Source organism: Esox lucius, chromosome 11 (genome assembly GCF_011004845.1).
Source record: "Esox lucius isolate fEsoLuc1 chromosome 11, fEsoLuc1.pri, whole genome shotgun sequence".
In the NCBI taxonomy this organism is placed as follows: Eukaryota; Metazoa; Chordata; class Actinopteri; order Esociformes; family Esocidae; genus Esox; species Esox lucius.
Window position 1 is genome coordinate 26,854,085 of NC_047579.1, and position 115,512 is coordinate 26,969,596.

Below are 115,512 nucleotides of genomic sequence, written 5' to 3' on the forward strand. Positions count from 1 at the left end.
AATTCTCGGTATCAATAAAGAAATAAAAAAATCACCTTCACAGCTGAGGCTGAAGATTGAGAACAGTCTTCCTTTGAGGAAACAAAAAGATGAACTGTATTTTTGCAAATAATCTTTACCACGGCCCAGTGCAGTGAACAGATTTTAAATTGCAAATTTGATGATTTCGATATGCAAATTGACGGTAATGACAGTGGCATGTATCAACGTGTGTTTGGCTCTTAGAGGTGACAAATCAGTTGGGATTACTTTGTAGACTAGTTGCACTTCAGCCTACATGCTCAGCAGGAAATGCGGTAAGACTTCAAAGGATGAGAGCAAGTATATCGTTTGGTTTTAATATACATGTGGGGCCTATTGCAGAAACATCTGCTCCTACTGACTCAGTGAAATGTCTCAGTAAATGCGCTAACCCACTTGACCAGCTAACACTACTGTAACTGTCACTGACCACCCCATAACCACACAATAACTCAGATGTCATCGTAATGCTTTAGACCTTGTTGAATCCGACATCTTTCAAAGGCACACCACCCAGAGTGTGAAATTATAATACGAACATTTTAGTATGATAAATAAAGCATTTCATTACTATCTTGGCTGTGGCATACTGCAGATGCACGCCGGTCCAGTATATTGCAGCGTAAATTGGCACAGACGAACCAGACTTCCCTGTAAAGTCGTGATCTAGCCACTCCTTGTTTTAGTTGGGCACCGGTAAACTTAAGTGTGGGTCTACACACACACACACACACAATAAGAAACAACTGTTTCTTATTAGGCAGTTTTATATGTTTTCATCGTTAGTGCATGCTGAAGATTACTGCAATGTGGGATCTAGTCTTTATTTGCAGGTTTTACATTTGCATGCTAATTGGAGACCGCTATGACAAGAGACCCAGGTTGCAAGTCAGAATAAGATACCATTCTCTGAAGAGAAAATCTTTTAGTATCTTAAGATCAACTGTGTGAATTATTGTCATTACGGTAGATAGCTTGGTTTAAAATAAGGCATTACAGGCCAGTTTTTCATCTCACTGTCATCCAGTAATAGTTATGAAGATATTCATGTAGCAGTACAGAACAAATGGAAGTGTTTTCCTTTAGAGTAAACATTTCCGTACCACATGCAATGTAAAGGTAACATTTTAATATAAAAAACTGTTAATCTTTTAGTCTTGTACCATCTGTATTGTTTCTAGAGTACCCTGGTCCTTAAATACTTCTAAACAGTATCTGCTTAGGCTTTGCTGAAGGTCTGTTTCCTGATTGGACACACTGCATTACAGGCCTGACTATAGTTCAGAGATATAAACAGTTATAAACACCTGTTGTTGGTCCCATTCCCCTTACCCCACACACCTGTTATACCCCACATAGAATTGCTTTCTGTGGGACACTCATAGGTGCCTTCTGCCCCAGGCCTGGTCTGGATGTCTACTGGGAAGTCTAGGTCCTCAGTGAGCTGCACCCCAGAGATGATGTGTCCCCCGTGTCGCCCCCCCCCCCCCCCCCCAAGGAGCTCCACACCGGGCACCCAAGTCTCCAGACAGGATTTCCTGTGTCTGAGGGAGGGGCCCTGTCTTCTCCAACTCCACCCCAGCAGAGCTTACTCTCTTAGGGCGAGGTCTGAAAGAAAACCTGGGATAGCGGCAGCTAACATTCAGACCCCTTGCTGCTTAACCAGTCACCACTATGTTGTTTCCTGCCCTCATTGTTTTACACAGGGAGCAGGGATGAGACATCTCAAACCCTGATTGCTATTCTGCCCTGTAACCGTCTTCATTTCCCATTATGTCTATTTCTGTCTGTCTGCTGTTTGGTAATGAAGAGGTCTGGTGAGTCCCTGCTGTCACTGCACTGTAAAAGGAAATAGAATAGAAACGTCTTCTGGAACCACTAGTACTCAGTCATTTCTGTCTGTCTGCAGAGCCCAGAGCTGAGACTGCCAAGACCTCCAGTACTGCCTCATGCCCTGAACAAAATATCTACCAAGGCACAGCGAAGAAGAAAATGAAGAGGACTGTTAAACTAACCGAAGATGAAAGTAGTCTGAGTCAAAACTTACTCAGTTATAGCTAACATCATGTGCCTTACACTGAACTTTCTACTTGTTTTACCTCAAACAATATATTTTGAACAGATTTTTCTATGCACTTGTACCTTAATGTGGATGCCACCAGGGTTATAGGTTATAGTCCTGAATGAATCATGAATGACAAAGAGTAAGAAGGTATATGTGAATAAAAAAAAACAAGGCTAAAGACTCACCATCAGCAATAAAAAGGGGATGTTTTGTTTCAAAAAGAAACTTAGTCACTGTTAATCATTATTCAGTTCCATTTTGGCTAAACATAACCCAAAATGACCAACCAAAAAAAACTAATAATGCATCCGAGTTTGTAGTCACAAGCTTCTTGCAGACCTTTTTTCCTTGGAATATAAAACCATACTAAAATCTTGACTACGTTAATACAACAAAAGTGATTTTTTTACAGTTCCAGATCGTGATGTAGAAATAAGAGCGTTCATTTCTAAACAGTAAAACATTAAAATACAGAAACAAATGATGACATCCTGTACTGTTGCTTCATAGTAAACACAGGATTTTAAATCCCAAACACTAAAGTATGGAGCGAAATGTAAAACGTTAGCTTCACTGTCCAAACACAGATGGCAGTGTGGTGCATACTTGCAATGTAAGGGCACAAATGCACTTTGTCAAAACCTTGCCTGAAAGTGTTATGTAACATGACACGTGACGATGGTGTGGTGCTATATCCCCCGAGGCAGCCTTAGTGAAAGCCTGCCTGGCCTTCAGGTTCAACCAGAGTATGAGCGGTTCCTGGAACGTCCCCCTCTGGCTCCAAGACCAAGGGGAACAGGCAGAGGAGCTGTTCTGCTCCTGGGACACAGGTGGCATTGGTACCATCGGCCCCAAGGAGCTGGGTAATCAATCCCTCTATTACACCCTTAAACCCCTCCAAATGAGCCAATATCTGCTGGGAAATCTGTCTCAAAACTTTCATCTGGGGCTCAGGGCTGCAATTAAGGTATTTCAAAGGATTAACTCGTAATGAGTCCAAATACTCTGTTCAAAGCTAGTAGTTTCTTTGTGCCTGTTTTCATTCAGTTCAATGATGAACCTTTCAGATGTTTCAAACCACTTTGGACTCACTGAAAAGTGAGGTAAAATGTAAAGTTGTTCTCAGCTACTTAAAATAAATGTTAACAAAAAAAAAACACTAGAGCAAAAGATTAGAAAGGATTTTATGATACTCCTACATTTTATGACTCATTACTATCTGAATGCCTCTAACTGTAAGAGGTTTTATTGAAGATATTTAAGTGCTTATGGTCAGTGGTCTGATTCAGAGCACTTCATTTCCTGAAGAGCTTATAAGAGGTACTCTCACCCCCCACAGATAACAGCTCATCCAGGGAAACAAAAACAGAACAATGTTCCTTTAGTCCTTCAGGCCCTGGATACCAAGTAAACTGTCCACAGGCAAACATGAATCCTTTAGAAAGTGGGTATGAGTGGCCCTTGCCCCTGGGTCCCCTCATGTACACGTCATCTCAAAGGAATCCAGTGACCAACAACATTATTTTTGTTGGGCTCAGCCAGTTTGTCTACAATGGCTTTGTTGGAAAACAATAAAGTTAACCTGAATTTCTAACACCCTTAGGTATGACACATTTGGGGATTCCATGTCAGCAATTTCAGCTTTATCTTCTAACCCAGCTACTGATGAGAGGCAATGGTAGGGTTGATTACAGGCACATGAGCAAACAACGACGAAAAATAAGGTAAAGCCAAACTAGGATTCGAGGGTGGGTGTCTGAGGAGGTTTCCATTGGTTAATATACATTCTTCATCACTGTCTTCGAAAGGGTGGAAGGTCAGAAGCACCACATTCACACCACGCCTCGACCAGGACAGAGCAGAGAAGGGTTCCAGAGAGGATGCTGTTTGGGGACAACAATAGAGAAATTACATCCCTGTCCTAAAACATGCATTGAGACCGAGAGTCTTAACACATAATCCAGACATGCTTCAGAAATACACACGCAGACGTAGAGTATGAAGTCATACTCATGGTGTACAGTAGAACATCACCAAGACAGGTCCACGTAAACAAAGTCACAGACTCAAAGTCACTGTACATGCGTGTCGGCCGTTTCTATTTACGCTGACGTTTGAAGGTTTGAGTTTCGAAGTGGCCTGTGTGAAATGTGGCATGACGCGCAGCTGAAAGTCAGCCTGCCACACATTTCTACTCCAGAGGGGTATAATCCTCTGGAGGATCTCAAATCCTTTGGGTTGAATTGGAACCAACAAGTAGCACTTGACATTTGTCTAAATATGTATGATCTGCCCACTAATGGCTGCACAGAAACAGGTTCACCATAACAACCAGCCCTCTTAGAAAAAAGCTCATTCTGACCATGGAACTCTGTGGTCAGCAGAACATCCTCCTGGTACATAACATCTCATAACCTTGTACTGCGCAGCATGAAGACTACGGGATGTCTGATGGTAAGAGACACGCAAGTTTACTTATCCACTTCTCCTATTGCCAAACGTTCCAGGTTCATTCGCCTGAGTATCAGGACTGATACCATTTGACTGTAGCAGAGCCCATCCAGGCAAGTGGTTCTCCCGAGCAGCACCAGGGTGTCCTGCCTGATCAGGATGGTCCTTCCTACCCCTGGACAGGTCCCTGAAGCAGTGTGGATTCTCTGGAGGACCAAAGGACTCACCCTGACAGACCATGTTGTTTAATGACTACAGACCGGAGCAAAGTGACTGCCCCATACTAAACTGTGACCACTACTTTTGTTCTAAGCGACTGCAGATCGGGTAAGACTGCGTTTCAAGGCCTCTCTAGTTGCCCCATCTGCTGTATTCATCAGTGTAGGACTAGCGCCAAGAGGCAAGTTCAGAATTGTCTGTATTTAGCTTGTAATGTCTGACATAAAAAATACACTGTCCATGTCAGCATTATGATGTACCAGGGGAGAAAAGGGCTGAATTCACAATCAGCAGCTTCTAACACATTTTTGTGTTTACCTACGAGGATAAAGCATGCAACGTGAATGCTGCCTTATCGTTATGCCACATAACTCTTTTACAGTAGGCCTCAGGGCACAGAGGAGAACCTCTGGGGTGTGTAAAATGGAGTGGTGCAGTGGAAAGTGCTGCTCTAGTGGAAACCCCAGGACACTATAAATGGCGGCTCTTGTGGTGGCCCACTAAAGCATTCCCTCACATAGGGAGCCACACCCGTTGTTCCCCGCTGCCTCCACTGTTTAAAAGAACTTGGTCAACAGCAGGATTGCCAATTTACCCCAAAGTGTGCCAAGGCTTTATTTGGCTTCGTTACGCCCCACAACCATCTGGGGACCCAGACTGTGCAGTCAGTGAAGAACCAGCCTCTAGGGAAATGTAGGGACTGTTAAAATAACGAGGTATTTTGAAGCTGACATTTTTTTTTTATCGAAAATGATACACATTTAATGTTAAAAAATACTGGACAATATAAATATTATAACATGATATACTCCTTGTCATCAATAAAATGTAAGACTTTAAAGAGATCCTGACAGATTTCAAGATTTAGATCGTTTTGCTACTTTATGAGATTAAGTCATGGATAACATTTTCGGCTCTGCATGCAGTTTAAAGTTAATTTAAGATAGCATATTGTTAGCGTAACGCAAATGCGAAAAGTCTCCAGGCACAGTAGGGATTTCCTCTAAAATGCGAATGTCTACAACAGAGCTTGCAGGTTTCCTTACCCACACAAGGAATCAGTAGAGCCAATTGGCACCACCTTCTATGCGAGTCCCAGGCACTATCAGAAGCCCACTATCAAGATCCCTCCTGATCGCATTCCCTGACACTTACCACCTCTGCCTCACCTACTGTTACAAACGTTTCCAAGCGGACCACCCTCATCTAAGATGTGACATGGGATTCGACTCATACCACACCTTCCATGATGAAACGCTTTGATAGGCCTGTCATGGCTTCCTTTGTGTCGTAATCCCAGACAAGCTAGCCCAACTCCAAGCTAGCCCCCCACTCCAAGCTAGCCCCCACTCCAAGCTAGCCCAACTCCAAGCTAGCCCCCCACTCCAAGCTAGCCCCAACTCCAAGCTAGCCCCCACTCCAAGCTAGCCCCCACTCCAAGCCAGCCCCCACTCCAAGCTAGCCCCCACTCCAAGCTAGCCCCCACTCCAAAGAGGACCCTATCGTCATTGCCCTGTGCATTCTCTTACCTGGACAACAGGAGTGCCTTTGTGAGAATGCTGTTAGTTGACTATTACAATGTACAGGTTTGTAAAACTGTCAATTAACAAATGAGCATTTGGAAAGTTGCGTTTCCCTGCTTTTGAGAGGAGCTGGCTACTATGCCTGGAGATTTTAAGGAATTGCGCTGAACTAACAATAGAACATTAAGCCCCAAACTGCAAGCTAAGATATAAAATGATATTCCTTTAACGGCAATATTGAGGTCAATTCCATTTAAACTATATTTAATTCAGGAAGAAGTGCACTAACATTAAACATCTGTTTAACATGGAAAAAGTTACATTTGGAGTCTGGTTCACTTTGTGAACTGACTGGAATCTAAATGGAATTGACCGCAACTATTTAACACTGATATGCTGGCAACAAATGCAAGAAAGAACAATTGTAATTTAACCAAAGTTGACTTAAAACGGTCATATAGTGTAATTTATCTTCATAAACCATTGTTTGTTATACTGTCATTGCCACCACATGGAAAAGGTCAAATGAGTGTTTAGAAATAAGGCTTTGATACCCATGCATTTACACTAGACAGTCATTGAGCTCCACTGAAATGCCTCATAGATAAACATAGAATCCATGGCAACCTCTTACTGTATTGTCATGCTTTAAAATATTATTCAGTAAACAATTTCTTTTTTACTGCTGCTATGGCATAAGAATTGTTCATAGTTTTTACAAATTGTTTACCAAATATATGCATATTCAATGTTCCTTTGGATTTTAGTGTTTGATTTCCTCTTGTAGAGCTGTGCAAGAGTTTGCAGCCAAAACCTTGTGGCCTTGAAGACGCAGATGTATAGCAGCGCAATTGCGCTACAACAGCTGGCTTACCAAAGTTATTTTCAACTCTCACAAAACCACAGTGTGTTTTCAAGGTACAAAGGCCAGCTCATCATAAAGAATTATTCAAATGCGAACAAGAAAGGCAAGAAACAGAAACTGTTTCCAAAGCTGTCAGGACCATTATGTTGATACACAGGGGTAGATAGGTAGTGTTTGGTTTTGAATTTGCTTTCATTCAAAATGGTGTTTCAGAGAGGACTTGAACATCAGCGGATTCAGTCTAGCAGTTTCAACCTGCTTTAAGTGTTCACCTCATATAATCTACGTACAGTAAAGATTTATTTAAAATAACACAGGGGAGATGTTTTTAAATAAACGGTCAAATGTCGTCTTTTCCTTTGGTTGAGGAACTCCTTGTTTGAAGTGCTGACAGATGATGCAAGTCCTTGTTGGGATATATAGAGGAGGTGGCGCCCTCTCTTACGGGTCAAAGGTCACTTTGGGAAGCCTTCGGGAAAACTTTTCTTCCACTCAGCACTTGGTCACTGAGCTCCTGCCTGTTGGTTTGTCATCGATTTTAGCCACCAGAAATCTGAGTGCATTTCCAGATGAACGGATGAGCTCTCTGCCACTGTGAAGGAGAAAATCAGAGCCTGTTTTAAACCGATGGATGAAACAACTGTATTTAATGCTTACTTTAAAGTGAGCTAACATTTGTATGATTTATAAAAAGGTAAAAATGACCCTCTTCTGGATTTATTTATCATTTGTTAATACATGAATAAGCAGTTAAATCACAAAAAAACATCAACATTTTGCAAAACTTGACAAATGCACATACATATGTTTATAATATCAATCATATGTATCATCAATTTAACTTTAATTTTTATAGTTGCACAGTTGAACTTATTTTCAGTTCTGGGTGTTGCATGCCAGCATTGGTTTTCAAGCAGTCCTTTGACCTACTTTCAATGTCCTGGCCAAATTTAAATACCACATAAAGTATTGCCAGCAGCCACCTGGGTGACATACGGCAACCGATTTGTGCCTGAAACACTCACCGCATGTCAGATTACATCAACCCAATTACCACTTCTCGGCCATTGCTCTATTTGGTGAACACTCTTGTGTGAAATGATAAGAACACTTTGGGTTGAGGAACTAGCAGAGATTGGTAGAACTCTGAACAACGTTAAACGTTCTGGTCTTCATACCAACCATACATTTGTCTCAAGTGTTGATATCTTCTCAGCATCAGAAGTTCAGTAAAAGAATGGCTGGCCCAAACATTGTTCAAAGAAACACCGTCATTCGCTACATTTTAAAAATGCACATAATTATGGTCCCCATTTCAAACTGATCACCATAGATGGACAGTGAGAAGGGGTGTGGACACAATCTGGTAAGGGATTCTGATGATACGAATTACACCGCTGAATAGGTTCCACCGCGCAACAATTGAACATAAAGTTTGCGTGAGGATTCATAAGGTAATTATAAGCACATTATAACCCCTTTACACGTGTCACCCTGTCATAAGGTGCCACCGATAACACAAAAACGCTCCCATCCTATAAACCGCTCACTGTACCACTTACATGTGGTATTCCATGCCCACCACGCTGACGCCATTCACAGCCAGGATACGGTCTCCCGGTCTCAGCTTCAGACACTGGGCGGCGGGGGAGTCCGGCACCACGGATTTGATGTAGATGCCGGTCATCTTCAGAGGGGTTTTCTAAACAGGGCCCAGAAGAAGTGTTGAGGTCAATGGCATCGTTACAACAAGACTGTTTCATCTCTATAGGTGAGCGCAACATGTACACTCCTCACAGCAGAACACCAGTACGCATGGTGAGGGGATTTCACAGACCAAACAAACTTTATTAGGACTACAAACGCGATAGAATACGGTCCATAACACCCACTGACAGACTGCTTCGGAAGGTGTCTCCCTGTTCAGTCCTCGGCTGACTTCAAAAGAAGGTAAACGCGGGTTATACATGCGGCACACTTTCGCGCAGCTTTTTTTGTGTACTGTGGTAAAGACCTAAGACAAACTAGCCATTCACTTAAAGGGTGATCTCCATTACTTTGATGCAGGATGACTATGGGAAATGTGCAGCCTTAATCTAAGAAGGTTGACATCTTACCACAGGTTTAAGAAAGGAGTTGATCACCAAACGGTTGTCACACCTGATCCTGTCACTAGAAAATAACTATCCTTACAGTAAGCACATTTCATTTGATCAGAGAGCTATGTGTATTTGCCTCTCTGTTTAAAGGCTTCTATAATTAGCCTTCAATTATAGCCTTTTTTATGCTAGCCCTGGTTGAAACATGCTGCCCTCATCTTGCCCACATGTAGTCAATAAAAGACACATTGTGATCAGATCTTGTGAGTGGAAACAGACAACATCAGGACAAAATCAGGATGAAGGTTGCATGTAGAAGGCAGGTCTAAATGGGGCCCATAAGGTTTGAACACCCACGCAAGGCTTACAAGGTGTCCCAAGAAGACAAAATTAGAGCCACACGCCTCTCCACTGACATGGCTATCACTTAGTACAAACCAAATGTATGCACAGCGTTATAGCTTCCTGGCATTGCATTGATTTGCTTGTGCAAAGAGAAGAACATGAAAAAAGGACGGAAAGAGAAATTAATATTAGAATCGGTGAACGAGAGGAATGAGGAAGTTGACAAAAGCAGGAGGTAAAGAACGGGGGAGCCAGAGGAATAAAAACAACACTCCCTCTCACCATTCCATCCACCAGTGCCAGGCCTAGGCCGTGAGGTCCTCTGTGCAGCTCCACAGTAAACACTTCCTCCCTCTCTTCCTCTTCCTCCAGGTTCTCGGTCCCCTCAGAACATCCTGCTGGGCAGCGGCCTGGTGAGAAGAAACCCAGGACCTCTTTAAACACAGTGCCCAGTCAGACCCCCATAGATTCCCAGATCTTCCTGCAATCGTGGTCAACCCAGTGGAATTATAATAACATCATAGCACAGTTGCAACAGGAGGATGTTCCTTTCGAAGGTACATGTCTGGTTCCTTTCTACAGAACCATCAAGAGGTAACGGTACTCTCCCAGGCCTGCCTAGTCACGGGATAAAGCCGGTCATGGCACAGGGGTTGTGTGGAAGTCCAGCGACATTGTCGCTTTAAAGATGAGCATTTCAACCTAACACAAGGAATACCAGGAATCTATATGAACGAAGAGCTTCCACAAGCTGCTCCGTAATTCGACCTCAACACACAACTGACATTCAAAGACAGATGTTGTATTTGAACCCCATATAAATACCAGGTCTGGTCTGAGCGCTATAAAACCGTAGGAGTCTACTTAACGCCAAGGCTTTTTAATGAGGCGCACGCCGAGCATATGGGCCAATCCCGTACGCCTAAGCGTGTATAGCCTTGGGATCGCTCTTCCTCATGGCGTGCCCATGCTCTCTGTTCCCGGTGAACGCAGCCTGTCACAATAGCCTAGCCAACCGCAACAGTAGCAACAGCATTCCTTGCGCCCCCCCCCCAACCCCCCCCCCAACCCCCACCTGCTCTCCACTGGTCTACCCCGCTCACACCCCGGGCCGAGCCCACCACGCAGGACCCGCCCCGGAACAATGCCTGTCCCGATTAAGATTCCGCGCACCAACCCAACTGTAAATTCCCATGACGGGTCAGCCGCTGCTCTTTTCTCTCCTGACATCACCACCTCCCTGTAATTCTCCGTCCAGATTAAAGGATTAGCAGCGCTACCAAAATAGCGGCGCCGTTAGCGGCCCAAATGGAAGAGGCTGACCCGTGGACTAGGACTGCTTGGACTGGCCCCGGAGGCCGTGATACTCGTACAGGAGGAGGGAGGGAGGCTTTTGTCGGAGTCCTAACCAGGGAAATAAAGTGCTAACCCACATTTTCTTCCTGATAACTCACTAAAACAGTGTTTCCCAATCCCGGTCCTAGGGCAGGTTTTTGTTTTTGCCCCAGCACTCACACACGCCCGATCCAAACGTTGCCCTTTCACTTACACATTAGACTGACGTAATCAGTCTGTCATCAAGTCTTTCATTTCAATCAGGTGTGTGAGTGCTGGGGAAAAAAACGAAAACATGCACCCCTTTGGGTCCCCCGGACCAGGATGGGGCAACACTGCACTAAAACAGAGACCCAGTATAAAAACAGGAGCCACATCAATGGTAAAGGGTTCTGATCATGAGCGACACAATGGGACATTAAGCTGTAGTTCTATAAGCCCAGACAAACACACAGGGGGGCTCTGGCAGTTAACAGCACACGGTAAGCGCTTTACACAGTCACATGTAACAAGGAGCGTTAGTCTCAGATTAAGAGATTGGGGAGCTGCTGTTTATCAACAGGAAGGCCGAATGCTATGGACTCCAGCGGGTGGAAGGGCTTGTGTTATTTAATCCAGTGGTTTTCAAGCCCGCTCCCGCGCACCTACCGTCCTGCGTGTTTTTGCACCCAATCCTAATTCAACCCAGGTGTTTCGATAAACTGAATCAGGTCAGTTATAACCGGAGCTTAAGCAAATAACTACATAAGGATTGATCTCCAGGCACATGCTGAGATAACACTGATCAAGCCTGTTGTTTGCCTGAATGAAATCTCTAGGGGAGAGTTGCAGACATTCCTCTTCATGTAAATTGGGACAAATAGGGCTTACCCTGACTAAAGAAATAGTATACTCCTAACAGTTGTTATAAGTATATACAGCTCTGAAAATAATTAAGAGACCACGGAACCTTTTCCTTTCATTTCCAAAAAATCTTGGAAAGGAAGGTTTCGAGTGAGGAACAGAAGGGTTAAAATTAAGAGACCACTGCAATTTGAACCCTTCTTTTCCTCACTCAAAACCTTCCTTTTCAACTTTTTTGGAAAGGAAAGAAAAGGGTGCAGTGGTCCCTTAATTTTATTTCCACAGCTGTATTATAAACGTAGGTTTATTTCGATTTTGTCATGGCATACCGAGAGAAATTAGATAAGTGGTCCGGTAACAAATCTGAGTTTGACAGTGCAGACGACTCCGCCCAACGTCTTGGTTTCGAACGAGGACATGGAAAATATATTTTGATAGGTACTGTAGCCTATTAAATGATGCATTACATTACTTCATTATTTTAGTTCAGTATCACGCTCTTGAATGACCACCCAAGTTATCTTGCGAGTGACAGACTGCGACGCACCTGCAGATTCCACCCTTCATTAGTTCCCTGATACAGCCGTCGATCAGACGGTCTCCAGGTGTCGTGTAGACGGCTCGACCAAGAGCCAAACGACCAAACTAAACTGATCCACTAAACGCACTTTCCAGTGCTTTAGTGTTAAAGTCAAATACAAGGTTTGAGACATTTCAGGCCAGGGGCTGACTTTTATCTCTGGAAGTTGCCCACCCAGTTATGTGACAAGATGCTAAGTCTGCCCCCCACCTTTCTCACCATCACTCCACCACAACAGAAAACATCCTAACCAGACCACCAGTCAGTTCGCCATCCCCTCCCACCGCTGTTGATGACCTCATGAGCAGACCCTCCAACAACAATAGGCCTGAGGAGGAAACAACCTTTCCTCTACACGAGGGGCCCGCCCTACAAGGAGAACATGACCAAAACCCAAACGCCACCCAAACGCCATTCTTCCGTTGACCTGTAAGTCTTAATCAGGCAAGCCACAGGGATGACTATGCACCAAGCTATCCCTCCCTTAACGAAGCTCCTCAGTCATGGGTGAGTTTATATTGGGATGGAGGCACAGGGAGGTGACCGGGGTGTGACATCACTTTAATCACAGCCATGAAGGGATCCTCGGTCATTCCTCAGCCTTCGTAACTCATTCTAGAAGATCAGTTTCATTCGGGAGACCATGTCCGTTCCAGTATCATAAACTGTCAGTTCTCCCCAGCCAATAACATCCGCCATGCGGCTTTTCATGCTACTTTTATTTGAAAAATAAATAGGCGGGTCAGTACCTTTCCCGTGCTGACCCACTTCTCCCTTCTGCAGGTCAGCCTCCAGCTCGGACTGGGACAGCTCCGTGCCCTGCGGGGTGTTGGGCGGCGTCAGCAGGCAGGAGGGGTCCAGGGCCAGGCTCTTGTGGCACCCCAGGTCAGCCTGGCCACTCCCTGGTAGGGCGTTCTGCAGCTCCAGGCTCTTCAGCTTGTGGTTCAGCTGTGCCTCCGCCCGAAAGCAGCTCAGGTCTCCGTGAGAACCCCGGCCATGAGGGGACGCCGCCGTGCCCCCGGAGTCCTCGTCTCCCCCGAGCCAGGGTCGGGGGCCTGGGCGAGGGACCACCTCCGCGGCAGAGGGCGGGGTCGCAGGCTGGACGTCCGCAGGGGTCCCGTCGAGCACCTGAAGGGGGGGGGGTGTGAAGTCAGTGAAACGGACAGGGATGGAAGGTCGACAAGCACAATGTGCAGTTTACCAAAAATCACCCCCCTGGTCCAGACTGCCCCCTGGCGTCTCGTTAGACTGTACACTGGGAAGGTCTGGGTAATATGCCATTACCTGCTCGGCCGTTTGACTGTCGGGGAGACCGCGAACAAACTCCTGCAGGCGGGCGAGCTGCTCAAACAGAACAGGCTCCGTGATTGGTTTACCCAACTCCAGGTGGAAGTTGTTGCTAGGTAGGATAAGGGGTGGGTGGTTGTCGAAGCTCTCCAGGATGTCAGCTAGGGGAAAAGGGAAACCCAAGTTTAGACAGAAGACGTGACTCGATAAGATTACAACGGAAGCCTTCAGAGAGCTTTCTTACCACGTACCTTTTCACTTTATTTACCTACTTAAACCTCATTAGCTGGTTTTATACTCAAGATTAGCATCTCTGGTTAAAGAAAGACAATCCTGGCCTTTCAAACAAGATGAAGAGCGCCCTGAGAGCACCCTGGAGGTGGGGGTGGGGGGGGGTTTGAATACTGACAGAGGAGGATTTGACCATTAACTCTGCGGTGACGCTCATTGGACTGGACAGAGCTGTCCTCTCTAACCCCTACTTCTGTACTCACTCTGCCAGGTGGATGGAGTTCTACTGGGCGAGTTCAGACAGGATTACTCAGGCGAACGCACACGGCCGCTCTCAAACACGACAGGGAACAGACCTCTAGTTACTAACACTGGTCACGGGAGACAGCCTCATCAGATCAGGCCTTGGCAGAGCGGTTGTGTTTGTGTGTAAACAAGCGTACGCACTTCATAGGCTTTGTGGGTTTCTGTGCAAGTAGCATGTGTGTGCGTGTTTGTTTTGGCATATGGCGTGTACACGTGTGTGTTTGGCCTGGGCGGCGGTAGTCGGCCGTGTCCATGTGTCACTCACTGGTCCTCAGCGCGGCGTCTGCCTCGTCGGGGGAGGGCTTCCAGGCTGCGGGACAGGCCCGGCCAGCGTTGTACTCCCGCAGCATGTGGTGCAGCTGGGCTGGGTTAAGAGACATGAACTCACTCCTCAGAGAGCTCCAAGACGCCTATAACAGACACACACATTTACTATTAATGTTAGCGCTGGGTAACAGGCATGAAGACCGGGCTAGGAACAGTGTGATTCAGAATGAAGGTTAAAAGCTGAAGTAAGCCTTTAAACAGAGGACAATGTCGTCAGTTTAATCAGAGACAGATGTCTGACAGGCAGCAGAGCTCTTCGCTGTCGTAGCTGTCGTGAAAATGAAAATGACAGGGGAACGTTTTCCGAGTGTTTATTTCCACACCGAGCTATTTAAGTATAAAATATTTCAAACCACAAAGTGCTAATTTGTGTCGTATCAATGAGAGATGATGTGGTGTTGAACGGCTGGGAAAATATCTCTAGGACTCCAAATGAAACTTGTCATGACAATCTGCCCCCAACCTCAACCTGCAACTGACTGGAAATATTAATAATTATTCATCCTAATAGTAATGTTTATGCTGAGAAATGGAAGACCAACGCCAAAGAGCGCACACACACACACTAACACACCTGTTCCTAAAACAAACGCCGTTCGAACAAATGTCACCAAAACAAATGTCAATTACAGCATCTAGATGATCAGATGTTTTTTGTGCTCACAATTGAGCCCTCTCTAGTTAGAAGCACACAAGAGACTACTTGACCTTCAGTCCCTTAGAAACACAGTGGAAAGCTGAGGGGTTTTAACCACCTTCTAAATGAGCACTGAATAATGAGGAGTCATTTGAAGGTGACATCATTGGTTTGGAGGTGTTATTGGTATCCTAAAAGGCAATTCTTTTTTGAAATATATCAGACCATAACTATATTTCCTTGTATGCAGTCATTTTAAAATTCTGGGAGGCGACAGAAGTAATATGTTGCCAGGACATGGCCGTGCCAACAATAAACGGTAGTCAGGCGAAAGCATTCCAATGAACACGCCCCTCTTTGGTGCACAACGCCGTCCAAACACGGAGCCAGGGGGAGGAGTTGTCAGAAACATTCTTCTGATCCGACCTGATCTATCCTTTGATCAGGTGTCCCTCAGTCAGAAGTAGTAGGATGACACCGTTCTATAATCAGAACTTTGTATCATTCGTGACTAATTACTGGAGAGTGACGATAGCAGCAGCCATCATAATAAAGCCTCACCACTGGTAATTTACTACACGGCCACGCCTTCCCTCACACAGTCCAGCCCTGAACTCCAAATGGAAAACAATATGACATGGGTGTGTGCTTCATCTCCATAACCACTACATCTGAACTCGCGCCATGGGAGAGACTGACCCGAAACCATCAGGATCCTAGCAACAGTCCCTGAAAATATAGAAGAGGCAGCTGTAGAATAAGGAAACGCTGCCTGAGGGACAGATTGAGGAGATGTTTTTGGACTGCTAGAGTACTATGGCTGTCTGCTGTTTAGATAAGGATAACAGGGATGGTTTCATACTGTCTGTTATGGCTCACTGTCAGTTCCATAACATAAGGTCAGAAATCAGGACCATGAAGAACATGACCACACCCTTCCTGCTTGACCTGTATGTTCATTGGATGAGACAGCGTGGACATGCCATGGCAGAGGTCCCTCAATCTCTTAGGGATTGTGTTTGAAGGCGAAAGGATAACAAAGACAGGGTCGGTCATAAAGATGGCCTTGTGTGGTAGAATTCTCACAGCTTTAGCGTGTTAGGGCCTTCTTTACTACGGGTTCACACATTGGTGTTGAACCGCCCTCAATGCGATCAGGCCGGCACCATGTTTCTCCCTATTATGTTCTCAGGTACCATAAAAATGACGAGGAAAAGAATGTAAATGTGTGTTTGTGCCTGTGTTTAATGTGTGTTCGTCCTCTGGGTTGATCTATACGGTGGTCTGTCAGTCTGGGTTAACAGCAGTGTTAACTAACTGAACCCCCACCACATAAGCTAAGTTTCCATTTCTACCCGGCACCAACAGGAAAAGGGTACCCTTTCAGCTTGTTCCACAGAGAAGGACTCCGTAAACCATATGTACTGAAGAAATCACAAACATCATGTGTTTAGGGTACATATGCATATTAGTTCTAGTAAGTTCTAAGTTCTAAAGTAATTTGTGCCGTGATTGAATTTCTTGATGAAATGTGTCCTTTTTCAATAAAGGAGAACTCATTGCATTTTACAATAAGGTTTCTCAGAATTCTGTTCCCTTTCCCAGCATTCTATTCATTTCCCCAATGCTCTGTCAGACATTATCAAGATGTTACTGGTGGCAGTCAATTTCACTCAGCTGTCTGTCAGCTGTCTGTCATGTGCTCTATATGCCGCAAGAACCTTTGGTCTAAAATGTATTTATTTAGAATGACTACAGGAAATGTTGTCATTTAAATACCTCATTGCCTAATCAACATATATATTGTGAGTAAGTGTACAGCTTGTATAACAGTGTAAATTTGCTGTCCCCTCAAAATAACACAACATATAGCCATTAATGTCTAAACCGCTGGCAACAAAAGTGAATACACCCCTAAGTGAAATTCTTTCACCCAATGCAGTGGGGACTTCTTTAAGACTGCAAGGCTTCCCCTATAACGTCAAAAAAAATAATGGTCAAATATGTACTATTGTGTAAAATTTTTATTGACTACAAATGCGTTAAAACACGTTCATCTCTAAAACTAGTTAGTTATCTGCTACAGGTTGGCTGACTCGATTTTGTTCCCATATAAATCCCGCAGCATCACAGTGCATTTCCCTGTTGAAGCTTAGAACAGTTTTTTTCAGTGCTCCGAAAGTAGACGGTGATTGGATAAATGCTGCGATTATGTCCCGCCCACCGACGCTCAGCGTCTCTGGGGGTGAATGAGGAGTGGGCTGGGCCGGACTCTGAGCTTCCGCGTGATGATTGGAGGATCTGACGATCTGTCAAACTGCATCTCCTTTTCACTGACAGTGGTCTGTACTATAAAAAGTCACTGAAGCTATTTCGCGCTCAGTCCCATCGCAGATTCCTCAAGTGTATCCGAAAGACAAACTGCTGCAATATTTCTTGATATTTGTTTGGCGAAATTGCTAGCCGATTTGCATCATACATTTCACACAATTATAGGCTACACCACAATCCTTGTTTCAGTTTTACAAAGTTTAATATATTCTTTTTAGATAGTTCTTTCATTCATATACAGTAGTAGGCTAGGCTAGCGTCGTATGCGGGTGAAGCTGCGCACGATGGCAGACAGTGCTAATATTGTCGACCTGATTTTAGCGAAGCCATTAATAAACAGAGAAAATAATATTTGTACAATTTTTCTTTTTTTAAATATATATATTGTTCGGTTACAAAATTAAATGTTATTGTCTGGGGTCCAAAAGACCCCAAAGATCCCGAGTGTCACTACAAATGAAGACCATCAGAGTGTTATAATGTAGGCCGAAAATGAGCTTCCCCTCTTTGAAAGACAAGCAGCCGCCACTGACCCAATGAATACCCACAGTGAAGCATGGTGTTGGCAGCATCATGCTTTGGGGCTGTTTTTCTTCAGCTGGGACCAGGGCCTTAGTCAGGGTGGAGGGAATTATGAACAGTTCCAAATACCAGACAGTGTTGGCACAAAACCTTCAGGCGTCCGTTAGGCAGCTGAAGATGAAGTTCACCTTTCAGCACGACAACGACCCAAAGCACACATACATCTACAAAAGTATGGCTTCACCAGAAGTTTTGGAATGGCCCAGCAAGAGGCCATTCCTGAATCCAATTGAACATATGTGGGGTGATGTGAAGAGGGCTGTGCACAGGAGATGTCCTTGCAATCTGACAAATTTGGAGGGGTTTTGCAAAGAAGAGTGGGCAAATATTGCCATGTCAAGATGTGCCATGCTAATAGACACCTACCCTACCCATTACAGAGTGCTGTCATATACAGAGTGCTGTAATAAAATCAAAAGGTGCTTCAACAAAGTATTAGTTTAAGGGTGTGCACACTTATGCAACCAGGTTATTGTGAGTGTCAATATTTTTTTTCCCCCTCAAAGATTTTTTAATTGAATTGTTCACGTTATAGGTCACATTAAAGGTGGAAAAAGTTCTGACATGATTTCTTTGTCTCATTCTTTTACATCACAAGAACCTGGGATTTAAACAGAGGAGTGTAGACTTTTTCTATTCACAGTATATATAAATTGCAGTGCTTTGCTAACAAATGGATGGTGTTATGTGATGGAAATTAAGATAGAAATACTGACGGTTCTCCCTTAGAAGTGTGTACCTGGAGATGTCTGAATGTTTCCAGATCTGATAGAAGCGTTTGGGAATGTTCTAGTATGGCGTAAAACAAACAGTCTGTGTACACATACATTTTCCCACAGCCGGTGAACAAACAATAACCCGTTCAAACTATGAATGCAACGTGAGATCTCCTTTAACAGAATCACTTCCACCAAAATCATTTCAGTAGACTAAAATTAAAACCTATAGCTAGCAAGGAAACGCAGAAAAACAGAAGTGCAATAATGACTAATTGTTTTCAGTTCCCCAAAGTTGCCTAGCCTAGCCATGATCTCTAAATTAATAATAACCCAGGACATTTAGAATGATGTCAAATAAAATTCTGATAGACCACATTCACACTGAAGTGGACATCCTGGCTACAGTACTATGGGATGCTCTAACCTAGCAGAAGAACAAACCAAGCTCAACAGGAAGTGCCACCTGACCTGTAGGAGGTTTTCCTTGGGCGTGGCCAGCAGATTGACAGCAGCAGACAGCTTCTGGAAGAATTCCATAGCCAGGTCCCCCATGCCCATCCCTTGTATCCAATCCAACAGAAGGTCCAGGTTGGCGCGGATCTGCACCCCTTTAGACCACTGGTAGAACCCGCCTCCTGAGCCTACAGAACAGAACACCAGTCAGACTATAGCATGCTTGTGTCATTTATATCACAGCTATTGTGTAATTAGACGCAACTATCCATTTATATTCTTAACATGTCCTCCAAACTGATATTTCAGGACACAATACATGGGAGATTTCTGTTGGGTTTCACATGCGGTCCTGTGAAACCCTGTGGACGAGAAACAGTATGTGTAGATGCCTCACCTTTCTCCATGAGTGCATTGAAGAGGGACGCGTTGGTGAAGAAGAACAGGTAGGCACAGAGCTGCGAGCTGATCTCGGCATGCACCTGGAAGGTGTTGAGCAGAGACAGCGCCTCCTTCAGGACCTCCAGGATACCGCATACGCCCTCTGGCACACGAAGCTGCCCGCTCTCGCAGAATGGATTCCCATCCATCAGGCCGGGCAGCGCCGTGTACATACTCTACGGAGAGACGGGAGGGACATAGTCACAAAAGCAGTACCGTTTCTCAATGAACGATAACATTCCAAGAGAGAGATTCGTTACTGTAGCCACTAATGGAGGAAGGACACAACAGACCAAAAAGGGATGTTATGTAACTATGAATAATAAATATGACATGCTTACTTTAATCAGTCATACCCTTTATGAAAAAAACATCCTCAACACTAGTATTTTTTATATCAGTTGACTCATTTAGGAAAACCACAGTGGAATGAATGACTAGTCCACAGGACCACATCCATTGAGTCAGAGCTCCATGACCCAGTCAAAATCCAGGTGGGGAGGGTTCAAGGAAGCCTGACAGGGAATGACACACGTCGCCTCCACGGGGAGACTTTCAGGGACCAGGAGAAGGTGACACACACTATTGTTAACTCAACGTAACTATCTACAATCGCGGGAATCACAGTGATAATACTGACGCCACAGGCAACTGCTAACAGAACATGTCTTCCGTTGGCCCATCCTGAGGATTCCTATAATGCATCATCATGGAATGTTAATGTCAGGTTTACGTATGTCATCATTGTTCTCCTACAACTTGCGAGTATGTGTGTCTTGTGTCACGTCTAATTGTAAAGTACATGCTGGCATTGGGAGAGAAAAGCTTTTACAGAGCAGAACAGGCAGGAAACCGAGCCGGAAAGCCTGTTTCCCAGCAAACACACAGACATCTATTGCCTGGGGGGACAGAAGGGAAATGAACGGGGACTAAAATCTACAGACACACTACTTGCTGTGCTATAAGACTCATTTACGAAGTGGCTGCGAATTACGACTTTTTAAATAATTTATCTGTTGGACAAAGGGATGTGGAGATTTATTCTCTACTCAGGCCACTCTGGTAAATCACTGTTGGCCAAATCACATTTAGATCACAGTATTCTTTGTTAAATACTAAGACTAAAAACAATAACATGGTATAACATTACATTCTTGCCTCAAAGCAGAGACAAACCCAACGTCCGACCAGTAAGTATTCAAAAGCGCCGGTGACCATGTGAATGACAGAGCCTTTCTCATGGTTCATGACATCATCCCTCAGCAGCCAGTTAAGTGATCACACATGATGACTCACACACTTCAGAGGCTCCGAGACATTAGAAAGAACAACCTGTTAAATCCCAATCACCATGCACACATTCTTTCTACCACAGGTCACTAAAGAGATTAGAGGCAAGCTCTGCAGAGCAACATATGCTGGTTAGTTAATAGTTAGCCTGGTTCGTTGAAAGAAGCTGGTCCTTCAAATAATGTGGATACGTGCCAATGTTCCTTATTGAAGTAAGAGTTACAGCCTAACCGTATCACATGAGGAAATCAACAAGTACACCTTGGCATTGGGTGTGAAGTTTGAGAGAATGAGCTCAACAGGTGTCACAATTATTCTGAGGTATTTACTCCGCCCGTGTCTTTCACCTGAGTGCAGAAGGTGTAGTTAGTCTTCCTGAGCTGTCTATGTTAAGACAGACTCTCTCTTTCTGAGGAGGAAACAGTTTCCTCTGACAAGGCCAATACTCTGCCCTGTTTCTCCACTGGCCTACAGCTGCTTCCCTGACCACTGCAAACAACCACCACCAGAACAGAGCTTGATTACAATGAGCTCCAGTGGTGAATGTCAAATAATAAAAGCTTGTAACTATTGTAAATCTTCCAGTGTAATTACAGATTTCGCTAAACAATATATATATACACACACACATATATATATACACACACACACACACACAGTTCAAAAAATAGGGGAACACAATCATCACAGTATAAAACCAAGTCAATAAAACTTCAGGGATATCAATCTGTCCAGTTAGGAAGCATAAGCAATGATCATCCGTTTTGATGCAAATGAAAGTGACAACAGGGGCACTGGAGAGGCAACAACAAGACAACCCCCAAAAAGGGAATGGTTTTTCAGGTGGTGGCCACAGACAATTCCTCTCTCCTTATCCTTCCTGACTGATGCTTCTCTAGTCTTGCATTTGCTTGTGTCCTTGTCACTCCTGGTAACATGAGGCGGTACCTACACCCCAGTCAGGTTGCACAGGTAGTCCAGCTCCTCCAGGATGTCACATCCATACATGCCATCGCAAGAAGGTTTGCTGTGTCTCCCAGTACAGTCTAAAGAGCATGGAGGAGACGTGTCGTTTCACACAAGAGCTGGACAGGGCTGTAGAAGGGCATCAACCCAGCAGCAGGACTGGTATCTGCTCCTTTGTGCGAGGAGGAACAGGAGGAGCATCGGCAGAGCCCTACAAAATGACCTACAGCAGGCCACTGCTGTGCATGTTTCTGACCAAACTGTCGACGTCGACTGGCATTCGTCAGAGAACACCAGAGTTGTCCGGTCCACCATTGGTGCCCCGTTCTCTTCACAAATGAGAGCAGGTTCACACTGAGCATGTGACAGACGTGAAAGAGTCTGGAGACGCCGTGGTGAACGTTATGCTGCCTGCAAAATCATCCAGCATGACTGGTTTGGCAGTGGGTCATTGATGCCATTGATTGGCCCTCACGTTCCCTAGATCTGAATCCAACTAAGAACCTCTGAGACATTGTATTGGTGCATCAGACGCAGCCAAGTAGCACACTGAGGCCCTGATCCAGGTTTGGGAGGAGATCCTCCAGGACACCATTCGCCGTCTCATCAGGAGCATGCCCAGATGTTGTCAGAAGGGCATACAAGCACGTGGGGGCATACACACTACGGAGTCACATTATGAGTTGCCATGATGAAATTCATGCAAGTTGGAACCGCCTGTGATTTCAATTTGTTACCTAGATTTTTGAATCCAGCCTTCAAACGGTTGGTGATTTTGGTTTCCACTGACCGCTGTTATGTAATTTTATTACACAATGTACAGTAAAGATTATGATCTTTAAAATATTTTTTTCATTTAGACCCGATGTGTGATTTAAATATTCCCTTAATATTTTTGAGCAGTGTATATACAGCTCCGGAAAAAAATAAGAGACCACTACACCTAAAAATGTGAAAAGGGAAGATTTGAGTGAGGAACTCTAAGTTTTATATATACACACACACACACACACATACTGTAGACAAATGCAGTAGGTTGTGAGAAATCAGCTATTACAACACACAGGAAACCCCAGACATTAGGGGTACATTTGAGGCACAAGCTTTCCTTTCTCAGTGGTGTCTGTCCTGAAAGAGGAAGAGGTGCTCTCAAAGAATCCAAAACAATAGCATCACATCCATTCCTGTTCCCTCCCAGGCCATAGCTCCCTCCCATCCTGGAACAGTCATCGCCCGGAACCATTGCCATGGTTACGAGCTTTTCCATTCGACTGTGTTATTGGACGTCCATTGCTGGTCTCTGGGTTACTGTAGGTGTGGCACTAGCGGTGGAGCTCTGTCAATGCAATACAGTTCTAGGGCCCAAACAAGGGAAACTCCTATAAACCATGTCTGGGAGTGTCTTCCTGGGGCTTATTGTTCAACAGGACACAATAAGCATCTCATCTAAACAGAGTGGCTTTGTTGGCAGGGTCACATTAATTTGGAAAAAGCCTTGGAGTGAATTTACAGAACATTGCCAATAAGATTTATTCCGCACTATCTACATGTATACATTGATATTTGAATCCTTTAGCAGACACTCTCATCCAGAGCAAGTTACAGGAGCAATTAAGGTCAACTGTCTTACTCGAGGACACAAGATCAGATTTATTCACCTTGCCGTCTGGGGATTCTTGCAACCCTTCAGTTACTGGTCAGATGCCAAGCCAACCCCTATCTAACAGGCTAACTCTTACCGAGTGCCAGAGAAAATGTGTGTTTTTACTGGCTTATTATGGCTCAGCCCTGGCATGGTACCTGCGAACGGGGAAAGCGGTTTAGGAAGTCTCACATCCTGCTTCACATAGTACACAAAGGATGCCTTATTTTTGGGAGTGAAAGCTGTGCTGGGACCAATGATGAAGGATACTGTGAGTGCACACATGAGATGTGTGTAAGTGCCAAGTGTCTCTAGATGTGTGTGCATAAGTATGTGTGTGTTGCATCTTCAAGAGAGACAGGATAAAGATAATGCAACATTGCTCCCTATCCTGCGGATGTGTACAAGACTCTCTGAAAATTGGCAGTAAAAACTCTTAAAAAAGCCAAAATACTGATTCGAAATACTTCTAAACTTTCAGCCAGCTTTAAATCTCCTATTCCTCTCAAATACAGTTAGGTACAGAAATATTTGGACACTGACATGATTTTCATAATTTGGCTTCTGTACGTCACCGCAATGGATTTGAAATGAAACAGATTTTGTGTTTCACTTTAAAATTTCCTTGTTTACCATGAAAACATACATGAAATAAGTTTAAATATGAATTATCACAAACCGAATAGGAATAATAATTGTTAACTGAAATAGTGTCCTTCAAAATTTGCTTTTGGCAAATAATCCTTCCTTTGCAGCAATTACATCCTTGCAGACCTTTGGCATTCTAGCTGTCAATTTGATGAGGTAATCTGAAGAGATTTCACCCCATGTTTCCTGAAGCACCTCCCACAAGTTGGATTGGCTGAATGGCCACTTCTTATGTACTATATTGTCAAGCTGCTCCCACAAAAATGGTTGCGCTCCGGTGACTGTGCTGGCCACTCCATTACAGACAGAATACCAGCTGACAGCTTCTTCCCTAAATAGTTCTTGCATGGAGCTGTGCTTTGGGTCATTGTCCTGTTGTAGGAGGAAATTGGCTCCAATCAAATGCCGTCCACAGGGTATGGCACGGTGTTGCAAAATAAAATGATAGCCTTCTTTCTTCAAGATCCTTTTTACCATGAACAAATCTCCCACTTAACCACCACCAAAAACCATCACATTGTTTCCACCATGCTTGACAGATGGCATCAAGCATTCCTCATCTCTTCATTTGGACAGCATCTCACGGATGTTCTTCTTTGTGATCCAATCACCTCAAATTTAGATTTGTCTGTCCATAACACTTCTTTCCATCTTCCTCTGTCCAATGTCTGTGTTCCTCCGCCCATCTTAATCCTTTCTTTTTATAGGCCAGTCTGAGATATGTCTTTTTCTTTGCAACTCAGCTTGGAAGGCCAGCATCCCGGAGTCACCTCTTCACAGTTGACATTGAGACTGGTGTTTTGTGGGTACGATTTAAAGAAGCTGCCTGTTAAAGAGCTGTTCTGGTGTCTGTTTCTCAAACTAGATACTAATGCATTTTTCCTTTTGCTCAGTTGTGCATCTGGGCCTCCCACTCATCATTCTGTTCTGGTTAGAGTCCGTTTGCGCTGTTCTGTGTAGGGAGTACTACACAGCATTGTACAAGAGATTCAGTTTCTTCACAATTTCAAGAATAGACTGATGAATTTCCGAAGAAAGTTCTTTGTTCATTGCTGATGCTGCTTTTTCTAAAAAATACTTTCAAAATATTGAAACTTACGGCCCAAAAATACACATTTCAATACATATTACTTCAAGATTAGACAACTGCAATTCTCTTCTCTGTGGCTAAACCTCAATAAATGCTAACTACTGTTGATGGAAACTTGACTGGAACCCCAAAAATTTATCACACTAATCCAGTAGTAGCCTCTATACACTGGCTCCCTGTTAAGCCTATTGCTGGTTTAGGTTTTACTGCTAACCTAAAAAGCTTTAGGTGGACTTGCTAGTCATGTTTCTGAATTGGTCCATCCATCCATAACTAGCCGGACGCTATGGTCACAACATGCAGGCCTCCCTAATGTTCCCAGGCAGACTGATGAGTGTCTTACTGCGTGAATATGCACTGACCTTGGTGAGGTAATAGACAGACTGCTGGAAGGTGAACATGATGACCTCCTCCAGTACTGTCATGGCCTCCTCACAGGCAGCCCTGGTGGATGATAGCTCCTCCTTCTCCTCCTCCCCCTGCCTCCACGCCAGAAGCAAGGGGACGTCGTGCTGAATGAAGTGCAGCAGCTCAATGGAGTTGGCCATCCACATCACCAGGGGTCGCAGGCCTGGGATCAGCTCCTCCATGATTCGCTGCTGCACCTCCTTTGGCTCCTGCTGAACGTCACTGGGGCTCCTTCAAGGAAAGAAAGGATGGAGATCAACCCAAAAGCCTGAACAATACCCTGTACTGGTTAAACAACACTATAAACAGTTCGCAAATATGACACAAATTCATCAGAATATTGAATGAAAGCTAATCCTTCACATTTCATTTCAATAGGAAGATGCAGTATGCAATAGTCAAATATATATATACATACATACATACATACACAGTGGGGAGAACAAGTATTTGATATACTGCCCATTTTGCAGGTTTATCCACCTACAAAGCATGTAGAAGTCTGTAATTTTTATCATAGACACTCTTCAACTTTGAGTGACGGAATCTAAAACAAAAATCCAGAAAATCATTTTGTACATCAGAAAAGCAGAACTTAATATTTGGTACAGAAACCTTTGTTTGCAATTACAGAGTTCATGTTTCCTGTAGTTCTTGACCAGGTTTGCACACACTGCAGCAGGGATTTTGGCCCACTCCTCCATACAGACCTTCTCCAGATCCTTCAGGTTTCGGGGCTGTCGCTGGGCATTACAGACTTTCAGCTCCCTCCAAAGATTTTCTATTGAGTTCAGGTCTGGAGACTGGCTAGGCCACTCCAGGACCTTGAGATGCTTCTAATGGAGCCACTCCTTAGCTGCCCTGGGTGTGCGTTTCAGGTCGCTGTCATGCTGGAAAACCCAGCCACGACCCATCTTCAATGCTCTTACTGAGGGAAGGAGGTTGTTGGCCAAGATCTCGCGATATGGCCCCATCCATCCTCCCCTCAATACGGTGCAGTCATCCTGTCCCCTTTGCAGAAAAGCAAGGCGAGATCTTGCATGGAGCCCCAGACCAAGGGAGATTGACCGTCATCTTGAACTTCTTCCATTTTCTAATAATTGCGCCAACAGTTGTTGCCTTCTCACCAAGTTGCTTGCCTATTGTCCTGTAGCCCATCCCAGCCTTGTGCAGGTCTACAATTTTATCCCTGATGTCCTTACACATCTCTTTGGTCTTGGCCATTGTGGAGAGGTTGGAGTCTGTTTGATTGAGGGTGTGGACAGGTGTCTTTTATATAGGTAACGAGTTCAAAAAGGTGCAGTTAATACAGGAAATGAGTAGAGAACAGGAGGGCTTCGTAAAGAAAAACTAACAGGTCTGTGAGAGCCGGAATTCACTGGTTGGTAGGTGATCAAATACTTGTGTCATGCAATAAAATGCAAATTAATTATTTAAAAAATCATACACTGAGATTTTCTGGATTTTTGTTTTTGATTCCGTCTCTCACATTTGAAGTGTACCTATGATAAAAATTACAGACCTCTACATGCTTTGTAAGTAGAAAAACCTGCAAAATATATAAACACACACACTATTTTTAATTATTATTCATTATCTGTAATTAAACTATTCTCCTTTCCCACCAGAAAATTGCTCTCGTACTAGGGTGGACGACCAAACTATTACCCTGGACATAAATGTGCTGTTCTGTCTGATCTTTTACACTTCAATGGTTGGCACAAAGAACAAACAAACTGCCACAATTGGACATGGCTCATTCTCACCAGTCCCTGTCTTCTCCGTGCCTACAGTACACGACGGGTGAGACGAGACTAAAAACGAGTGCGCCCAGAAAGTCAGGTGGCATTGTTCCCTTAACCGGTTGGATGGTGAATGGCAGGCTGTATTATATTCTAAGACTACTGTTTCAACATTTGCGTAATGACATAACAAAAACAAAAGCTAAAAAGGATTGTTACAGTCGGAAAATACTATTTTCTACTCTTTGTGGCCATCTATGCTGTTTACTGTTTATTGTTTGTGGTTTCAGGCTGAGCAGTTGCTGTTAAACAAGCTTCTCACATTTCTGTCTGGATTGCAGCAAGCTCCTTTGTCTTCTCCTGCATGAGGACAGAAAGAACATTCAGTTCAGATCAGTGGCAGGCATACCGAAATTACGCTAAATTTTACCCTAGATGAGAGCTTCGATACCTTGGCTTTTATAGTACCATGGTGACAAAGTATGTTGAATACATGGTCGCTCTGGGGTTTTTTGTGGCATGATGCCATAGAAAGTACACAGTTTGACTGGAGTGATTTGCATTGTTTTTAGTTGTACCCACCCACATGGTAAGCTGGATCTGACTCGCTATATGGAGCAGCAACTTCCGGAAGTTCGGCAGTTCAAAGCTGTCGGCCGAGTGTTGGACGCACAGGCTCAGCAGGAATGCAGGGGTCAGTTTAGCCTCTTCCCCATTGGGATCCACCATGACCAGAACCTCCTCCAGGATCCTGTCCTCATGCTCAAGCTCATAGCTCACAGACACCTCCCCACCCTCTGGGTCCTTCCACCGGGCAGGAATGTGCTTCCTATTGTGCCGAGGCCATTTCTTTCTTAGGGAGGAGCCACATGATTGACAAGAGGAAGACACTCCCACTACTCCGGAACAGAGTTGTTTGATCCAGGTAGGAGTCTGTTGGGCCCCTGGGACGGCGGTGGGGTCCTTAAACATGAACAGGTAGTGTTGGCCCAGACCCACCAGGTCCCCGGGGCTCAGCTCCACCTCCTCGTTCAGGGGGGAACCATTCCTGGTGACAGGAGCGCCGTGGAGGGGCTTCAGCAGGGTGAGCGTCCGCTTAGCCTCCCCCAGGGGGGAGCTGCTAGAGTCCAGGCGCCGGACACAGCAGTGCCGGGGAAGGACGTCCGGGGCGAAGAGGAGGATGTCCACCTTGAGCCTCTCCTCGTCCTCTCCAGTGCAGTGCTCCCGGCAGCAGCCGAAGACGGTGCTGGTACCGCTCATCAAGTAGATCACAAAGTCCTGAACGGGAGATGGAAGGTCAATCAGCAGAATCCATAAGAATGACATTCATCAATGCACTGGTTACGTCATCCTGAAAACGTACTACACGAATATTACACTTTCATTTTGAAGCTGTGTAATAATTTAGCTATTGGGTTCTAGGGGTGTTACGGTACACGTATCCTTACCGTACCGTTCGGTTGGTGCGCGTTGTTATGCAAAGGATTATAGCCTAGTTTTAACCACACATACATTACTTTTTTGTGCGCAAAACTAAGGACTTCCCCCCGGAAACGGATCTTGGAGCAGTAACTTAGCAACTGAAGTAGCCTAGAACACATGACGCAGACTTGTGGCAAACACAAACACAAGCCAGAGCTTGAAGACCCTCCCGTAACGTTCAGGTCACCCGTTTGGGAAAATAATGGCTTTCCAGTTATTCATGTAGGATTTGTTCAACAAACATTTTGTCCCCTATAAACATGTTGTGTAAGCTGACCTCTAAGAGTTGTTTAGTCACACAGACAGTTCAGCGCCAGTGAAATGTCAATTTACAATTTTTGGAGGATGCGCTACTCTCCAGACAATTCTGTTCCGGCATTCACGTTCCTGCCAATCGCCTTCTGCAAGGCAGGCTTTCCTCCTTGGTTTATTTTGTTAACACGCATTTTACCTGGATGATATATGTATACACACATTACAGCATACACTACGAAAAGTGCAAAGAAGCGAAAGAAGACTTAGACTATGTATGGATGTAAAAAAGGCTTTATAAACACATTTGATTGATTGACTGGTTCTCTATACTGTAGCTAGCAAACAGGAACGTTAAGCTAACGTTATCAAGAATAACAATAACACTGAACTCTGACTTGGTGCTTTATTTGAAACAGGTCGTTCTATTTTTCGTATTATTATTCGGAACTTCATTCTGTATCGGGCGTTGGTGTGGAACCGATTTCAGACCGGTGAATAATGGCAAAATGCTGTAAATCTTTTTTTACTGAAAAAATAATATACTAGTGCAGCTTTAACTACAGTGGCAATGGGCAAAGTTTATAACTTCATAATAAATTACAATTTTATTTTTGGCATGTCTTTTTCCACTGTAGTGAAACCGTACCGAACCACGACGTAAAATATTTGCTACGTACCGAATCGTGACTTTTGCGTACCATTACACCCCTATTGAGTTGTAATGTGGGGACATCGGAGCTAAAATGACAGTATAGAGTGCAGGGACAGGAAGGGATGGTCGTAGGAGTTAAACCATGAGTGCTGGCATAGCTTCCTGACACCACCCGTCGCTCAGTCATCCCTCATCCGGATACTATATCATCCCAGCCAAGACGGAAACTAATCAGCCAAAAAACCCAGCGAGCAAGAATTTGCACTCAACTAACTACAGTAAATGGGTTGTCACTGGATCCAAATGATAGCCTGCACCCAAATGAACTATTCAAAGCAATCTAGAGACAACATTTAATCCTCTATTTTCGTAACGTTAGCCTTAATAAATGGAGCTGTCTACGAAAGGATGTAATTACACTTGAACGTGAACAACATTCATAAGGAAATTTAAACCAGTACAGCTCTCATTGTTCACAGGACACTAAGTTCAAGAAAGGCTGGTACAGAAACACAAAGACACTTTCGAAAACAAGTTAAGCCTGAATTGAAAAAGAAAGTGTCCTATCAAAAATGTATCAATTCATGGAGCTGGAGCATGTTATTATGTAATTTCTGGTCCTTTGCCCTGTGGCGATTCTGTATGTGTGAGTTACTTATTTTGGTCAAGTGGTGCCTTGCCTGCTCCCGTATCTGACCTGCAGAGACACTCCCCAACCAGTGTCCTGCACACTCAGCAGTCTTCACAATAAGGAACAGAAAACAGAGAGCAGCAGTGTTTCCTGTCATTAGGACTGGACCGAACAGGCAATCTGCTCAGGCCACAGTTTGTCAGTCTCAATCTCTCCCTCAAAGTGTTATTTTCCCCCTGCTGCTTACAGTTCCCATATTTTGAATATGCACCATTTGTCTCCAAGCGAGTGTGTGTGGTAATGCGTAGGTTAGTAATGTATAATGACAGTTCACTGAGTTGGTTTATACATTTTGTCAGCATTCCTACGTATCCTCACGTAATGTCTTTAGTCATGCGTATCTCTACCTATAGAGTAGAGCCGACGAAGCGATGTGCCAAACTGTGAATGTGGCGTTCCTTATCTATTCAACCAACCTTGCTGACAGACAACACAACCCTGTGTGGGACCTCTAACGCTGGGAAAAGCCCAGCTCCGTTCTCCCGCCTCTGAAGAACATGACCCAGGCTGGCCTCCTCAGTGAGTGGACACGAGGATCGCCGGTCCACAACACACCTGCTGGTCTACGGAGAGTCTACTGCACCTCACCCAGTCGTGGCTCTGAGCCCAATCCTCCCATCAGCAATCCCCAGTCGCTCCCTGTTATAACATTCTCAGTGCAGCTAAAGCCCTCTGCCCTCCCTCTCTCCCTCTGGATTTTGACCCCTGATCTTAAGATGTTCAGTGAGAGCCTCACCGGTGTGGTGGATAAGCCACACCGCCAAGAGACACTCGAGAACCTTGAGAGGCCTTTAATGGAGCTCAACAGATTACAGCGGCTGCTCTCTAGCTGCCCGGGCTACTCCTTGCGCGACACACTTTCCAACCACACAAACACTTAGTAAACCTCACCATTAAAGAACGGACAGACTCCTACGGAGCCAGTTGACTACAGGTGTGTCTTTTCAGTTCCTCGTCATTAATGTGTTAATCAATAATCCCACCCTGCATATTGGCCATTGTTACTTGGTGTTGATTTTTCTGTGTAACATTTACAGGGTTGATGATGGTGTTAACTTTGTGAGTGTTAAATCAAACAGTCCGATCCTGGTGTCCGCACTCTTGCCAAGAGCCAGCATATACAGCATGTTTATGCTACTCTAGGCTACATGATGAGATTAGCGCAGTAGCGAGATTACTAAAACCATTAATGATGATTGATGAGGAGCATCAAGATCATCCCTAAGCTTTTACCACCCTGTAAGTTCATCACAACATCCGTAAGTAAATAAATTGCATCCCGTTCCAAGACGTGGTGGGACAACCACTGAACATGGAACCACTGAGCGGACGCCCACCCTGCTGAACACTGGAAAACACAACTTTACGTTCATAAAAACAGTAAATCAGGCCTCCTGAATAACTCCGCACTAAAGCCCCAGCCTCGCAGTATAGCTGCATCGCTGCAGCCAGCAGTTCAATCGCACCGGGGGGCCTGGCATGAGGAGTTGCAAATGGGTTCAGCACCACTTGGGGTTGGTGGGGTTGATGTCGCACAAGGATTGCCCTGTCCCGTGTCCTGTCTTGCTTCAGCAAGCTCAACTGTGGTGGGTAAAGGGTAAATCCATTCTTCTTCAAGTGTACAGATGCTGGCGAGAAATTCCTGGTAGAGCAAGAAATTTGGCAAAAAGCAAAACCAACTTGGTGAGATGTTCTTTGGAGGACAAGTCTTGATTTCCCAAGCCTGGACATATGTCGATTAGGAAAGGCCACAAGGGCAAACTGGGTTTCACAAAATTGGTAGGAGTGAGAAAATGGGGGGAAACATTGCACACCCAAAAACACTGCGATGTTAATGACCAGTGTAGTGTGACCTGTGGAAAGTGAAACCTTTCTCCTCGTCACCAAAACCATCAGTATCCTGTTCATCATATAGCCTCGTCATCGTATTCCGAGCAGGCTCTACCGCAGGTTGACTTTTCGGGGAGTGTTTTGAATGTGTTTTTGCACAGCCCAGTGACAAATGTATTCCAATTAAATGGCAACAAACACAACAAAAGTGAAACATAATGAATCTTCAAGGCTTCTGTTTAAGGTTCAATCGAATGCCAGACTTGAACCACAGGTTCATTTGGGCTGTCTGTATTCTTTATGTAAGGCACTCACTTTAAATGTAGATTGGTGTGTCTTTGTACCGTGCCTAATCTAATTAACAGCCTATTTTCTGTGTGGACCACAGGAAGAGTAGCTGTCTGTTTTGGGTACTAGCCAATGGCGATCCTAATGAAACCCCATTACCTGGGTTAAACCCATGTCATACCTGTCTGTAACTGTAGCCCTGTAATAACAGGAAGTAGGGGAAGTCAAAGGGCGGGTGGATGGAGTACTGGGTGGTGTTGTCGTCGCTGCTCTCCGTCTCTTCCTTCTCCATGCCCAGACGCAAGGCCTCCTTGTCAGCTTCAGCCTCCGGGTCCTCCCTGATGAGCTTGGCCTGCTGCTGGGCTCGCAGGGCGTCCTTCTCCATGGCGGACAGGTCCATCTCACTGAGGCTCCTCCACACGGCCACGGGATCTGCGTCCTCGCCACTGCCGTCCACAAACAGAGAGGTGACCCGCAAACGGCCCGTCTGGAGCTTACGAGCCTGAGCGTTGATACCTGGGCCAGAGAACGACACGGGAGAGCTGAAGAACGACATTAGGCTGCTGAGAAGTGATAATCAATAATGTGGTTTTGGTTTTCCTGATATAGCCTATGTGTATATGTCAACTGAAACTTCACTGGGTGCTAAACACAATATCAACTTTCGGTCATTTGTCTTGCTTTCAGGTCCGTCACATGCCATTGGGAGGTTTTAGTTGGCCCTCGGTCAAATCAAACACAACACGGGAAGGAGAGAGGAAATCTGCAGGGGTGGTGAGATAGAGCGAGGAGAGAGGTGTTGTCCAGCTTGTCCTCTATCTGATATAAACAGGCCCTCCTGACCGCTAGAGTGACGTAACGCAACGTAAACACTATTCAGCTCATTTGGAGCCATTAAACCCTGTGGAATGTCCACAGCGCTCGGCTTCACACCCAGCTAGCAGCTCCCAGGCCCTTATCAGCTGTGGATGTAGGCGTTGTTCCACATTGTTCTGACACGGTGTGAGGGAGGCGGGGGCTGGTCAGGTCTGCCAAAGGGAGCTGGGGCAACTTCCCCCATTTTCTCCCAGTCAAGAGTGTTGGGAAGAGAGGGCAAGGTGATGTCGTAACACGGAGAGTCACAAAAGACCCACGCCAAAGTCAACAGGACCACACAGTCTCCAGTGCACAGGAAGCAAGCTCTGATGGAAAGAACAACAAACAGTGCGCTGGACACATTCAGGTGCCAGTTGGCCTAGGAGGCTACGGGGTGGAGGGCTTCAGGAGGCCCCCGCCGGGAAAGGACCCTGTCATAAATCTCAGATAAGAGGGAGAGACCACTCTATCTCTGACTGCCGCCTCTGTTCTCCTGACCTCTCACACGCTCTGTCGCGAGCTGGACGATGGATTGTATTAACCCAGCGTAAGAGACATGCCGCTCACAGCGCCGCCTGAACACGGGGGGACATGTACCTGCCGTGATGTTGTCGGTATCCTTCGCGCTCCGCTCCTCCACGGTCGCTCGCTTCTGGATCTCAAAGCGTCTGGAGAAGCCTTCTTTGGGTTTCCATAGCGACTGCAACATGAGGGGTTTCTCGTGTTCGCTCACGACCCGGAAGCACTCCGTCTTCCATTGGTGGTCTGCTCCCGTCTGGCCAATCACGTCGCACAGCACGTATTGATTGGGATCCTCTTTCTCCAGACAGTATCTGGACAATGATAACAGGGATTCAGTCAGAAAGCCACTATCAGATCTAACTCCTCCTCACATAAAGTGGCACCAAGACCATTTAGGTAGAATAAACACATCACCAGTGCAGCAACCAACGTCATTCGGGGGGGGTGTTCTCCGTCTGCTTGTCTGTTTGCCTTGAGGCAATGCTAACCGATACCGACACACCATCAGAACCCTCACCTCTCCAGGGCCTCTTTGACGAGTTCCTTGGCGCTGGAGCGAGTCGTGGCCAGCACGCTCTTGTAGTTGGTCCCCTGGCAGATGTCACTGCCAAATATCTTCAGGATGCCCGGGGCAGACATCTGACTGGACAGCTCGGCGGGATCGTCTGTGGCCTGCGCGTCTCCCGCTACGCCCCTCCCACCCGAGGCATGACCCGGCCCACTGTTCCCCTGCAGGAGGGGGCTTCGGTTAAACACCGTCGACAGTCTGTTGTTGTGCCGGCGGATTTTGTTCTTGGCCGGCTGCCTCACGCCTGTACTCTCGGCTGAATGGGTGGTGCCTTCCGAGGTGTTGGACCTGGGGAATGGAGATGGAGGGAGATATTCACAATGGGATCAATGGAGCAGCAATTCCTGTTGTCGCTTGCTTTTTTGGGTTTCAGCCTGGGTATCTGTAAAAAGCACTTTGTCAGCTGTGGATGTAAAAAAGGAATATATAAAATAGATTTGAGTGATTGATTGGGAGAGCGAAAATAAAAGAGAGCAAGGCAAAGATGTAGAAAATCCGAGAGTTTAATGGGGACGGTAAGAGGCCAGACAGTACTCGTTTTGGATGGCTTCTATTCAAATAAGGTATATTTCTCCTAAAAATTTACTTGAAAACGTGTAACACAATCGCAGGCAGCGTGTTACTGCATATAATAAATAATAACACTGAAATGCAATAATTAAAAAAGTGATGAACTGTATATAGACAAAATGACTCACTGCAGGGATCCATTGCTTGGCTTCCTCCCCAGCTTTGCTAGACCTTTTTTCGGCGAGCGGATCAATAAGCCCACGGGAAAGTGGAGGGCTTGCTTAGATGCATGACTACTTCGTTCCTCCGAAATCATCATGACTTTGTTCACATGCAGTCCAGGTCTATATTATAATGTCAAAGTGCCTCTTGAAAGAACAGAAATGCACTATTCTCAATAAAAACAATTAGGAAACAATATAATCAGTCCATTGCGGTAGTTCATGCTGGAATCCACACTTTGTCATGGTGATGATACAGGCATTTGTCATTAGACAGTTTTCGAACTAACTTGACAGACTATCCCAATGAAACACGACGTATAAACGTTATTTTCTTCCAGTGGCATTAAAATCAGGAAACGTCCAAAATAACCTAGTTCCCAATTTCCAGTTGCCGAATTGAGTCCATGTAGATGGTCAGTTGGAGAATCACCGTTCTGGACATCGAGTGCCAGCTTTAGGAAACAATTCTTCTTGTAAAAATAAAAGGTAATTAATAATCAGTGATCCATTTCAGATATTGAACTTATTCTATAAGCTTGATAATTATCTTAAGCGGTCAGCTCCATGTCATCTCGCCTCCGCGGTTTGCTAGCTGTTGTCAAGTTGAATGCAAATACAACCTGTTTGAAAAGTTGTGCTGGAGTTACACCCGCTACGTTGACGTCATTGTTCATCTCGCGCATGGGATCGTGGAAGAACAGGGAAGGGAATAGAAAATCCAGAATATTGTGCATGGAAAATCTCTTCAAAATAAAACACCTATAGACTTGAGTAGCTTATCGCCCTATTCCCTATAAGCACGGAAAGACTGACCGACAAGTAAAATTAAAGTGAAATGTGGAGGTTGTCACACAAACAGAAATATCCCTGCTCATTATCCCCTAACCTTTATGCTAACCCCAACCTTAACCTAAACCTAAACTAAATTTGACCTCAATAATCAAACCTGGTGCCAGGTTGTAGGTACTGTTAGAACCCTACTATAATTCAAAACCTACCCTAACATCAATAATCTAACCATTTCCTCTAAACGTACCTCTAATGCCTAAACCTCACCAGTAATGCCTAAACCCAAAAGTAACCCCAATTCTAACACTATGGCATTTTTGCTCTGTGCAAAGCGCCCCATCTAGTGGCAAAATGTATTCCTAGCTGGGTGTCTGATTGCCATAAGAGGGAGTCAGAGCAACGGTATCTGTCGGCCTTTAAACTTCTACATCCAACATTAACACCAGGACAGTTCACATACAGCACTCCCACACCCACAAACACCTTTCACTCTCACTTTCAAACATGATGTAATGTGGACACACAAATACACCCAAATGCACACTGTCAGACAGACAGTTGAAATGAAAGTGAGATACTGAGTATTTGTCTGGTATTATAGTGTATGCCAAAATTCATAATTTTCATGATAAACATTTATAGCATCTGTATTAAGTAATACTGAGCAAGACTTCTTTTTAAATGAACCACCTCGTAATCGCTATGGTTTTGACTTCCTGTCACATACTCTGCTGCTTTGGATAACAACTTGTTCAGAGTTCTAGTTCTTTCCCACATCCATGGAGTCTCTCTACACCAGTCAATTGACGGTTGTTTAGACCAGAAAAAAAAACACAACATCTATGGCTACAGATAATATATGAAACTTAACCAAATCCAACAACTACTCCTTGGCCTCGGGTCTCCATTTACTGGATAACATACATTATATTGGTTTGAAAGACTATGTTAGGAACGTCACGTTGATTTTTCCTACACTTTTCGACCGCTCCACACTGGCTTTAAACTAGCCCTCTGTGTCAAATTTAGCCTCTCTTTGATGACATTCCAGTTGGTTCAAACACACCAAAGATACTTCTTAGAAGGGTCCTGTCTTCAACATTACAAGCTAACTGTGGAGTGAGTTCACTGTATGTTCTTTACTCTATTAAATATTTTATTATGTTTTATATGTTTCGACCTAGACAATAGTTTGCCAATATGATTTGTATTTTAAAATTATTCTGAAATGGAGCTTGATGAATGGATGAAAACTATTTTGTTTGTCTGTGGAGTGTCTCAGTTTGGTGTTTAAACATGAACCCTCCCTCCTCAGTAAAACTCTGATACTTGAATATTTAGTAAGCAACATACACAAACTCTATGTTTTTAATTGTTTTTTAAATGTTCCTTGTGAAATGGGTCAGTGTGTTTATATGAAGTTCAGATAATGTTAAAAACAAGAAAAAATTCAAACAAGTTACCATAGCACCACATTGGTGTAATGACCCATACATTCTAACATGTTATAGTAGGTGCAGGGAAATTAATAATGTTGCAGTCTTCAAACAACAGACAGTCAAAAATACAACAATAAAAATACACAAATTATCAAGTAAAAATAACAGAGATTGAGAGTAGTCTGAATGAATCCAGGCACAGTATATAGCCAGTGGGTGTGTGTGTGTGTGTGTGTGTATGTTTCATCTCATACAATTGGCCATACAAAGCCTTTATTTACTGTCATAATATAAAACGGGGCAACTGTAAGAATGGTGTGTCTTCCTCAAATAATGCTGCACTACCATTTTTCTAACCTATTTAGGTTGACCCTGGGTCCTTGGTTGTCCACATGTAGTAAAAATCAGGTCAAGGTGTCAGAGATATTGTGTGAGTTAGTTTCACATCCCATTTTATGAACCTGAGTAAAACAAATTGACAAATATAAATTTCCCTGCATTAATTGGAGTCTTAAGTGTTTGCAATGTTTTACAAATGTAATAAAATGAATGTAATTGACTGAGTTAATGTTTATTGGTAGATAAAGGATACTGTGTTAAGTGAAGTAATACTTTTTTATATTGCGGTCCATTTGTTCAGATAGATGCTGTGTTAGGTTCCGTGCAGAATAATATTTGGTTCCAGAAGATAATTATTTTAATGATTTTTAAAGCGTTAACCCCTAACCCTTCCAAATCTTTGTTGGAGGATTCTGTTCTATGTCCCTGAAGAAAATGTTTTCCACTTGAGGAGTTGCGCATATTTTACGAATTGCCTTACTTTTGGTAAAACGGTGAGGCGTGACTGTAAAGTTCGAATTTTCAATCAACTGTTATAGCGCCACCATTTGTTCAACCAGAGTCATTTAGTAAATACCGGAATTATTGTGGGGTCTGATCGAGTGTGACGCAGGAGCGCAACAGACCCACAGTCCCCTCCTCGATTTCATATTCTCGTATATGACATAAAGGGATACAGATAAGAATCGGTTACAGTCTTCAGACTATATATTCCGACATTCCGTTTGAAAAGAGGCGGTCTCGCGTGTAGCCAACTAGCCGAAACTGTGGTTCCCCTCCGATTAATTTATTGCGCGTATTGGGAAGTCCACTGGAAAGTCTCTCTCAAACTTAAATAAAAGTACGCGGAAGTTAACCATATTTTACGGAATTATTTATTTTACTTTATTTTATTTAAATTACATTTTCCTTTTGCCGCAAAGGCTTGATAGACTGGGATCAACCTGACAAAGCCCCGGCTGCCTAAAATTTCCCCCACCTCTTGTGACTGCCAACGCGTGCACTTTTCACATGAGATAAAGGTAAACATGATTATCTAAATGCTTGATTCATCTTTGAAAATGTAGGCTACGTGACGCAACCATCCTCAATACAATGTGTGAGCATGACTTTTATGTTTGGGTAGCCTAATAATGACAACAAGACCAGCGTATGGTAGGGTCATCGGGGCTTAAAGACACGCTTTGCAGGGCAATTCACTAAACTTCACAGGGAACGGGTCCCTTAATCTTAGGAGCAGCAATTACGGTGATGTTAATGTTGCTGAGTATGATCACTTTTTATTTACCTTTTCTTTGTTTGTTTGATACTTATTGGTTTGTGTCCCTTATAGGCTCAAACAGAGCTATGACTTGTAGGAACGCTCAACATTAGTTTGGATGGGGAAAAAGTATATTTCAAAGTCAATCGAACTAAACAGTAGATAGGTCTACATTATCCGCGGTCTACTGCTGGAATGTAAATGATTGAAAACTTACTGTAGAAGGCAGGTGTAGGAGGCTGTTAAGCGGTCTTTATTAGTTAAACATTTGTGACTCGCTGTACCATGTCGATATGCCGGTTAACTGTAGGAGGTGACGTAATGTGCAGGGGTTAAAAACTAAGTAGAACTGTCAAGGTATAAATGATAATTAATGGGCCCACTTGCAGCATTTTATATGATTGAAATGTGTGTACATGTGCAATTGTGTTTGTTTTTGTGTGTGTATATATTTGTGTAGAGGCCTGAGAGTGAATGCAGCATGTGGGTAGTCCACTGAGATTGGGTTTACAGTCAGTGCCGTTATAATCAGTGGAGGCAGCCAATTCTGTGGATGGATACACTTTCAATTAAATCATGTTAGGGTTGTCATGGAACGTACTAGTATGGCAGGTGTTGAGGGTCCGGTCCAGTCTTTGGGTTCTGAGAGAAACTAAAGATCTATTGGGCCACGTGTTGCTGAGAGTCTTACTTTTTAGGTATGGCCTCCTAATATCTCATAATTTAAACTGTTCATTAGCTAGAGTCACTTTTCTAGTAACAAAACCACACTGTGTATTGCAATAAGCTGCTAACACAAATCTGAAACTCAAAACAAATTAGGGTAATGTGACATGACATTGATATTATGTTCAGAGTTGTTATAAGAAGAACCAGAAATGCTGTGTTTTGCTTCAGTGGCGTGACTATCGGAAGTGCAGGAGGTGCAGTTGCACCTGGACCAGCGGCCCCATGCTCGGCTGATTTGCTCCAAGTTGTTCAGTTTGGTTAGTTGATTGACGCTTGTGGACCGCAATTCTCAAATAATGACTTTGGCTGGGCCACTGTTGGTCAACGTTTTGTACCTGAGCCACTCCGATGTTGATTTGGCCTTGTTCTTTGGATCAGATGGTACTTTTTCATCAACAGCTACCTTCCAATACAGGCCAGTGTTACGTAGAACTCTTGAGATGGTTACCCAGACACTGAACTTAGACACTGAACTCTGTAGCTCATTCAAAGTTGTTGGCCTATATGTGGCTTATCTCAAATGTCCTTTTTTTGAGTGCTGGGTTTGAGGGAGAACCTTTTTGGCAATGCCAGTGTGGTGTGATGCAGCTTCGACTTCCAACTTCATCCACTGAGATATCCAAACACTGATATTATTGTGTACCGTTTTCCTAATCTATGTACAGCTCTGGAAGAAATTAATAGACCACTTCTCCTTTTTCTTTCCTTTCCAAAAAAGTAGAAAAGGAAGGTTTTGAGTGAGGAACAGAAGGGTTAAAATTAAGAGACCACTGCAAATTGAACGCTTCTGTTCCTCACTCAAAACGTTCCTTTTCAACATTTTTGGAATGAAATAAAAAGGTGCAGTGGTCTCTTATTTTTTCCCGGAGGTGTATTTGTGTTACTTCATCTCAAATTTCGGAAGAATGCTCTTTGGAGCTTTTTCCTTCAGATTCACAGCTTGACCAATCCTCCCCAATGATAAGGAAATAGTCTCCTTGTTAGGGTCATGTTTGTCATTTGTAAACTGGGAGATTTTTAAAGACGGGATTAAAAATACACGCATTTTCTTTTTTTTTTTTACATACATTTTTCAAAATACAAAAAGTGTCACCTTAAAATAAATGGTTTTACGTTTCAGTGATTTGAAATCAAATAACAAACAGAATGAAATTTCGATGCACCATCTGGAATTCTTTAATATGAGATAAATGCTCAGTGGTCTAAATTCCCTCAGTGTTCTTGTCGGTGTAAGTGAGCGCTCCCTCTGTCATGAGCATGCTTTCCTGCATGTGCTGATTGACCGGTTCCCTCACTTTCTGTTTAGTAGGCAGGGTCATGGATGTAGCACAAAATTCTGGGCCCTGTACATAGGCGGTCTCTGAGGGCCCCTCCCCACTTTATTCAAGATTCAAACATTTTTGATGGCCCCTCTACACATTAGGGCCCTATATACTTAGTACCCCTTTTCCCCCCAGTCCAACGCCCCTGGGCAGGGTTGTGGTGGTGCCATACACCTCCATAATTAACGTGTCAGTGCTCCAAAGGACATTGAAACCGTATGAAATATCTCATATACCCGTGAACTCTGTCAAAATTTAAATACATGAAATGATGATGCACTCACGCAAAATGACGATGAAAAATTTAATAGGGCTGTTTATTTTTTAAGTGTTTGGTGTGGCCTCTTTTAGAATGCAGTAATCCAACAGATGGCTTAAGTCGTGTCTTTCAAGTGGTCCTGTGGTAAATTATATGCCCCGAATGTACTGTGATCTTAGGAACGCCTCTGCTGATGACTTTGCTAGATGCTGAGCAAGCACTTCACTGGATTTCATTCTGTCCCTCAAGGAAGTACTGTAAATAATTAAAGACATATTTTTAGGCTTGCCAATATGTTTTATGTCTTCAACATCCCCAGTTTAAACCTCACAACATATCAATTAGCTTTTGGACAAAGAAATTCGTATTCGTTTTTTTTGTATTCTGGTTCATTTGCATGTATTCTGTTATATATAACACTAACTGCCCAGTAAAATATATTTAAAACATTTCTCAGGTGGCCTAATACTAATTGCAGTTCTATATTATTTTATCAATAATTTTCCCCAATCGCTAATACATTTTTTTAATCTTTTAATTATATAGTAATAATACTGTAGCTTACATTTAGTATAAATCTGGAAACATTGGGCAGTTAAATGAAAACTAGGTAGAGAAACTTGCACACTGAATATTAAAGCCAGATATTAGCTTGTGTTACCAAGTCTTAATAAAGTGATACTGCGATCCAGTAAATAATGCAAGTTAAAGTAAAAAAAGATTACTATTGAAAACTCACCCACTATCAGCAATGCATTTGATTTTTGTTATTAGTAGGGACTGTCAATAATATTTTTACTAGGTATATTTATTTTTACATTAAGGGTCTGTGAAAGTTGCAGGGCAGAGGAGAAGTCTTTGCTCTCTTGCTAGAAAAGAGCTTTTGAGCAACAACAACAAGGTTATGTCTGGCTGTTGGTCTGTCTGTCTGTGTCTTTCTAACAACAGATTTGTTCCAGGTATTGAATGACTATGTATTGTACTCTGTGGGAAGTATTTGACCTGGAAACAAGATTAACAGTAGGTTTTTGTTGGGTTTGAGCAGGGGGTTGAGGGAGGTACAGTGTGAAGTCTTATCAGTCTTGTCAGCACGAAGTTGTTACAGTAGGTATATACTGTAGTGTTAATTATTACCAAAAAAAGACCACTGCACCTTTTTCTTTCCTTTCTAAAAAAGTCGAAAAGGAAGGTTTTGAGTGAGGAACAGAAGGGTTAAAATTTAGAGACCACTGCAAATTGTAAGCTTCTGTTCCTCACTCAAAACTTATTGAATGTGTTTTATTAAGCTAAAACCAAAGGTAGTACTTATCTGGTAGTACTTTCAGGAGGTATTCTACATTAACTTAATTTATTTGTGAAAAATGAGAATCATTCGGACTGGCAAATGACAGCCTGCTTGGCTGCGTGCATATTTTCTGTAGATGGTTTCATGAACAAGGCAGGTAGATAACACAAATCAATTGCACGGATTTACACGGATGGTTTAACCAGTGGGAATCGGAATTTAGATTGTTGTTCAAGGAAGGTCACATTCCTTGACCTTCTTCGTGCTCCCCCAAACCTCCAGATGAAAGGTCTCTCGTGTGTGTGATATTTGAAAAAAGCTTATGTGACCTATTATTCTAAATGGGTGAATATGTTGTGTATTTTTGAGTAAAAGGAGAGTTTGCTTCTCTGGGTAATGAACAGTTCCTTGGAACGAAAGACAGAGAGACAGAAATTCATCGGGCCTGGCTCTGACAAAAACTCTCATAGTTAAGTCGATTTCGTACATCCTTAACTGCATCTTCAGTTATCGTGCTGTTTATGCAGCTTGTCTTGACATGGTCTTATCTCTCCACTCACTCACATCGACTCTTGACAGAGATGAGAGGGGAAGCAGTGGGGGGGGGGGATTTCAGAGAGTTACAGTCAGGATACAGGATGGCAGCATTGAGCAATAGGAACTGGCAGTACAGCTTTGTCATGAGCTTCCTCTGGTGTTTGCTGGAGGAATAGGAGAAAAGTTGAGGCCTGGATTAATTTATTTCATTAGAACGTGTATGCATTTATGACTTGAGGACAGATAATAACGTGGATTTGGAAGGATGCTCGGCAGCTGCATGCAAGAAATTTTCTGTCTTCAGCTTACAGACAGGCGGTGAAGGGAAGTAGTGTCTGGCTCCTTTAACTTATTTAAATATAATTTTCCAGTTTCTGCATTTTGACTGCTCATTTTCCATGTCTTAAACTCAGAGCTAGGAAGTGGATACAGCTCTGGAAAAAATGAAGAGACCACTGTACCTTTTTCTTTCCTTTCCAAAAGAGTTGAAAAGGAAAGTTTTGAGTGAGGAACAGAAGCATTCAGTTTGCAGTGGTCTCTTAATTTTAACTCTTCTGTTTCTCACTCAAAAACTTCCTTTTCAACTTTTTTGGAAAGGCTAGAGAAGAAGGTGCAGTGGTCTCTTCATTTGTCCCGGAGCGTTATTTGTCTACAGGTATAATAAGGATCTAACAGATCAAATGTGTTTGGAAATAAAAGCGTATTTACATTTTTCACTGCATTCTATGCCATCTTCGTTTCAGAATGTTTGCTCACAGTGTGTCCCTTGAAAGTGGTTGCTACATCATAAACATTATAAAATAAGCAATCTACATCTCCATGTTCCTTAATAGAGATTATACGAGCCAAGAGCTTACGTCAAGTCAAAGGAAGGTATTTTTTAGCCTTGTTCACTAGTTGAATAGTAAAATGACCTGGACTAATGTAGGTACATTTTTGACGTTTTTGTTATTCCATAGACTGCAGCCCTTCTGACCCCTTCCACCTCTTCGACAATTCCACCTGTTGTTATGGAAGCCAGAGGAAAATTTGAATTTAAAGCTACGGCTGAGGATGAGCTAAGCTTCAAAAAGGGAGACGTCCTGAAGGTGGGTGTTTCCCCAGATAAAAGTGAAAGTGACAATTTCTACATCATTATAATCTGCCGTAGTAAGAGTGATGAATGACAGATGCAGCTGAGAGAGGCTTGGTTTCAGAGACAGATTAAGCCTGTAAGCCCTATCTAAACCAGGTTCTGCTGTTATCTTGTCCGTCTGTGTAGTACTATACCTAAAAACTGTATGTAGTACTACACTTAAAGACTAGTTAAACCTAAAAACTATACTTAAACTCTATAATTAGTATTACACCTACACAGCACAACAACGACTCAAAGCACACATCCAAATCTACAAAATCATGGCTTCACCAAAAGAAAATTAATGTTTTGGAATGGTATGTAGTTTGTATTAAGTACTACACCAAAACACCTGTCCTTGTTAAAGTCTGTTTCTTAATCAGATTCTAGGTAAGGAAGATGACTGGTATAAGGCAGAGCTGTATGGACAGGAAGGGTATGTGCCCCAAAACTACATTGAGATGCAGACGCCAAGGTGAAATAACACATCTTTTGCTCATCCATAAAATGTTTAAAGTAAACATGGACATAGGGGGTGTGTTTGTACACTTCCAGTATGTACAGCTTAGCTGATGAAAACATGTCTGTATACGTTATCCCTCTGGCAGCTGGTTCAAGGAGTCGGCCAGTCGTAGCTCTGCTGAGGAAATCCTCATGTCCAGAGAGGTGGGGGGATTCCTGATCCGTGGCAGCCAGAGCTCCCCTGGAGACTTCTCCATCTCTGTCAGGTGGGTTGATGTTGGGTGGATGGGTGTGGGGTCAGGCCAGAATTGGAATGGCAGCTCACTGATTACTATCAAGTGGAAGGATTAGAGTTTTCAGTGATTATTTCATTTGCCTCATGAAATGTGCAGTGGCGTGGTTAGGCATGGGCGTCCAAGGCTATAGCCTCGGATCTTTTATGAATAGCCCTGGATCTGAAATTGACCAAAGATTATAATAATAAAAAAATAGCCCCTGATCTATTCGTCTATAATTCTGACATTATGACATTATGACAATGTAGACGTGTAGGCCGCTAGCGTGTACATCGTAATATTCCGCGTGTACATTCAAAACCCTGTACTTTCTGTCCCTGAATGTATTGGGATCCTAGCGACACCTCTGTGCAGTAGTATGTGAAATGTTCATAATCTGGCGGTTATACTTCATAATACTGGTACTGCTTCCTTTCAGTATCATTAGCCAGTAGGAGACCTGGTTGCACTGGTGCAATGGCCTGCACCAGTGCAACATTTGACTCAGGAGTGGAGAGTGACGACAAAAATGAATTAACACTTTCAGAATTAAACAACGGCTTGTAGTTTCTGGTTTTGATGTGTGTATTTCTTTCAGACCACTGCCCTAGTCATAATTTTTCTCAATATTTTAATGTTCTAATGTTTATATTTCATTTGTGTTTTTAATTTATGTTCATCCTTTTTAAATGTATACTCAGGGTACACTTTTGAATCAGAGTCCATCTGCCTAAATAAACAAAATAAAAAAATAAAATGTCCTTTTAGTGCATGTTGTGTATTAATATCTAACTCTTATACTCCCATAGACACGAGTTTGACGTGCAACACTTCAAAGTGATGAAAGACAGCAAAGGCAATTACTTCCTGTGGGCAGATAAGTTCCCTTCACTCAACAAGCTTGTGGACTTCTACAAAAGCACCTCCATATCCAAACAACGCGAAATCTATCTCCGAGACGGCAGCCGGAATGATCCGATCCCTCCGGCACCCCAACCGGTAGCTCTTTTACATAGACTTGATGATAAACTGAACTTCCTATATCTGAGCTCAAATACAGGAAAGTTAATCAGTGAGCTATTGCATCAGAATGTGGTGGGACAACGGTTTTGCTACTGTGTAAGCCTTTCCTCTTCTCCTACTTCTTTTGTCAGCTAAAGAGGGGTAGTCTGCCTGAGGAGAAGGGCTATGGGGCCCCTAGTGTGGCAACAACCCATCGGAGGGCATCAGACCTGTCTCACAGCCAGCTGGTAAATACAACCCCCTACAGAACAACCAAAGTTATGTCTGTTCGTTTAGGAGCTGTGTTGTACCTTCATGAAAATGTATGTAATTGCTTTGTCATTACTTTCCTGTTAATATATTTGAGTCGGTAATAGTTGACTGTGATTCTGAGGGATAGTCTAAACAGAGATGAGTCTCCCTTTCTTTCTTCCCCCAGAACAAGAGACCAGTTGTGGAAGAGAGGGCTCACACCATAGGCACTCCAGGCAGAAACAGCCCCCTGACCTCTCACCCAGCTCCCAGACGGACATCTGAAATACCTCATTCACAGGTAGGCTTACTGTAGTCATTAAAAAAAAAGTACATCCTTCATGTACTGTTACCTATGGCCAATTATGACCTAACCCCCCCCCCCGTGTGTGTGTTTGTGTGTGTGCACCAGAGGGCAGTCATACAGGTGAAAGCACTGTACGACTTCAGAGCAGAGGAAGATGATGAACTAGGCTTCAGTGCAGGCGATGTCATTGATGTTTTGGACAACTCTGACCTTTCATGGTGGAAAGGTAGATTGCGGGGTAAAAGCGGCCTGTTCCCAGCTAACTACACCGCACCATTCCAAGGAGAGGCCAGTGTGAGATGATCTGTTGTCATATGGACTGTGATGATTAAACCCTGACCACACAGAAGGTGCAGCAGCCCACATCCTTGGACTTCTCAAAATAAATTGGTGCACACATGAAAGATGATATGGTGACACATTTTTATGTAAAGCTTGTGCCTAATTGTTTTGTTACAATTGACAGTTACACAGAATGTCATTTATATAATGGAACTTCCGCAACTCAGCTTCTACATTGTATATCCATTTGCTAAATCCATTATCAACCCCACATTTTACTGTACTGTATAAAACTACACTTGTATTGAGATTTTATGAGCTTTTGTATTGTAGGTAATGTTTGATTTAAAGTGCAAGGCCTCCATGTACAGTGTAAAATGGCAGTTTGGAAATGCATGTCTTAACTGTTTTAAATTAAACACAGTATTTCTGATCCGTAAACTAAAACACTTTATTTTGTCACAGACAAAGAATCCAAGAACATTTTCCAAAGCACGGGGTTTGACAAATACATTCGAACAAATTGTAACAGTTTAGTTTTTGGCTTTTTGTTCATAACCAATTCAAATAATACATTTTACTAAATCAATCCCATCGATTTATGTTATTATTTTAGGCAGGGACAGCATTGTTTTTTGTGATATTCCATATTCTATCTTATGTCTTTATGGAAATTCATATTGATAACATGCTCCATGCAACAATTTCTGGAACAGTTTAGAACTCCTCCTACCCGCTCCTACCTCTGCACGGAAGAGTAGACTGTTCAATATGAACGTCACCTGTGTACGCACCTATCACGTAGAGGTAAAGGTGGTCTGCGTGCTGCAGGGGAAGGAGAAATTCACCGTTGAAACATTTTTTGAAGACCGCTGTTATGGCGGAGTCTCAGCTTACGTGCATGGACGACGAGAATGTCAACGAAAAGATACCAGAATCCAAACCAGAATTCTACTACAGCGAAGAGCAGAGGGCTGCACTCGAGCAGCTATTGAAGAACGGTGATGGCGCGTTCAAGATGAGACTGAAAGAGGACAACGTGAAAGACTTTCTGTCGGGCCGCGAGATAAAATGGATTCGGAAAACTTTTGAGGAATATGACCAAGATAGTGACTCTGAGAATATCGGATACGAAAAGGCCCAGGACTCTTATGTAGATTCAGGTGTCCACTCCACGTACTGGCCTCAGATGTCGGATACGGAGATCCCCCCGCTTGATATTGGTTGGCCTGGTAGCACAGGGTTCTACAAAGGTGTCACGCGAGTGTCAGTTTACACTCACCCTCCCAAAGAGAACTGGCCTCACATAAAGGAGGTGGTGAGGAGACTTATTCAAGATTCTAACAAGGTAATTCCACTTCAATAAAAAATGTATAACAGCCTAATTGGTCTACACATGAATACCCCAAGCTTACAATTTCCCAATGCCTTCTGATCACCTATTGAAATAAGTACTTTACACCTTCCCTTGATTCAGCATTGTCTGTTGTTTTGTTCATCATGAAAAATGTGATGAAATTACTTCTACTAATTATGTCTATTAACTACTCTTTTCCACCGAACTAGTGTCTTGGCTGCATTTCCTGAACTTCCAGGGAAATGTTAGATTGTTCATCATTCCCCTTCCTGGACAGGCTTTATGCCACTGTGTTGCAGTTAGAGGTGAACAGGCAGTGACAGTCAAATAATAGCTGTACATGAACAAGAGATGTGCCTTAGGCCAATCGCTATTAGCAACTATGTAGCTTGTAAGCTCTGATTTGGGAAAAGGTTTTAGTTTTTTTGTACCCTGTCATCAAATCAACTCACTTTCAAACTTCCATGACTTACTGTTGAAAGATATACATTCTACATATACATTTTCCACGTGTACAGTGACTCTCAAAAGTATTCACGTCCTTGATTCCATGTTATTACAAGTAACAAAATGGAATTAACATTTGTTTACAACTCAAAGTCCATAATGTAGAAATTAATTACAAATACAGATTAGTAAAACATTAATTGCATAAATATTCACCCCCCATTAGTAGGGGTGAAATGGTTCACAAAACTCACAGTTCGGTACGATGTGGTACAGTGGTGTCACGGTCCGGTCCGGTTTCAATACATCGACAAAATAAATGCCTGAGAAATATGTAATTTGGATTTTCCATTTATTATTGTGGTAAACATGGGTAGCTTAAATTCCCAGGAGCATATGGGAAAAAAAGGGACAACAAAAAACATCAGTGCCTGCCATATAACATGAAATAAAATAGTATTTTAAAACAGAACTTCAACAAGAGTGCATAGTCCAGCAGCATATATAAAATGTTATTCACATAGCAGTGTTTTAAACAAAATAGGAACACTTGAAACATGTTATTTCCAAAGAAGAAAAAAAATGAGAATTTGTACCTGAGAAAATGTTTTGTATTTTCCATGTATAACAATAAATACATCAGTAGTCATGTTACTCGTATCGCCACTCAAATAAGATATCGTCAGAGCCTACATGTTGTAGATGTTTATCCACCACTCACTGGCAATATCTGTTATACACTCACCTAAAGGATTATTAGGAACACCTGTTCGATTCCTCATTAATGCAATTATCTAATCAACCAATCACATGGCAGTTGCTTCAATGCATTTAGGGGTGTGGTCCTGGTCAAGACAATCTCCTGAACTCCAAACTGAATGTCAGAATGGGAAAGAATGATGATTTAAGCAATTTTGAGCGTGGCATGGTTGTTGGTGCCAGACGGGCCGGTCTGAGTATTTCACAATCTGCTCAGTTACTGGGATTTTCACGCACAAACATTTCTATGGTTTACAAAGAATGGTGTGAAAAGGGAAAAACAAAGCAAAGCATTTCTGAAGCCACAACACGCACAACCTTGAGGCGGATGGGCTACAACAGCAGAAGACCCAACCGGGTACCACTCATCTCCACTACAAATAGAAAAAAGAGGCTACAATTTGCACAAGCTCACCAAAATTGGACAGTTGAAGACTGGAAGAATGTTGCCTGGTCTGATGAGTCTCGATTTCTGTTGAGACATTCAGATGGTAGAGTCAGAATTTGGCGTAAACAGAATGAGAACATGGATCTTGTTACCACTGTGCAGGCTGGTGGTGGTGGTGTAATGGTGTGGGGGATGTTTTCTTGGCACACTTTAGGCCCCTTAGTGCCAATTGGGCATTGTTTAAATGCCACGGCCTACCTGAGCATTGTTTCTGACCATGTCCATCCCTTTATGACCACCGTGTACACATCCTCTGATGGCTACTTCCAGCAGGATAATGCACCATGTCACAAAGCTCGAATCATTTCAAATTGGCTTCTTGACAATGACAATGAGTTCACTGTACTGAAATGGCCCCCTCAGTCACCAGATCTCAACCCAATAGAGCATCTTTGGGATGTGGTGGAACGGGAGCTTCGTGCCCTGGATGTGCATCCCACAAATCTCCATCAACTGCAAGATGCTATCCTATCAATATGGGCCAACATTTCTAAAGAATGCTTTCAGCACCTTGTTGAATCAATGCCATGTAGAATTAAAGAAGTTGAAGGCGAAAGGGGTCAAACACAGTATTAGTATGGTGTTCCTAATAATCCTTTAGGTGACTGTAGTTTACAGCAAAACCAAAATGTTCACAGACTGAATGATACCAGGGCGCCTTCTAGTTCTGGCTCGCCAATGCTTGCCGTGTTGCTTCTTTGTATTAAGCGAAGTGCTATCCCTCATAAGCTAATTGCTGCTACGATGGTCTCTCAGCTCTATTCTTGCTGGAGTGGAATAACTAATGAGTGGAGCTATACGGCTTACCAGACGAAACAACTTTCTTTTTTTTAAAGACAACTTTATTACTGTGTGGACACATTAAACACCATTGGTTTATGCAATAATATGTCTTTACATTGAAATACATTTCCTAGCTATAATAATGTGATTAACGTACTGAACCGTGCATCGTGGACACTGTACCAAATGGTTCAATACGAATACACATACCATTTCACCCCTTCCATTTAGTCAATATTTGTTAGTGGCACTTTTGACAGCATTGAGTCTATTTGTATGTTTTTACCAGCTTTGCATATCTGGACACAGAACTGTTTGCCTACTAGCCTTTTCAAAATTGCCCAAGCTCCATCAAGTTTGATGGGGTCCTTTGGTGAACAGCAGTTTTTAATTCTTTCTATATATTGTCATTGATATTCGGGGTCATTGTCCTGCCAAAAGCTGAATCTTCTCTCAAGTCTCGGGTCTCTCAGAGACTTCAGCAGTTTTGTTTCTAGGATTTCTCTGTACTTTGCTGCAACCATTTTGCCCTCTGTCTTCACAAGTTTCCTAGGCACTGTCACAGAAGGATCCTCAAAACATGCTTCATACGAAGTTATGGTGTTCTGAAGATGGTATTGGGGTGGTAATTTTGCACTAAACATACCACTTAGTGTTGAGACCTAAAAGCTTGATTTTGGTCTAATCCAACCAGACAATCTTCTTCCACATGACTTCTGGTAAACTAGCTGAGATTTGATTTAAGTTTTTTCAACAATGGTTTTCTTTTTGCCTTTCTTCCATGAAAGCCACTTTTTATGTAGCACCCAGGCTATTGTTGCAGTATGCACAGTCTCACCCTGCTCAGCATTGGAAGACTGTAAATCCTGAAGAGTTACCATAGGCCTCTCGGTGGCCTTCCTGACTGGTGCCCTAATCTGTTCAAGATAGATGAACTATTGTGCCACATTCTTTCCAATAACAGACTTTACTGTACTTTGAGGGATATTCAATTCTTTGTAAATGTTCTAATTTCCTACCCTTTTAGGGATTATACTAACCAATAGTGGGACCTCCAGAGACAGGTTTATTTAACCTGAAATCATGTGAAACACCTAAATTACTAACGACTTCTTCAGACAATAGCTCATTCAGGTGTGTCATAACAAAGGGGAATACATATGCAATCAATTATTTTCGTATTTGTAATTATAAAAAAGTTAGGTTTAAATTTTGATATACTGATATACTTTTTTGTGTTGATCAGTGGGGAAAACCTAATGAATCAATATGTGGAAATTCCCAAAGGGTTTAACAGAAGCAGTGGGTTAAGTGTTTATTGTATATCTCTAACAGATTGGAACAAATGCAAAAGATGGGTTATGTGTTGTAACAAGCCCCATGTGGAAGAATTAGAAATGGCCGACATGTCTGTCTAAATGTCAGCAAGTGTAACATCAAAACCTATAACAAGTACCTGCCCTTCATTCAGACATTTTTACCACCATCTCACCTCTGGGTCAATTCACTGTAATTTAACTCGCACCTATGTAAGACTGGGTAATCTGTCAGTCATAATGTCTATGTTGTTTTCCTTGTTGTCTCTCTCTCTATGCACTGTAGTACTGTCCCAACTTGGTTCACAACCAGCCGTGACCTGGTGTTAGGGGAGTGTAGGTCATGGTGCTCTACCTCCACGAGTCACTGGATGCCTGCATACTGACTGCAGTCCTTAGTGAAACTGTTTCTCCTGAAACATTGGTTTGTCTTTCTGCTGGTTTAGCGGGCACTGTTAAATGAAGCAGCACAACTGGGCAGAGCATGTTTTTGGAGGACACAACCTATTCTTCATATCTCCCTTGCCCACTGTAGTTGCAACAAAGTGGTCGTAACAACATATTGGTTACCACTTAATTGGAAAAGACAAAAAAAAAATTCTGAGAGCAAAGCTAAATTAAAGGTCACTAAAATCCCTTCTTGATAGACATTAATGATTTACTGACAGGAAAGACAAACCTTGTGACCACCAGCTGTTCCACGTGCATACTGTATGTACAAATATCAATGTTAACAAGGTTATATGATGAACCAGGAAATGACTCCAGCTTAACTATAAAAGTGATTCGCTGTAGCATACTTTGTCATCTCCACATAGCACAATGTAGACACAAAAGATTGCTTTATACTACACTGATGGAGCACTCTGTCTTTATAATGCACCACTGCTCCTATTTCATATGCAAAGTCTGTCCTACTGAAGAACAGCCAGTTCTGTTTTTGCACTAACTGATGCCACTCTTGGATTAGGACATTTATATTCCTGTGAGTGTGTGAGTGTGTGTGTGTGTGTGTGTGTCTCAAAGTCTAAACAATGTATGTATTCATCTAGAGTTACACATTTTGAAAGGCATCACATCTTCCATTCTATCACATCGTAAGTAATTGTTGAACTGTAATCACTGAGTAAAATCTGTGCTATTTCAATACTAGCCTGTTATCTGCCCCCAAGGGATCCTAATGAGGGAGAGTAACAATATCATTTGGTCAGCATTTCTGTATGTTTAGTTCAATCTCTATCAAGGTAATAATAAAATGTGATGGAATTGTTCAATTATGATTTGATTATACTAACCTAACAGTATGAAATTATAACAATTGTAATATACATAAAACTGTGTCTCTATACATTAAATAAAAAAAAAATAATTGTAATTACCGATACAAATTGACATTAGGTATTTCCACCATGTTAGGGGACCTTTCCACACTTTTTTTATATTCCTAACAGGGTGGACATTTTGCAAAGTTAGCCTTAGCGCTGTGAATGAGCAGAATTGAGATAGGAGGCTGATGATGATGAAGACTTAAACAGGAATTTGTACTTCTATCAAACATTTTCTCTGTAATTTAGCTTAACCAGGGGAAAAAGGTATGAGTGGGACAGACGGACTAAAATGACTAAAATTGAAAAATAGATTGAACCAAGATTAATTACTTTATCTTTGAGATGTTGTTTTTCCACCTAAAGAAATCACGAATGACAGCTTACTCACTGAATGTGATGTCATTGTTGCAATGGGCTTTTTAATTAACTAACTAACAGTGTGGAGTGTAATTTCAGGGACATGCTATGTATTGCATTTTTTTATAATAATTTCAAAAAATATTAATTGGAAAGACGTTTTTGATGGGGGAGATTTTATGTAGGACTACGAAACACTGGAGGAAGACTGAATATTTTACGCATTACATTTCTTGTAGATGTTGAGTTGAGTTGCACCTTAGAACATGACAACATCGCCAACATTCCTTGGAAAAATAAATGTTTGTAATGAATTAAAATTACTTTCAATATCAATATTTTGTGTTTCTAAGTTAAATGGCACCTAATATTTAAAAACATGTAGAATATTTCTATTATTTTACCCAAGTGAAAAATGATATTTGTTGCACTGCATAGTATGAATTACCCAGTCATGAAAACGTATGAAAACATGGCATGTCTGTGTATTTGCATGAGTTGTAGTATAGTAGTGGAGTAACAAAGTGAAATTAATATTCTTCAATGCAAAAATCTTTTGCTTTTTCTCTGTTCTCCATAGGTCTTTTCCAGCTGCTTAAATAGTTAACACGATACTGTTTGATTTAAAGACAAACATTCATTAAAAAAAAAACAAGCTTGACATTTTGGCTTAACTTGTATTTCCAGTTAATTAGGGAGATTCTGATCTCACTCCAGCAGTCACCACAAATCATTACCGCAACATTTCTTTTTTTTCTAAGCATGCCAGAGATGTGATAACACAAAGGCACGGCTTAAAGACAATTTAATGCAGTATATGCACCCAGTACCTCTCTTAAGTAACTGCATGTGCTGTCATTAATTTGAAACTAGAAAGAATGGGAAGGGGATATTTAGGGTGCCCCGCGCTGTGCTCTCCCCCTTGTTTGACAGTATGTTTCAGAGATACTGCCCTGCACTCCTCCAGTCATTTTTCTGTGTGTGATCCTCAGGTGGTAGCCGTGATCATGGACATGCTTACAGACTTACACATTCTCCAGGACTTATTGGATGCAGCACACAGGAGAGGGGTGGCAGTGTACATCATATTGGAGGCTTGTGGTGTGCCCCACTTTCTGGATATGTGCACACGGTTACAGATCAGTGCTCTGCATCTGCGGGTAAGACGGGGATGATACAGAAGACACAGCGGCGCACCTGCAGGCAGTAGGCAATGATCAAACAGTCATAGTGATAGTTAGCAATGGTATTACCATGACATTAACATGTAACTTGCAGACTGAATTTTAAAATGAAAGCAAAATCATGGTCCGGTCTATAGATGCCTGTATTTAGACTGATGTTTGTTCAGTAGATCCTCTTTCATATGTGGTGTATGGTGTCAGTTGATAAGCATCTGAGTTAAGGCCTTTTTAGTGTTGAGGCACTGTAGTTGTTTCACACAAAATGTAGTTCAGTTAGCATGTAAACAACACAGTTCCTCTAGAAACCGAATCCATTAACAAACAAATGTTAACCATATTGGGTAGCATCTTTCTGACATGTCTGTTTCTGTGTAAGTCTCGACTTGTTTTTTTATTACTCTCTCTGACTCATTCCCCTTCCTTGTTCAGTAAATAGACTTGCTTCGACTGTATACTCAAGGAGTTTAACTCAACTCTTACATCACCACTGTTGGATTTGCTTAGCCTGAAAATTGACTTAGGTCGTGGGTGGTTACACCACATTATACGTTGCGATTAATAATAACATAGGATTCAGCATGTCCTTATAATCACTGGTACATGTGTTTCTCACTGAGGGAGCAGTCAAACTGAGAGTCTGTGTGTCTTTCAGATAAGTGCACGTCATTTTCTAAAATGTCAAATGTGATTGTAGAACCTGCGTGTGCGAACGGTGAAAGGCTGTGGGTTGGCCCTGTCCTTTGGGAAGTTACCCGGTTCTCTGGGCTCCAAATACATGCTGGTGGACGGAGAAAAAGTCATGTTTGGCTCTTACAGGTAAAAGAAGTTACTGAGTCAGAGCCAACATTCTTTTACTTTTCGGACAGACTTTCACCCTGTTTATTTTGTTGTTGTCATCTCCAGCTTCACATGGAGCTCTTCTCGGATGGACAGGAACACGATAACAGTAATGTCTGGGCAGGTGGTGGACTTCTTTGACAATGACTTCAGGGAAATATACGCTGCATCCAACAATGTGGATCTTTACAAGGAGTTCCATATCAGCAAGCCTCCCATGCCCGCACCAGTGAAGATTTCGGCGGAGATCCCCAAGCCCCTGACAGTGTCCACCTCCCGTTTCCAGGTGTCTCTAGGGGACTCTCGAGGGCAGGCGGACATGAGGGTTCCTGCTCATAAATATCACAACCCGAAGTATTCTCTGGTGGTAGGGAACAGTCTGGGGCTCACAGGCTCCTTGCAGGACCTGTCCACACACAGAGATAGCCTGGTCAATGGCCATAAACACAATGGCCTCTCCAAGCTGCTCCGTGCCAACTACGGTAGTAGTGTGGATCTGGACACGATCACCAACACGTCCCAAAGTTCTCCTATGGAGGATGGGGAGGAGGAGAAAGGGGGCTTGAAGAAGCTTCAGGCTATTGCTAAAAAACGCAGTTCCTTCAGACTCTTCCTGAAAGGCAGAGGATCCAGTCACAATAGTGAGACTATAGAGGAACATGTTGCTATTTCTTCAAGCGCATCCCCTACACCCCAGAGCTTTTCTCCTGCCTGCACAAAACCCTCATTTACACGCTCAATCCCCTCCCCTACCCACCCAGTCCTCTCCCCTACACAACCAATACCCTCCCCTGCACAATCTATCCCCTCCCCTGCGCGGCCAGTACCCTCCTCTACACACCTAAACCCCACCCCTACATGCCTAAACCCCACCCTTACAAGCCCAGACCCCTCCTCTACCCGGAAAGTCTCAGAAACCAATGGCACTGACACTGAGGACTCATTTGAGATTATAGAGAAACCTTCCTTGTTGAAATTTAACAAAAAGCACTCAAATTTGTCTCAAAGAAGTATTTCCCTAATGACCCTCAACAGAGGAGAGGATGTCGGTATGTTGGTATATTCCACCATTTTATTTGTATTTTAACTGCAGTAGTCCATTATAATGAAAGTTTTTTGGTTCATCCATTCTTTTTCTCCTCCTTTAGAAAAGCAACACAAGAAGCCTTTGAAGAAAAACTGCATTCAGTCCTGAGATGAAGAGGACAGTGAATGGAGGAAGTTCACCTGCAAGGTAGAAGCAGCGAACCATGTGCTTTTGAAGTGATTGTATCAGATGCAGTATAAGATTTGCTACCATATTAATGGGTTAGAGCATCTCACCAGTAACCCAGAGGTAGCTACGTCAAATCCCAGTGCAGGCAAAACATGTGTTGCTTTGTCCCCTAGCAATGCCTTGGACCCTAGCTGTTCACAGGTTGTAGCTGTAATGGAGAATGAAAAAATGCACTGTTCATTCTATGATCCTTAGAAAGACTTTGGCTGTCAGTGTTAAACTGCTAATTAAGATGAGCCTCAGGTTGAAGTTTACCTGGAGGAATTTGATTGCTCCTACCAGTGAGTGTTGCTTGAGTGCTGCCGGTATTGATGCCAAATGACGACATTCCCCAGCTATGTCAGGGAATTGACAATGCAGACATGATCTGTCAATCATTTTATGCTTGAAAGATTGTCTTTTGTTACTGGTTAAATAAGAAGTCAACATTGTGTATATTCCCTGATCGTTTTTGTTGTCATGGCAGCTTTTAAAAACACATCCATCCTAATTATCTGTTCTAAAAGTGTCTGTCCTACATTAGAAAGGGGAAAGGAAAAGTGATCAGCTCTCTCCTCTTACACAGGAGTATAATTTTACCAAGGACGCTTTGTTGAATTGTTTCTGGTCTGGACCTTAACTCCACTGGAGTGGGTAGTCCCTGAATAATGAATGATGTATTGAGAGATCAGGCTGTTTTGCTGTTAACATGGTACAATTCATTGTCTGACAATTCGACTGAAGATCTCACAATGTTTTTTGTTTATCGCACCATTTTCTAAACTCCAGACTGTAAATCGCAGGAGGTCAATTCCTTCTGTGATACTGGAACCACCATGTCTGGCACCAGGTCGCATAGATCACACCTTTTCCCCATTCTTTGACCAATCAAATGAACTTCTTGACCTTGTTTGCATGATTTATATATTGAATTGTAATGATATGTTTCACTTCTTAGCTATTTGCTATTTGTAGGGGACAATTACTGCTAACCACTAGCTAACATAAAGAGTGACATGTAATTCAATGTAGAGAAATGTAAGGCTGGTGACGGTTAGAAATGTGTTTTATTTTATTGAGTGGTAGACGTAAGAAATGTCTCACACATACTTTGTTGGAACTCCTTACTGAAAGTCAACCACCAACAACAGACAGTCAGATTCCCACACATACACTGTACCGGCACAATGTGTCAGTGCTGCGGGCTGGGTGACAGTGGATCAAACCATTGTGAGGCAAAGGGCGGGGGTGTCACAATTTTTTTAAACTTCAATGCGTTATAATATGTCTATAATCAGCAGGGTTGGGTAGGTTACTTTATAAATGTAATCCGTTGTAGTTACAAGTTACCTGCCTACATTTGTAATCAGTAACGTAACTTTTTGATTACTCAAACTCATTAAAGTACTCTGATTACTTTCATATTAAGAGGCATTAGAAAACAAATAGGAATAGCCTACAACCAATTGAACGCCTTTTGCGGGATCAGTCAATGTTAGAGTTTACCATAGCTGTTTTACCTTATTTGTGTTTTACGTTATGGGTTATGTACAGTGCCTTTGGAAAACCATTGCTTTCTACATCAATATGATTGGACTACATCTCTATATTACATGCTAAAGGTCTAACCTTTAGCATGTAATGTAGAGATGTAGTCCAATTCATCCAGTAACCCTCAATCTTCCAGAATCTGACATTTTATCTGAACATAACCCAAAATCTAAGGGTGTGTTAGCCTATTATGTTATTTATGTTTTATTCAAAACATTGTTGAAAAATAAATGGCAATTTCTCGAAAAGGGGTATTATTATTATTTTATATAAAAATGAAGAAATCCATAGCTTTTCGCACGTACACTAAATCTGCAGTAGTCTGATGTTTTGCCCCCACAACCACCAAAATTGTCAAAACGTTGCAGAAAGCCCAGGCATGCGAATGCACGTTCGCAATCTTGAACACCCGCACACAAATGTTTTACCCGCGCGAACGTAACCTGTGATTATTGGGACCACCAGCGAAGGATTTTTAAATAAATAAAAAATATCGTCTATGTCGTCAGCTGTCAATGATAACCATTGAACGCAATTTTCTGAGATGCAAAGCAAGCAGAATTACATGGCCTACCTGTATGGATGAAATTGAGGTGGCTGCATCAAATGCAAATCCCAACACACATTTTCTCCTCATAAATCGTGATAAATTCCATATCATGTTTTATCTTGAAGCCAGTGCCATGTTACAGCTATCTAACTAATAGTTGCCTAGTCTTAACAATTCCCATCTGAGTTATTCGGTGCAACTCTTCCTGGGTGTGTTGTTCGGTGCATTTGACAAATAAACCTTGAAACTTGAAAAAGATATAACACCAAGTAGGCCTGCACTTGTAATCCGTTACTCCCCAACTCTGTTAATAATCAAATATTTTATTAATCCTCAGAATTCATGGTCATTTGATGTGCAGTTAAACAGATTCAGAGGAGCAAAAGCAGCCCTAGATCAAATGCCTCGAAGGCCATCATCCTGGATTCGTCTCTTCACTGTTGACATTGAGACTGGTGTTTAATGAAGCTTCCTGTTAAGGACCTGTGAGGTGTCTGTTTCTCAAACTAGACACTCTAATGTATTTGTCCTTTTGCTCAGTTGTGCACCGGGGCCTCCCACTCCTCTTTCTATTCTGGTTTGAGACAGTTTGTGCTTTTCTGTGAAGGGAGTAGTACATGGAATAGTCTTCATTCCTCAGAACAATAATAGACTGATGAGTTTCAGAAGAAAGTTATTTGTTTGTGGCCATTTTGAGCCTGTAATCGAACCCACAAATGCTGATGCTGAAGATACTGAACTAGTCTAAAGAAGGCCAGTTTTATTGATACTTTAATCAGCACAACAATTTTTCGTGGTGCTAACATAATCACAGAAGGATTTTCTAATGATCAATTAGCCTTTTAAAATTGTTAACTTGGATTAGCAAACACAATGTGCCATTGGAACACAAGAGTGATGGTTGCTGATAATGGGCCTCTGTACGCCTAATTAGATATTCCATTGAAATTCAGCTGTTTCCAACTACAATAGTGATTTACAACATTAACAATGTCTACACTGTATTTCTGATCAATTGGATGTTATTTTAATGGACAAAAAAATAGCTTTTCTTTCAAAAACAAGGTAATTTCTAAGTGACCTCAAACTTTTTATTGGTAGTGTATTTTCCTTCTATTTTTTGTATAGAACTTACACAATGGGGAAGGGAATGTGCTCATAACTTATTTTATATGAAATTGCAATATAAATAAAAACTATTTGCATATAATGTCTTGCAATAATTTGCTGAATAATATTTACAGAAGATTTCTTGCCAGTTCTATGCAGTCATGTGATGATAAATTATTGCACAACATTGCTTTATAATCTTGATAGATTTTTGTTTCTGTCTTATCTGTAGATTTGTTGATGAATTGGCGGCTTTTTGTAGGTATAGTGGTATAGCATTTTTCTCTCTGCAAGTGCAGTTACCTCAGTTTGCTGGCTCTGGGTGCGTCAGTGTTTTTATTCCTGCACATTTGAATATAAAAATGTACTTAAGTGACATCAACGCATGTCAAGGGAAAAGTTCTGTAAGATTGGATACTTACCATACTGTCAGTCAAGCTGTGTATATCATGTGAGAACTCTATACATTTGACTGTGAGTGAAACGTCTCAAGTGTGCAGCCAGATCAGAGGCTTTTGATATATTGAGAGCATATTGAAGGAGTCGGGTCCCTATTAAAGCAGGCCCTCTCATAAATACTGCTGGCAGACACGGGGCGTGTATCTCTCATATCTGCATGGGGCCATAGTAACCTCAGAACAAAACCACAGCCCTACGACAGATGCACACCTACACAGGAAGTGATGTGCACAGGAAGCCTGCTGTTATGTACCACAGGTGCAGATCCCATTTCACTTTAGAATATAACACCACTTTAGCTGTATTGATACATATCATTTCTTAAGGTGACCCCATGATATAGTTCTTCACAGGGAATTTTGCATTCAGGTTGCAAAAATGTCTTTCCCATGTCATTGTAGAGGATTCATGAAGGTGGTGAAAACATCATGGTTAGAACGTTGTGCCAGTGTCTGAAACATTGTTTGTTTGAATCCTCCAAGGTGAGACATCTTTAATCCTAATTTCTCCTTTAGTTTGCTAAGAATTAGTGCCTTTAGGTTGTGAAATGTAAATTGATGAGTGGTTATTTAATTCTGATTCAAGGAAACCAACACAAAATTACAGTCTGGCACCATCTTCTGGACATTTTGGAATAAGAACTGTGTTTGGCCTTTTTTTCTTTGACAGATCTACATTTTGTTTTCTTTACATGTTTGATGTAATGTGGATAATTAAATAAGAAACAATGTGTCATAATATAGGCTATAGAATTTGAGATTTGAGATAATGTTCATGGTGTAATTATGCCAACACATGGTATCTGTTGTAAATAATAAACACATTTGAATAATTAAACATGTATTATTTATTTATCGTTTGTCTTTTTTAAGAGAATGTGCTAGACAGATGCTTTCACAATCTTTACAAAGTTGAGTGGAAACTGAATCCATAAATATTCATATATATATATATTTATTTACATAATCAAAAATATTTAAACAATATCATAGGGCTGAATCCATGTTGAAGTATTGTGTCCCTTAGTGGAAGGAAATGGGGGCTAGTGCAGAAGTTTGGAAGGAACTGAAATTGCTGAGCTTAATCTGAAGTGCTGCGTTTCCAATAATATTGACCTTAAATAACTGGCCGGTAACCACTATGAATATATACACTGTTTTGAGAGTCCCAAAAGTTATTCTGCAAATGCTCTGCAACTCTAACCTTAGGAAATGGTTGCTTATCAACAGATAGTTTGTTGAAAGTTTGTAGGTAATTACTACTATCTATAGGACATCTACAGATGTAGATTGGGACTCTCAAAGTACATTATGTTCAAATCAATCCATACAGAAAAATGCAAGACTTCTTCTGTAAAGACACATGACTTCTAAAAAGGAATGACAGAAAAAACATGAGCAGAATGAGAGGCTATTAACTTGCACCATCAATTGAGTTACAGTGTGAGGTGGTGGTTGTTGCAAACCACACAGTTCATACTTATAATTTTTCATTCTAGGTAAGTGACATCAGTGGGATCATATTGCACTACATTATACTGTACTAAACAGCATTTCAAAGTCCAACGCCATGTGAGCTACGGAAAGAAACATCTACCGTGTCCAGTGTCTGACTTCTCAGTCCTGTGAAGCACTGTTATTATTGAGGATCTTCCTTTTGCGCAATTCCACCAAGTCAAAGAATGGGTCTTTGGTGATACTTGCTCTAAAGGGAAGACGAAAAGGAAAATGTGCCAAGTGTCCAATCATCATCAACAGTTATTTAATCCAATGAACTGACAGATTTGTACTAGCGACAGCATTACAGTAGTACATTTGTGAAGTGTTAATTATGAGTAGTAGGTACATTCCCTCATAAGCCAGTAGAGGTGTCTGACCTGATGGAGCGTATCCACTCATCCCTCTCCTCTGCTGTGGCAGCACTTATCCTGTATGACTGGTGCTTCCCCTCCACCACTTTGCCTCCGTTCTTTGTTTTGCACGCTTTGATTTTTTGCCCTCTGGGGTTGTAGATCTCTAAACAATACTGAATACACACAGACATAGAAACGTTCACAAAACACATACCTGAGGTCAGACTTGATACTAAAACTTAAAACAATTCCTAACCTGACTGAGGCTGATTCCACGGACTCTTAAGTTTAAAGGGGCACTGTGTAGAATCTTGCCTCTATTCAATAGCACGACTTACCGAATGGAGACCGTTGTAGTACATGCAAGTTCAGGGTGGTTTAGTACTGTGAGTGGCTATGCTTGTTTTTATGCTAGTAGTACAGTAAAAAACACAAATTGCCCCCAGATTTGATGCACTTTTATCTATGTGTATTCTAACCTTCAACATGAGGATAGGGTAATGTGTGCTAATTTAGCATACTTCAGCATACCATCTTAGCTAAACTAAGTAGCTTTCTTGCTTGTGTGCACGCTCTCATCTGCTCTAATAAGCCTTAAATTGGTACTCACTAGAACATCTATAAGGGAGTATAGTGGTTCTGATAATAAACCTTGAGGTGGTACTGACCAGTACATCTAGAAGGGAGTATAGTGGTTCTGATAATAAACCTTGAGGTGGTACTGACCAGTACATCTAGAAGGGAGTATAGTGGTTCTGATAATAAACCTTGAGGTGGTACTGACCAGTACATCTAGAAGGGAGTATAGTGGTTCTGATAATAAACCTTGAGGTGGTACTGACCAGTACATCTAGAAGGGAGTATAGTGGTTCTGATAATAAACCTTGAGGTGGTACTGACCAGTACATCTAGAAGGGAGTATAGTGGTTCTGGTAATAAACCTTGAGGTGGTACTGACCAGTACATCTATAATCAATCAAATCAATCAATCAAATGTATTTATAAAGCCCTTTTTACAACAGCAATTGTCACAAAGTGCTTTTGAATAAAACACCCGGCCTTAAACCCCAAGGAGCTAACAACAGTAGTGTTGAATTAAGGGAGTATAGTGGTTCTAAAAATAAACTTTAAGGTGGTACTGACCAGCACATCTAGAAGGGAGCATAGTGTTTTGATATTTGACTATGCGTTCCTGTCATACTTAGAGAATCATTCTGGGATTTTTGGCTAATAACTGTCACGGGCACTGTTGAGCCAAAACTTGAACATTGTGTAAAATGTCATTTAGAATATGTGCAGATATGCGACCTGGTCAGAATATGAATAGGTAGTAACATGCAAAGCTACAATAATTTGACAGCTAAACATAAATTGTGCTGTATAAATAAACTTGCTTGCTTAACTTCCTCAGACAGAACGATGTTGTAAGTCATGCATTGGTGTGACAGCTAAATTAGGATCTCCTGTCACGGACTTCCTTACAGATAATGTGGCTTAAAAACATACAGTAAAATACAGTAAAAATATCTTGTAAAGAAACGTGCCATCAGTAAAATGCACATTACCTGTTTGTTAGAGTCTGGTACCTCTCTAACACTTAGGTTTTCAAGGGGAATTATCCCTATGGGGTCTTTATCCTGAGGGAGGGGGTGGAGAGACATGCTTTGGTCAAGAACCCTAATAAAACAAACTTCTACCATCTTCCATTCTAAACCCCTAATGCAAATATGTAGTCTAGCCAACTTACTGTGGTAAATACAAAGTAGTACAGGCAGCTGTTGGTCAAAATAAACCACCGCCTCCTCCATGACTTTACTCTGCCCCCTGCGGAGAGAAAGTTAACATTCCATGTATAAAAAACGAAAAGCTTCCACTTACAATAAGGATATGGAGTCTATATCTAAACAGTCCATTCAATCAAATCAGTCTGTGGTATGCATATGTTCAATGCTTTATAATGACACAATGATAAGATGATTTTTTCACCCATTTTGAGCAGCCAACCCTCTCTGTCTGGGTTGAAGAATGTGTGTGTCAGGTCGTTTCCGTCATCCTCTGGGATTTTGAATGGCTCGTTCCTGATGCTCTCATAGAGTTTCTGGGTTTAATCAGGAGGTAAATGAAAGTTAGAAGACAGATCAAACACAAACAACCAAATAGGGGTCAAGGGTTAAATGTTGACCTGTCCCCTGACCTCTAACCCCTGATCCCTCACCATGAGCAGATCGTTGGGTAAATCTCCCCCGTTGTTGATGCCTCTGTTCATACTGAAGAAGTGCTCCAGAGTCGGTTTGTCCTTCACGTTGGGGTTGTGGAGACTGGTGTTCAGCATGATGATGGCAAAGGACAGGATGTAGCAGGTGTCTGTATGAAACAAAAACACATTCTTATTGCTAGTTCAATTATATTCATCTGCATCCTAAATCAGCATCAGTTCTGCAAAAATATTTAAATATGGCCTGAAATGTGTGCCGGTTGCGTCTACTGTACAGTACCTGTCGACTGAAAGACACCTGAATTACAGTCACAGTAGCGCGCAGCGAAAGCCTCCATCATCCTGTCAATCTTCTGGGCTTCTCCAGGGAGACGGAAACTCCACAGGAACTGCCTGCAGGGATTCAGACAGGGATCAAGGAATGACTTGTTCATATCTTCCAAAGGCTAACAATAACAACCAGTGTATGAACCGCAAACACAGCAACTTGTGCAGCGCCGAAACTAACCTCAGTGCCTGCACCAGATTTAGGTCAGAGAACTCGTGAAGGTCTACAAAGGCTTTTAGAGTATCAAGGTACATTTCCTCCCTGCAAGAACACAAAGGTCACGTCGATGACATCAGAGCCGATCAGACGACGAGCGGTTATGATCAGGTCACGATACCAATCTTGGTCATAACCATAAAATTAAGAGTCATTGTGCACCTCTCTCCCAGGATGTTTCCTATGGCCGTCTTGTTCAGCCCTTCCTCTTTGTATAGGAACTCAGCTACTGCCTCTGGCACCCATTCCAAAAGGTTGTGGTCAACCAGATACTTAATACCCTGGAGGAAGTTGACAGGACAATTCAAATGAACAGGCTTGAGGATGGAATAAACACATTCATGAAAAGGTTCCTTTCATTTTAGAAGTAAGGCAGAATGTGCTGTCGTGATCGCACACACGTGAAATATTGTGCATGTGCTTTATTATCTGTCATACAGAGCCGCTCAAAGACATCTATCTTTAGATGTTTCAAAGCAATAATGAGCTTCCATTTCCTTCTAAAAAAAAACTATGATCTGCTTGACTTGACCTCTGGCCTTTGCAATCTCATCTGCAGGTATGTCTTCAAGGGGACCACAGCATAGACTTGTCTCAGTACAGGCCCAAGCGGGCTTTATATGAGGAAATGATTTATGGTTGAAGCAGGGTGCTGCTGGCTGCTGTTCAAGGAACAGGATGTGGTTTTCTATATGTTTCTCTCCCCTCAGCTTCACGCATCTTGCACTTCTGCAGTCATGTGTGGAAGCTGTAATATCAGTCATGTCACTTGAATTCGCATCCATTTGTTTATGGGTCAGATTATCTGTTCTGTCATCTTGCTCTTGAAATGTAACTGCGAGCCTCAGTCACTAGAGATGTGATACATGTACTTAGAAATATTTACCACTTCAAATCTATGTCAGTAAATTATGCATCTGATCAGTTTTCCATGTTGAGCGATGTTCTACAATGTTTGCAATGTGTAGTGATCTGAGTTAGTCCTAACCAAAGAACATCATCAGGAAACTCGGCCATCATAACCATGTGTGAGATGAGCTCACCTTTTTAGGGTCCATGTTGAATTTCTTTTTCCCACATAAGAACATCTTGTTCCTTACAAAGATTTTGCTGTATGGAAACAAACAAGGTTAGGCATGGATGGGACTGAGCTAGGGGTCGAGGGGACTGAGTTAGAGGTGGAGGGGACTGAGATAGGGGTGGAGGGGACTGAGTTAGAGGTGGAGGGGACTGAGTTAGGGGTGGAGGGGACTGAGTTAGGGGTGGATGGGACTGAGTTAGGGGTGGATGGGACTGAGTTAGAGGTGGAGGGGACTGAGTTAGGGGTGGAGGGGACTGAGTTAGGGGTGGAGGGGACTGAGTTAGAGGTGGAGGGGACTGAGTTAGGGGTGGAGGGGACTGAGTTAGGGGTGGATGGGACTGAGTTAGGGGTGGATGGGACTAAGTTAGAGCTGGAGGGGACTGAGTTAGGGGTGGATGGGACTGAGTTAGAGGTGGATGGGACTGAGTTAGAGGTGGATGGGACTAAGTTAGGGGTGGAGGGGACTGAGTTAGAGGTTGAGGGGACTGAGTTAGGGGTGGATGGGACTGAGTTAGAGGTGGAGGGGACTGAGTTAGAGGTGGATGGGACTAAGTTAGAGGTGGATGGGACTAAGTTAGGGGTGGAGGAGTAGAATGTCAGGAAGATCAGATTATCTGGTATTTGGACGGTGAATGGGATAGATGATCTGGTATTTGGACGGTGAATGGGATAGATGATCTGGTATTTGGACGGTGAATGGGATAGATGATCTGGTATTTGGACGGTGAATGGGATAGATGATCTGGTATTTGGACGGTGAATGGGATAGATGATCTGGTATTTGGACGGTGAATGGGATAGATGATCTGGTATTTGGATGGTGAATGGGATAGATGATCTGGTATTTCTCTCTATTGGACAATGATTATCCATTATGTCAGCTCAGACTTACTTCTCCTCGTCCACATCAATGCTGTGAAGTTCTGTTATGACGCTGTTAATCTCCAACCTCAGCTTCTGCAAAAAGGGAAGTGATGACAGAAGGCTGAGATGGTAATCGATGGTATTTCAGCACTAGATGATTCATACCCAAGGTACATTCAGAGGACCAGGGTCAGAGTATTTACAAAACTGGACCATTCTGAGGTGTTGTAAACTCTTCAGGGATTTCTTTTCACATAAATGTCGTTGTCCTTATGTCACAATCCTTTCGGTTTTGTTCAGGTAGAATTAAAAATGAATGCTTTTTGACTGTTATACAAAGAATTTCTTAGAGCAAATATCTCTTATACCTGAATATCATCTAATAGGTCCCTTTTATGAAACTTCATAGTTCCTATCTCCCGCCTCTCCATTGAGCTAGGGTTAATGGAAGCTTTGGAAGAGATGACAAACACAAAAGTACAGATAAACATAGCGATTAAAACATTATCAGCAATTGAATAAATTAAATGACAAAAGCATACTGTAATTAAAATACTTTGAAGTGTCAGAAGTGTGACTTGACAACCACCCTGTCAGCAACCCTCAAACTTCACCCACAAAATGAAACATCTCAGCAACAGCTAAATATAAAATCTGAACTTCTTCCTCTACAGCGTGAGTTCCAGTCATGTCCAATAATAGAAGACAGCTTCTAACAGTTTTCATATGCCCTTCGCAATTTGCACATTACAGCCTTAATCTGAAATGAATCCAACTGAATTTTTCCTCATCAATCTAAACACTTTACCGCTATATACATAGCAAAACAGGTTAATGACAGAAATATCACATTTACATACAGTTGCACTCTGAGAGAAATTGTGAAATTTTTGCTTTGATTTTGAAAATATGACTGATCATGCAAAAAAAAAAGATCATATGAAGCAATTTATTATCACATAGTAAATCACAATGATAACAAAAATCACCCAAATGGCCCTGATCAAAAGTTTACATACCCTTGAATGTTTGGCCTTGTTACAGACACACAAGGTGACACAACCAGGTGAAAATGTAAATTAAAGGTGAATTTCCCACACCTGTGGCTTTTTAAATTGCAATTAGTGTCTGTGCATTAATAATCAATGAGTTTGTTAGCTCTCATGTGGATACACTGAGCAGGATAGATACTGAGCCATGGGGAGCAGAAAAGAACAGTCAAAAGACCTGTGTAACAAGTTAATGGAAAAGGATATAAAAAGATATCCAAAGCCTTGCTAATGCCAGTCCGTACTCTTCAATCTCTTATTAAGAAGTGGAAAATTCAGGGATCTCTTGATACCAAGTCCAGGTCAAGTAGACCAAGAAAAATGTCTGCCAAAACTGCCAGAAGAATTGTTCGGGATACAAAGAAAAACCCACAGGTAACCTCAGGAGAAATACAGGCTGCTCTGGAAAAAGACGATGTTGTTGCTTTAAGGACCACAATACGATAATACTTGAACAAAAATTAGCTGCATGGTCGAGTTGCCAAAAAGAAGCCTTTGCTGTGCCAATGCCACAAAAAAGCCTGGTTACAATTTGCCCGACAACACCTTGACATGCCTCACAGCTTCTGGCACACTGTAATTTGGAGTGACAAGATCAAAATAGAGCTTTATGGTCACAACCATAAGCGTTATGTTTAGAGAGGTGTCAACAAGGCCTGTAGTGAACAGAATACCAACCCCACTGTGAAGCATGGTGGTCGCTCACTTGTTGGGGCTGTGTGAGCTCTAAAGGCACAGGGAATCTGGTGAAAATTGATGACAAGATGAATGCAGCATGTTATCAGAAAATACTGGCAAACAATTCGTATTCTTCTGCACTAAAGCAGCACATGGGACGCTCTTGGACTTTCCAGCATGACAATGACACTAAGCACAAGGCCAAGTTGACACTTTAGTGGTTGCAGCAGAAAAAGGTGAAGGTTCTGGAGTGGCCATCACAGTCTCCTAACCTTAATATCATCAAGCCACTCTGCGGAGATCTCAAACGTGCAGTTGAACAGAGGTCAGTTCATTTTTCTCTTTGTTGCCATGTTTTGTTTTATGATTGTGCCATTCTGTTATGGCCTACAGTTGACTGTGAATCGCATAAGACATAAAAGACGTGTTTTGCCTGCTCACTCCTGTTTTCTTTACAAATGGTACATACAGCTCCGGAAAAAATTAAGAGACCACTGCACCTTTTTCTTTCCTTTCCAACTTTTTTGGAAAGGAAAAAAAAAAGTGCAGTGGTCTCTTAATGTTTTCCGCAGCTGTATTTTACCAATTCTCCAAGGGTATGCAAACTTTTGAGCACCACTGTCAGTATTCAGACCCTTAGCTCTATTCATTGAAATAGAACTCAGTTGCATCCTGTTTTCACTAATCATCCTTGAGATGTTTCTTAAACTTTTTTGGAGTCCCAAAGAACACACTGGCCTCGATCATTCTCAAATAGAAGTTGACAACCACCAACACTCTTCCTTGAGCTGGCAACAAGGCAGATGACATTCTGCTTAGATTTTGCCAAAATGTACCTAAAGGACTTTCAGTGGGCTGTCATGTGCCTGAATGATGGAGTGCTGCAGGGATGGTTGTCCTTCTGGAATGTTCTCCCATTTCCTCACAGGAAATCTGGAGCTCTGTCAGAGTGACAACAGAGTTCTTGGTCAGCTCCGTCACCCTCCACCGGTGCTTAGTTTGGTCAGTATTTGTGGTTTCAAAGGTCTTCCATTCAAGAATGACTGTGTTCTTGGGCAATCCAGTGAAGTTGTAGAAACATCTCAAGAATGGTCATTGGGAAACAGGATGCACCTGAACCAAATTTCCTGTGTCATTGCAAAGGTTATGTATACATTTGCAAATGTGATGTTTCAGTTTTTCTTTTTTATATTTGTCATTATTTATAAAGCCCTGTCTTTGCTTCATCATTATATATCATCTATTTAATCAATTTTAGAATAAGGTTATAACTTTGCAAAAATGTGGAATAAGCAAAGGGGTCTGAATACCTTCCCAAAGCACTATACCTATACATACATTACCCTCTTTTCCGGTTAGAAAAACTGTGCAACATTGTCAAACTCTTGATCATTATACTGTAAGAAACATCTCTGAACCTTACTTGGCAGTAGTCTATAATGAGAACTTGAGTTATATACATTTCTATGAAAACAATATCTTTATAAAGTCAGAGAAAAGTATAGGTTAAAAGAGCACAATATTGACATCAGGCACGTCTACCAACAGTGAAAAATGTATTGGTAAAAAAACACTCTATGCCAATAAACAGAATATCTGTTTTACACATATATTTGTAACTTTTATGGCTCCTCTATGGAAAAACAGATAAGAGTGAACAAAAAAAAGCAGTGGGTTAAATTCAAACCCATGCTACACCAGAAACATCGACTAAACCATATTCTTAGTCCTGTGTTTCATTGTAATATTGTTCCTAAGACAATAACAACAAAAAAGGTGAACTGTTCATTGTTCAACTTGAAAGTTCACGTCAGATACAGTAGAGATTCAACAATTAAATATTTAACTTAAAGACACCAATGTCTTCATATTATTCATTCTACAGCTTGATTATGGATCTTAATTCTTAAGATAAACTGTGAAAAACCTTACCTTTGCCCCAGAGAAAGCTATCTTTTCTTCTGCAGCCCATGTTTGAAGGGTTAGAGAAAGAATGTGGCAGGGAGAATGTTTGAGGGGTTGGCGAGAGAACAGGAAACATGTATTCGTGTTAAAACTACTGTAGCCTACTGAGAGCACAAGCTACACTGCTACCACTAGCCATGCTACAGGCTGAAGTGCCCACAGAACGTCAGAGCTGTTACTAAAATAATAAATATTTTAATATTTATTTATGCATAGATGTGTGTTTTGTGTATGTGTGTGGTTCTATAAACATTTAAGAGTTATTTACACATACTATTAGCAGGGCCGGCCTTAGGCACAAGTAAAATATGCGGCCGCTTAAGACACTCGACTGCCAGGGGGCCCCAGACTGCTAGTGAGCCCCGGATCACTAGGGGAGAGGGGGCCCCAAAATCTAATTTTGGTTAGGGCTCCGAAAAGGGTAGGGCCGGCACTGACTATTAGTATGTATGGTTAATATGTAGTCAACAAAAGTGAGGTAAACATATTGGCTAATGGCTTGCGAAACTCAAATAACCATGAATTGAAGCTTTGGGGAGGCTAATTGCTCAGTAAATTGCTTATCTCCACCCCTACAACTAGGCATCAAAATATTGTTCTACAAGGCCTGCTTTCTGTAACATTTAAATGAATCGACTGCTTATCATAGCTATACTACACAGGAATTGATATAAATTTGACAGTAACTTAAAGAAAGCTCAAGTAATTAGTGTTTACTTGAGGAAAAAACTAATGATGGACAATTCATAACAATAACTATAGTGGCTGCAATAAAGTTGATTGAATAATCGTTCATAAGTGTATTAGTAAGTGCTTGTAATCCCATTTCCAAAGCACTCATTAACAATAAAATAAATATTATATTCCTGTCATAACATACTCATAAATATGTATATTAATAGTGAGTCAAAGTCAAAGCGTCATTCTGAACAATGTTATTCTGGTGACATGGCACCCAAAATCTGCATAGTAGGAATTATATATAAAGCAAAAATACAGCAAAAATATACATAACAATGTAAACTAGCAGCATTTTGAAAGTGCGTAGAAGGGGGAAAATGAACAATATGTGTAGAAGTAATGAATATTATACATACACTCACCTAAAGGATTATTATGAACACCATACTAATACTGTGTTTGACCCCCTTTCGCCTTCAGAACTGCCTTAATTCTACGTGGCATTGATTCAACAAGGTGCTGAGAAATGTTGGCCCATATTGATAGGATAGCATCTTGCAATTGATGGAGATTTGTGGGATGCACATCCAGGGCACGAAGCTCCCGTTCCACCACATCCCAAAGATGCTCTATTGGGTTGAGATCTGGTGACTGTGTGCGCCATTTCAGTACAGTGAACTCATTGTCATGTTCAAGAAACCAATTTGAAATGATTTGCGCTTTGTGACATGGTGCATTATCCTGCTGGAAGTAGCCATCAGAGGATGGGTACATGGTGGTCATAAAGGGATGGACATGGTCAGAAACAATGCTCAGGTAGGCCGTGGCATTTAAACGATGCCCAATTGGCACTAAGGGGCCTAAAGTGTGCCAAGAAAACATCCCCCACACCATTACACCACCACTACCAGCCTGCACAGTGGTAACAAGGCATGATGGATCCATGTTCTCATTCTGTTTATGCCAAATTCTGACTCTACCATCTGAATGTCTCAACAGAAATCGAGACTCATCAGACCAGGCAACATTCTTCCAGTCTTCAACTGTCCAATTTTGATGAGCTCGTGCAAATTGTAGCCTCTTTTTCCTATTTGTAGTGGAGATGAGTGGTACCCGGTTGGGTCTTCTGCTGTTGTAGCCCATCTGCCTCAAGGTTGTGCGTGTTGTGGCTTCACAAATGCTTTGCTGCATACCTCGGTTGTAACAAGTGGTTATTTCAGTCAAAGTTGCTCTTCTATCAGCTTGAATCAGTCGGCCCATTCTCCTCTGACCTCTAGCATCAACAAGGCATTTTCGCCCACAGGAATGCCGCATACTGGATGTTTTTCCTTTTTCACCCCATTCTTTGTAAACCCTAGAAATGGTTGTGCGTGAAAATCGCAGTAATTGAGCAGATTGTGAAATACTCAGACCGGCCCGTCTGGCACCAACAACCATGCCACGCTCAGAATTGCTTAAATCACCTTTCTTTCCCATTCTGACATTCAGTTTGGAGTTCAGGAGATTGTCTTTACCAGGACCACACCCCTAAATGCATTGAAGCAACTGCCATGTGATTGGTTGATTAGATAATTGCATTCATGAGAAATTGAACAAATGTTCCTAATAATCCTTTAGGTGAGTGTATAATCTAAGTGTAATATGCTCATAAATGGTACATTAAAATATTTTAATATCCATTGAATGTACATAGAAAGACAACAGAGCATCTGGAAAGCTTGTGTGACCAATAAGATTGAGAAGCCTTATGGCCTGAGGGAAAAAACTGTGACTCTGGAGGTGCCCCGATGCTCCGGTAGCATCAACCAGACGGCAGCAGTGCGAACAGACCATAGCCTGGGTGGATGTGGTCTTTGATGATGTTCCGTGCTTCCCTAAGGCATTGTGTATGGTATATGCCTTGCACGGAGGGAAGATGGCAGTCAGTGACGTGCTTCGCAGACCTAACCACACTCTGGGGCCTTGCGATCAGCAGCAGAGCATCTGCTTCACCAGGCAGTAATGCAGAATTGAAAAGTAATAATACTTTATATAATGTTTTTATAATGATGTTTATGTAAACGGTATCACGTTAAACACGTCAAGTAATTTGTTAAAATTCGCTTCACTTAGAAAGTATATTTATAATTATTATTTTTCCTGCAGGGCTACACAGTAAGCAATGAAAACACCTTATAGAGACTTCTGCAGATTAGAAGATAATTGTTTCCTACCTACTTTTCTATGAAACTCTATGAGTTTCTATGAGCATGAAACGTTGGGCCCAATTTCTTGATATATGGCACCATCTAGTGAAAATGAAACGTGCTCAACAAAGTTTTCTGATTCCGAGAACCTGTCAAACAGCCAGGTGAGAAAAGCAATGCGCTTGTTCGCGCTGGGGAAATACATTTATGCAGACAATATATGATTACATTTCAGTGATAGTCATAACTTCTCAAAGACTCGATGAACATTATGTTAATCACATGTTAAGGGATGTAATGTATCACTATTATACCTGCTTCCTGCCATCAGGGATGCTTCAGTCAGAATGAACGTAGTCGCTTGAAAGCGTGCTGCGCGAGACTCAACGCGAGAGACGTGGCGGTGTGCAATACAAGGGAACTTATTTCCTGTACTCTGCATTGTTGTCCTTCGTATCTTAAGTGTAAACACACAGGTTAAATAAGCGGCTGAAAAATGCAAGCAATCAAGTGTGTGGTGGTTGGAGATGGGTAAGTTTTTTAAAAGCTGTAAGCGCAGTTCCACATGTGTTAGACAAGTTTTGATTTGGGTGTGTTAAAATGCAGGCATGTAGGAAAACTCCAAACTGATTTAAAAGTGTCTGTGTAATTAATTACCTTCTTTGTAATCGGCTATAAGCATTGTTGTGGCAACATTGCATTTTCTTTCGGGAATTCATAAGTTTCATATTCTAGGCCTGTATTAGTATTTGAGCTATACAGTTATGTGGAATGTATGTACCTTTTACTGATAACATTATCTTTCCACAGAACAATCAAACTTCTGTATTCGCTAGACAAACACTAATTTTAATTAAAAGTCTTTGTGTGTGTGCATGGTATTAACTATGATATCTGGAAGCTCAATAATACAGATCCTTATCAAAGTCAATAAAAGTATGCCTTCAAGGCAGGAACGTGCTGACAATTTATTTATATTTTTTATACAGTTTCACGTTATAGATTTAACTTACTTTCTTATGTGTAGGTGCAGTTTTAACATCCGTTTGAGGAACGTAAGATGAATTGAAAATGACATTACTTAAATCAACAAGGCAGGAAGGAAGTGCAAAATTGGTGACAAGTTGAAAAAGACAAAATGGATGCTTAGATGCTAGCAGGAGATTGGAATTAATGGGTGAAATTAAATATCTGTAAGAGAGAGGAAATTGAGATTAGCTTCTGATAATGATCATCCGTTTAAAATAACATTGAGGAAAAAGACACCGTCAACAGTCAGTGAGTTTAATGCAATCTTCCCTCTTCTCTTTTTGTAATGGATGAGTTCCTCCTATGCTGTTTTTATCCTCACTTGTTCCTCCTTGGTGTGTTTCATGGTTTCAAAAGGAGCAAAGGCACAGCTGCCACCTATGACTGGATCACCACACTATCACACCCACAACAGCACACTCATATGCGGTCAATGCAGACTTCTCTTTCACCAAAGATACAAATGGTCTGTATTCAACAGAGAAAAGCTTTTGACTTGACACTCAAGGACTGTAAAAATGTGCATTGCATTGCACACATCACGTGACTTTACTGTAGTTACATGTCAAAAGGCCACTGTAACTTGAAGTGAAAATTGAACAGAGCAGAGGTGGAGTAAGGAATGATGACATCCTGGCATTTGACTAAAGCCTGGTATTGCGTGAGAAAGATATATTCCACAGTCCATTGAATGTGATTTGTTATCACAAATAACTTAGCTTTAGCTCAAATGAAGTTTATTCCTTCAGAAAAGGTGTCTGGATAAATAATGCATCTCTAATGCAAGCTGTGCAGCTTCACTCCAGAGGTGTGTGGTGCTGCTGCATGTGTTGTAGGGTGATGGTTTAACATTGACAATCAGTGTGAAATCAGGAACCTCAGAGACCAAGTTAGCCTGGATCAGCTAGATGTGAGTAGACCGGCATTGTGTCAACTAGGACAGTGACACAAGCAAATGTTCAATGTTTGACAAAAGGCACACTCCAGAGAGAGCTTCTGGTTCCTATAGACGACTCCCGATGTTGCTCAGTGTTGCCTCCCTCTCTCCTGCCAGCTTTGTGACAACCGCTACCAACTAAAAATATTTTTTTATTTAAATGTTATTTAATTTAAACAACATTGAAAGAAAATTGTAGTAAAATGTTTGATTCACACTAGCAACAAGTTACTCTCTCTGCATCACAAGATAACAAACATGCGCTTGCAGTACCTTGGCCAGACCACTGACCTGGCAGGCATTTAAACTCTTGAACAATGTTGTTTATCTGGTAACTTACATGGTGCTCTCTGTCAAACAAGTACTGTTGCTGGTGACAGTAGAGTTGTTTTGGTGCCAATGCGAGAGGTTTTAGTTGCTTCCCAACCACAATTCATTTTTTCTGATTCTGTGTTTGAGGCAGAAAATCGCAAACATTTCTCCCGTTACCTCAGAGGGTGGACTTTTTTTTGACATTTTTTGATCCGTTTACACTATTAAAACAATGTATCAATGACACGTCTGGCTTCATGTCTCGTTCACCTCAACAAAACTAGCGTAGTGTAAAAACAGTCTAGAGATCCCCCGTGCCGGCCCCATCGCCCAGTAACCCAATTTAGAGAACCCTCTGCGACAGCTCTGTTGTCCATGCCCAATGTAGAGAACCCCTGCAGAGCAGGATACATGCCGCTGCTCAAACATTCATGGGAAGAGTTCAAAGACCGGGTGAACATGAATAGCTTTGAAACTGTGTTGGCTCACTTGCTTGAATGCAGTCATACAGTATGCATAAAATGGGAACATACAGTAGGATTGCTTGTCCCTGTAGAATACATCTAGGCAGAGATGTCAACATGAAAATGAGAAAGAGAAAGCAAACACGTTCGTTCTGTTTTGTAGAACTTAAGTTGATCTGTATATCTGTATATCTCCCTATGTTGTCAGCATTTCTAGGTTCGTGATTGTGGATATTGATTTGATTCAAGCCTAAACTGTTAGCATTAAAAATTAACTGCCCAGCCAGTGGTGGTGAGATTGGTTTTTGAAGTGAGATGCTGTGATGAAGTATACATGCAGGATTCACATCATGAAGTATCATCAAATAGCATTGACGTGCTGTAACATTTTACCAGCATGATTGGCAGTCATTTTTTTCATGTACTCCCTTTCTTGTTGAGTTAGCTGTGCAGGCAAATGAGCCTGAGTTGATAGAGCGCAACGAGATCAGGAAATCACTATGGTAGGTGCCTCGCCCTTCACCAGGTCATGCAGGCCTGTTTGCATCACCCATGGGGTTCACAAGCCCCTAATCAGCCGGCGGCACTGTCAAGACTTGAACTTAGACTGTAGTGGACAGCTTGGTGCTATGAAAGAGCTCCTTAGACCGATGCACCACCTACAAAGACATTTCTCCGTATCTTTAAGGCAACCGTATTCAGCAAGAAGAGCGAGTCTTATTTTTGTACTCCGATGGGCTCATCTTTTAATAATAATAATGACTTTATTTGTATAGCGCTTCTCTGTTGTGCATGGGCAGTGTTTCTGTTGTTATTGCATTCACAGAGCGCTATTTATAACCTGTCAGAAAGGTTCCGTTGATTAACTAGTCTGTGTTAGCTAGGTAGTGAGTAAAGCGAACCATCCATCTAAATATTGTAGTTATTACAATACAATTGGGGCCTCAACTCGCAAATTAATTTTGCCATTCAGGTATCAAATGAACATACATGTCATGGCAAAATGTGTAGCATTGATGACATTTAGATTTAAACTGCAGAATCTACTCCATCCCAGGGGGCAGAAAATGCAGAAAATGTCTGAAGACAGTCTCACTTTCTTTCCGCCAACAAGTAAGTTGTGAACGGTCTGGAGTTCTAGGGGTTGCGGAGTTGAGGGTTTGTTACTGCTCCAAAAAAATGTAAGATCCTTCTGGACCTTTAGTACCTATGACATTTGTTTGACTGGATTTTAATTCCTAGTACACTTGTTTGACTGGACTTAAGTGCCTATGACATTTGTTTGCCTGGTCCTTTTCCAACAATAGCTCCCCTGCTGTTAGAGGTATGATTCAAATGGCCCATAGACTGGTTACTTTCACATGATTAAGTAGTAAGCCATCACAATGTCATCTTTGTTATAGGGAGGCCATACGCCCCAGTCCATCTGCGTGTGGAGGTAAGGACCAACAGGGAGCCTCAGGCGGTAGGAGCAGGTGGAGAGTAGGAGGCACAGTTGAAACGGGGCCCCTCGGCTTTGACTCAGACCACAGTCAACAGCGTGTGAGTCAGAGGGTGGCAGGGTAGCAGAAATGGAGATTGCTTGGTGACACAGTACATGTGTAGGATCCTAATTGAAAATCAGGGCACTTTTTAAAATATAACAAAAAAAATACATTTCCATTAGTCAGACCTGTTTCCGTTATTTACCTCTACAAAAGGATTCATTATAATCCACGTAATTCACATTCCTGTTCGTGCAGCGTTGTTGTGCTGCTGTTGGAGACTGGCTCAAATTAAGATCCTACATCTCAGAGAAGGAAACAGTCACTGTCACAGTAGGTTTTATCTCACTCTTCTATCACCCAACCTCCTCTCTGGTATCTCACCCCAGTTGCCAAAACAAAAATACTCTGACATAGTTACATGGACAGAACTGCTTTTTGCCAGCCAAAATAATTCACTGTTAAGTTATTGCTAATCATGTCTTCCACAGGGGCATATACTGTGGATGTATCGCCAGTGTTTGCTTAGCTTTGGTGACCTGATGATGTTCAAGGAGGAGCGCAACTGTAGGAAAAGCCCATTGTAGCCTGCGTTGCATATAGCCTGAGGTGTCTCTTTCTAACCTTGCCTGAAAAACTTCACTCTTGGAGCGCTCCTAAAAGTAGCATTCCTTGCCTCGTGCCTGTACATGCAGATGTGTGCTTTAGAATTTCACTCCCAAAAGGCTGTTGGAATTGTTCAGAAACGGTGACAAGCAGCTTGAGAAATTCATAGATATAGTAGCAAACTCAGACCCCGTCACACTGTTCTGTCCTCAGGTGGTACACTATCCATGACCTGTACAGAAATGGGTGTGGGTACTAAGTTAATATTTTTTAACAGGAAGTGAAGCATTGAACGTTCCAGTACTCCGCACCAGTGACCAAGTCAAGCACTGAACCTAAATGTCCATGACCATTCAACATACAGTAACAAGCAGTGAGGAAGTACTGTTAGCACGTTTTTGTCCATGGGAAATATACTATTCTTTATTTGGTGCGTTGTTATTGCACTGTACTATTTTATTGTGTGGGAGTGAACCATTTCACATTTTAAAACAATCTAACAGTAAATATCATCCCCCGCAAATTACGCAGCATGCCTCTCGGCCTATGTTTGCTGAAACATTAACTTGTTTTTCAGTCGATAATTTTTCTTACAGTTTACAGTTTTTCAGTTATAATTACATTGGAATTGTATCACAGTATCACCTTTTCTTAAGCTAGCCAAATAAGGCAGTTTGGAATTTAAATTTCTTCCACCAAAAAACAAGGAACAATGATAATAAAATATACTGTAAAAATATGTATTGTTATGTTTAAAAGGTATATATTTTATGACATTTTTTAAATACAGAACTGTGCATAAGACTGAGGCACCTGAAAGTCAGACTTAGGTCATTTATTTGGGTAGTAAGTGTTTATTTGTGTTTGTTTGTTTTATTGTTTTATTATCACACTTACTACCCAAATAAATGGCCTTAGTTTGACTTTCAGGGGCCTAAGTACGGTATATATTTTGGGCATACTTAGAGATTGGGCATACTTAGAGGAGAGTGTTCTGAAATAGTAGGGGAACTGGATTGAACCATTGTCGCTGTGGCATATGTGCACCAGAGACAGCAACCTAAGGTGCTAGACCACCCTGGGCCCCAAAATAAAGCTGCAGTATCTCACAAAAGTGAGTACACCTCTCACATTTTTGCAAATATTTGATTATATCTTTTCATGTGACAACACTGAAGAAATGACACTTTGCTACAATGTAAAGTAGTGAGTGTACACCTTGTATAACAGTGTAAATTTGATCTCCCCTAAAAATAACTCAACACACAGCCATCAATGTCCAAACTGCTTGCAACAAAAGTGAGTACATCCCTACATGAAAATTTCAAAATTGCGCCCAATTAGCCATTTTCCCTCCCCGGTGTCATGTGCCTCATTAATGTTACAAGGTCTCAGGTGTGAATGGGGAGCAGGTGTGTTCAATTTGGTGTTATTGCTCTCACACTCCCTCATACTGGTCACTGGAAGTTCAACATATAGCACCTCATGGCAAAGAACTCTCTCTGAGGATCTGAAAAAAAGAATTGTTGCTCTACATAATGATGGCCTAGGTTATAAGAAGTTTGCCAAGACCCTGAAACTGAGCTGCAGCACGGTGGCCAAGACCATACAGTGGTTTAACAGGACAGGTCCCACTCAGAACAGGCCTCGCTAATGGTCAACCAAAGAAGTTGAATGCACGTGCTCAGCATCATATCCAGAAGTTTGAGTGCTGCCAGCATTGCTGCAGAGGTTGAAGGGGTGGGGGGTCAGCCTGTCAGCGCTCAGACCATACGTCGCACACTGCATCAAATTGGTCTGCATGGCAGTCATCCCAGAAGGAAGCCACTTATAAAGATGATGCACAAGAAAGCCCGCAAACAGTTTGCTGAAGACAAGCAGACTAATGACGTGGATTACTGGAACCATGTCCTGTGGTCTGATGAGACCAAGATAGACTTATTTGGTTCAGATGGTGTCAAGCAATGTGTGGCGGCAAGTGGGTGAGGAGTACAAAGAGAAGTATGTCTTGCCTACAGTCAAGCGTGGTGGTGGGAGTGTCAGTGTCTGGGGCTGCATGAGTGCTGCCGGCACTGGGGAGCTACAGTTCATTGAGGGAACCATGAATGCCAACATGTACTGTGACATACTGAAGCAGAGCACGATCCCCTCCCTTCGGAGACACTGCTTGCTAAAGAAACTGAGGGTATAGGTGATGGACTGGCCAAGAATGTCTCCAGACCTAAACCCCATTGAGCATTGTGGGGCATCCTTAAATGGAAGGTCTCTAACATCCACCAGCTCTGTGATGTTGTCATGGAGGAGTGGAAGAGGACTCCAGTGGCAACCTGTGAAGCTCTGGTGAACTCCATCCCCAAGAGGGTTTAGGCAGTGCTGGAAAATAATGGTGGCCACACAAAATGTTGACACTTTGGGCCCAATTTGGACATTTTCACTTAGGGGTGTACTCACTATTGTTGCCAGCGGTTTAGACATTAATGGCTGTCTGTTGAGTTATTTTGAGGGGACAGCAAATTTACACTGTTATACAAGCTGTACACTCACTACTTTATATTGTAGCAAAGTGTTTCTTCAGTGTTGTCACATGAAAGATATAATCAAATATTTGCAAAAATGTGAGAGCTGTACTCACTTTTGTGAGATACTCTATATCTTATTTTCATGTCATAAATAGGAATGGTGGAAATATGTCCCGCATGTAATTATCAGATGTGGGAATTTCTGTGCAACTCAGATACTTAGGAGGCACGAAGAAGTTAGAGAAGATAGGGACCTCATCTTTCTGCCCTATTTTTTAAGGACCATGTTAACAAAATGCATAGCAGTTTTATTTTGAGAACGAAGAGTTGACACTTGTGCCATATCGGATGCAGAGTAACTGGGTTGGGATAAATAAGCTGAGGGTTGGGATAAATAAGCTGAGGGTTGGGATAAATAAGCTGAGGGTTGGGATAAATAAGCTGAGGGTTGGGATAAATAAGCTGTGGGGTGGGATAAAAAGCCCATTACCTGTAATAGTGGTGCCTGAGAATGTCCTAAACAGTAGAGGACACTGCGTGTGTATGCATGTATGAGGACAATCAGAAAACATACAATGCACAAAATATGTTGTCCTCTATGATCAGTCCTTACTTGTTGAGCACTCCCTGTCGCTGTTGGTTGAATTTTTGTGTTGTCAGTGCTTTTTTGGTTATGTGTGCCTAATATCCATGTGATATTGCAGTCTGTCTGTGTGTCTGTGTGTGCTGGCACAAAACTGATTTCCCAATGTGTTTTTTTTCCAGTGCTGTGGGAAAGACATGTCTGCTCATCAGCTACACCACCAACGCCTTCCCTGGAGAATACATCCCCACAGTGTGAGTACCCTGACTGACACAGTGGAAAAAAATTGCGTCCATTTAGGCCTGTTTAATACTACCACTGGAACAATCAATGGTATTAGTGATATATACACAAACCGTTCTAGGAATTCAAATGCTAGAAATTAGCTTTCACCGGTATGGTGCAGTACATTGTTTAATCCATACGATTCCATCATCACCCGGCATGATTGAATTTGGTCGTGCCATTTTGTGTCGCCTAATTCCGTTATGTTTGTGCTGGCCACACCGTGGTTCTTTCACAATTACACTAGCACTTTCATTGTCATATATGTGTGTGTGCGTGTGTGTGTGTGTGTGTGTGTGTGTGTGTGTGTGTGTGTGTGTGTGTGTGTGTGTGTGTGTGTGTGTGTGTGTGTGTGTATTTATATCAGGAATGCAATATAGGTCCTAAAACTCCATATCAAAATACAAAAGGTTAAAACCACTGCGGTCATGGAATTCGATGCCTTGGACCTGTATGTATGTAATACACTCTTTGGTCTCGTTGGCAGGTTCGATAACTACTCAGCCAATGTGATGGTGGACAGTAAGCCTGTGAACCTGGGTCTCTGGGATACAGCAGGACAGGAGGACTATGACAGACTCCGCCCTCTATCCTACCCTCAGACGGTAACAAGCACACAGACACACAGTACATTATTATGACAATGACATAGGCCTTCTACTATTCCAAATCTCCTTTCTACCTTTCAGTATAGCCCAAGTATTACTCTCAACTCCTTAAATATGATTTTACTGTATATGATAATTTCTTCACATCATAAACACCATCTCTCTAGTCGTTGACTAGAATTGTGTTGATCAGATGCCGTTTGTCTCTCTAGGATGTGTTCCTCATCTGTTTTTCACTGGTGAGCCCAGCGTCGTTTGAGAACGTCAGAGCCAAGGTAAGGAGAGCGGAAGCCGTGGGACCTTAACGGCTTTGTCACCATGTGGAGCTGTTAGTATGCAACACACGCAAGCTGGGATTCCTTCAGAACTCACAAAGCAGTGTTTGCGAAAGTCTTTGTTTCCAATATTCATTCTCTGCCCACACACATCTAATTCTGAGAAGTGAAACCAGAACTGTCAAGGGGACCGCCCTGGTAGTAGATGTAGGATTTAATGCAGTACCCACAACCAGTCTGTGAGTTCATTTGACCACTGTCGAAGTAATGCAGTGTCGGTTGTGCTGATCTGAGAACAGGGTGATGCACCTCTGGTGTTCTTTAAGTAGCAGCTGCAGGGATGGCATGAAGCACCTCATGTAGGTGTCGATTGGCATTGATTGGTCCTGTTCCATTATAAAGGTTGTGGCAACGTTACGGGTGATTACATTACTGCGTAGGTGCTATTCCTCACCCACCTTATGGGAACGCTTTTTTCGGTTCTGCTGCTTGCAGCTCCGCCTATTGCTGCCATGGCATATTGTGCCCTCTAAATTGACGGTTTTCACTTCAGTCAGACTGTCCTAAATTAAGTATTTCCAATCCAAGAGCACACCTGTTCAGGTGGTATGTTGTGCTATTGTGTTTGCCACGCACACATTCACATTGGATTGGACATTATAGAAATCTGTTCAGCAACTGAATGTATATACAGTTGGGAGAACAAGTATTTGATACACTGCTGATTTTGCTGGTTTTCCTACTTGTAGAGATCTGTAATTTTTATCATAGCTACACTTCAACTGTGAGAGACGGTATCTAAAACACAAATCCAGAAAATCACATTGAATGATTTTTAAGTAATTAATTTGCATTTTAATGCATGACATAAGTATTTGATACATCAGAAAAGCAGAACTTAATATTTGGTAAAGAAACCTTTGTTTGCAATTACAGAGATCATACATTTCCTATAGTTCTTGACTAGGCTTGGACATGCTGCAGCAGGGATTTTGGCCCACTCCTCCATACAGACCTTCTCCAGATCCTTGAGGTTTCGGGGCTGTCGCTGGGCAATACAGACTTTCAGCTCCCTCCAAAGATTTTCTATTGGGTACAGGTCTGGAGACTGGCTAGGCCACTCCAGGACCTTGAGATGCTTCTTACGGAGCCACTCCTTAATCATTGCCAAAATCATGGGCCAAAATCCCTGCTGCAATGTGTGCAAACCTGGAAGTTTTGTTTTAGATTCCGTCCCTCACAGTTGAAGAATACCTATGATACAGACTTCTGCATGCTTTGTAAGTGGGAAAACCTGCAAAATCGTCAGTGTATCAAATACTTGTTCTCCCCACTGTACACAATCTTATTCAGGTTTTTGTCAGGGAAAGGTAATCATCGCTTTAAAAAATGGATGTCCCTTGTGAACTTAAAAGCCTACAGTGTCGTGTACACCGTGACTCTACACACTTATCCAGCTAGCTGTTAGGGTCTGCAACTTACAAAGCACACAGTCCAATTCTAACCTTAGCAGCATTAAGCTACTGCTTCAAAAAGTTGTCCTTGAGCTCTCTATGGCTCTACCAAGATCTTTTAAAAGATCTCTCCCAAATTTGCACAACTAGTAGAAGGCTGCGTCATCCAGAAAACCTTTCGAACCCTTATCAAACATGTCAGTGTTTTATTGTTGCTTGTTTTCGGCTAAGTTATAGATTTGGTCATATGGCAGCAAAATCTCTGAATGTACAGACTGCAAGTCATTTTGCTGAAGGTAATTCATTGTGGAACAGCTGTCACTGTTTGAATCTTTTATACATCTGCATCAAAAGACAAACAAGAGAGTCGATAAATTGGCTTTATTTGATATCACATTGTCAAAACAACTGTAATAGGTTCCAGAGTGTTCTGGTCTGGTAGGTTGCTGGAAGGTGTTAATATATTCCACTGCGTAATCTGTTTTACTGCATAGACTTCAGGTACCCAAAGTAAGATGGAGGGTGAAAAAAGTATTCTTGAAATTGGCAATTATTGAAAAGACTAGCGTTAATCCATTCCAATTTGTGTCATTTCGAATTGTACAGCTTGCACAAACGACTTTACTTAGCTATTTGATTCGTGATTATCTTCAAACAATAGCAATCTCACCTCCCCAGCCCTTATGCAAATGTTTGCCACTTCTCCCATTTCCGAAACAAAACTATTTCCTCCTCTCTTTCCATCTTTCTCTGTCTATTTTCCAATGCTCTGATACCAGTGAGTCTCCATGGTAACATCGCCCATGTATGCAAATGGACCCTTTGGTAGATTACCAAGCTTTCAGGTGATATTAGGATCTATTTAAAGAAGGAGGGTAGGCTTTGGATGATGTTTTGGGGTGGGGGGGTAAGAACTATATTATCTTTGATCACCCCCCCCCCCCTTACACACACACACACACGTGGTGATTGTCTGTCAAACAGAGATCTCAAAGCTTTCCCTTACACGTTTTGTTGTCTATGTCAAACTGTTTAATGTAACTGTATTTGTAATGAAAGAAATGGGTCTGGTAAGCATTTTTTTGGTTTGATGGCAAAATCACCTTTAAGTTACATCAAACCATGAGTTAATTTCAGTTGATTTGAATTTTTTCAAACGTGGCAACAACAGATTATGTAAAATAGCATTGCCATATAACTGATTTGGCTGAACAATTTTGCTGGCTTGCATTGCAATAAAGCATGCTTTCAGATAAATGTTGGTCTGATACATGTTAGAAATGCTTTGGATCAGATCTGTTCAGCCAATTCATTTTTTAGAATATTAAACAATGTTAAATATTACAGAGGTTGTTGACATCAAGGCACTTAAGGGTAGAAAAAGTCCACAGCCACAGAGCAGCACCTAGGAATTCTACTGAGTCAGTTTTGTGACATTCATGGTTGTATGGCAGGAAGGCCAAGTAGTACAGTGGAGTGGGCGCTTTGTGCTCACCAGAAAGAGACCGAAGAGAAACAGAAACGAGAAAGCAAAACCTTGGTGCATTGGTACTGCGAATTGATAATGTACTATTTTCTCTGTAATTCATGGACAATGTAGGTGCAAGCACACTTCATGTTGGAATACTGCCCTGCGGCCCAGTCTCCGAAGGGAGGGGATCATGCTCTGCTTCAGTATGTCACAATACATGATGGCATTCATGGTTCCCTCAATGAACTGTAGCTCCCCAGTGCCGGCAGCACTCATGCAGCCCCAGACACTGACACTCCCACCACCACGCTTGACTGTAGGCAAGACACACTTGTCTATGTACTCCTCACCTCATGGTCTGAGCACTGACAGGCTGACCCCCCCCCCACCCCTTCAACCTCTGCAGCAATGCTGGCAGCACATTTCCCAAAGACACCCTCTGGATATGACGCTGAGCACGTGCATTCAACTTCTTTGGTCAAACATGGCGAGGCCTGTTCTGAGTGGAACCTGTCCTTTTAAACCGCTGTATGGTCTTGGCCACTGTGCTGCAGCTCCGTTTCAGGGTCTTGGCAATCTTCTTATAGCCTAGGCCATCATCATGTAGAGCAACAATTCTTTTTTTCAGATCCTCAGAGAGTTCTTTGCCATGAGGTGCCTTATTGAACTTCCAGTGACCAGTATGAGGGAGGGTGAAAGCGATGACACCTGCTCCCCATTCACACCTGAGACCTTGTAACACTAACGAGTCACATCACACCGGGGAGGGAAAATGGCTAGTTGGACCCAATTTGGACATTTTCACTTAGGGGTGTACTCACTTTTGTTGCCAGCGGTTTGGACATTGATGGCTGGGTTTTGAGTTATTTTGAGGGGTCAGCAAATGTACACTGTTATACAAGCTATACACTCACTACTTTACATTGTAGCAAAGTGTCATTTCCTCAGTGTTGTCACATGAAAAGATATATATACTCAAATATTTGCAAAAATGTGAGGGGTGTACTCACTTTTGTGTACACTCTAAGTACTGAAACGCCCACCCCGCCAATTGTCTCAATAACGCATTCTATTGTTATTCCTGTTAAACACAAAGACAGATAAAAGGGGTCATGTTTTACCTATGAAACAAACTGCATCCTAATTGGTGACTCTTTGGTTCTGGTCAAATAAACTGCTCAAAATAATTAAGGGAACACCTGAATCACATATCGGTCTCGATGAACAAATATATTAAAGATTAAAATCTTTACTGTACATTGTGTAATTCATCTAGAACAAAATGATGTAACAACGGTAATTGGAAACCAAAATCACCAACCAATTGAGGGCTGGATTGAAACTCATACTGAAAATCTAAGTAAACAATTGAAATCCCAAGCTGTTCCAACTTGCATGAATTTCTAATGTGACTCATAATGTGACTCAGTAGTATGTATGGCCCCCATGTGCCTGAATGCACTCCCGACAACGTCTGGGCATGCTCCTAAAGAGACGATGGATGGTGTCCTGGGATGGTGTCCTCTCCCAGACCTGGTTTAGGTTATCAGTGAGCTCCTGGACTGTCTGTGGTGCCACATGGCGGCATCGGATGCACTGATGCATAACGTCCCAGAGGTTCTCAACTGGATTCAGCACGTAAGCACCCTGACTGCTGTTAGCAAACATTCTTGCGACGGCACGTATGGATGTGCCATCCTGGAGGAGTGGGAATGCTTATGCAACCTGAATGGGCTGCTGGTACCGCCTCATACTACCAGTAGTGACCAGGATGCTATCAAAATGCAGAACTAGAGAAGAATGAGTCAGGAAGGTTAAGGACCTGCAAAACCATTCCCTTTTTGGGGGTTGTCTTGCTGTTGCTTCTCCAGTGCACCTATTGTCACTTTCGTTTGCACCAAACAGGTGATATTGATTAATAGTTGCTAATGCTTCCTAACTGGACAGATTGATATCCCTGAAGTTTAACTGACTTGGTGTTATACTGTAATGATTGTGTTCCCTTAAGTTTTTTTGAGCAGTGTACAAACAAATAAGGACTATGTCATTTATGTGAGAGTCAGCTTTGATAGAAGTTTAGGTAACTAAACATGCATGTTTGAGGAGTATTCATTTTTTTATTTGGAATAAAGTATAGGAAATTGAAAGTATTTTTCCACATTTTGTTATAAACTGTATAACACTTTTTTTTATTGTTATTATTTATTTTTTTACAATTTTCTGCCTTTATCTGTGCTCAAGTGGCAGTGTAGGTTGACTAGAGAGTGGCCCAAAAGCCAGGCACCTATTAAGACATGCCTTCAGGAAAAAAGTCAAGTTGACCAGAATTGGTTTCTTGAGGGCCTCTGGGGCTTCTTAACTCTAAGAATGACTCTATCATTTGAATCCTTGACATTTTCCCCACATCTGTAGAAGCTAATGTTTCCTTGTATAGTGGGTCCTACAGTATATTGTATAGTGGGCCCAATATAACACTGAGTTAAAAACAGACACAGGTGAGTAAACCAGGGGTTAAGCACATTCTGTTTAATGACTGTTTAATATTTCATATTTGGTACCCAGCAGCAAAGCAACCTGGATGCTAACTTGCCTCCAGGCAGGTGGTCCTAGTTTGAGTGGAGGGGAGACCAGATCCTGTGGGATGTGGTGTCTAAGAGTCATTAGAGGCCCCTCTTCCTTCTGATCTTAAACCCAAATGCCCAGGGCAGTGAAGGATACATCCAGGAAGGGATGTTAAACAGATGGCATGGAAGAGAGGGAGTGTTATGTCTTGTGTCCATTTCCAATCTTGCCCTCGTTATCTTCGTGGACACTTAATCATCCCAAGCTTGTTAAATAAGTTATTTAGATTAACTATGGGCTGGACAAAATGTATGTCACTCTGGATAAGGGCAACATTTGAATTAAAGAGTAAAATTACTAAATTGTTAATTTTGTGTGACTCTGAGGTAAGGCCTCCAAAAGAATCACAGCAGACTAAAACGAAGATGACTCTGTAATTGTCTGTGTTTTAAAGAGTAATTTACAAGCATTAATCATCTTCTGTTTTCTTAAAGCATACACCGGTCAAGCTTTTTTTTATCATTCACTCAATGTAGAAGGAACCTTTTTTCTGTTAAAAAATGCACTATACAATGACGTTGTCTGCCATTTATTTGAATTTGGAATGAATGTATAATGTTACAATAATAGGCATACTTGTGAACATTTTGGGTTAACCGATTGGTTGATGATTTCAGAGTACAATTTGCCTAAACTTTTTTTGTATGGGGATGTATCAAGTTTGTTAAAGCAGACTACATTATTTGATTAGGCTGTCTTGCAATTTTTTTTATGTCATTATTATTTATCAAAAACAACTTTATGAAATGGAACTGCATTAAGCCAATATTGAAAATGAAAGAGGAGAAGGATTAAATGAATAATGCCCCATTTGACATTTCACACTGCTTGTAACTCTGCTGTATTTACAATCCAAATTCCTCCCATGCATTATGTTAATAGTCTAGCTAATACTGTTTACCTGCTAGTTGTTCTCTGCGTTGCCCAGTTGAGGTCTGCTAGACTAAGACAGCAGAAGTCAAGTTCATTTCAATCATAGTCAATAAGTGTAGGTATTGTCCCATCGCACAATCTTGCGTGTGTGTGCAACTTTAGTGTAGACCAAACATTCGACCTCTCAGGGATATTACGCTGCTCTTTGTGAGGAAAATGCTATTTTTGTCTCAGGGGGTAGGTTTGAAAAGTTAAATTTTTAGGTTTGGGTTAGAATTAGGTTTAAGGTTAGGCTAATGGTACGGGTTTCGGAAAGTAGGATTTTAAATCCAATGTTTGGTATCACCTTAAGGATAGTAAAACATAAGTGTTATTTTTTTTCATCTCCCCCTAGTGGTACCCTGAGGTACGACACCACTGCCCCTCAACACCCATCATCCTGGTGGGCACCAAGCTGGATCTCAGGGACGAGAAGGAAACTATTGAGAAGCTCAAGGAGAAGAAGCTAGCTCCCATAACCTACCCCCAAGGCTTAGCATTGGCCAAGGAGATAGGTACGTAGGTCTCTGTTATGCTACTCAATACCGGCCTTTGATCCCCCTATGTGGGTGTCTCTCCGACTGTGAGACTGAATCAGGTATGCTCTTTCTCAATTTCTGCTCAACAACACTCCAAACAGCTTTCCCAAACAGAAATGCTGGATGGCAAAAGTCTAGCTTTAGGCTGTTAAAGGTTTTTCTTTATCTATACACTAATGAAACCATAAATAAATGTAGAAGAGTTCAGGGGACTTTGGAAATTGTCTTTCAGTAACATGTGCATGTAAAAATCAAACCGTCATTACCCGTAAATACACTCAAGAAGTGTCCTATCATGAAATTGAGCATGAGTTGATATAAAAACACCAACAGTGAGTCATATTTTGGGCTCAAAGTTAAGGCGAGGCCGTAAAGTGTACTTTTATTTCAACACAATACTTTCTCAGACATAAGACATTTTGAGTAGATTTTTTGCTGTTATTTTTCACCTTTTTTCTGTCCCAAGAACATAATCAGACGATATCAAGAACACATAAAACCACTAAGTCTTTATATTACTACTGGGCAAGTTAGGGTATGGCAACATGTAGCAAATCAATGTTTAAAAATGGGGGATCAGATCCAGTAATCCTCTTTTTGTTAATCTTTTTGTTTTCAAGACTCTTGTCTGAAAAGAATCTTGTAGAATCCTTTTAATCCGGATTCCACAATTTCAGTATTACATAATCAGTGTTTTAACCGGCCTGCACCTTGCCATCTACTGGACAGGTGGTGGTACTACGTTTGATGAACATAAATACTGAACGCAGCCTATGCTGCAATAAACGCTTAGCCAAGAAAATGTGTTTACCCCTTTGGTCTTCTTTCCCCATCTGTAGTCATATCCAGTGTATCAACAGTCCTGTCTCATTGCTGCAGTTCCCAGATTGAAGATTACGGGCAATCCTCAAAGGCATCTGCGCCAAGCCATTCAGTGTTTCCGTTTTTTTCCACATGGCTCTTCCAACCATGAGTCACATGGGTCAACACATGTGAAGGCACGCTCACCTGATGATCTGAGTTACCTTCGCACCTAGGAGTGTTGCTAGAGCGTGTTGAAACCCGAAACTCTCCGCTGAGGATGACACCTTGTTACCTGGGCATTGTTGGCCAAGCTGTATTACCTGTTGGGCTTCCCAGCAACTCGTTATCAAGCTACATCGTCAAGGCCCAAATCTAGCCTGTCGTGGTCAGCTTTGTATTACTAATGAACACTTTAGACCACTTGGGAGTCCAAAAACCTGTCTGCATTTTAAACAAACATTTTAAATATACATAATGACGACTGTCGGTTTTAAGGTGGATATTGCTGTAGCACAACCCTATCTGTGTTTCGATGCAATGGTGTCACTTTTTTTGACAGGGTTGCTAAGAAGAAAAGAGAGCCAGTGGCAAATTGCATACCTAGACCAAGAAATGTGTCCCTCTAGTTAAACACACAGACAACGACCATTCATAACTTTTTTACGTTTACATGAAATTATGAATAAAAATACATTGGAAAGCAGTTTTTGTTGTTAAACATACCCTTTCAAATAGACAGGTAACTAGCTAGCCAGGTGATTTATCACCGTGCAGTTATAGAACTATGTCCTCAATACTGCTCTGGGAGAGGTAATTTAAATATTTTTTTGCAGTAACTTGTTACCATTTTGAATTGTCTGCTGAAGTCCCTGTAATAAGTCTTACCTTCTCCTCTTATGTAAACACTCAAACATGAAACAGCCCTTCAACTTTCTCTTTCTAATCAGTTGTTTAAATTCAAATCCCTGCCCTTGATCTTGGGCCCCCAGGGTTGAAGCTGTAAACAAAACTCTGAATGGGACGGCTCCAAAATGAAATGCTCTCGATAGCATGGAGCTGAGTCTCTTCCTAAATGAGCCACTTTTTCAAGTTAATCACCGGAAAAATCTAAATCTTATGGGACTCACAGCTAGTAATGTTGAAGGGCCCGTCAATTAGAGAATGAGTAGGACATTGTAACTGATATGCACAAATCATACCGTCTTTTCACACGTTTGAAACTGTTTGTAGATTATCCTTAAACTGGTTCCAAGCTAAATCGCTGGGCACAGTGGAAGCATCTTGTGTTTTACGTGTGGAGGCTGCTATGTGAATGTAGATTACATCCCATAATATGGAACAGACATACTGTAAATGTAGCCTGGAAGATTTTTTATCCCAATACGAAGAAAGACTGTTTTTGTAAAATAATCCAAAATTAATCTTCAACATATTTACTAAGTCGTCAGTTCTAACATAAAAAAAACAGGAGTCTGTCTTATCATGCTCTTTTACCATGTTCACATGGTTGATGCACATTTACCCTGATTGACACACATTTGAGTTGGTCTAATAACAATGAAGTTGTACATTCACTAATGGTTTTATATTTTCTAGATCCAATACTTTAAAGATTAGGAGATGACTATCAACGCTTCTGTCTTTGGGAGTAAAACGATGTGACTAGGCTTTAGGAATTCATCTGAACATAAGTGTTACATTTAAAATATGGGTTATTTATCTATTGACAAATGGTACATGTAGAAACCGATTTGTCCGTGTGGAATATTGTGTTGTCTAGCAGGGCATCAATGACGTATACTTCTGTGAACTGACAAAAATAAAATTTTACATAATTGCCCTATTGGCATAATTTGCCCCAATCAGGAATTAAAGTGGCTACTAAATGCATCAATAATTAAATTTGGCCAGAATTTGTATTCATGTGTTGAGGCACAGAGGGATAAGTGCATTTGTGAGTTGACAGTTTTTCAGAAATGAGTCGGATTCCCTTTACAGTCAGATGTGTGATTACTGTCATTTACCTCTTGATGGGGTTCACACACACCATTCCAACACTGTAAAACCTCAGTCGTATGTTAAAGATGCAATCCAGGATTTTGTCCACTAGCGGTAAATGTGCCTCAGTTGCGCAGAAACAGCTTCCCTGAACATTTTGAATTTCTTTATGTATGTGTTGATATGCTCCCCATGTCATCAACACCGCTCGCTTTTAAACTTGGAATTTCATGGCTCACTGAGGTGTGATCAGGTTCCTACTAATTGATTAAACATGTTTAAACAACATATTACGCATCCAGCACAAAATGAGAGCTTTTAAACAAGTTAACGTCTACATGGCATAGATCCTCAGATGTGTGAATAAGGACAGTCTCCTTGAGTCTCAGTTTCCCTCCATAAATTGTGTGTGTGTGACTGCACTTTGTTTTACTGTGTAGACTCAGTGAAGTACCTGGAATGCTCTGCCCTGACCCAGCGAGGACTGAAGACTGTGTTTGACGAGGCTATCAGAGCGGTGTTGTGCCCCCAGCCCACCAAGACAAAGAAAGCACACTGTCTGCTTATCTGATCTCTGACCTGAGAAGAGACCACGAGTGTGCTCAGGAACCCCATAACAGGAAAGGTTGTCTTAAGTTGTCTTAGGTACACTGTACATACAATAAAGGGATAATTGGTTGTTATGAGTCTGCATATGTGAAGTTACGCCATGAGTTGTGTTATACTGGTCTCAATTTAAAATGAATGCTAGATTCAGTTAGGTCTGGAAATATTTGGACACTGACACAATTTTCCTAATGTTGGCTCTGTACACCACCGCAATGGATTTGAAATGAAACAACCAAGATACAGTTGAAGTGCAGACTTTCAGCTTTAATTCAAGGGGTTGAACAAAATATTGTGTGAAACTTTTAGGAATTGCAACTACAATACAAATTACAAATACAATCCTTTGCAGGCAATGACTGCTTCAAGTATGGAATGCATGGACATCACCAAACACTCGGTTTCCTCCTTTAGGATGCTTTGCCAGGCCTTTACTGCAGCTGTCTTCAGGTGTTGTTTGTTCTTGGGTCTTTCTGCCTTACGTTTTGTCTTCAGCAAGTGAAATCCTTCCACCTGGAGAGTGTTCCACCTGGAGAGTGTTCTTCACTTGACTGGATGTTGTGAAAGGGTTTTTCATTACCATGGAAAGGATCCTACGATCATCCACCACTGAACATCACTGGTCTGCCGTGGACATCCAGGCCTTTTTGTGTTGCAGAGCTCACCTGTGCATTCTGTTTTTTCTCAGAATTTACCAAACTGTTGATTTGGCCACTCTTAATGTTCCTGCTATCTCTCTGATGGATAAAAATAAATAATAATGCCACCTGTTTCACTTGCATTGAGAGCTCCTTTGATAGCATTTGAGGGTTCACAGCAACAGCTTCAAAATGCAAATGCCACACCTGGAATCAACTCCAGAACTTTTACCATCTTAACTGATGAAGAAACAATGAAGGAATAGCCCACACCTGTCCATGAAACCACTTTTGAGTCAATTGTCTAAATATTTTGGGCCCTTGAAAAGGGGGGGCTACATATTATAAAGGTGTAATTCCTAAACCCTTCCTCCAATTTGGATGTGAATACCCTCTAATTAAAGCTGAGAGGCCACTCCTTAAGCCCATATTATTTTAACTGTAACTTTAATATATTTTGGTTAACAAAATATCTAAACTTGTGTCAGTGTCCAATTATTTCCAGACCTAACTGTATGTGAACACTGTATTAAAGACAATCCTGAACTTTCCCTAATTATTTAGAATTGTGGTATAGAAGCGGGATTGACAACAGAGGTTTGTTTGCAGATGGAAACTGCGGTAGACCACTTTGGAGGTTTGCAGTATCACAAAAAATTTCCTATTTTCAAGAAAAGTCTTAATAAGAGAACACATCTTTCTGGGGGGTGGGGGGTTGACTTATTTTCAAATAGTATCGCATTTGTTTTATTGTATATAATTTATGCAATGACAGGTCCTTACTGTACATGAAAAACACTGAATCATACACAAAGCATTGTGTAGACACTGAAATATATTGTCAAATTCTTATTTTCACAAAGTATCTTACTTGTTCTATAGTATATCATATGTTCACACAATGACATATTCTTACTGAAAAAGAAAAACACTGAGTCATACACCAAAGATTGTATATATAGTCAACTATACTGACACAATGGGACCATACAGCTCTGGACAAAATTAAGAAACCACTGCACCTTTTTCTTTCCTTTCCAAAAAAGGATAGGAAAAGGATAGGAAAGAAAAAGGTGCAGTGGTTTCTTAATTTCTTCCGGAGCTGTATTTTCAAATAATGGAAGAAAACATTTTCACTGTATGACGTGTTGTTTTCTTTTATACGATTTGTGCAAAAAGTGCAACATGTATTATATTCTGTACTGATAGTAGGTATGGTGCCATCTTCCTTTTTATGGGTATAATTTCAAAAAAATTACAATTTTACTGTATTAGCTTTTAATGTATCCAAGTTCTACTGGGGCCAGTTTTTCCAGTGGTGTTGACATCCTCTCCCCTCTAGAGCTACATGATTTTGCTGTGATGTGTTCGAAACTGGCATGTACCACAACAGATCAGTCTTTAAAATAAACCATTATTTCCTCTGGTAGCCTTGTCCATTGATTTCAGCTGCAGGCATCAATCTTTCATGTTGCCTGCTGGGATAGTTGGGGAACAAAAAGGAGCTGTATTAACAGTGTCTGCTGACGGGAGGCCGAGATAATGGGGTTTGTTCTTCTGAGTGATGACGGGCATGTCTGCTGGACCCTTTCATCCACCCATCTGTCGTCAACACTGAGCATCTTACTATCAGCGGCCTGTTACTAAATCTGAAACGGCTTTGGTAATGCATCATGCATCACACATACAGTCCTGTTAAGGGTTTATGCCAGTGCCTGTGTAAGGGCTCTTTGGCTGCTGTTTCCTTATCAGGTACATTACAGTAGGATTTGTCACACCGTGTGACTAGATGCTGCTGGAACAGATGTTTTACTGATCAAACATAAGCTCATTGTTGATTCCTAATGATTAAGGCGGTCATTGAATCACGACTTGAGAGCCTGCTGTGACTGTTGATTTTCTGCCAAAGACTTTGCTCTTTTTCTGACACATGCTCACTGTAGATCTAGGAGAACAGAGGCCGGTTCTAATAAAAAATTATAAATAAATAGCATAGACCGAAATATATTTCAGTCTGGTCCGACTGGCTTTGTTTAGCTGGTCAAGCTAAGTCAGACCCACAAACAAGAACAATAAATAGAATCAACCCGAAACCTCTAACCAGAGGCTTTGCTAGGAACCCCCCCCCCTCCCGGGACAGAGAGTACAGGACTTTGAATGTACATGAGGAACATTTGGATGTACATGCTAGTGGCCTACACATCTACACCAGACGCCCAGGCTTAACGACGCCACTGCCTCTAACCCTGGCAACTGTTTGGTGAAATCTTCAGTACACTCATACATTAGTCTCATATCCGATTGCCTGTCTATTCTGCCTGCCCAGATTGCACATGGAGATCCTTCTGTGTAGCTAATAATGCCATCTGATGTGAGACAGAGGGATGGACTTGCAATGGCTTCCTGACATTTCCTTGGTCATGTATACAAATACACTTTCCCCATTTAAAAACCAAGCATTTTCATTGACATTTTACTAATTGTATTGACTATGAATTAATCTTACTGAAAGTAACGTTGCTGTTGTTCTGCAGTGTTGGGGGCGGGGCTTTAATGGGTGCGATGGGTGCACGGCACCCATGGCAGCCAATCACAGGGGCCCTAAAGAAGTTAAACTTATGGTTGAAAAAATTATAGCAAGCTGAATACAATTATATTATGAAGTGGTGAAGTGACAAACATCTATAATTTTTATGATTCCATAATGCATTTGTATGATCAACCAATCTGTGACCGCGTGGGAGTGTAGCCAGCGTTTCCAGATGGGACAGGTTCCCCCTTAATTGTGCTGTTTTTAATGACGAGTCAGCGGGTGGTTGGGCCTAAATTGTAAATGAATCTGGCCACCCTGGGTTTAACGTCGGATTTTGTTGGCTTGTTTGCTAAGGATCTGAACAGTGGAAAATTGAGGAACAAAACCAAAATGGAACGTAGATATGTCTGTCACTCAGAGGAAAGAAAAGCATTACATTATAAAAATGTAATATGATATGTGCCCTTGAGAAATTTGGCCCCTGCTGCTAAGGATCGCAGCCAAGGGAGAGAAAGCTTATCTCCGCCACTGGAGGGGAGCCATTCCTGAGTGCTTTTTGATGTGTTTTGGGGTTGATGTTCTACAGGTAGAACCTTATACTTAGACCCAGTTTCTGGACACCAGGTTGAACATTGCCCTCTGGAACACCTTGACGATCTGCTGGTAACATGATGCCGTTCACACATTCAAGTGCCCCAGTACCAATATTAGAGACAGCAAAGTGACCCCCCCACCCCACCCCACCCCCAGCACTATCACTATTGACATCTGAAGGTGAGTATCTTCTTGCAGCCATGTTGTGACTGACTGTCCGCAAACCAAAGGCAGAAAATGTGTTGATAAAACTGTGAGCTGTGCTAACAGGAATTCCAAGTTCCGGTGGACAGAAAATGAACTTGAGAATTTCTATGTATGAGGTTTATTTTGTTGCTGATGTCCTCCGAGAGTTTATTGGCCTTCATCAATCTGACAGTGGCAGCAGAGTGTTGTGTTTTCTCTTTCTCTAACAATGTTGAGTGGCAATTGGAACCCTGTAGGCACATGCAGTTTACCAAAGATAAATAACCCGGTGAAAAGGGATTATTTAGAATATGACCGGAGGAACGCCATTAGTTTGTCTCAAATTACATAATGCACTATTTCTGTTTTGAGACTCTTTTTTTGTTCGTCCTGTATATTTGTGACAGTCACATGAGGATGATCCATTTGAAATGATCGAGGATGCAAATGTGCATTTCAATTGTGGTCCTCTAAGATAAATGGTTTAAAACAATTAACCATCCTAGGCTACACAGTGAAGCTAGTCTGTTACTGCAAGCATGCCTGAGTTACACAGAGTATAACACATAAAAAAACTAGTAAAAGAACAGGGCTCCCTCAGTGGTTTATTCATCCTTCCATGCTCCTATATTGAGTGACAGACGATCGAGGTGATGCCTGATCATATTGTTACAGGTGGCTGGCTCTGATGTTAATCCTCAGCTTCTCTTAAGCCTGTGAGTCCGAATGATGTTGATGCCCTGAGTTGGCTTACTAATCCTAATGTCCTCCTTGGCTCAACCTCTCTGTAGCCTGCTGGATTCTTCCACAACACATAGTGCCGGCTTAGTATGTAAGAACTTTGCTAATTCCCTTAAAACCAGGGACCAAATGTGTAATGTTGGTGTTCTGATAGATCTCACGTTTACCAGTCGTATCAACGTGGTCACAAAAACAGCATTCTATCATCAGCAATGATGCTCGTCCTATTCGCCTCACTCCTTGACAAGCTCAACCCCTTCTATGCACGGTTTGAGGTGACCAACACAATTCCTTCAGTGAGGCTTGCTGAGGACCAGGATGACTACACTCTGTCCCTAACCACGGCTGACGTGAGGAGAGTTTTTAAAAAAGTGAACCCTCGGAAGTCACAAGGGCCAGATGGCATTCCAGGCCGTGTCCTCAGGGGGTGCGCTGACCAGCTAGCGGAGGTTTTCACCTCTATATTCATCCTCTCCCTGTCTCTGTCTGTAGTCCCCTCCTGCTTCAAACAGACCACCATCGTCCCTGTACCGGAGAAACCTGCCTGAACGACTACCGCCCTGTAGCACTCACCTCCACCATCATGAAGTGTTACAAGCAGCTGGTCAGAACTTACATCTGCTCCACCCTCCCTGACACCTTGAACCCCTTTCAATTCACATATCTTCCGTAAAATAGATTTAGGGAAGATGCCAGCGCCCTGACCACACTCAGCGCCCTCTCCCACCTGGAAAAAGGCAACATGCTTTTTGTGGTCTACAGCTCTGCATTCAACACTATTGTGTCCACTAAGCTTGTTCCTAAGCTCAGGACCCTGGGACTTAACACTTCCCTCTGCAATTGGATCCTGGACTTCCTGACGGGCAGACCCCGGGTGGTGAGAATGGGAAATCTCACCTCCTCTGCACTGACCCTGAGCACTGGAGCCCCTGTTCACACACAACTACGTGGACACACACAGCTCCAATATCATCCTCAAATTTGGGTACGACACAACCATCCTGGGTCTCATCTCCAACAACGATGAGACCTCTTACAGAAAGGAGGTACAGAACCTGGATACATGGTGCTAGCACAACATTCTCTCTCTCAACATCTTTAAGACTAACGATATGATTGTGGATTTCAGGAAGCGGCAGAGGGGGGGTCATGCCCCCATACACATTGCATCAGCAACTTCTACAGGTGCACCATTGAAAGCATCCTCTCAGGCTGCATTACTGCCTGGTACGGCCGCTGCTCCACTGCAGAACGCAAGGCCCTCCAGAGGGCAGAGCACATTATCTGCAGCCATCTCCCCTCCATGCAAGGCATCTACCATATACGATGCCTGAGGGAACATCATCAAAGATCACAGCCACCCAGGCTATGGTCTGTTTACACTGCTGTCGTCTGGTAGACACTACTGGAGCATTGGAGCACACACTTCCAGACCCAAAAATCAATCAATCAAATGTATTTATAAAGCCCTTTTTACATCAGCAGTTGTCACAAAGAGCTTTTACAAAACACCCGGCCTTAAGCCCCAAAACAGAAACTGTTTTTTCCCTCAGGCCATAAGGCTCCTCAACCAGCATCACTGATCCATAATCATATTGATCACACATGAACATTCCAGATGCTCTGATGTCATTTCAGATATATTTAATGAGCATTAGAATATTCCTTTGCATGTACCATTCATAAGCATATTACACTCATATTTATCTAGAATACTCAATGCTTCTACCATACTGTTCATACTCCCCCATCCTACTCTTTCAAAATTGATGTTAGTTTAAATGTTTTATGTCTATAACTGCCATACTATCTACAATATTCAATACCACTACTAATATTGCTGCTAGTTTACAGTACTATTTTTAAACTGCTGCTATGTACAGTGTTATGTATATTATTGCTTTATCGACTTCCTTTATTTTTACTGTATGTACATTTTTCTTCTTAAATTCTCACTACGTAGTTGTAGTGTGCTATGTCACCATTCATATGCTTATTGCACTCATATGTATCTATAATATTCAATAACCAATTGCAGCTAGTTTACACTGTTATGTATTATATATAATATATTACTGCCATACTTGCCATATCCATCCATCCATCTTCTTCCGCTTATCCGGGGCCGGGTCGCGGGGGCAGCAGTCTAAGCAGGGATGCCCAGACTTCCCTCTCCCCAGACACTTCCTCCAGCTCTTCCGGGGGGACACCGAGGCGTTCCCAGGCCAGCCGGGAGACATAGTCCCTCCAGCGTGTCCTAGGTCTTCCCTGGGGTCTCCTCCCAGTGGGACGGGACCGGAAAACACCTTACCAGGAAGGTGTTCCGGAGGCATCCGAAACAGATGCCCAAGCCACCTCAGCTGACCCCTCTCGATGTGGAGGAGCAGCGGCTCTACTCTGAGCTCCTCCCGGGTGACCGAGCTTCTCACCCTATCTCTAAGGGATCGCCCAGCCACCCTGCGGAGAAAGCTCATTTCGGCCGCCTGTATCCGGGATCTTGTCCTTTCGGTCATGACCCAAAGCTCATGACCATAGGTGAGAGTAGGAACGTAGATTAACTGGTAAATTGAGAGCTTCGCCTTGCGGCTCAGCTTTCTTCACCATGACAGACCGATACATCGACTGCATTACCGTTCCATCCTTCCCTCACTCGTGAACAAGACCCCTAGATACTTAAACTCCTCCACTTGAGGCAGGCACTCTCCACCAACCTGAAGTGGGCAAGCCACCCTTTTCCGACTGAGGACCATGGCCTCGGATTTGGAGGTGCTGATTCTCATCCCCACCGCTTCACACTCGGCTGCAAACCGTCCCAGTGCATGCTGAAGGTCCTTGCCATATCTAAATGTTCAAATACCACCCAGATTGCTGCTATATCAATAATACTAAGGTTTACAGTGTGAATTTTTTGCTTATATATTCATCTTCTTAACTCTCACTACGTAGTTGTCGGGTGCCATGTCACAATAATGTAATTGTGCAGGATGACGCTGTGTTGTTCAGGGCATTTTGAAATAAACCTTGAAACTTAAAAATATAGCCAGAATCAAGGGCCTAGTGTCCCAAAAAGACCAAGAGATGCTCATACATGCTTTTATCTCTAGTAGGGTCGACTACTGTAATGACCTCTTAACTGGACTTCCCAAAAAGACTGTAAAACAGCTGCAGCTTATTCAGAATGCTGCTTCTATAATGTTAACCAGGACCAAGAGAACAGAGCACATCACTCCGGTTCTTTTGCACAAGCTTACAGTCAGTTACAGGATATACTTTAAAGTGTTGCTTTTAGTCCATATATCACTGAATCATTTAGGCCCCAATACATTTCTGATATGTTTGAAGATTATAAACCAAGCAGGGCTCTTAGATCCATGAACTCGGCTGGTGGAACCCAGTGTCTAAACTAAACATGGCGAAGCTGCATTCAACAATTATGCTGCATACAACTGGAATAAACTACCAGAAGATATTAGACGTGCCCCATTCGTATACATTTTTTATCCAAATTAGAAACACTCCTCTTTTCACGTGGCAGTGACTGAGCGCTGAAACGTAACCACACTGTTAGCCTTGCAGTTTTTACAGCCTCCTCATGGAATCTACTATGGAATCTACCAGTTATGTTTATATTAAATTTTTATTTTATTTCTATTTAATTTTTCTATGTTTTACCTAGTGATTGTTCTGTAATGCAAGTTCTGGTGCTATCAGAGGAATATCCTCTGTGTAAATGTAACAATCTGCTGATAATGCAAGTTCTTGTGCTGCTGCTGTAATTTAGACATGGACTCAGAGTATTATCTCACAAAAGGACTGACAAGTTTATCCAAGCGCTAGAGATAGAGGATTGAGATTCCAGGTTGGGGCAGCAAACAGTTTTGTGAATTGTAGTTCATCAAGGATGAATATAAAATGCATGTATAGATGAGACAGCCGGGTAAGATATCAATGCAGAGATTATCTCACAAAGGGACTGAAGGGTTCATCCAAGCACTTTGCTTGCTTGCTTGCAAATGTTTGCTAATGTGAGAAAGCAAAAAGCCCACCACTTATAAGTCCAGTAGTCATCATTGCTACAAGCTAAATTTCATTTCATTGTTCAAGTTGCCAGTGCAAAGGTGCATCTTTTAAACACCATCTTTGGTCGGTGCTTAAAAGATTCACTTAGCCAGCAACTGTAACTAGCTAGCTAAATCAGACAGGTCTACAGTATGTCCTGCTACTAAGTCATGCAACCCTACAGGTAAAAACTTAAAGAGCTCATCCAAGCGCTTGGATTGTGAGGATTGAGATGACAGGGAGGAGAGTTCCCCTGGAGAGTGGTTAGAGATTTGAAACAATCTGACCAAACTGTGTTCTCTATTTTTTTTGTGCATTTTATAATTTTCTTTTTCTTTGTAAAGCACACTGAATTGCTTCCTTGTATGAATTATGCTATATAAACAACCTTGCTTCCTTGCTTGCATTAATGCACGTAAGGCTGCTGGTCCTGATGGTGTCCCCTGATGGTGTCCCCGGGCATGTGCTCAGAGCATGTGCTGGGCGGGTGGCCGAGGTCTTTACTGACATTTTCAACCTGTCACTGGCCCAGGCTGTTGTCCCAATGTGCTTCAAGACCACAGCCATTGTGCGAGTGCCGAAGCAGTCGTCTGTGTCTAGCCTGAATGACTTCCGACCTGTCGCACTCACCCCCACAATCTTGAAGTGCTTTGAAAGACTAGTCCTGCCTCTCCCAAACACTGGATCTCAACCAGTTTGCCTGCAGGTCGAACAGGTCTACAGAGGACGCCATCTCCATGGCTTAACACTCTGCCCTGACCCACCTGGCACTCAATGCAAAGAAAACCAAGGAGCATTGTGGACTGCAGGAAGTGTGTCCAGCTTCAAATTCCTGGGTGTCCACATGTCCGAGGACCTCTCCTGGACCCACAACACCTCAACCCTGGTCAAAAAGGTGCAGCAGCACCTGTACTTTTTGAGGGGGCTGAAGAAAGGCTGCCTACTGAAGATGAATTGGACGACTATGAGGAAATCCCGGACCTGGATACTGTTTGAAACGTTCAGGCAAAATGTATGCATTTCATTGCAGTGCCAATGGTCAAATAAAATGCGCTGGCTCATCTTGTATAAAAGAACTGTTCATGGATTACATTTACAAGCAAAGAACAACTATGGCATCTATGATAGAGACAATGAAAGATACACAGATTGAAGTATTAGATTGTGTATTGAACACCTTGAGTGTGAATGGTAATGAAAAGACACAGCGTTGTAAACAAGGTTATCAGAATAAATGCAAACAACAGAGGACTTTATAATCAGAGGATATAATTTCAGTCTGCCGCAAAACATTCCGACCTGTATACGGGTCTAACGTTTGCTAGGTATCTACAGATAATCCTTATGTCTCTATTCAAAAAGATATCAGAAAGTTGTTTGCATTGCTAGTTAGCAAGCTATAGCTACTTCCGTTGCTGTTAGCATTCCAGGTAACATTAACTAACCAGCTACAGTAGCTAACATTTCCTGATTTCTAGTTAGGTTGTTAGCTTTAACTGATGATTAGCTATAACATTAGTTAATAATTCTGTAGTGTCTGGCAGGGAGCGTGTTGAACCCATGACCTTTAGCTCCCCAGGCAGGCGCACTACCCACTGCTCCAAATAGGGTTATAATAGTGATACATTGAGGGCCAGCATATCTTCCCACAACCTTATCAGACTGTAGTGTATTATATATATATAACAAAGCTCTGATTCTGGACCTTAATAAAATGCAATACATAGCAAAACTCACAATTTGCGAAGGACCCCGTTCCTGAATTCTGTCACATATAGTGATGTCTTTATGCATGTCCGGAAATAATTGGATTTGGGGGCTGAGTCACTGGCTTGTTGTTGTCTCTCCGTTGTGCCCATTGTGCAATTGGGGTGAACTCTGCTGGCAATACGCGGCCATCATTTCAGGGTGGTTGCGGTTGGTTGGTGTCCCTTTGATTGATGCTTGGCAATGTGGGTGGATTGATTTCCTGCCAGTTGGGCCCTGTCCAGGGCCTCTCCCAGATAGGGCCACAGTGTCACTGGACCTCCCTCTCTCAGCCCCAAGGTTTTACGCTGCTATATTATTGTGCCGGGGGGTGTAGGGTCAGTTCTCCTTCTCCACTGTAAATTCTTATAAACCTAAGAAATGCACTTTCAAAATGTTCTTGTCTCCTGCTTTGTTCAAACCTAGGAGGACATGAGGTCTTGGCCCACACCTTCCAAGTACCAGGCTCTAAAGACTTGTTGTTGCCACTGTACAACTTGTACACTCAAAATGTTCACCCGGCACAGCCAGAATAGGACTGGTCACCCCTCTGAGCCTTGTTCCTTTCTATATTTCTTCCTAAATTTCGGCCCCTCTTAGGGAGTTTGTCCTAGCCACTGTGCTTCAACATTGTTGTTGCTTGCTTTTTGGTGTTTCAGGCTGGGTGTTTTGTAAAAGCACTTTGTGACAACTGCTGATGTAAAAAGGATTATAAATAATGCATTCTAAATACATTTGATTGATTTGATTGAGGGCTGAGGTCCATGAAGATCATTAGGCCTTGCAATAGTGTGTGTAGAAAATGTCCTGGAAGGCAGACAGTGTGACCCCGATGGTGCACTGAGATGACCTCACCATCATCTGAAGAGCCAGTCGATCGTATTCAAGGGCAGTATTTTTACCAGGTGGCAATGCAGACTTGTGCTCTTAACTGACACCAGTCAAACTTTTCTTCATCTCTCTTTCAGGTCACAGTGATGCACAGGAAGTTAAAGCTTTTGACCCTCTCTACTCTACCCGTCAAAGTCCACAATTTGTTTGACTAAGGGTGTCATCTGGGACAGCAGCCTTGCAATAACATGCTTGAAGTCCTACTCATGTTGTCTGGCTAGAATGTCATCCTGCATTCTGCAGTGTTCACACTGCATTCGCCAGGGGCATTCTGTTGTTTTATTTGAAACGTGCAAAAAAGCTATTTAGCTTGCTTAGGAGTCAGGAGTCTGAATGTGTGAGACAGCTGGCATTTCCTCTATTATCCTTTACTATTTCAAGTCCCTGCCCCATCTTATGCCTGACTTCCTTATAGTGAGTTTCTACCTCTAATTGTTTTGCAAATGTCACAGCTGGCCTGTTTGTAATGTGTCATGTCTCTCGTCGCCTTACAGAATTTATAAGCTACAGAACGCACAGTTCAGCTTTGCTTGCACACTGCCATTAACCTATGGTTTAATATTTGGATGTTTTAGTATTCACTGTGGGGATAAAGTATTCAGCGCGTTCCTCAATAAGCCCAGTAACAGATTCCATGAAATCATTGATGTTAACCTTAATAGACTCACTAAACATTTCTTAGTCTGTCTGGTGAAAACAATCATCCATCCATCTTCTTCCGCTTATCCGGGGCCGGATCGCGGGGGCAGCAGTCTAAGCAGAGATGCTCAGACTTCCCTCTCCCTAGACACTTCCTCTAGGCGTTCCCAGGCCAGCCGGGAGACATAGTCCCTCCAGCGTGTCCTAGGTCTTCCCCGGGGTCTCCTCCCGGTGGGACGGGCCAAGAACACCTTCCCGGGAAGGCGTTCAGGAGGCATCCAGAACAGATGCCCAAGCCACCTCAGCTGACCACTCTCGATGTGGAGGTGCAGCGGCTCTACTCTGAGCTCCTCCCAGATGACCAAGCTTTTCACCCTATCTCTAAGGGATCGCCCAGCCACCCTGCGGAGAAAACACATTTCAGCCGCCTGTATCCGGGATCTTGTCCTTTCGGTCATGACCCAAAGTTCATGACCATAGGTGAGAGTTGGAACGTAGATTGACCGGTAAATCGAGAGCTTCGCCTAGCGACTCAGCTCTTTCTTCACCATGACAGACCGATACATCAACCGCATTATTGCAGAAGCTGCACCGATCCGTCTGTCAATCTCCCGTTCCATCCTTCCTTCACTTTTGAACAAGACCCCTAGATACTTAAACTCCTCCACTTGAGGCAGGCACTCTCCACCAACCTGAAGTGGGCAAGATACCCTTTTCCGACTGAGGACCATGGCCTCGGATTTGGAGGTACTGATTTTCATCCCCACTGCTTCACACTCGGCTGCAAACCATCCCAGTGCATGCTGAAGTCCTGGTTTGAAGGGGCCAACACAACAACATAATCCGCAAAGAGCAGAGACGAAATCGTGTGGTGCCCAAACCTGACACCCTCCGGCCCCTGGCTGTGCCTAGAAATTCTGTCCATAAAAATTACGAACAGAACCAGCGACAAAAGGCAGCCCTGCTGGAGTCCAACATGCACTTGGAACAAGTCTGACTTACTGCCGGCAATGCTGACCAAGCTCCTGCTTTGGTCATACAGGGACCTGACAGCCCTTAGCAAAGGACCCAGTACCCCATATTCCTGAAGCACCCTCCACAGGATGCCGCGAGGGACACAGTCGAATGCCTTCTCCAAATCCACAAAACACATGTGGATTGGTTGGGCAAACTCCCATGAACCCTCCAGCACCCCGTAGAGGGTATAGAGCTGGTCCAGTGTTCCACGGCCTGGACGAAAACCACACTGCCGGTACACATCAGCTGCCTCAGGAGTCCCACAAGCCAACCAGGCCTGATAGGACTCCTTCTTCAGCTTGACGGCATCCCTTACTTCCGGTGTCCACCACCAGGTTCGGGGATTGCCGCCTCGACAGGCACCGGAGACCTTACGACCACAGGTACAATAGCGGTGGAGAACATGGTCCACTTGGACTCAATATCTCCAGCTTACCTCGGGATCCAGTCGAAGCTCTGCCGGAGGTGGGAGTTAAAGATCTCTCTGACATGAGACTCGGCCAGACATTCCCAGCAGATCCTTACAGTATGCTTGGGTCTGCCGAGTCTGTCCAGCTTCCTCCCCCGCCATTGGATCCAACTCACCACCAGGTGGTGATCAGTTGACCGCTCCGCCCCTCTCTTCACCCGAGTGTCCAAGACATAAGGCCGCAGGTCAGATGAAACGACAACAAAGTTGATCATCGACCTACGGCCTAGGGTGTCCTGGTGCCATGTGCACTGATGGACACCCTTATGCTTGAACATGGTGTTCGTTATGGACAAACTGTGACTAGCACAGAAGTCCAATAACTGAACACCGCTCAGGTTCAGATCAGGGGGGCCGTTCCTCCCAATCACGCCCCTCCAAGTGTCACTGTCGTTGCCCATGTGGGCGTTGAAGTCCCCCAGTAGAACGATGGAGTCCCCAGTCGGAGCACTTTCTAGCACTCCTCCCAGAGACTCCAAGAAGGTCGGGTACTCTGCACTGCTGTTCGGCCCGTAGGCACAAACAACAGTGAGAGACCTATCCCCGACCCGTAGGCACAGGGAAATGACCTTCTCGTCCTAGTCGACGGGTCAGACTAAGAGCGGTTCAAAACCCTTTAATGATGAAAAAAAATTTGAGGACCGTGACGTCGCCCGGTATGGCGCACTCGGGGCCCCACCCTGGAGCCAGGCCCGGGGTTGGGGCTCGTATAGTGAGCGCCTGGTGGCCGGGCCTTTCCCCACGGGGTCCGGCTGGGCTCAGCCCGAAAGAGCGACGTGGGGCCGCCTTCCCGTGGGCTCACCACCTGCAGGAGGGACCATAAGGGGTCAGTGCGTAGAGGATCGGGCGGCAGTCGAAGGCGGGGGCCTCGACAACCCGATCCCTGGACACGGAAACTAGCTCTAGGGACGTGGAAAACAATCATGTAGAATGTATTTCAGTTGTTCACCCCAGCGCTGTAAGGTCCTAACCTTGTGCTTCCTGCTTTTGATGTAGCCTGTTTGCAGTTAGAGCAACTGACGGATAACCAAAAGGTTGCTAGACTAAATCCCTGAGCGGGCAGGTTTCAGAATTATGCCATTCACATTTTCTTTATAAATTTGTAAAGGAAAACCTTTATTTTAATCACTGACCATGATTTTTGAAAAACTGAGATACAGATGCTGCGCCAACAGAAAAATCTGTTGAAAACTCTTCTGCTACACTTCTCAACCATTCCTGTCAGCCACTGGTTTCCCTGCCATCTCTGAGCAAGATAGTTACATTTAATTGCTAACGTGTCCTCAGTCAACTTACCTGGTAAGATAAACCCCCCCCCAGAAAAAACTGGCTTAAATGTGCATCAGCATGCAAGACATGTTGGATGTTTTTATCCACCCTGTGGTGGAAGCCAGACTCCCAGAAATACATGAGGTCATAGTTAAGGTGATGGTGGCTGTTAGTATTTTATTGATTTTGGAGAAACTTTGTCCACAACTTCATCGTGGGACAGGAATTCCTGAAACAGAGGTGTTGCTAGGATTACAGTACTTTTTGCCCGTACATATCTGACTCATGGTGTTTAACTTGTGAAATGATTGTCAAAATGAGTTTGGAAGATTAAGGTCTGAGGTGAGTTAGCGTATAAGAAGCTTGAAACTATTTAATAACATTGAAAAATCTAGTCAAAATGTGTAATGTTTCAAATTCCATTGCATTATTTATTGTAAACGATCTAACTTAGTTTTGAAGGCTAAACTAGGAAAACCTGTCTTTTGTGTCTATCTGCTATTATGGCCAACTTCTTATATGTAGATTGAGAGAGCTTATTTTGCTGCAATGTCTACTGCAATGATGATCTCCCTGAAGAGGTGGACAATTATTAAGTGTTGTTGAAATATCCAACATATTACATTTGAGCCAGAATAGAGTGATTAAAATATGTATGTGTGTCATATACGAAAGATTTATTCACCAAATATCCTTATAATAATAATGATTGTAACAGCTAGTCATGGCCTGAGGTCTCCATAGCATAATGGAATTTTAGAATTTTTGTTTAAGACAAACCTTTAACTACATTCCTATCATCTCCTTATTTTTTGGTGTGCAGTGTGGGATTAGGGTCTTGCTTTATTGCAACAGTTTTTCATCAGGTGCAGGAGAGAAGACAGAAACATGTTTCCTCCAAAAAACACGTCTTGCCCAAACAGTTCTGCTTCTTATCACACTCCTTGCTCAGCCAGGAACTTCATAATGTACACATGTTCTCGCACCTCATTGCCCAGCCAACCACAACCACAACTGAACTCAAATGTGCCGGACCTATCACAAGAAGTCACTAGACAGCAACAAGAAAAGGCAGCCCAATCAGACTTCAACCCATCCATTCTGGATAGCCTCAAGCCAATGGGCTCTGATCCATGCTGGACACCCAGGCCTTTGACCACTGTGCCACTCAGAGTGGTAGTCATTTGATTTTGTTTTATTTGATGTATGACATCCTAATGTTGTACATTATGTAGTATACTAATTAATGTCAGAAAATAGCTATTTAAATCATAAAGTGTACTTTTTACTTTACTTGTATTTTGTCTCTACATTAATAACTAACCCCAACCAACATATTCCGCTAAAAGGTGATTCATTTATATACATTGCATACATTTGCATTTCAGCATTTGTTTCAGCAGTTGGTTTGCAGTGTCAATATGGTTAGTCATCACCCAGCGGTGGCGTTTCAAATTTGCATGAAGTAGAGCAGAGCTGGACCTTTTCTATGGCTATGCTATCAGGGTTCTTGATGCTCACCTTCCACAATCCCCCGCATTTTTCTCTCTGTGCACTCATTGAAAATAGGGGCCAGGGATAGCAACTCCTTAAAGCACACCTGAATGGTTGTTTTGTTTAGAAACTATCTTCACCAATCTGCCATCTTTGTTGTCTGGATGGCACAACATATTTCTGAAGGCCAGCATACTTTTGGGTAACATTCTTGGTGTGTTATTCAGTATAGATTCAACTGTAGAATTGTAAGAAACTATGCCTTCTATGAACCTTTTAAAAATATGCTACATGAAAACAAGGTGTTATGAAACATTTAGAAAAAGAAATCTGCAATATTTTAATATCTGCTTCAGATTCTGTAACATTCATAACGGAGAATGTTATATCTATAGCTTTCAGTGAGAGTGGAAAATAAAAACATTTGAAATGATTGTTTGTGTTCAACAAGGCATTGACCTAAGACATACAAACTCACAGACATTTGCTAATTAAGTCTTCATAAATCGTGTACCTTTCACATAACCTCTGTTAGGCTTTAGATTAATTTTAAATACTCCATACTAATACTAACAAATGTTAAATGCCTGTCTGTGAGACAATGACATTGTTATGTTGCATACTTATGTTGCATACTTAATGTTTATAAATTGTGCATAATAGTGACGGTTGATCAGCTGTGAATAAAACCACAGCAAGGGCACAAGCAAAAAATATAGCTACTGTATGGCAAGTTACCAGCACAAAGCTGGTCTAGAAGCACCGTTCCACGCTCCAGGCACTGTCTGATGAACTCACTTGGATGATCATTACCTCTGTGATTGTACCTCTGAACGCAGCACTGCCTCAAGGCCTTAGTAAGACCAGCTATGATCTTCCCTTTCTCTGTGTGTGTGTCTATATGTGGCATGTCAGTTAGACAAACTTCAGCCGCGTTTACAGCCTATTGATTCATGGGGTTTAATGAACACGGGGAACAACATGGGTTTTAGTGGAGTGAAACGAGGCCACGTACTGTATGTTCTCCAGTATTATATCCTGGTGACTACAGATCCGACCTAGATGTATCCCACAGTAAGAAAGAACTCAGTTCTAACGCAAGATAGCAGACATATGTATACACACACGTGGCTTTCAGACACAGAGAACGGGAATGAGCGGTCGTCTGGGCCGTCCCAAGGCATTGTGCTCAATGCTGCCACCAGGGAGGGGGTTGACAGAGAGCATCACAGAGATAAAGACAGGCAATCAGCAGGAGACCGAGCTCATTCCGCACACAGCCACGCTGTGGGTGTGACTGATGCAGAGACCCCATTTGTAAACACATTCCTAGATTAAAGCAGAGAGAAGGGGTCCGTCGAGGTTAGCTCCCAGGCAGAGGACCCGGCCGCTGGCTGAGAACGAGAAAGCCGAGTCGCATTTTGAGGAGAAGCATTTAAGGAATTTCAATGAGGAGATCTTGTCGAGGTGCAGAGGGAAGGATCATGTGAACTCATTGGTGATGTATTAGGTGTTACGATGAGTTTTGAGTAACATACAAAACTGTCTGCTATGCACAGTTTTTCCTTCTCAAGAAAGAAGAGGCCTGTCAGAGACTCATGTTGAAGAATTTAGAAAATACCTTAGTGAAACAAATCAAAAATGCAGCCGTGCAAAATAACAGAATATTCGGTATATTCATTCAACTGAATTCAATTTTTGTGCTCCATATTGTCTTGAAGGATATGTTTGAAGTTAGTTTCAAACAATACTAACTGATTACCTGCAATTAAAGATTGTGAGTCAATTCTAAGACAGTACATTTATATTTTATGGATGGTTATGTCTGCTACTAATTAAGGTATAATAACCACAAAACCATACAAGTCATTTCATTAAACCATGCTTATTATAACTGTATCTGAACCCACATTGACAGCATGCTCTGTTCCTGAAGCCTATGCAGAATGCAAGTATTGACCTCAGGAGTCACATTTCACATAATTAAAATGTTCAATTGGGTAACTATTACACATTACACAAGCTACTCTAGCTGTGTACAAATCTTCATACTTCATACCTGTTTACCAGACTTCATACCTGTTTTCCAGTCAGGGTAAGTAATGTGTTCATTTATGACTGTTCAATACAGGACTTCCGTATTATGTAAAGATAGAGTTATGACGGGTTATGACAGGTTGCCAGCTGTAGTTGTTATGATCTTGTCGTAACACGTTAAGAGGTTATCTACAGTGAATGACTTTATGAGTGTCCGTGGCAGGTGCATTTGATGCCCATTAACACAGCAGTGGCGGTCGTTAACGTGATGCCTCCTGCCAAGGCCTCGCAACATGGGGGTCTTAATGCTGCCTCTCTCTGTCTCCCTGCTGCTTCCACATACCCTGTGCTGAATGCTAAAACCACATGATATAGTTAGTGACTCACTCAAGAACCATGGCACTGTCTTGGCATCCATCCATTAAGTCTTACAGGCCTAGTTTGTTGTATCTCTCTATTTCCCAAAAAGGAATGATGGACATTCCTTAATTTATTTTCTCTTTCCATTCCCTGACTAAGGATAACGTTGTATGTCCTCTGTGACATCATTATTACACATCCGTGAAGGAAACAGTCTGTAGGCCAACTGTTCACTCCAACACGGCTCACTCTCTGATTAGAATTCGAGTGTGCTGTACTCACAGGGGTCTAAGTAGATGATTTCTGTTTTCAGCGTTAGTCCAAACCATAACAGGCTGTTTAAATGTTGAGCTGTGTCTGTTCCAGCCCTAAAACTATGTGTCTGTTGTGATGGCAATTTCTGAAGTCCAAACTATTTACGAAAATGGTAGGTAAGACAGAGGAAAACTCAAATGCACAATAAACAGTTTTATTCTTGCAAGGAGAGAATACACAGGTTACAAAGCAACAATGAATAATCTCTAAATCAGTATGGGAAATGCATCAGTATATAAGGAGGAAAAAAGGGGGTGTGGTAAGATGCTGCCCCTCTGTCCCATGTCAACCAAACACACCCTTTGTTCTATCACATGTCCTGGGCTTGACACAAGGGACATGGTGTCTTCCCTCATGTGGTCAACTTTCTTAACCCTTAAAGGGGAATTAAAGCATCTGAGCAACCTACTGATAGGTAGATGATTAACCCTAAAATTACTCGTGGCCAATCAAGAATGCCCCCTAGGACAAAACCCAGATCCCCTCTCCCACACTCCTCTATGCATTTAAACATTGGGACTCAGTCCTTTACTCAGAATATATTTCATCAGGTTACAGAAATGTCCCTAACACTGTGCCCCTGTTCCTGGGTTCTGGTGCTGCCAGCTAGTACAGGGCTGTGTGGGCCATCCCTGGCACTCCACTCAAGATGTTACTTCTTAACTACTGGAAATTGCTTGAAGAGGAGAAGTAGTGTATGTACACAAAGAGGCTACGTCTCTCTGGTTAAGAGGAGTGTGGGATTCTCCTGCCCCTCACTGTCATTCATAGGATGAAAGAGAACACTGTGAAGCACAACCCATCATCATTATGGAAATGCATGTTTGATTTGTTTAATATCACTATATAATATATCTGAACTAACAGATGTAGATTAAAGACCTTTTGGAGTATAGCTATTAATAAAAACAAAATACAAATAGTGACAAAAATAAAGATTTCTTTCAACGTATTGTTTGATAGTTCCTCATTCTGAAAGACGTCAATGGGCCAGGAGAAACTTTGATCAGTGCTCCATGACGGTGAGGCACCATTTCCTATAAGGGCCCTTAAGACAGGGTTGATAAGCCACTGAGGGAAACTAAAAACAGACATAGAGCGGCACTCTAAATTATTTTCTTCAAGGACCTCTGTTTTTTGCTTCGTTCATCCTTCCCTCAAGACCTGTTTACCAGTGCCTGCTGCTGAGAAGCCTCCCCATAGCATGACGCTCCCACCACCCTGCATCACCGTAGAAAAGGTGATCTAAGGAAGACGTTTGGCGCTAGGCATCTGCAAAAACAATTTCAGCTCATTAGAGCAAAGAATCTTCTTCTACTTGGTTTCAGTGTCCCACATGCCTTCTAGCAAACTCTAGTTGAGATATAATGTTACATTTTTGGAATTCATGAAGGCCACTTTTGTGAAGCACCAAGGCAATTGTTACAATATGCACACTGTCTCCCAGCTTAGCCGCAGGAGACTGTAAGTCTGTTATGGTTGGTATTGGCCTTTTGGTGGCCTCGCAGACAAACCCCTTTCTTGTCTGGATACTCAGTTTATGAAACCTATGCTATTATGGTAAGGAACAATAGCACGGAAGGCTGTGGATGATAGTATAAGGTAACGCAGTATCGTTAAATAGAAATGTATATTCAATTGGAATAGAACATTTGGTAATTGCTGACTACCATAGATGACAGTTATCCTCTTGTCAATAAACTCTGAGGAGTCTTCTTACATTAATTGTTCGACCAGAGAGATAACATTCTTACAAAGAGTGAATAAATGTGCGTACTTTCCAATATTATGTGTATGATTCTGATACTTTGTGATTAAAGATGAGTGGAAGAGCCCTAAAAGACTAAAGAAAGATGTCTGTGTTTTAGAAACGAAGAGGAAAGGAACTGAATAGCTTGGTGCTCCCTTCTGCTACAGGATAAATGTCGCTAGGCTGCCTTCTCTGACAAAGGTCTTTAAATCAGAAAAAATAACAAAACTACTATTGACAATCTGGTCAACCAGGGACTGCCAACCCTGAGACAAAAGAATGATTTTGCATCCAGTCTAGGCCAAATTGATGAACAAGTAAATACATTTGACATTTGTTTTACATTTATGCTAATCTCCATGATAATGACAATGTGTGTCCAGTTACAAACTTATGCTGAATGAGTGTAGATGGCACGATCCTTTACCAAGTGACTGGTCGGCTACCTCACATATTTTCAACTTCTCCCTGTGATACAGCTGTATTGTTGGGAATCCATCTCATTTCTCCAATCAGAGTATGATAACTGGTCTTTAAGGTTCATGTCCCCACCTACAGCGCTGGCGAATTCAGTGTATTTATTCACTCGGAACAGAACCTAAAAGAAAAGTGTCCTGTTCCACTGTTCCAACCTATTTAGTAGTTCTGAACCAGCTTCCTCCTGCCCCCAAAATGATTTGCTAATTTGTTCATTTTTGTTTCTATTTAGAATGTAAAATCAAGAATGTTTTGACAATAATATTAGAATGTGATGAGCATCATGTATTTAGGCTAGAACTAGCCTATCATTACTACACTGAATGACATATTCCTGTATACAGATGCCTGTGGGCTAGCAGCTATGTATAGGAACTTTGAATGTTGGCTCAAAGCTAACCTCTTACTTGTAGTTTATTTACAGTAAAATAAACGTGGATTGTGATCGCTGTGATTTTATTGTCATTAGTATTATTAGCTTAGTAAACTAGCTGCTCGAAAGATGCTGGAAGGGGTAGTGTCTGAGTGACACAGTGCTTTTATATACAGTTATGTTCCCTGAACCGGTTCCAAATCTTTGTTTTTAATTGCCCTGGTAAATTGCATGAAGAAAATCCGTGAACGGGAAAACCAATGTTTGCCCAAGCAACTTGTTACTGTCACTAATGATGAAAATGGGGAGTGGCCTATGGATCTATCTCTGTCCACCCAGGTGAATTTGTCACACTTCATTGGCAAAACCAGTGGAAGAAATCAATTCTGTTAATAAACATCATTTTGTTATTCACACTAACTGTGGATTATTTCTTTCCTTTAGGTTACACTTTATTTTGAGAGTCCCAATTTCCATCTATAGATGTTCTATAGCTAGTAATGCTGTCAACAAAGGTTCAACAATCTATCTTTCCATAAGCAACTGCTTGCTAAGATTACGGTTAGGTTTAAAATAAGGG

The 115,512-nt window shown here is 42.3% G+C and overlaps 6 protein-coding genes across 9 annotated transcripts; 4 read left to right on the forward strand and 2 right to left on the reverse strand.

Annotated features, from left to right (window-relative positions):
- Window positions 1–6,526: 6,526 nt before the first annotated feature.
- si:ch73-281f12.4 (RA_Radil_like and Myo5p-like_CBD_Rasip1 domain-containing protein) lies at window positions 6,527–36,628 on the reverse strand. The gene is made up of 15 exons (XM_010891741.4): window positions 35,288–36,628; window positions 34,539–34,877; window positions 34,097–34,332; window positions 32,826–33,160; window positions 28,029–28,724; window positions 27,769–27,806; window positions 25,659–25,935; window positions 19,617–19,836; window positions 19,235–19,407; window positions 14,436–14,580; window positions 13,631–13,794; window positions 13,096–13,474; window positions 9,871–9,998; window positions 8,707–8,846; window positions 6,527–7,736 (listed from the first exon to the last, which is right to left on the reverse strand). Exons 1-15 carry the CDS (start codon window positions 35,416–35,418, stop codon window positions 7,637–7,639), a joined length of 3,501 nt encoding a protein of 1,166 aa, XP_010890043.2. The 5' UTR covers window positions 35,419–36,628; the 3' UTR covers window positions 6,527–7,636.
- Window positions 36,629–38,506: 1,878 nt separating this feature from the next.
- grap2a (GRB2 related adaptor protein 2a) lies at window positions 38,507–47,484 on the forward strand. Of its 2 annotated transcripts, none has more exons than XM_010891744.4 (8): window positions 38,507–38,912; window positions 44,243–44,371; window positions 44,784–44,875; window positions 45,009–45,128; window positions 45,947–46,136; window positions 46,292–46,387; window positions 46,579–46,692; window positions 46,804–47,484. In XM_010891744.4, exons 2-8 carry the CDS (start codon window positions 44,294–44,296, stop codon window positions 46,999–47,001), a joined length of 888 nt encoding a protein of 295 aa, XP_010890046.1. In that variant the 5' UTR covers window positions 38,507–38,912; window positions 44,243–44,293; the 3' UTR covers window positions 47,002–47,484. The 2 variants fall into 2 exon arrangements, with proteins under 2 accessions (XP_010890046.1, XP_019906088.1); XM_020050529.2 differs by lacking the exon at window positions 38,507–38,912 and adding an exon at window positions 39,025–39,157.
- A 153-nt stretch (window positions 47,485–47,637) lies between these two features.
- On the forward strand, window positions 47,638–59,637 carry fam83fa (family with sequence similarity 83 member Fa). 2 transcript variants are annotated; one of them, XM_010891743.3, is made up of 6 exons: window positions 47,638–48,328; window positions 54,768–54,935; window positions 55,654–55,775; window positions 55,863–56,845; window positions 56,945–57,030; window positions 59,490–59,637. In XM_010891743.3, the coding sequence occupies exons 1-5, from the start codon at window positions 47,858–47,860 to the stop codon at window positions 56,989–56,991; spliced, it is 1,791 nt and encodes a 596-aa protein (XP_010890045.2). In that variant the 5' UTR covers window positions 47,638–47,857; the 3' UTR covers window positions 56,992–57,030; window positions 59,490–59,637. The 2 variants fall into 2 exon arrangements, with proteins under 2 accessions (XP_010890045.2, XP_010890044.2); XM_010891742.4 differs by lacking the exon at window positions 59,490–59,637 and having other exon boundaries at window positions 56,945–58,391.
- A 1,936-nt stretch (window positions 59,638–61,573) lies between these two features.
- On the reverse strand, window positions 61,574–71,077 carry cyth4a (cytohesin 4a). The gene is made up of 13 exons (XM_010891745.3): window positions 70,937–71,077; window positions 67,646–67,728; window positions 67,306–67,370; window positions 66,376–66,442; window positions 65,495–65,613; window positions 65,297–65,377; window positions 65,069–65,181; window positions 64,789–64,937; window positions 64,560–64,671; window positions 64,321–64,397; window positions 64,139–64,210; window positions 62,598–62,746; window positions 61,574–62,425 (listed from the first exon to the last, which is right to left on the reverse strand). Exons 1-13 carry the CDS (start codon window positions 71,043–71,045, stop codon window positions 62,338–62,340), a joined length of 1,284 nt encoding a protein of 427 aa, XP_010890047.1. The 5' UTR covers window positions 71,046–71,077; the 3' UTR covers window positions 61,574–62,337.
- LOC114840428 (protein Ycf2-like) lies at window positions 66,449–67,299 on the forward strand. Its single transcript, XM_034294922.1, has 2 exons — window positions 66,449–67,030; window positions 67,063–67,299. Exon 1 carries the CDS (start codon window positions 66,469–66,471, stop codon window positions 67,003–67,005), a length of 537 nt encoding a protein of 178 aa, XP_034150813.1. The 5' UTR covers window positions 66,449–66,468; the 3' UTR covers window positions 67,006–67,030; window positions 67,063–67,299.
- A 3,112-nt stretch (window positions 71,078–74,189) lies between the features above and the next one.
- Window positions 74,190–93,430, forward strand: rac2 (Rac family small GTPase 2). 2 transcript variants are annotated; one of them, XM_029122994.2, is made up of 6 exons: window positions 74,190–74,367; window positions 81,953–82,024; window positions 82,543–82,660; window positions 82,876–82,938; window positions 89,753–89,916; window positions 93,179–93,239. In XM_029122994.2, exons 1-6 carry the CDS (start codon window positions 74,333–74,335, stop codon window positions 93,237–93,239), a joined length of 513 nt encoding a protein of 170 aa, XP_028978827.1. In that variant the 5' UTR covers window positions 74,190–74,332.
- The last annotated feature ends 22,082 nt before the right edge of the window (window positions 93,431–115,512 follow it).

What these genes read in the sequence shown, in the direction of transcription:
- si:ch73-281f12.4 (XM_010891741.4), bottom strand. Translation starts at nt 35,418, where the DNA reads ATGATGATTTCGGAGGAACGAAGTAGTCATGCATCTAAGCAAGCCCTC. An exon ending in CCAAGCAATGGATCCCTGCA is followed by an intron (nt 34,878 to 35,287) that starts GTGAGTCATTTT and finishes TCCATTCCCCAG; the next exon opens with GTCCAACACCTCGGAAGGCA. An exon ending in CCAAGGAAAACCTCCTACAG is followed by an intron (nt 14,581 to 19,234) that starts GTCAGGTGGCAC and finishes TGTCTGTTATAG; the next exon opens with GCGTCTTGGAGCTCTCTGAG.
- grap2a (XM_010891744.4), top strand. Translation starts at nt 44,294, where the DNA reads ATGGAAGCCAGAGGAAAATTTGAATTTAAAGCTACGGCTGAGGATGAG. An exon ending in GACTTCTCCATCTCTGTCAG is followed by an intron (nt 45,129 to 45,946) that starts GTGGGTTGATGT and finishes ATACTCCCATAG; the next exon opens with ACACGAGTTTGACGTGCAAC. An exon ending in TCCCTCCGGCACCCCAACCG is followed by an intron (nt 46,137 to 46,291) that starts GTAGCTCTTTTA and finishes TTCTTTTGTCAG; the next exon opens with CTAAAGAGGGGTAGTCTGCC.
- fam83fa (XM_010891743.3), top strand. Translation starts at nt 47,858, where the DNA reads ATGGCGGAGTCTCAGCTTACGTGCATGGACGACGAGAATGTCAACGAA. An exon ending in TTATTCAAGATTCTAACAAG is followed by an intron (nt 48,329 to 54,767) that starts GTAATTCCACTT and finishes TGTGATCCTCAG; the next exon opens with GTGGTAGCCGTGATCATGGA. An exon ending in CAACAGAGGAGAGGATGTCG is followed by an intron (nt 56,846 to 56,944) that starts GTATGTTGGTAT and finishes CTCCTCCTTTAG; the next exon opens with AAAAGCAACACAAGAAGCCT.
- LOC114840428 (XM_034294922.1), top strand. Translation starts at nt 66,469, where the DNA reads ATGGATGGGACTGAGCTAGGGGTCGAGGGGACTGAGTTAGAGGTGGAG.
- cyth4a (XM_010891745.3), bottom strand. Translation starts at nt 71,045, where the DNA reads ATGTTTCCTGTTCTCTCGCCAACCCCTCAAACATTCTCCCTGCCACAT. An exon ending in AATCTGGTGCAGGCACTGAG is followed by an intron (nt 65,182 to 65,296) that starts GTTAGTTTCGGC and finishes GAATCCCTGCAG; the next exon opens with GCAGTTCCTGTGGAGTTTCC. An exon ending in TACCCAACGATCTGCTCATG is followed by an intron (nt 64,672 to 64,788) that starts GTGAGGGATCAG and finishes GATTAAACCCAG; the next exon opens with AAACTCTATGAGAGCATCAG.
- rac2 (XM_029122994.2), top strand. Translation starts at nt 74,333, where the DNA reads ATGCAAGCAATCAAGTGTGTGGTGGTTGGAGATGG. An exon ending in TTGAGAACGTCAGAGCCAAG is followed by an intron (nt 82,939 to 89,752) that starts GTAAGGAGAGCG and finishes ATCTCCCCCTAG; the next exon opens with TGGTACCCTGAGGTACGACA. An exon ending in TTGGCCAAGGAGATAGGTAC is followed by an intron (nt 89,917 to 93,178) that starts GTAGGTCTCTGT and finishes TTTACTGTGTAG; the next exon opens with ACTCAGTGAAGTACCTGGAA.